The 117,494-nt window shown below is 37.8% G+C and overlaps 2 protein-coding genes across 7 annotated transcripts; both read right to left on the reverse strand.

The window, feature by feature from the left end:
* Positions 1-6,188: 6,188 nt before the first annotated feature.
* Positions 6,189-31,001, reverse strand: LOC127790741 (zeatin O-glucosyltransferase-like). 4 transcript variants are annotated; one of them, XM_052320393.1, is made up of 2 exons: positions 30,352-31,001; positions 6,189-7,267 (listed from the first exon to the last, which is right to left on the reverse strand). In XM_052320393.1, exons 1-2 carry the CDS (start codon positions 30,968-30,970, stop codon positions 6,513-6,515), a joined length of 1,374 nt encoding a protein of 457 aa, XP_052176353.1. In that variant the 5' UTR covers positions 30,971-31,001; the 3' UTR covers positions 6,189-6,512. The 4 variants fall into 4 exon arrangements, with proteins under 4 accessions (XP_052176353.1, XP_052176351.1, XP_052176350.1 ...); XM_052320391.1 differs by lacking the exon at positions 30,352-31,001 and adding an exon at positions 21,717-22,406; XM_052320390.1 differs by lacking the exon at positions 30,352-31,001 and adding an exon at positions 8,186-8,989.
* Positions 31,002-41,736: 10,735 nt separating this feature from the next.
* Positions 41,737-117,197, reverse strand: LOC127790740 (uncharacterized). 3 transcript variants are annotated; one of them, XM_052320387.1, is made up of 18 exons: positions 117,012-117,197; positions 116,468-116,617; positions 112,420-112,659; positions 106,854-107,000; positions 93,074-93,152; positions 91,763-91,946; positions 89,319-89,384; positions 82,159-82,395; positions 80,961-81,167; positions 80,544-80,847; positions 79,410-79,569; positions 79,187-79,295; positions 70,786-70,921; positions 70,630-70,685; positions 68,819-69,118; positions 68,606-68,728; positions 67,624-68,307; positions 41,737-42,314 (listed from the first exon to the last, which is right to left on the reverse strand). In XM_052320387.1, the coding sequence occupies exons 2-18, from the start codon at positions 116,598-116,600 to the stop codon at positions 42,150-42,152; spliced, it is 3,330 nt and encodes a 1,109-aa protein (XP_052176347.1). In that variant the 5' UTR covers positions 116,601-116,617; positions 117,012-117,197; the 3' UTR covers positions 41,737-42,149. The 3 variants fall into 3 exon arrangements, with proteins under 3 accessions (XP_052176347.1, XP_052176348.1, XP_052176349.1); XM_052320388.1 differs by having other exon boundaries at positions 116,468-116,648; XM_052320389.1 differs by lacking the exons at positions 116,468-116,617; positions 117,012-117,197 and having other exon boundaries at positions 106,854-106,983; positions 112,420-112,603.
* Positions 117,198-117,494: the final 297 nt, after the last annotated feature.

Raw genomic sequence — 117,494 nt, forward strand, 5'->3', positions numbered from 1 at the left:
AAAAAAAAAAAAACCCTACTTTGCTACCTTTGTTTGTAGTAGTGAGAAGAGATAGTTGCAAGAATAGTTGTTGCACTATTCGATCGTGCGAGTTACATGACAAAACATAATTGAGCTTAGAATTTTGTATGGATTCTTGAACTGAGGAATGTAAGTATGCTTAATTTCTTTTATTTGCTATTGTTATATTTTAAATTGAGGATTTAAACGTGGGCATAACAAATGATTTGAATGTGATGAATGATTCCAATCATAACTTTTGTGTTTGAGTATAGAATTTATTTTCTTTGCTTGAGGACAAGCAATAATTCAAGTTTGGGGGTATTTGATGTGGGAATTTATTTACACATTTATTGGTCAGAATTGAGTAGTGTTTTAAGTATTTTATATGTATTTTATCTATAATTATCTAATATTTTAAGTTTCTTTTATATATATTTAATTTTTAGTATTTTTTGTTATTTTACATAAATGTTACTTTATGTTTAGGTTGAAAAAAATAAATAAAAATAAAAATAAGAAAATAAAAAGATATTATAAAGTTAATACTATAAATTAATATTACAATATAAATAAAAAAATAAATATTATAAATAATTAAAATTAATATAATTAAAAGTATATTAAATATTATATTTTTTATATATAATATATATTTTATTATATTATATATATATATATTTGTGTGTGTGAAGTGGCGTGTGTGAGTTAAGTGTGTGCATATAATAATTTATTAATATAATAAATGGAGTCCAATTGCAATGCAATTGGAACTCCACTCCATGCCCTACATATAGATAATAATAACATAAAGGAGGATTGGGGATTTGGCAGAGAATCAAGGAGCGGCGGACTCAAGGCAATTGAAGGCAGCGGCACAGTGAAGGGAGATTTGGCAAAGCAGTGAATAGAAGGGAATTAAGGGCATGCAAGGGAAGATTGAAGAGGGACGCAACAACAGTAGGCGCAGCAGACGCGAGCAATGTACATCCAGCACTCAGATCTATTTTAGATCTGGGCTAGGAAATTTTCTCTTCTTCTTGATTTAATTAATTCCTTTATGCTTTCATTGTTATTTTGGATTTTAATTAATTTTGCCATGAATTAATTTGTTGAACTAAGGCTATGTATTGGCTGAAACTATGATGATGCATTTTTTTATAATTTTATATGATTGAATAATTTGGGTTATGTTGAGTTGTGTGGTATTAAATTTAATGCTGATAAATAATTGACCACTATTTACATGATTTGATGCCTAATCTTGAGACCGAAAGGAGATAGTTTGGGGATTGCATCATAGGTACCATACACCATAAAGTAAAACCGACTAGAAATAGAATTCAGTTTCTTTGTGCGGCTTTTAGCGATACGTTAGGAATTTCACAATTTGTAATGCATTTTCATTTAATTAAACTTTCATAGAAATATAGGAAGTTATTAAATGAAGATAGACTCGTTATAACCTAGAAATAGGATCACGAATGCATTAGGAGATTTCGCCGTCACATACTCAATTGACCAATTCATTCCCATAAAAATCTATTATTTGCATTGTATAGCTAGGTTCATACATGAGCCTTAGTTATTAAAATCCATTGATTTCTTGATTCAAATTTCATTCCAAATCAATTTTATTTTGTTAATCTAATTAATTTATTTTTTCTGTTCTTTATTAAATCTGAAATTTTTATTATCTAAATAATAAAAAAAATTTATAAATTTGGTATTTGAAATCTTTTCTCATGGAAACAATATTCTTACTTATTATTATATTACTTGTTCGATTCGTACACTTGCAGTATATTTTAGGGTGATCAACACACACAATATTTTAGGGTGATCAACACACACACAATATTGTCAAATTTAATTGGGTTGGTAAATTTGCCGGTGGATTCATTCTCAAACGGGCTGCGGAGACTCTTCTTTCAGAATATAATAATTAATTATATTATGACAATTAAACCAATAGATAAATGGCTTTCTTTTTGTCGTCATCTCTTTCGCGTTGAATATATATATCCAAGACTGCGTGCGGTGCACGTGTTCTTCATTTCGATTCATCGTTGTGCCTTGAGATGCTTCACCGTGTTTTTTGACTGCGTCCTTATCAATGGAACCTCGATCTTCTAATTAAAGATGCAATTGAAGTCAAATAAAAGCAGCGTTCCCAACACAATTATATGGAAAAAAAAAAGGGGGGATTTCTGCGGCACTTATGGTACTCTTATATATATCATGTACGGTGCAAATAGTTTTATAATGTACAATATGAGTGGTTACATACAAATTAAAACGTATTATATATATACAGTTATTAAGCAAAAATCTTTCATATGAATAATATATGTATATATATATAATACAATACCATTCATGTTATGCATCATACATGCGTTTTTGTTTTTGTGTGTAATATAAATTACCATAAATCTTTCCATGTGTTTTATTTTCGTTTTTCTTAGATTAATGTGAAAATGTTCCATTGAAAATTATGGATGGAGAAATTTCATGGAAATGGCAAAGGAATCTTAATAGTAGGCATGAGAATAAAAACGCTGGAGGGCCCCGCCGGCGGCTGATGCTGCCTGCTGGCCACCACATTTCTATCCATCTGTTCATTTCTCCTCTTCTTAACGAAGCCAGAGTCATGCCAATTGATCCTATGGCTAATGCATCACTGGCCATCCTTTCAGAGCTGCGAGTTGTATACGTCGTGGGAAGACTTCGCTGCGTGACTAAGAAAAATCTAAGGGTGTGATTGGAATTTTTTTTCATGTAAAATGTCACATCAATAAGTGTTTGATTGGTTAACATTTTTCATAAAAAAATTTCATGATATAACACGCATGTTTAATTTGGCCCATTTTTTATAATTTGAATTATTTTTCATGGAATTGAAAGAATTATTTTTCACACACGCATAAATATATATATATATATGTGCCCTCCCATATAATTAAATATTTTATTTTTATAAAAATTAACCTTAAGCCCATTTGAAATTAAAATCATAATTTTAATTATTATTGTATAACTTGAAGGTCACCTATTCAAGTTTAATTATGGTACACCTTGAATAGGTGACCTTCAAGGTATAAATAATTAAAATTATGATTTCAATTTCAAATGGGCTTAAAGTTTATTTTCATAAAAATAAAGTATTTAATTATATGGGTGAGCATATATATATATATATATGTGCGCATGTGTGTGTAAAAAACAATTCTTCCAATAGAAAATAGGTCAAAGCAGGCTTTAATGTATGTGTTGTATCATGAAAATTTTTCATAAAAAATATTAAGTAATCAAACATGTAAGTATGAAATTTTTTTTATTGATATGACATTTTTCATAAAAAATAATTTCAATCAAACACACCTACTAATATAATATTTTTTATGAAAAATAATTCCAATCAAACACACCTACTCACTTTGCACTATCGAGAAACCCAGAGTATTAACACAAAGACATTAGAGTTCATTCTCACATCTTTCAAGTGTAACATCAGCAGAAAAAGAAAAAGAAAGGCATAATGCATATTTTATTTCTTGAACTAATCAAAAAAATGGTTTTAAGGATATCAATTAAATTGTGCTTACTATTCATTCCTGAACAAAATAAATTTATACACTTTTAGTCCCTACCTTAGCCAATATTAACTGAGACGTTAACTTTGCCACGTCATGCTGCCACGTCACTCCTCAACACTATCACGTCACCAAGGCTTAATGCATTTTAAGTCCCTGAACTAATAAAAAAATGGTTTTAAGGATATCAACTAAATTGTGTTCACTATTCATCATTGGACAAAATAATTTTATACACTTTTAGTCCTTGGTTTAACCTACGTTAATTGAGACGTTAACTTTACCTCGGTATGCTGCCACGTCACTATCACGTCATTCATAATATCCATGTCTGTTGTCCATATTTTTATAAAAAAAAAAAAAAAAAAAACAACGTCTACACACACCCAACCATGGATGCCGACAGCCATGGGGAGCCTTTTTTCCCTTATCTCCCTCTTTCCTCGTTCTAGACCGCTCTTGCCTTTGTACTCGTCATCGATTTAGCCATTGCCAGTCGCCTCAGAATAACTAGGGGTCGAGGACCCTAAACCCAGCGGTCGAGGACCAAGGTTCTGGGGTTCCTCGACCCCCAATAGCTGACGGCCAGTCGCCAGACAGCTAGGTTCCTGGTCCCAGCCACAGCTGGGTCGAGGAACCCAGCCTCTCTATGGCCATGGTCGGGGAGCCCAACTATGGAGACGTTTTTTTTTTTTTTTTTTTTATAAAAATATGGACAATAGACGTGGTTATTATGAGTGACGTGGTAATGACGTGGCAGCGTGATGAGACAAAGTTAGCGTCTCAGTAATTAAGACAGGGACTAAAAGTGTATAAAATTATTTTGTTCAGAAATGAATAGTGAGCACAATTTAATTGATATTCTTAAAGTTATTTTTTTATTAGTTCAGGGACTAAAAAATGCATTAAACCGTGATGACGTGGCAGTGACGTGACAGCATGACGAGGTAAAGTTAACGTCTCAGTTAACGTTGGTTAAGTCAGGGACTAAAAGTGTATAAAATTATTTTGTTCAGGGATGAATAGTGAGCACAATTTAGTTGATATCTTTAAAGCCATTTTTTTGATTAGTCCAGGGACTAAAAAATGAATTAAGCCAAAAAGAAAGGGAAAGAAATATTGACCAAGATATTAACGGAGCAAATTTCAAGTTAGCAACTCGTTTTTGCAGGAAGCAAAGCAGAAATCAAATATTTCATAACCAATTCACAGTCTAGGGAAAGGATGTTTTTCCATCACATTTCTGTAAAAATTGAAAAAATCAAAGAAGCAAAAAAGAATGATGACAAGATCTGTTATCTCTTCAATATAAGAAATGAAAGTGATATGGGCGAATACCACGAAGAAAATAAAACTAGAATAAACAAGATTTTCGCCAGACAAAGAAAATAAGAAGAATATTTGAGTGAGTAAAGATATCCGTAAAATATATTACATTAGGCATCCAAAATGACTCTTTTTCAACTTATACCACCAAGCCTAGAGAGTGTTTCCTTAACATCCGACTGGAAAGCTTTGCCTTCCAGGATTAGAAAACCAAAAAACTTATAAGCTTATAAGCCTAGAGAGTGTTTCCACTGATTCTAATCAAATTTCCTTCAGAACAAACATCACCATTTAGCTTCTACCAAACTTGGAAGTGACAACATAAACCAACAATAAAATGGCACGAAGTGGAGAATGTTATCTGCATCTAATCCAATCAAAGGATCTAAGGATGCACAATACCTGTCAAATCGGAAGGTGCCCATACAAATTTGAGCAACAGAGGGTGGTCATGGTTGGTGTCAGTTCGTGACTTATTGTGGAAAGCAAGGTGACAGTTTCAAGCCTCTTGATGTTTATTTAGTTATAACTTTAAATTTTCTTAGTTAATTAACTCTCATTTTCATTTTTTTTTATTTTGTATTTTCAGGAGAAGTATCAGAAAATGAAAGCCCATTAATTGCCCCTGCTGCATTTAAGAAAAATTATTTGACCATGAATTTTCAAAATATTCACTTGCATCAGTTAAAGAGAAGTAAACAGTGTAAGATTCCCTAGGTTGCAGGCTGTCCAAACAGAATAGGAAGGAAGTGCTAGAAATGAGTCTTACACTGTTTGGACTCTTTCTATATATTTGGACAGCATGTGACCTAATGAGTGTTACACTATTTACTTCTCTTTAACTGACGTGAGTGAATATTCTGAAAGTTGATACTCAAATAATTTTCCTTAAATGCAGCGAGGATAATGGGCTTTCTTTTTTCTGATACTTCTCTTGTAAATACAAATGAAATAAAAGAAAAATAAAAATGAGGGCTAATTTTCAGAGCCTCTCCATGAAGTTCAGTGCTCGCATAGTGCCAAAATAATTCACTTTCTCTGACTCATCGCTGGAATTGCCCTCAAATTTATTATTAAAGGATCAAATATTGGAATGGCCTGTTCCACGTCCACCTCTTCCTCTTCTTGTTTGACATGAGGAAAAATGGAAAGGAAGGCCAAGAGCGTACGCGAGTTCTGATGCCAAGTGATCAGGAAAAAAAAAAAATAGTGGATGGGAAGAACTTCAAGAGGATGCTAAAATTGTCCTAGCTCGCAAAGTTGGAATAAAGAGAGAAATACATAACTTTTATTCTCAAATTTATTATTAAAGGATCGAATATTGGAAGGAATTGCCCTCGCCGCTTCTGATACATGGTATTTATAAGCTAATAACAATACACTTCAAGAGAAAACTTAAATGAGAAATTAAACACATAAAGCTGAAAATATGAAAATGCAACTTCCAAAGGAATGAATAATTAATTCTCAAGCCACCTTCACTCTTTTCAAACCCTTGACTAGCCACTGCATAAAGTGGCATGCTGAGTGAGTGAGTGGTGTTTGATGAGTTGATATCATTATTTATTTTAAACACCCAAAATCTACTTACTAGAATCTAGAGATGTGAACAACAAAAGAATCCAGCTCCCTGCATGAAACCCCACCTTCAGCCGCCTCCTGCCGCACGGCGGACCCCAATTCCCCCGCTCTCTTCCTCATCCGCTCTCCTTCATCCGAATCCATCAATCTTCTCACCACATCTTCAACCTCCGACGCTCCAACCACCTCCTTCCGGCGTTCCCAATCTCTGACAACCAGACCAACTCCGAGCACCTTCGCCACCAGGTGGGCATTCCTGGGCTGGTCGGAATGCATGGGCCACGCCGCCATCGGAACCCCCATGGAAATGCTCTCCATACACGAATTCCACCCGCAATGAGTCAAGAACCCGCCCGTCGACCGGTGGGCCAAAACCTCCAGCTGCGGCGCCCAGTCCGCCACCACCATTCCCCTCCCTTGGAACGTTTCCGCCGCCAGCTTCTCTTTTCTGGCCGTCGTCTCTCCTTCTCCGGCGAAAATATCTCCCCTATCTGCGTCCCTCAATACCCATATGAACTTTTGGTGGCTTCGCTCCAATCCATCCGCCAGTTCCTTGATTTGTTCGTCAGACAGGGAAGTCGTCGTCCCGAAAGAAACGTAGATCACAGAGTTGGGAGCTTGTTTGTCGAGCCATTCCAGGCATTCATGGCGGGGTTTAAAGTGGTTGTGATCTTTGTTTAATGTCAATGGATGGAATGGTCCGATAGCCCACAGCTTATCGGTGTTTAAGATCTCTGGTTTCGCAAGTAAATCGATGTATCGACCTGTCGGAGAAATTGCACAATATCATTGGCTAGTATGAAATAATATATTTTCATGGAATAATAAAATAAAATTAATTAGTGAGAATATTACCAACTGCATGTGATTTTAGTTCATGATTATTATTATAATCTCCAAAATTAAAATATTTATCATACTAACCACTACGGTGGGGTGCTCAAATACTAAAAGAGCGTTATGGGAAAGAAGGTTTCAAGTTCATGCCGCCAGTCCCGTGACTTGCTGAGTAGTCCTTTAATTGATTTTTATTAAAGGGTTTAACGAAGAGGCAACATATAATAATGGTCACAATTTATTTTAGTGTCTCTTATCATGCATTAAAATGTGATAATAATTTCTCAATACGGAATACTAAATTTTTTTCTTGAATTGATATTGTTTTTCAAAGATAAAATAATCTCTTTCTTAGTAAACCATTTTTGTTAAGAATAATAGACTATTTTTATACTAAATCTCCTATAAATGAGATGAACGTGAACATACACCTCTTGATAAATATATCTCCCATCTCACCAAATTTTTTTCTATTTATTATAGATAGAATTTTCTTTCTTCCTTGCTAGGTCAAAAATTAGGAGAGGTGAGGCTATTAAGGTAACAACTCTCTTGTAAGTGCAACAACGAGAGCTCTCTCTTTAACTTAATAACGTTTAATTTGAGTTATAATTTTTTTTATAAATGTAAGTTTGTCACTTTAATTCAGTCATAATATATAGTTAAATTCTTACTCTCACGTTATATGATCAAATTTATTATCATATATAAATTCATATTTGATGATATTATAATTCAATTCCTTAACCATCTACACTCAAAGGTAGCCTTCCAATCGTAAGGGAAAAAAGAAGTTTTGAAATTTTAAAATATTTTAATATCAAATAAACGTTTATTAAACCGACCTTCAATTGCTTTGCAAGTGTTGAGCAGATAGCCGGCTCTGAACTTCCCGAAATCCAGTTGCTTGGTCATAAACTCCGTGAACTCCGGCGTTAAGCAGTCCTCCAGGGTGGGCAACCCCTCCAGAACTTCAGCTTCAACGGCCATCGGCTTTCCCATCAATTCCCAGAAGTAGAAAAAGTTAAAAAAAGCCGAAATGCTAATGAACTCATAGCACTCCGCGTTCGGAATCGACTCGACGTCCTGAACCACAGAAGCGATCAGAGAATCATAGACGACTACGATTCTCCGGGCAGCGGCAGAGAGCGAGCGTAGCAGCGAGGTAACGGGCTCGCGGAGGTCCGACAAGGAGTCAAAGAGGGGCTGCAGGTGGCCGGGAAAATTGGTGGGGGCGTTGGGGTTGGGCGGCGGAGACGGGAAAGAGGGGGCGGCGCATTCGTGGAAGTGGAGGTTAGGGACGGCGGCGGGGTCCCAGCCATGGACGCGGAGCTTGGCCTGGCGGATGTGGACGGCATAGCTAAGGTAATGGACTGGGATGTTGTAGGCGCAGATGAGGCGGGAGAAATGGAGGAGCTCGTTGAGATGCCCTTGCGCCGTAAGCGGCACCATCACTACCATGACTTCCGGTTGTTTTGGGGCATTTTCCGGTTCGTATTGGTGATGGTTGGCCATTGAATGAGTAGTATCTAACAAACAAAATGCCTTAGAAAGTTGATACACATACATATATACACTCGTCTGTTTGTGCGCGCTTTCGCCAATCTTATATGAAAAAAATATTGTACACGGCAACCCCTCGTGGTCCACGATTTGGCAATTCTACAAGCATATGATATATAGACTCACAGTAATAAAGAGGACGATTATTGCAAGGGAAATTTGGGAGGGTGTCAGAATCTTTTATGATGCGTAAGTACATGTGTCATCTCGTCTGTCTTTTACGAAAAATATAGTCATCTTAGCGACAATCCACGAGGAAAAATGTTATTTGTATATAAACGTTTTTACATAATGCTTCTAGATGTGATATATTACGATATTTTGATCCCTGTTCATTCCTTTCTCCCTCTCCCCCCTTTCCTCATTGGTGCAACCTCACTTGCCTTCGTTCTTTGCCTCTGCTTGTTCTCGCCGCCGCCTCGCCGTTGCAATCTCTGCCATCTCGCCCCATTGCCTCTGCCGGCTCAGTCGCCTTGCCGCTGCCGCCCCACCTCGTCATTGTCGCCGCCTTGCGGCTGGGGTCGACAGTGTGAGAGGGAAAGCAAGAGAGAGACAGAGAGAGATAGATGATATTGGGCATTTGGGTCATTAATTGCAGGGACAAAATGGATATTTTGATTACCCTGTAACTGTTTCTATAACATTTGTTCTGTACAAATAGCATGACTCATTCAACAGAGGTTGTCGTAGTTGAATTTGGTATGAATTTTCAAGTTTTTATTAATTTATTTATTTTATTATTTCACATCATTCCATCTCATGGTATGATAAAATAATAATACTGATTAACTATTTTATGAAACTTAAATATTACAAAAAAAAAAAAAATTGGTACGTATGAGATTGCAACCAATATCACTTGTTTTCTGTCGTCCTTCCAATAAAAATTAGTTACATCACCTTATTCAATTAACACGTACCATTAAATAGTGATTATTTAAAAAAAAATTATAAAATCGTATATGTTGATCATATATGCATTATCCTTTAATATAGTATTTTTTATTTTATTTTATAATTTTTTAAAATAATCACTATTTTATAATGCATATTAATTAAGTAATGTGGTTGACTTTTATTAAAGAAATAACTAAGAAAATAACCAAGAGGGACAGCAGATCTGGGCTCATGAGAATCAGCATATTTCTATTCATCTCTTGATTATGCTATGCCACCTACCTCCATTTTTTTTTCTTTTTAATTATGTATGATGAAAAATAAAATATGTAGGCTTGATTAGGCTATGAATTGATTGGTGACAGAATTAATCATATACATCCTTGTCTCTAAAGCATACATTGAAGGTGCACACACGTCTTCTTATTGTTTTTATATGCAGCATCCCTTCGTGTTCCGCCACACCCTCCTTCATTTTGCAATACATCTTTTATTATTACACAGACTAATTTTATCTTCCATCTATCCTTTAAATACCAATACCCAACAAATATTATAGCTTCAATTTCAATTATATATATATATATATGTGTGTGTGTGTGTGTGAAAAACAATTCTTCCAATTTCATGAAAAATAATTCTCACCTGCCCCTTAGTTGCAATTTTTTATAAAAAAATGGACAAAAACATGCTTCAATATATGTGCTGTACCATAAAATTTTTATGAAAAATATTAAGCAATCAAGCATGCAAGCATAAATTTTTTTTATTAGAGTGATATTTTTTATAAAAAATAATTTCAATCAAACAATACATCTTGATGTGATATTTTTGATAAAAAAATAATGCCAATCAAACAATCTCACCCCCTCCCTAGTAGAGAATGAATATGGCAAAGCAGGAACAAGATATTTGTCGTGGACACAAGGGGACCAGCTATATATCATCCCCACCGAGGACCATGTGCTTGTGGTCAAGATGCACCTGCCATATTGCAGGAATAATATATAAGTTGCAAGTCCAAAGTTAGAGCAAACAACCTGTAGGTCACACCATCGAGAAACCCAAAATACTAACACACAGACACCAGAGTTCATTCTCAATCATTCAAGAGTAACATCAGAAGAAAAGAAAAAGAAAGGGAAATAACGTATTGACCAAGACATTAACGGAGCAAATTTCAAGTTAGCAACTCGTTTTTGCAGGAAGCAAAGCAGAAATATATCAGATATTGCATAACCAATTCACAATCCAGGGAAAGGATGTTTTTCCATCGCATTTCCGTAAAAATTAAAAAAATCAAAGAAGAAGCAAAATAGAATGATGAAAAGATCTGTTATCTCTTCTACATAAGAAATGAAAGTGATATGGGTGAATTCCACGGAGAAAATAAAACTAGAATAAACAAGATTTTTGTGGGACAAAGAAAATAAGAAGAATATTTGAGTGAGTAAAGTTGTCCGTAAAATATATTAGGGTTGTGCTATTTTGTACATAACCACTTTCATAGATTGATTTATAGGGTGACATATCACAAGAAATTAGCGAAATTTAGAATATAAATTGAAATAATTTATCGTGATATACTGCTGATAAATTGGATCTAAATGAAAATTGGGAGACATCGGCAACAACCCAAACCAACCGAGGATACAGAAGGCAGCGACGAGTGGCGAACGGCGAGGACAAGGGCTAGGGTGAGGTGGGGCGACAGTCGGCCAAGTGAGGATGTAGCAGGCTGCGATGGCCTTCGGCGAATAGCCAGGGCGAGGCGAGCAGTGAGCGGCCAAGGCGAAGGCGAGGTGTGCGGCGGTCTGCGAGCAACTAGGGAAAGAGAGAGAAAGAAAGAGTTTTGGGTTTGAATCATTTATTAGATGGGCAAATTAGTCATTTAATCATTCTGTAAAGTGCTGCCTTCCGAGATTAGAAATATAAAAAATTTATAAACTTATAAGCCTTGAGAGTGTTTCCACTTATTCTTGTCAAATTTCCTTAAAAAAAAAACATCACCATTTAGCTCTTGATAGAGTTGGTTTATAAAGAAGAAAGAGAGATTCTCCTACATGCATGCTTGCATCGGGCATTGTTGGGTGATAGGATTGGATATCCAGCGCTGACGGGGCTCCCTGATGGTGGCATGGTGCCAATAGGACCTTCATCAAATGTGAATGGAATCTCCTATTAATGGGGATAGGATTTGGAGCAAGCGTGAGAGTACCTAGCGTACAGTGTAATGATGGCTGCTGTTGTAACACCCACTTCTCTGGAGCGTTACGTAATGTAAAATTCTGGAAATATAATTTTTTTTTCCAAACAAATAAAAACCCATCACAAAAATCATTCCCCGAAGATTCCGTTACACCTTCTCAGTATATCAACTATGAACCATCAATAAACTAAGACATATACATCATCTCAAATGTGGAAGCTAGATCAAAACCTCAATAAACCATAATCGAAGCCCACTTTATTTATAACATAAAGTCAACCAACGTTTACATAACGTCATCAAAATAAACAACATAACTGAAATGACATAATATAAAACATCATTTAATCGCCGTCACTCCTCGACAATTTATTTCTCTTTCGCACAATTGCCTTCACCTAGAACGTTTGAATATTCTAGAGACATAGTTCAAATTAGATGATGAATTATCTAAGTGAGAGTTCAAAACCAGATTTTTCATGAATGAATGCAATACATGAAATAAACCAATACATCCAGCAAGCCCTAACCTAAGAGAATCCTAAGCGCTTAACCCTATCACGGGAAAATAATAATCTCTTTATAAGCTATGTCGCCATACTGACTCAATGACACGACACGATTCTAGCTTAAGAGAGGCAAGCCAACGCATCTCTCTAGATTACGCTTCCACTCTAAGTATCCGGGAATCACCATACAATCCCAACTCCAAAATTTTACAAGGACTATCTAGTCATCCTAGTGCAACTTCCCTTGCCAAACGGCCTGGCACGGAAACCAAGGCAGCTATCCTGACATGTACACCAGCATCAGATACCCCTATTATTCTGTCACGTCCTTGGAGAATTATGGCTACACTGTCCAGATAACATCCTAGATTGACATCCCACATGAACAACACGGTATAAACCACCTAGTCGTCCTAATGCAACTTTCCTGACCAAACGGTCTAGCACGAAAACCAAGGCGGCTATCCTGACATGCACACAGCATCAGATACCCCTATTATTCCGTCACGCCCTTGGAAAATTATGGCTACACTATCCAGACAACATCTTAGGCTGACATTTCATACGTACACACAAATTCAAGACAATGCCACATTTCACAATTCCATGCATCATATAAACAACATTTTATAAAATGCAATGCACAAGTTCAAAACGTTTAGAGACGAACCTCCTTCATAAAACCAACCGTCACCGGTTATCATTTGCATGCAACAAAACCATTTTGCATGAATTCTCAACACATTTAAGTAACATAAACACCAAGTTTTTAGGATAGAAATACCCACACTAAATGAAGTTTGAGGGTGAACACTCATCTCGACGTATTTGGATCGCCTCGATCATCGTGCATAACCTCGATTTGCATGCCAAATCACAAACGCTTGTATTTATACTCAACCTCGAGTCACAATATTCCCTAACAACATATTTAATTAAGGAAGCATAAAAATCCATTTTTCTCAATTTTCTATAATTTCCTCTATTTTCTCTCAATTTTCACCTTGATAATTCCAAAATAATTATTTCCTAAACCATTTTCCCAAATATTTCAACACAATAAATCCTAAAATAATTAAAGAAAAATTCTGGAAGAAGAAATACCGAAAATGCCCCTGTCACACGCCCTCACGCTTCTGGCCCGTGGGTAAGAGTGGGAGCTGGCGTGTGTAGTCACGCGCCACCGTCTTCTCCGATGATCCAGCCGCCGATGGTTGCTCCGATGGTAAAAACAAAGGTATCCCCTTGAAGCCCCAAGCAATTCGATCACGATGGTGCAATTTTCAGGCCGAAAGGACACCGAAAAACCCATCGAAATGGCAGTTGTAGGTCGCAGTAGGCGGTCCGCCTCCAATTTCCGGCCGAGCCCCAAACGGCCTTCAAACATTGATAAAAATACTCCAAATGCTTCAAAAAACTTCCTTGATGCCTTGAGATCAAAAGCCCCTTATCAAATCCCTCAAAAACATCTAAAATCGCGGCCAATTTGTGCCTTCATTCTTGGCCGAAATCCTTGCCATTTTATGGCCAAAATCCAGCCAATCAGCGGTCAAAGTTTGGCTCCCAAGCCAGCCCACGCCGTATACAACCTCCCTCGAGCTACCCTTGGCTATCTCATTGCCGGAAATGGCCTCCACTTGCGGTGGCAGTGCGGCGGCTGAAATTCCATTGTGTTCACACTTGAAGTTTTGATTAATTGCACTTCAGCGCCCCTATTTTCTTCAAATGACTTTTTTGCCCTTTTCATGATACCTCTGACTTATCTAACTATATCACTAAGGCCCAAAAGATTAGCACTCTTCATTTGATCCTCGAAACTCCCAAAAAATTATCATTTTGACCTTCCTCGCGCAAATTTAAAAAATTGCACTTAAGCCTGGTTGATCTTTTTGACATTAAATCCATTCGTTTTAACCCGAAATTGCTTAAAGGTTGTTCTACACATAAAATTTTGATCCTTAACATGCTTCGTTAACTTTTCGAATGATCCCTACGTCATTTCGATTTTCTCAACCCGGTCGACAGTTGTACCGAAAATTGTTCCCGATTCAATTCATTTCATCACCAAAAATCATAACTCGAATCACTCGTCGATACTATACCATTTTCCTTGGCTATCCAGGGTCTAGGGTACTCTCTTTGTCTGATTCGGTCGTCTAAAGTTGCATTAGTGTACCCTATAGTCTAATTTTTTCAAAAATTCCATATATGCCCTTCATCAAATACCATTTATAACTTCAAGAAATTCCTGGGGTATTACAGCTATAGACTAGCGCATGCATGGCCAAGATTAGGCTGAGATTGGGTCGTGGGCCGAGATTGGGCCATGGGTCGAGCTATTATCGGGCCTTCTGAACTGAGGTAGGCTTGATTTGGCTAGTACGATCCACAGCCCCCTAAGTCGGTTGGTCGTGAAGCGATCATTCGAGCTCTAATAGAGGAAGCTGGGTGAAACAGTTGCTTACCCGAGGTTTATAGCCAAGATGACATTTGGATTCAGTCAAGACAGATAGTCGAGTTGTTGTGCGAATATACTCAAGGTCAATGCACGGACTGATATGCGGTCATGCTCGGATGAACGTAGGTCTTCTAAGTACCTGAAGTCAACTCGGGCCCAAAAATGAGGTTTTTTTCTCGAGGTTCTAACACAACGCATGTAATTGGGAGATTCAAGGCATTACGCTCGAGAGGTGGGACATCGTGGGAAGGACTGACAACCTATTATTTTGCTCGCGGCTTTGGATACGTGATAGATGGTGGCCTCCTAGTGGTGGATTGGAGACGGATGCTTTTTGACGATCAGATATGCTGTGTAGTGACTACTCTAAAGACCCTCATCTTCCTAGAGTTTCTACTATGTGCTTCTTTACGTTTTTTAAATTTCTACATTCTTGCAAGTTCCTAGACTTTTCTTCTATCTTTACGGTATTATACTTCTTGGTCACGTTCCCTCTTTGCCCACTACTCTGACCATGTAACCCTTCAAATATGTCTTCCTTTCGTTATTTTACGCTTGCCTTGGGATGTTGTGGGGGGGGGGGGTTTCCAAGTACATGAGTAGTGCCCTATTTATCCCAACACGTATATGCTCATGCCTATGTGTTCTTGCTGCAGGCGAAATGGCACCAAAACTTTCAAAGGGGGACATGAAGATGCTCTTCAATAAAAGGGAGAAAACTGTGCCAAACTCTGAGACGGCCGACAAAGCGGTTGGGAAGACCTTAGCTTTACCAAAGTTGACTCCCAAACCATTCGGCAAAGGTACAGCCATAATGAACTTCAGGGTGACACGCGTCGCTAAAATTTAAAAAAAAAATAAATAAAAAATATAAAATTGAGCAATAGGGTCACACCCGTCACTAAAAAATTAAATAAAAAATATAAAATTTAGTAACGGGGTCACACTCATTGCTAAAAAATTAAATAAAAAATTAAATTTTAGTGACGGGGTGACACCCGTCTCTAAAAAATAAAAATAAATAAAAAATTAGCGATGAGTATGCTAAAAAATAAAAAACAAATAAAATAAAATTCAAAATGAGTGATGGAATATTTTAAAAGTAAGTTTGAAAAATTTTAGGGTGAAAAAGTAATTCTAAAAAGTTTATAAAAAAATACTATAAAAATATTTTATGCAATTGATAAATTAAGAAATGTAGAATCAGCTGGTCGCACGCGTGGGGGGGAGAATGGAGGTCCAGGGTTCAATCCCTAGGAATGGCAAGCAAAATCCTCATGTTGGAAAATAATTCCAGTGCCGCCACGTGGCTATTGGTTGGTTCGCCAAGTGGTGGGTAGAGGCGATGCCACGCAGCGCTAGCACAAAGTGCAGGTGTTGTTTTTATTTTTTTTCAACGACGGAATGTCATTCCATCACTAAATAGTGACAGAATTGTCCCCATCGCTGTTCAGCGACAGAAATTCTGTTGCTAAACAGCGACAGAGACAATTCTGTTGTTGTTTAGTGACGAAAAAAATTTCATCGCTAATTTAGCAACGGATAAAATTCCAGCGCTGATTCTATCACTAAATTGCTCCGTCGCTAATTTTCGTTGCTAAAATTTAGCGACGCCAATTTTAGTAACTGATTTATGTTTGTCACTAAATCCGTCTCTAATTTAGCGACTGATTTTTTCGTTACTAAATGCATGATTTTTTGTAGTAAGCATTTAACCAATCCTTAAAACATATGCACATTTTTAGTGTCGTATGTTGCAACCTTGATATCTTTGGGTTGAGTACCTTATTTCCTGTAGAAAAAGCTGACTCCAATAGCATTGTGGACACTGAGGGGGTTAGTAGATCTCGAGCCATGGTAGCCAACACTGAATATGTGGATTGATTTTGACATCACCGTAACAAAATATCAAATGTATTAGTTTGGTCATCAAAAAATAAAAATCTCCTATTTAAATATAATTCAAGTTCGTTAAATTTACTAGATGTTAGTGGACAGCCCTTTGATTTTTTCGATTTGAGATATGTGGACCACTCACATTTTAAGAATCTTTTAGACTTCCCCTGTGAAGAATAATTTTCACTATTTGGTTTATTATCAAAACGAGACTCATATAAATTATATATTTCAAAAATTAAATTTCAAAAACTTTTGTTTTATTTCTTATGTGTCAACTCCCATAGTTGATTCATAAAACTTTAAAAAATATTCAACACCTTCCCACTTTTGTGTAGAATTTAATACAGCTGCCATAAGATATAATAGTGGTATATTAGTCCAATATTTTTTAATTTTCTTTTCAATGGGGGCTATAAGTTGTCCATATATATTTGAATCCCTATGTTTTGCAAAAGAACTAACAATATGAAATATTTCACAAATAAAAATATGTGTGGTAGGATATTTACAACCAGAAAATATTTTTGCTGCACTATTAAATGTTTATAATATATACATAATAACATCTATAATAACATCTAGTTGTTCCTAATCACTATCTTTTAGTTGTTATGCTTCTACCATTTCTCTATTCCAAAATAATTCAAGTTGTTGTCTATATGGTTTAGTTTTTATAATAACAAATAAGTTGAATTATACCTAGTTTGAACATCTGTTGGAAATCTTCTATATGGTAAGTCAAATCCATTAACAAGTTGTTTCAACTTTCAGAAACGGGATTCACTACTTCGAATTAAAGCCAAAACACCTCTTATTTTAGCTAATACCTTATTATATACTTGTAGACCATTCTATACACATAAGTTTAAAATGTGACATGAACATCTATTGTGAAATAGTTGTTCATCTAAAATTAATAGAAGTTCACGTTTTAGTCGTTCAATGGCAGAAGCATTGTTACTCATATTATCAAATGAGACTGTCATTATTTTATCACTAATATTGTAATTATAACTGGTCTCTCGAATTTTACTTACAATTAAATTACTTCTATGTTGTTCTATTAATTCTATGAATCCAATTATTCTTTTTTGAATTTTCCATTCTTCATCAATCCAATGTATGGTGACGCACATGTAGTGGTTATTTGTTATAACACCATACTAAATATCTCACGTTAATGACACATTTCTATTAAATGCATTAAATATATTTTTTAATTGTTCTAAATATTCAAGATATATAACCTTATTATTTCATTTTTTGTAGTCTTTCGTGAAAAATCTCTAGCTGCAAGTTGTAATGCATTTTTACAATACCATTTAAACATTGCATCATTCTTAAATAAAAAAGAAGATTCAGTTTTAATTATTAGTTTTGCTAAATTAAATTTATCAAGTTCTCTATTATATCGAAAAATCAAACCCTTACTTTGTTGCAATTGTGTCTGCATTACGTCCAAGCCGCCATCATCATGTTTTAAGATATGTCTCATCAAGTGTCCAATCTCAGTCCCTGGTCAGCATGAGTAGTTTTCTTTTTCTTTTTGCAAAATTTACATAGAGCTATTTGACCATTCTCGACTATATTAATGATCTCGAACACCTGCCAAACATTATTAGTTCTTTGTCGTTTGGAGTTGAGTTGTGAGTTGGACTGTTCCTCATTGGTTGTTTTGAGGAGGTCTGACCCTCATTTCGTGAGGGTTGCTCAGTTAGTAGAGGTGGGAGGTTAACAAATATTTGCACATCAGGATCTTGTGATTCAGGAGGTTGTGTTTCTAATTTAGTAAATGATCGATGTGACCATGCCCATTAACTATCACTCTAATCATTAAAAAAATCATGGGGGAGATTGGGGATGGAATATAAGTCCATTGGGGTTTACAAAAGATGTATTGGCTCAAGAGGATTCTATGAAAGAAGCACTGTGTGATGATCATTTCTTTGAGTAGTGAGAGAGCGACGAAGGGAAGACATGATTTTAAATGTAATAAAAACAATCAAAAATATTGAGGCACTAGAAAATATAGTAATTAATAAGATAACAACACATCATAACAACTTATAAAATAGCATATCAACAAAAGAGTAAGATAATGAAAGTAATTTTTTTAACTGAACAACTTCAACAATTACTTATTATATAGAGAAGTCCCTGCCATAATTCTCTGCCATGTTTCACAAATTCAAATTGAAATTCAAGTGGGGTTGCTTGCCATGATTCCTGTTATCTTCCACAAATTCAAATTAAAATTTAAGTGAAGTTCCCTGTCATGATTCCCTGCCATGTTCCTCAAATTCAAATTGAAATGAGAAATGCTACTTTCCCACTCTAGGCTACTCTCTACATTTTATATCAAATTTTTGTAATTTAATAAATTAAGTTATTTGATCAATTTTTATTTGATATTATCTTTATTTTATTTAACATATATTTTACTCACAAACAAAATCTACTTACTAGAATCTAAAGATTTGAGCAACAAAAGAATCCAGCTCCCTGCATGAAACACAACCTTCAGCCGCCTCGAGCCGCACGGCGGACCCCAATTCCCCCGCTCTCTTCCTCATCCGCTCTCCTTCATCCGAATCCATCAATCTTCTCACCACATCTTCAACCTCCGACGCTCCAATCACCTCCTTCCGGCGTTCCCAATCTCTGACAACCAGACCAATTCCGAGCATCTTCGCCACCAGGTGGGCATTCCTCGGCTGGTCGGAATGCATCGGCCAAGCCGCCATCGGAACCCCCATGGAAATGCTCTCCATACACGAATTCCACCCGCAGTGAGTCAAGAACCCGCCCGTCGACGGGTGGGCCAAAACCTCCAGCTGCGGCGCCCAGTCCGCCACCACCATTCCCCTCCCTTGGAACGTTTCCGCCGCCAGCTTCTCTTTTCTGGCCGTCGTCTCTCCTTCTCCGGCGAAAATATCTCCCCTATCTGCGTCCCTCAATACCCATATGAACTTTTGGTGGCTTCGCTCCAATCCATCCGCCAGTTCCTTGATTTGTCCGTCAGACAGGGAAGTCGTCGTCCCGAAAGAAACGTAGATCACAGAGTTGGGAGCTTGTTTGTCAAGCCATTCCAGGCATTCATGGCGAGGTTTAAAGTGGTTGTGATCTTTGTTTAATGTCAATGGATGGAATGGTCCGATAGCCCACAGCTTATCGGTGTTTAAGATCTCTGATTTTGCAAGTAAATCGATGTATCTACCTGTCGGAGAAATTGCATCGTATCATTGGCTAGTATGAAATAATATATTTTCATGGAATAATAAAATAAAATTAATTAATGCCTAATAGTTTAATTATAAATGATACGATGTATTAAAAATAAAGAATGAACACACATAATCAAATAAAAAGTAAAGGCCATAACAACCAAATTAATTCGTGAGAATATTAACAACTACATGTGATTTTAGTTCATAATTATTATTGTAATTCCTAAAATATAAAATATTTAACATACTAACCACTACAGTAGGGGTGCTCAAATACTAAAAGGGCGTGTTAGTGTATAGGAAGGAAGGTTTCAAGTTCATGCCGCCAGTCCCGTGACTTGCTAACTATTTCTTTAATTTGTCTTTATTAAAAGGTTTAACGAAGAGGCAATATATGATAATTGACATAATTTATTTTAGTATCTCTTATCATGCATTAAAATGTGATAATAATTTCTCAATTTGGAATACTAAAATTTTTCTTGAATTGATATTGTTTTTCAATGACAAAATCATCTTTTTCTTAATAAACCATTTTTGTTAGGAATAATAGACTATTTGTATATTAAATCGCTTGTAATTGTAAATGAGATGAACGTAAACATACACCTCTTCACAAATATATCTCCCATTTCAACAAATTTTTTTCTATTTATTATAGATAGAATTTTCTTTTTTCTTTGCTAGGTGGAAAAGGAGAGGTGAGGCTATTATGAAAAAATCTCTTTTTTAAGTGCAACTATAAGAGCTCTCTTTAATTTAATAACGTTTAATTTGAGTTATAATTATCACTTTAATTCATATTAATTCGGTCATAAGTTTGTAAGTTTGTCACTTTAATTCGGTCATAATGTATAATTAAATTCTTACCCTCACCTTATATGATCAAATTTATTATCATATATAAATTCATATTTAATGATATTATAATTCAATTCCTTAACCATCTACACTCAAAGATAGCCTTCCAATCGTACGGAAAAAATGAAGTTTTGAAATTTTAAAATATTTTTGTTACTGTTTTGCCTAAAGTAAAAGCTGAATTTATTGAAGAAACCAGGAAAGAATTAAAGATGATGTGGTAGCAGTTAGTTAATAGAACTTAAGTGTATCTAATTGCTTTAGTAAGGGTAGTTTTGACTTTCATAAAGTTAGTTATCTCCCTTAGATATTTCCGCCTCCCTTAGTCTATATATAGAAGGGTGTGGAGGCCGATTTATAGATCAATCATTTTTCATATCTTTTATTCCTTGGGTTCGGGTACAGTGAGAGGCGTGAGAGAGAGTTGTGTGTTTCAAGTTCTTGTTAGCTTCGGTTGAGTATTGTATTCGAGAGTAAAGGAAGAGGGATAAAAGGGAATTCTTGTACTGGTTTCAGACTTGTTTCTAGTGGATTGTTTGTTTCTTGGATTGCTGGATGTAGTGCCATGTAAATGGCATGAACCAGGATAATTTGTGTGTGCTGCAATTTGGTTTGATTTCTCCTTCTGTTTTACATTTCTACTTTCAGTATTCAATGTTGGTTTGAATTCGGTGAGATTCTTGAGTGATTCTTGAGAGATCATAGTCTCGGTTTTAACAATTTTAATATCAAATAAACGTTTTTTAAACCGACCTTCAATTGCTTTGCAAGTGTTGAGCAGATAGCCGGCTCTGAACTTGCCGAAATCCAGTTGCTTGGCTATAAACTCCGTGGACTCCGGCGTGAAGCAGCCCTCCAGAGTGGGCAACCCCTCCAAAACTTCAGCGTCAATGGCCATCGGCTTTCTCATCAATTCCCAGAAGAAGAAAAAATGAAAAAAAGCCGAAAGGCTAAGGAACTCATAGCACTCCGCGTTCGGAATCGACTCGACGTCCTGAACCACAGAACCCATCACAGAATCATAGACGACGACGATTTTCCGGGCAGCCGCGGAAAGCGAGCGTAACAGCGAGGTAACGGGCTCGCGGAGGTCCGACGAGGAGTCAAAGAGGGGCAGCAGGTGGACGGGGAAATTGGTGGGGGAGTTGGGGTTGGGCGGCGGAGAAGGGAAAGAAGGGGCGGGGCATTCGTGGAAGTGGAGGTTAGGGACGGCGGCGGGGTCCCAGCCGTGGACGCGGAGCTTGGCCTGGCGGATGTGGACGGCATAGCTAAGGTAGTGGACTGGGATGTTGTAGGCGCAGATGAGGCGGGAGAAATGGAGGAGCTGGTTCAGATGCCCTTGCGCCGTAAGCGGCACCATCACCACCATGACTTCCGGTTGTTTTGGGCCATTTTCCGGCTCGTTTTGGTGATGGTTGGCCATTGAATGAGTAGTATCTAACATACAAAATGCCTTGGAAGGTTGATACGCATAAATATATACACTCGTCTGTGTGCGCGCGCGCGCGCCAATCTTATATGAAAAAAATATTGTACACAGCAACCCCTCGTCTGTCTCTTACGAAAAATATAGTCATTAGCGACACTTCAGTTGAGATTGTCATAGTTGTATTTGGTATGATTTCCTAGTTTTTATTAATTTGTTTATTTTTATATTTCACATCATTCTATCTCATGATATGATAAAATAATAATACTGATTATTCAAGATTATCAAATTAACTATTTTATGAAACTTAAATATTACAAAAAAAACTTTGACTTGTATGAGATTGCAGCTAAGATCAGCTATCTCCCTCGGTTGTTCCTTCAATAAAAATCAACCACATCACCTTACCCAATTAAGATACATTATCAAATAGTGATTATTTTTAAAAAAAAAATATAAAATCAAACTAAAAAATTATAAAATTGTATATGTTGATCATATATGCAATATCCTTTAATATAGTAATTTTTTTGTTTTATTATATAATTTTTTAAAATAATTATTATTTGATAATGTGCATTAATTAGATAATGTGGTTGATTTTTATTGAAGGGACAGTCAAAAGAACAATTAAGAGGGACAACAGATCTCGGCTCATGAGAATATTTCTATTCATCTCTTGATTATGCTATACCACCTACCTCATTTTTCTTTTCTTAATGGTAGATGAAAAATAGAATATATAGATTCAATCAGCATTAGGCTATGAATTGATTGGTGACAGAATTCATATACATCCTTGTCTTAAAGTAATATGAATTTTTGACAATTTTTTCCTTCTATCACGCTAATAGTTATAATTTTATGTAAAAAATTCAGGTTTACGCACCGTTTGAAGCGTAAAAAAGTAGATATATAGAACTCTCACATATATTTTTTTTAGAATTTTTTGACAATCCAATTGGTATAACTTTATTTTTAATCAGACTCTTGAGTAGCAAAAATCCATAATTTTTGCTCTTCTTTCTTACTTTTCCTTCAAATTCTGTCAACATGATAAATTACCTAAAATTAATATAAAAAACATATATAAGCATATGAATTAAGCATACATCCTTTAAATACCAATACCCAAAAAATATTATAGCAATACCTACAGATAGGCAGGCTGAGTACTTCTCCAGTGCCTTCCCTGCATGGATATTACAGACAACTTTTGTACATACGTTTGCTTTTTTTATGCCACCAAAAATTGTTTTATTCCAAACCAAAACTAAGGAAATGACATTATAAATTCAGAGAGTTAATGCTTGATTAATCCAAACAACCTTTAGGCCAAGAACTGCGACTTTCAACCAAAGAAAATGCTTTTGAAATTATAAATATGGCCCATAAATCTTTTTTTGACGTTTCAAAAATAAAAATGTTTCAAAAAAATTGAAACGACACTTCCAAATCATTTTCGCACATTAAAGATTCTATTGTTTTGATTGCCTGCACGTTGGTTTTAACAATGGGGCGCATATTGGCCCACAAGTCTACCATTTTTGTCCAAATGTATTTTGGAACATGGCATTGTGGATTATCTTCATTGTTATTCGGTATTTAGATGCGAGATGGCTTGGTTTCCCAAAAAAAAATTGGTTAGGCTCTGTTTGGTTGGAGGGAATTTGAGTAAACCAAAACAGTGTTTTAGTTGCATGTGATAAATTGGTTCAATTTACCATTTTTGAGAGCCAAGTAATTGAGGAAACAAAAGTAATCGGGTAAATTGGTAAAATAAAATTTATTAAAAATAATACTATTAATGCACAAATTTTTTTTTTTTCCTGTATTTCTATTCTCCATTGATTCTCTCTCAATTTGGAGGAGTCAATGAAAGAGCTGAATAATGTTATTTTTGGCTGATTGGGGGAATTCCCCATAATGCCTCAATTGTTGTTGTTCTTGCTTTTTTTTTCCTTAAGGGGCATTATGGGGAATTCCCCCAATCAACATGGTGTTTCAGCAGATTTGGCCAGCAAAAACATCATTCGTTGACAAAAATATGTAAAACTCACTACCACAAGATGACTCCTAGTGTAGAGTACGTACCATAACAAAACAGCCTAGCTCTACCAACTTCCTAAATAACAATAGCTTTTATTACAAAGGCCAAGGAGTATGCATGAGGCTGCTTTGCCAAGTTTAACTCTAGAAGCTCTAAACCTACCTAAACATTATTATTGGCTCATGTCCACTGCCTTGCCACATAAAAACCACAACAAAAAAAAGACATAATGAAGACCCAATTTGGCCAACATTGTTCCCATTCTCCAGCCAGATTGATTAAGTTTAAGATATGTAGAGCATTTTACCATAACAAGAGACTGATACAAGTAACCACTTCAGCAAAGTGATTTGCATCGTCATTTTGTCCTTCAGCGCATTCGTGCTCATGCAGACGATCCATGGTTCCTCAAACGAAGCCAAAGTCATGCCAATTGATCCTATGGCTCATGCATCACTGGCCATCCTTTCAGAGCTGCGAGTTGCATATGACGTGGGAAGACGTCGCTGCAGTAACTGGGAAAAATGTAATAGAGAATGAATATGGCAAAGCAGGAACAAGATATTTGTCGGGGACACAGGGGGACCAGCTATTATATCATCCCCACCGAGGCCCATGTGCTTGTGGTCAACATGCACCTGCCATATTGCAGGAATAATATATAAGTTGAAACTTTAAAGTTAAAGTAAACAACCTGTAGGTCGCACCATCGAGAAACCCAAAATACTAACACACAGACACCAGAGTTCATTCTCAATCTTTCAAGAGTAACATCGGAAGAAAAGAAAAAGAAAGGAAAGCAAGACATTAACGGAGCAAATTTCAAGTTTGCAACTCGTTTTCGCAGGAAGCAAAGGAGAAATCAGATATTAACAGTCCAGGGAAAGGATGTTTTTCCATCACATTACCGTAAAAATTAAAAAAAAAAAAAATCAATGAAGATGCGAATAGAATGATGAAAAGATCCGTTCTCTCTCCTGTATAAGAAATGAAAGTGAAGTGACAAGATTGTTTGACCGCCATAAGAAACTGACAAGATTGCCTAAAATTATTTCATGAAATTGTGCTTGAATTACACTACTTTAGCGTGTTATCTAATTGGCAAACAAATAAGAAATTAGGAGAGTCATGATTGAGCAAGTGATTGAATCAAGAGATAATTAATTCAAATTTTAAGAAAAATAATTTATATCACGTTTGTAAATTTTATATCTCATAGTCCTAATGATCATTTGTCTGATGATCATGAGTGCAAGAATTTTAAATGATAATTAAATATTGTTCAAAGATACTCTTGAAAGATTGGAAGTAAATATTGGTATGTATTATTTAAGATATAGATAACTTTATTTTCGTTTATTTTTTTTGTAGCGAAATATTATGTTGGTATTGGTGATTGTTTAATATAGTATTCATATCACTCTCGAGGTCACACCCTTGACATTTTATAAGAGAAGATGAGTTAAGTATTGTCTCATGTATTTGAGTGGAAGATTATTAAAATTACAGTAATTATGAAATAAGTTCCTTAATAATAAAGTTAAATTATTATAATTTGAATTTATTTCATATTCATCTACATTTGAATTTTAACAAGATAATATGATAAGTTATTGAAATTCGAATTAAATTCAAATTCTTAATTTTAAAAAGATATGCCTATATAAATCAATATCTATGTTATATTTATAAATAGACAAAATCCAATGAAAAGACAGCAATCACAATAAGTTTTTAGTCATTCATATATTGTTTCTAACATCATCATTTGAGTCTAGAGAAGACAAAGGGTGAACATATACATGAAGATTGTTAAACAAATCAATTTAAATTATTCCAATGCAACTCAAGTATTTTATATACCATACAATTTTATTAAAAGTCATACACATCACATTTCCATAAAAATTAAAAAAAAAAATCAATGAAGATGCGAATAGAATGATGAAAAGATCCGTTAAGTGTTCTATATAAGAAATGAAAGTGAACCATTGAGAAAATGAAGCTAGAATAAACAAGATCTTCACCAGACAAAGAAAATAAGAAAAATATTTGAGTGTGTAAAGATGTAAAATATATTACATCAGGCACCAACATAACTCTTTTTCAACTTACACCACTAAGCCTAGAGAGTGTTTCCTTAACATCCGATTGGAAAACTATGCCTTTACAGGATTAGAAATACAAAAAGCTTATAAGCTTATAAGAGAAGCTTATAAGCCTAGAGAGTGTTTCCACACTAATTCTTAGTCAAATTTCCTTCAGAACAAGCATCATCATTTAGGTTGCGTCCTCTTTATTGTTTACAAGTTATTTTTAGTTTTTAATTTTCTAAATTAATGAAAACGCGTTCTCTTTACTGTTTTTAAAAATATATTTTTGAAAACAAAAAAAAATTATAAAGAAAACTCAAAACAATAAAAAGTTATTTTGAGTGTTTTTATCCAAAACAAACTCAAAACTTAAAATATATTTATTTATTTATATTTTATTATTATAATAGAAAAAAATATTACAAAATTCATTAACTTTAAAATGTAGATATTTTTAAATAATTTATAAACATTAAATATTTTTAATTTACTGAATAATCAAATTTATTGAATAAAATATCATTAAAAATTTATTTTCAAAATTTTAAAGAGAACGCGTTTTCTAATTTTCTGTTTTGAGAAATAATTTTTCAAAATGACAAAGAGAATACGTTTTCAATTTTCTAAAAACAGACTATCAAAACAGAAAATTAAAAATAAATTTAAAACTCAAAATTAAAAATTAAAAAGTAAAGAGAACGAAGTCTTAACGTCTACCAAACTTGAAAGTGCCAACATAAACCAACAATAAAACGGCACTAAGTGGAGAATCTTATCTGCATCTAATCCATTCAAAGGATCTAAGGATGCACAATACCTGCCAAATCGGAAGGTGCCCATACAAATTTGAGCATCAGAGAGGATGGTCATCGTTGGTGTTAGTTCGTGACTTATTGTGGAAAGCTAAGGTGACAGTTTCAAGCCTCTTGTTGTTTATTTAGTTACAACTTTAAATTTTCTTAGTTAACTCTCATTTTCATTTTTCTTTTATTTTGTATTTTCAGCAAAAGTATAAAAAAAAAAAAGAAATACAAATAAAATAAAATAAAAATAAAAGTGACAGTTCACTAAAAAATTTTAAAGTTATAACTAAATATACCTGTCTTGCGTCAACGACTCACTTAGGTCAACAACAGGATGCAAAGTAATAGAGACTTAAGACACAAAATAAAAAATTCAAAATTATAAGAAAAATGAAAATGAGAGTTAATTCAGAAAATTTAAAGTTATAACTAAACAGAAAATCGAGCAAATTACAAAATGTGCACCCAAAAAAAAAAAAAAAAAAAAAAGCCTTGTTACAGCACTCAGCCAATCTAGCTAGGAACTCTTCATCAGGTTGTAAACAACCATTAAACTCCAGTAAACCAACCTTCACAGCTTCTAAAAATCGCAAGAACGAACCTCCCCTTGAAGTTCTGGGCTCGCCTAGTGTTAAAAGGATTCACTTTGTCTGAGTCATCGCTGGAATAGCCATGGCTCTGAAGCGCTTGAATTTCAGCATCTCGTACATTATCCATATTCCTCATTGGATTGGCCTCTTCCACGTCCACCTCTTCCTCTTCTTGTTTGACATGAGGAAAAATGGAAACGAAGGGCAAGAGCGTCCGCGAGTACTGATACCAAGTGATGAGGACAAAAATAATAGTGGATTGGAAGAACTTCAAGAGGATGCTAAAATTCGTCTTCTGATACATGGTATTTATTATTAAAGGATCAAATATTGAAATTGCCCTCGCCCCTTCTGATACATGGTATTTATAAGCTAATAACAACACACTTCATGAGAAAACTTAAATGAGAAATTAAACACATAAAGCTGAGAATAAAGAAAATGCAACTTCCAAAGGAATGAATACTTTGACGAAGAATAATTCTCAAAGCCACTTCGGAATCTGAAATTGGTTGGACCTATAGTTGAGGCTATTTCCAAAGCCACCTTCACTCCTTTCAGACCCTTGACTAGCCACTGCATAAAGTGGCTTGCTGAGTGAGTGAGTGGTGTTTGATATCATTATTTTAAACACCCAAAATCTACTTACTAGAATCTAGAGATGTGAACAACAAAAGAATCCAGCTCCCTGCATGAAACACCACCTTCAGCCGCCTCCCGCCGCACGGCGGACCCCAATTCCCCCGCTCTCTTCCTCATCCGCTCTCCTTCATCCGAATCCAGCAATCCTCTCACCACATCTTCAACCTCCGACGCTCCAACCACCTCCTTCCGGCGTTCCCAATCTCGGACAACCAGACCAACTCCGAGCACCTTCGCCACCAGGTGGGCATTCCTCGGCTGGTCGGAATGCATCGGCCAAGCCGCCATCGGAACCCCCATGGAAATGCTCTCCATACACGAATTCCACCCGCAGTGAGTCAAGAACCCGCCCGTCGACGGGTGGGCCAAAACCTCCAGCTGCGGCGCCCAGTCCGCCACCACCATTCCCCTCCCCTGGAACCTTTCCGCCGCCAGCTTCTCTTTTCTGGCCGTCGTCTCTCTGGCGAAAATATCTCCCCTATCTGCGTCCCTCAATACCCATATGAACTTTTGGTGGCTTCGTTCCAATCCATCCGCCAGTTCCTTGATTTGTTCGTCGGACAGGGAAGTCGTCGTCCCGAAAGAAACGTAGATCACAGAGTTGGGAGCTTGTTTGTCGAGCCATTCCAGGCATTCGTGGCGGGGTTTAAAGTGGTTGTGATCTTTGTTTAATGTCAATGGATGGAATGGACCGATAGCCCACAGCTTATCGGTGTTAAAGATCTCTGGTTTCGCAAGTAAATCGATGTATCGACCTGTCGGAGAAATTACACAATATCATTGGCTAGTATGAAATAATATATTTTCATGGAATAATAAAATAAAATTAATTAGTGCCTAATAGTTTAATTATAAATGATAAGATGTATTAAAAATGAAGAATGAACACACATAATAATCAAATAGAAAGTCAAGGTCATAACAACCAAATTAATTAGTGAGAATATTAACAACTGCATGTGATTTTAGTTCATAATTATTATTGTAATCCAAAAAATATAAAATATTTAACATACTAACCACTACGGTGTGGTGCTTAAATACTAAAAGAGTGTGTTAGTATATGGGAAAGAAGGTTTCAAGTTCATACATGGAACTATTTTACTCCAACCCCCGCCCCATGACTTGCTGTGTAGTCCTTTGGTCATTATTAAAGGGTTTAACAAAGAGGTAACATATGATAACGGTCAAAATTTATTTTTCTGTCTCTTATCATGCATTAAAATGTGATAATAATTTCTCAATTTGGAATAGTAAAAAAATTTCTTGTATTGATGTTTTCCAAAGACAAAATCATCTCTTTCTTAATAAACCATTTTTGCTAAGAATAGTAGACTATTTTTAAATTAGATCTCCGAACGTACACCTCTTGACAGATCTATTTACCATATCAACAATTTTTTTTTTATTATATATAGAATTTTCTCCTTTCCTTGCCAGGTCAACAAGGAGAGGTGAGGACATTAAGGTAGCAACTCTCTTTTAACTAAATATATAACGTTTGATCTGAATAACAATTATTATGGTTTATAAATGTAAGTCTGTCGCTTTAGTTCCATCATAATGCACAGTTAAATTCTTACCCTCACTTATATGATCAAATTTTGTTATAGTATATAAATTCATATTTGATGATATTATAATTCAATTCCTTAAATCACCTACAATCAGAGGTAGCCTCCCAATCGTTGGGTTACCACCATGGTTGTAGGACACACGGGGAAAATAAGTTTTGAAATTTTAAAATATTTTAATCTCAAATAAACGTTTTTTAAACCGACCTTCAATTGCTTTGCAAGTGTTGACCAGATAGCCGGATCTGAACTTCCCGAAATCCAGTTGCTTGGCGATAAACTCCGTGAACTCCGGCGTGAAGCAGTCCTCCACGGTGGGCAACCCCTCCAGAACTTCAGCTTCAATGGCCATCGGCTTTCCCATCAATTCCCAGAAGTAGAAAAAGTTAACAAAGGCCGAAACGCTAAGGAACTCATAGCACTCCGCGTTCGGAATCGACTCGACGTCCTGAACAACAGAACCCATCATAGAATCATAGACGACGACGACTCTCCGGGCAGCGGTGGAGAGCGAGCGTAACAGCGAGGTAATGGGCTCGCGGAGGTCCGACGTTAAGGCGTCAAAGAGGGGCTGCAGGTGGCCGGGGAAATTGGTGGGGGCGTTGGGGTTGGGCGGCGGGGAAGGGAAAGAAGGGGCGGCGCATTCGTGGAAGTGGAGGCTGGCGACGGAGGCGGGGTCCCAGCCTTGGACGCGGAGCTTGGCCTGGCGGATGTGGACGGCATAGCTAAGGTAGTGGACTGGGATGTTGTAGGCGCAGATGAGGCGGGAGAAATGGAGGAGCTGGTTGAGATGCCCATGCGCGGGAAGCGGCACCATCACTACCATGACTTCCGGTTGTTTTGGCCCATTTCCCGGTTCGTTTTGGTGATGGTTGGCCATTGAATGGGTAGTATCAACATACAAAATGCCTTGGAAAGTTGATACAGATACATATATATATATATACACTCGTGTATGTACCAATCTTATATGAAAATTTTGTTGTACATAGCGACCACAAGCACCAGCTGGTCCAACTAGGAAAGTTTTGTCGGTTTGCTCACGACGAGGTTTATTCTATATGTTTCTTTTTTTTTCTTTTTTTTTTTTTTGTGATTTGGCAATGCCACGAGCATATGATATATATACGAATGTATATATTCTTAGGTTTGCAACTAAAAGGTGTATTATGATAGTCTTTGGTATTTTTGGTAAAAAAGAATATAGGCAAATTAATGATGTTATATATTATTAAAAGTATTTGTGATAATTATAAAAAAATATATATTAGAGTTATGCTATTTGTATAAGGACAAATTTGACAATGGAGCATACAGAGTGATATATCGAGATATTTTAACATCAAAATATTGTGATTTTTGTTCACCCATTTCTTTCTCTCCCCCTTCCCTTGCTCTAGCAACCGACGTGCACCGTCGACCCTCTCGTTGCCATTCTTCGCCTCTCACCGCTGCAACCTTGTTGCTTCGCAGCTACCACCTTGCCTGGTCACCACTACATCCTCTAGCAACTAGCTCACCTCTCATCGTCGCCTCGCCGCTGTATTAGGACAGCCATGAGGCCACAAGGTTGCAGCAATGAGAGCAAGTAAGGTGACGACAAGAGCAGGCGAGGTGGCTAGAGGCGAAGAACGACAGTGAGAAGGTCGGCGATAGGGTTGGATGCATCGGCAAGAATGCGACAGCGACGGCGAGAGGAATGCGTGAGAAATGAGAGGTTGCTAGAGAAAGAAGGGGCAAAATGGTTCTTTAAGCCACGTGAAAACTCATTTGTAAAAACCTTATTTGTGCAAATAGTATTATTCTATATATTATAAGTCACACACAATCAAAGTAGTGATAGTATTTTCTTAAATAAAAGATCTGTAAAATTGTTCATTTCTTTTTAATATAGCATGTTTAAAGCTATACATATATATATTCAAACTTTTGTTGGATGATGAGTTATTAATAAACTATTATATATATATATATGTATTCATTTATAAAACTTTAAAAATGACGAAGATCGCAAGGAGAGTGGTGAAGAGGACGATTATTGCAAGGGAAATTTGGGAGGGCGACAGTCTTTTACGATGAAGACAGCAATTAGCGACAGTTCAGGTTCAGGTCGTCACAGTTAATGTATTTTGGTAGGGATTTCATTGTTTTTGTAAATTTATTATTTTTATAATAATATTAATTATTCAATATTATGAAATTAACTATTTTACAAAAACCTTTGGCATTTATGTATGAGATTGAGAATATTTCTATTCATCTCTTGATTATTATTCTACCACCCACAATCATTTTTCTTTTTTTTTTAGTTGTGGATGAGACTTTAAAAATACGAGCATATATCCGTGCCTAAAAGTATGGTGTAAATAATATTAAGATTAAAATATAATTATAATTTATACATATTATTCTGAAATTTGTAAAGAACTTGTAACAAATTTGTTTGTATTAAATGCTCTACAAAATTCAAATAAGAAACAAATATATAAGATTTATAATATTCACCAATATTGTAAATTAAAATATAAGAGCAAGTAAAAAAAAATTGTAAATACTGAAAAAAAAAACATAAATTAAAGTTATTGTATATTTGTTAATGTTTTATAATAAAAAGAAAAAAATTATTAAATCTATATAATAAAACACATCAGTAAGTGCTCTATAATCTGAACAAATTAAATATCAAAAAATATATACCAGCCTGTATTTTAAAATTATTAAAAATAAATAAATATCAAATAATACACAACAACCAATACTCTGCAATCTAAAAGAAATTAAAATTAAATTGCATACCAATTAGTGTTATTAACATTAACAGGGGAATTCTAGCTCGGGGTCAGAGAACCTTGGGTTCCCGAACCATGTGTGGTCTGGAACTATTTGATTTTTATATTATTTTAATTAAAAAAATATTCTAATAATATGAATAAATAAATTATTTTTGAATATTTGCATCTTTAATAATGACATAAAATCTTCCTACTTTGATATCATTATATTAAATGCTATAGAGTCCACATCCAAATGCATGAGAGAAAAAAGGAAAAAGCATGAGAGAGACATCTGAATGTGCTCCATCCCCCATTTGAATGTTAGACATAAAGGGTGAGAAACCCATGTAAGTGACATCTGAATGTGTGGCCTCTCCATCCAAATGCTTCCCCAAGCCTTCCGAATGCATCATGTCTCATCTAAATGTAGCCATGCATCTAACACATCCGAATGGCTCAAGCCTCCTTTAGATGCCTTAGGTTAAACACTACAATTTTGTTCCTTATACACTCGATCACACCCAAGCAACTTACACCCATACCACTTACACATAACACCCAAACAACTTACACCCAACATCAATATGCCAATCCATTAAATCCCATAGCATTACATTATAATCAGATTAACATCAAGGCATGCAAAACCATTCCCGAATCTCAACATTGGGTCACTAAATAAATTTACTAATTTTTTTTCAAATGTCACAAATTAATCAACATTAAAATTGTGATATCTATAAAAAAAAAAAAAAAAATATTGAGCACCTCTATAAATCATAGCTCAACTCATCTGCTTGAACATCTTCATTGTATTAGATCATAAACTTACACAAAATTTGATTGAAACTTTACGTGCTATATTTAATTAATTTAATAAATATCAAGATTAAAATAATTACAATTAATACACATGCATCACTATGAGACTACACCATGAGATTACTCGTGTATACAATTTCGTGTATCACTATGAGACTAACACAACTATTTGTGACCCAACTGACAAACTAAAAGTTTTTTGAAGAATAAATATTATACTCTATTATAATAATGTAACAACATCAGCAATTTTAATCTACTATTTTAATCTTTTTTTTCATAAAAAATTAAAATAAAATAACAGATTAATAGTTAACATTTAACAGGTGAAGGAAGATTAATCTGCTATTATTGTTAAAGGAAAGGAGGATTAAAATAAAATTAGATTAATATTAACAGTTAACATATTAACAAATGAAATAGTAAAACAAAGAACGAATACATATATAGGAAAAAGAAATTGGGAGCAAGCGGCCAGGGGCGGATCTATGCATGAGCTGCTCTAGGCTGAAGCCTAGGGCAGCTCACAATTAAAAATAATTTTTTAATATATAAATAATAAATTTTACTAATAAATCAGTTAAAAAAAATTTCAACCCACCCTAAAATTTGTGATGTGTAATTTGATACCTCAAAAAAAATTTAACCTCCCCTTACATAGATTTCTAGATCTGCTCCTAAGCAACAATCTAGGAGCTACAATACACAAAATATATATATAAGCTCATCCTTAAAACTTATATATAAGAACAGAGCTTATATATACAAATAACAACACATTGATACACAGAATGTACAAAATTACATATAAAATAACTACAACACACACAAAATGACTACAAAATACACATAAATACAAAATGATAGCACACACATAAAATGAATGCAACATACACATAAAATGACTTCATGCACACACACAAAATACATAAATACACACAAAATACAGTTACACGCACACACACAAAATACATATATACATACACATATACATACACATGCACACACACAAAATACATATATACATATACACACACAGGCGGAGGCGATGAAGCTGGAAGCGGTGGGGCAGCGATGGAGCTTGAGGAGATGGCGATGATGGAGAGCTTCAAGCGGTCAGGCGGATCGTGCAAGGATGGGGGGTAAAGAAGGAGGGGCAATGACGGATGGTGGGGCGATACGGAGGCCAGCTAAGGCATGGGTGGGTGGGAGGGAAAGAAATGGAGAAAGAGAGGCAATGAGTGAGGGAGGCGGGTGGGTGGGAGAAAGAGATAAGGAAAGTGGGACAGAAAGAAAGAGATATTGAGTAAAGAGAGTAGCAGAGGGAAAGAGAGAGAGAGCGGGGGAGTGATTAGGCGAGAAATAATTTAATCTGAGTCATTCATTTAAAACATTAAATCTCAACCATTGAAATATAGACATTTTCAAAAATATTTGTCTTATTATATATATATATATATATAGGTTTGATCGCATTAGGCTATGAATTGATTGGTAACAAAATTTATATATAAGAAAAATTGGAATTCAAAAAATCAATTTAATCATATGAACCGAAATAAGTGAGATGATTGAAATTAATGAAAAAATATATATAACTGGATTTTATTTAAAAAGAGCCAAATTTAAGATAATTTAGTGGGAACACAAGACATTTTACCAATACTTGTGATAGATATTAACTTAGGTTTATAATACTAAAAATTTCATAAATAAATTAAAATTTAATTAGTGGTATTTTGTAAAACAATTATATATTTCATTTATTTTAATTAAAAACTGAAATACTACTGCCTGTCAAAACTGAATAAAAAACCAGTTCTTTTAATAAACTAAAATTGAATCAAACAAAACCCAATACAAAATTGAAGTAGAATAATCGAAATTAATCAATGCAATTTGAAGAGTTGATTTTAACCAATAATGTTGTTTACCCTAAACTCAAATCTACCATTCTTTGGATGTGCATTAAATAGAACTCATCAAACGTGCACAACAGCTTAAAAGTCACATGTAAAATAATCACATAAAAATTCATATGCATGCTTGTCTTTAAAGAGGTTTGAACTCTAGTTATATAGGAAGGATAACTATACAATCTTCTTGTTATCAAATCAACCATTAATCATTAGGGAAATTCTATTTGCAGCTATCTATTTTACTTTTCACAACTTCCTTTTTATATTTACTCTACGCAGCAACATTCATTACTTTCTGCACCTATTATTTCTTCAAACTACTCTCTCATTGTATTACCATCAGGCAATCATCCTATAGTCACTTTTTTCCTCAAACAATAACAACCCAATCAAATCGTCCACCCATCTATTATGTTCCATTGCCGCCATCAGACTTGCAAGTTGCCTTTCTCATTGGAATCGTCTACCCATCTTCTTTGTCCTATCACCATCAACGAACTCACCAATCGCCTCTCTTGCCAGAATCGCACGCCCATCTACTCTATCCTATTGTCGTCATCGAAATCGCTAGTCGCCTTTCTTGCCGAACTTACCCACCCATCTGCTCAGAACTAGAGGTGTCAAAAGGGTCGGGCAGCTCGTGGGCCACCCGGCCCAGCCCGGGACAGGACGGGCTTTGGCCCAGCCCGTTACTATTCAAAAAGGGCCGGGCTAAAGAAATTGGGCCCACGGCCCAGCCCGACCCATTGGGCCCTTTTGAGTCGGGCCCATGAGGCCCTTATGGACCAATAAGTTAGGCCTTTACTCATTTTTTCTTAATTTTGTTATTTTTTAATAATTATTGATATTGGATACTAAAAAATTTAATTTCGCAATATATATAAATAATAACCATCAATTTATTTAAAATTTCTAAGTTAAATTTTTTATATATTTAAATTATAAATAAACATTCTCATTTTTATATGTACATTATTTTTCATATCAATTCACAAGAAAATTTATAAGGCATATAGAATTTTGAAATATAAAATGATGAAATAATATTTAAAACTTAAGAATTAAGATATAAAATATTTTAAAAAGAAAAAAATTGATTTTTATACATGTATTATTTTGATATTTATATATGTATATATTATATGCATTACTTTTAAAAAAATTATTTAAAAAGAAAAAAAGGTCGGGCCCACCAGGCCCGGCCCGGCCCTCTAGCCCACGAGATGGCCCAGCCCGACCCCCTTGTAAGGGGGCTGTGGGTTGGGTCGGGCCCTATCCATGGCAAAAGGGCCCGGGCCCGACCCGACCCTTTTAAAAAGCCTGTGGGCCGACTCGGGCCGGGTCGGACTGGTCCTTTTGATATCTCTACTCAGAGCTACGCTTTCATTGGTGTCTGAACCCCAAGGTTCAAACTCGTTATTGGCCCTTGAACCCAGTTCAAGGACACGGTGACCTTGAGGTTCGAGGATGCCTTCATGGCATTAGGAGTGGGACACTTCAAACCAGGTGACGGTTGGCGGCTGCTATGGTGGTTGTTGTTGTCGATGTGTTCTCCATGTATTTTTTAATTTATTTTAGGATTTTTTGTTCTTAAATGTATTTTGTGCCATCATATTTTGAGGCTGAGGAATCGGACAATGGAGGGAACTGTGTTCGGATTAAACCATTGACGGAGAAAGAGATGAAGATGGTATGGGATCTTTTCACATCCTATTTGATTCAAACCATTATGGGCATGCTGTAGAAGTGAGGTTTATGCTGTACTCTTAATTGTCTACACTGGTGCTTGCCAAGAGCAATCGACACATGGAATGAGCTTTTGTTTCAAAATTTGAAGACCGAAGATTATGATTCCAGTTGAGGGGAATTAATTAGGGACTTTTTTAAATGTTAATTTCAATGAAAAATATGAATTGGTCCAAGTTAATTCTGATCAAGCAAAGCAGCTACCAATAGCATTGGTTGGCCACAAATGGCTTTTGATTAACCTGAGCCTGTTTTTCCTTCATATCCTCTATGAGCAGTGCCGGCCCAACCATTAAGTCATTTATGTCGTGGCATAAGGCTCCTAAATTTTAAAAAATTATAATATATATATTTTTTAATAATAATATTTTATTAACTGACTTAGATAATTAAATAAAATATATAATTTTTATTTAATACATATTTATAAAATGAAAAGTTATTCATTATTGGTGAATTTTATCTTTTTAATACTATCAGTTTAATATTTTATTTTGATTTCTTCTATAAGAGAATCATGAATGTATAGCTTTTTCTCGCACTGATCTTCTTAGAGTTTCAAGAAAAATTAGTTTTGTTTTTCTTTATTTATTGTAATAAGTTGTTTGACTTTTTCTTTTTTTTATATATCTAAGACATTATATTTTAGTTAAAAATTTATTGTCGTTAAGAGATTATTATATTTTGTAATTGATTGAATTTTAATTTTTTATTAAAATAATAAAATATTTATGTAAAAAAGTGTATTATTTATTTTTTATAAAAAAAATTAATATTCGAAGGCCTCAACAAACTTTTTTGCCTAAAGTCCCAATTTTGTTGGGTCGGCTCTGTCTATGAGTTACAACCAATCTTATCTATCTTGTCAGATTCTCACCTTGACTTCTTAGTCTAGCTAAAGGATATCCAAATATATGAAAAACTCTTGAACCCTAGAGTTCAGGAGAAAACAAAACTCCAAAACCTTTGCGCTCAAAAAGATAAAGCAAGGTACTGGCATATTTCAATTAGTGACAAGAGTCCATTTTTTATCGATTCTCACTGCCATTCTTCTGAATCATTCTTTTTCTTATCAGCCTTCTTCTATATCATCGCCATTTGAGTGTAATCATTCAAATCCATGGCACAACTCACTCCAGCATGAAAGAAGAATGAAAAGAGGGAAAGGAATGGAGAAAATGGTTGTGGTAGGTGAGTATAAGGTGAAAGAATAGAAGATAAAAATGAATTTTCCTTTTAAGTTATTTTAGTTATATTAAATTAAAATGTTGTTATGGAGAGCAAAAAAAGTGATTGTAAATAGAATTTTTTTAATCATTATATGTATTAGTTTTAAGTAAATTAAATTTTTTTTCTTTCATCCCTCTAAAGTATGCCTTCAAAGTGCTGCACCATAATTTTTGTTTTTACACATCTCTCTAAAGTATGTTACAACACACCCTATTTATTCATTTTACAATACATCTTTTATTATTACACCAACTAATTTTATCTTCCATGTATCCTTTAAATATCAATACCTAAAAATTATTATAGCAATATCTGCACATATATATATATAATATATATGCAGGCTAAGTACTTCTCTAGTGCCCTCCCTGCATGGATGTTACAGACAACTTTTGTACGTACGTTTGCTTTGCTTTTTATATGCCACCAAAAATTGTTTTATTCCAAACCAAAACTAAGGTAATGACATTATAAACTCAGAGAGTTAATGCTTGATTAGTCTTCGTGGGCGTAACACACGGTTGGTATTCGAGTAGCAGATTATAGATAAGGATGTAGATTTGAGTCATAGTAGCCCTAGTGTAAAAGTTTCACCCTCCTGTGAGGTGACTTCTTGTGGGCACCATATACTGTGCCTCCTACTTAAAACGTTGTTGTATACCGTGATTTACCCTTTTCACATGCGTGAAACAGTGTGTGGAGAACCCTTAAGATAAGAAGTTTCACTTTTTACAGACAAGTTAATGCTTGATTAGTCCCAACAACCTTTAGAGTAAGAACTAGGACTTACAATTTACAAACAAATGCGAAGTTGATCTTTACAAGTACGGGTCTCGAATTGAGCCTTGCTCGAGGCATAGGCCTCGTAAAAAAAAAAAAGAGTTCCAAAATTATTAATTATTCAAAATTTATTTTTTTTTTATTTTTTGAGATGTAAGATTATTAATTATATTTTATGGTGATTTTTATATGAATTCATTTTTATTTATTTTGTTATTTCATTTGGATGAGAAGACTTCCTAACTCTCCAAATCTACATATCATTTTCTAATGTTACATAATTAATAGTGAGAAATCATTTAGACGAGGAGACTGCTCAACTCTCTAAATTTACAGATCATTTTTTAATGTTAGGTAATGAATAGTGAGGTATAAACTAATAACTCAACAGAAAAGAAAGAAGCAAGAAATGGTGTTATTTTAGAGTAATACTATTCATATTTAGTAGAGATGAACACCGGTGATATGGCAATCCATGCGAAGGAAAATGTTTGCTTGGGGAAGATAAAGGGCGTCCCATAACTAAAATTTGAATAGCATTACTCCATATACTTCCCTACACATGAATTGTCACATCATCAATGTTCATCTCTACTAAAAATAAATGCATTACTCGTTATTTTAGGAGAACAATTTGATAAAAATGATTCTTTGAATAGTAGAAATTCTATCTTAGGGATCTACACTAATATGGACATTAAAAAAAAAACAAACATGAATTTGTATCTTTTTAATTTGTAAAACTTGGCTGTGAACTCTCCATATTTTTTATTTATTTAATTTTTACGTTTTTATATCTTTTTTTCTTGTCTATATTGTCAATTGAAAAAAAAATTAAATTTAAATATAAAAATATAATTAATAATTCTACATCTCTAAAATCAAGTAAAGTAAATTTTAAATAATTTTTTATATTTATTTATATTATTAAAGATTCACCAAAATAACTTTTGTCTACCACCATAAATATTTTTAAGCTGACCTAGCGTCGATATTTGTAATCTCTTGATGGTTACGGCAAGTGGGACAACGTTTGATTCGAAGGAATTTGACTTCATTCTACGTTTTGGTAACAATGGGGCGCATCTTGGCCCACAAGACAACCATTTTTGTTCAAATATATTTTGGATTGTGACATTGTGGATTATCTTCATTGTTATTTGCTATTCAGATGTGAGATGGCTTGGTTTGCCAAAAAAAAAAAAATGCTTAAGCTCTGTTTGGTTGAAAGGAATTTGACGTCAACCAATGCAGTGTTTTGGTTGCATGTAATAAATTAGTTCAATTTACCATTTTCGAGAGCCAAGTAATTGGGGAATCGAAAGTAGTCGGGTAAATTGTTAAAAGAAAATTATTAAAATTAATACTATTAATGCACAAAATAAAAAAATTTCTTGTATTTCTATTCTTCGTTGATTCTCTCTCAATTTGGAGTGAATGAAAGAGTTGAATAATGTTCGAAAAATTTTATTTACACCCACCTCTTTTGCTCTCTATAATCACTTTTTATAATTACTCTGTAGACCCATAATTATTTTTTGTAGTAATTATTTTTCAAAAATACCCTTTAATGTACACAAACATCCCACTTCCTCATCACACCTGGCCATCGTTGCCCATCATTGTGTCGCTCCCACCGACAGCTGCGACGAGCGCAATTGCCCATCATCTCACTTGAACCCTAGGGTTCGGGTGCGTTTAGACGTTCCCAAACCCCAGGGTTCAAGAACATCTTGGGGATCTCCACGTTTGTTGTAACCACTGGTGGGAGCGACATGACCACCTGTGGGAGCTTTGCGATGATAGGTGATCGCAAAAAATGTAGTCATTGACGGATGTGAGAATGGGGCCGTCAATCTCTACCCTCTTTCCTTGACGATCGACAGTCTTTGTGGCCATTGTTAAGGAAACAAGCCAACGACGATAATGAATAGAAAAGAGAATTGGGTGAATCGCAATGAGAGTGATCCAGCCACCCGTCGGAGCAATGCAGTCATCTAAGAGGAGAAGAGGTGAATTCCAAGGGAAAAAATGGGTTTTTGTTTGAAGTTATTTTAGTCATATTAAAATATAATTGTAGAGAGCAAAATATCGAGCTGCAATAAAATTTTCCTTATTTTTGGCTGATTGGGAGAATTCCCCTTAATGCCCCTTGCAGAAAAAACAAGAACAACAATAGGGGGTATTGCCCCAGTCGGCACGATGTTTCAGCGGATTTGGCCAGCCAAAACATCATTCGTTGACAAAAATATGTAAAACTCACAACCACAAGATAACTGCCAGCGTAGAGTACCATAACAAAACAGCCTAGCTCTACCAACTTCCCAAATAACAATAGCTTTTATATTACATAAGCCAAGGAGTATGAGGCTGCTTTGTCAAGTTTCACTCTGTACCTACCTAAACATTATTATTGGCTCATGTCCGCTCCCTTGCCACATAGAAACCACAATAAAAAGGACTTAATGAAAACCCAATCTGGCTAACATTATTCCTATTCTCCAGCCAGATTGATTAAGTTTAAGATATGTAGAGCATTTTTACCATAACAAGACTGACACAAGGAACCACTTCAGCAAGGGATTGCATTGTCATTTTGTTCTTCAGCGCATTCGTGCTCATACAGACGATACATGGTTCCCCAAACGAAGCCAAAGTCACGCCAATTGTGAAAAACTGCAACACCTGGTAGAAAAACATTGATCCTATGGCTCATGCATCACTAGCCATCCTTTCAGAGCTGCGAGTTGTATATGTCGTGGGAAGACGTCGCTGCAGTGACTGGGAAAAATCTAATAGAGAATGAATATGGCAAAGCAGGAACAAGATATTTGTCGTGGACACAGGGAGACCAGCTATCATCCCCACCGAGGCCCATGTGCTTGTGGTCAAGATGCACCTGCCATATTGCAGGAATAATATATAAGTTGCAACTTTAAAGTTAGAGCAAACAACCAGGTCGCACCATCAAGAAACCCAGAGTACTAACACATAGACATCAGAGTTCATTCTCACATCTTTCAAGAGTAACATCAGAAGAAAAGAAAAAGAAAGGGAAAGAACATATTGACCAAGACATTAACGGAGCAAATTTCAAGTGAGCAACTCGTTTTCGCAGGAAACAAAGCAGAAATCAGATATCAGGGAAAGGATGTTTTTCCATCACATTTCCGTAAAAATTAAAAAAATCAAAGAATATGCAAATAGAATGATGAAAAGATCTGTTATCTCTTCTATATAAGAAATGAAAGTGATATGGGTGAATACCACGGAGAAAATGAAACTAGAATAAACAAGATTTTCACCAGACAAAGAAAATAAGAAAAATATTTGAGTAAAGTTGTAAAATATATTACTTCAGGCATCCAACATAACTCTTTTTCAACTTACACCACTAAGCCTAGAGAGTGTTTCCACTGATTCTTGTCACATTTCTTTCAGAACAAACATCACCATTTAGCTTCTACCAAACTTGGAAGTGCAAACATAAACCAACAATAAAACGGCACGAAGTGGATAATGTTATCTGCATCGAATCCAATCAAAGGATCTAAGGGTGCACAATATCTGCCAAATCTGAAGGTGCCCATACAAATTTGAGCAACAGAGGATGGTCATGGTTGGTGTCAGTTCATGACTTATTGTGGAAAGCAAGGTGACAGTTTCGAGCCGCTGCTTGTTTATTTCACATTATCTTGTCCTACATATGCATAACTCCATGCTCAGTGAATAGAACAGGGCTGTGCTTCTCTGAAACCTGGAATTTTAAGAACTAGAGGCAATGCAAATGTCACCCAACTGTAGGTAAATGAAGAAAAGGGACCATGTCTGACTCTACCTGAACAGAATGTGCATGAGGGGACCAGACTCTATATTTCTTCCCATTTTGCAGCTAGTTACCTTGTTCTCCAATGATCACCAACTAAATGAAATATTTAAGATCACGGTATCAAGGCAAGGCATCATCAACTAAGGTAGCATTTTGTTTGCTAGAGTGGGTGTGGAGGGAATGGAATGAGGTCAAAGTGTGTTTGGTTGCAACTTTAGCAAGGGAAGGAAATTCTCTCCAAATGTGGATAGAATCCTCATTCCACTCCATCGAAGATTGTTGCAATTACCTTTTTACCCTCCATTTGTTTTGAAAACTATAAAATATCCTTAGACAAAACAAATAAAAATAATATTTTATTTACACCCAAAAATAAAAATAATATTTTACTAGCATCCATAAAAATAAAAATATATATTATTAAAACCCAAAAGTTAAAAATAATATTTCATTAACACCCGAAAAATAAAAATTTTATTTTATTTCCATCCAAAGAAAAATAATATTTTATTAACTCCCGATGAAATAGAAGTAATATTTCATTAACACCCAAAAGACAAAAGTAATATCTTATTAATAGCCCAAAAAAGTTTTTCTTTTCATTCCATTCCATCTAAGTTCTAGCATACCAAACATAACAATGGATGGTGTTGAGAATTCATATTAGCTTGTATTAGGTGTGTTGTATAGACTAGTTGGAGCTTGTACCTAGCATAGGTACATAGCAGTTATAGTGTTTTGGCATAAACACTTGTAACCCTAGCTTAATAGATTTGAACAGTTATCTTGTTCTCTCAATTCTGTATGCCATTTTTCATGGTATCAGAGCCATTGAGGGGTAAATCTGGAGAATTGGAGCAGATTTGATGTAATTCAGTCATCAAATCTTGTCTGGGATTGTCCTCTTGGTTAGAGGATTTTATCTTTCATTTAGGTCAAGGGCTGTGAACTGAGCAATCTGATCTTCTCTGGATCTCTGGTCCAATCTGCTGAATCTGATCTACTTCTCTGGACCTCTGGAAATCTGGTCTGATCAGCTGCTTGACCGTGATCTGCTACAATCTGTTCAACAGATCTGTTCCGGAATTCCCGGCGTTGCAATCTAGTGATTTCCGGAATCCCTAAGGCTGTGATCTGATATTCTGGTGGTCTCTTGTTGTATTGGTTGTTGAAATTAACCCTAAATTACAACATATCTGGTTCAGAGGTGATCTCTGACACTTCTGTTGTTGTTCCAAGCATATCTGGTACTCCTGTGATTACAACTGAAAAGCTGAATGGGAAAAGTTATTTTTTTGGGTCAGCCTCAGCTAAAATGTGGTTTTGAGGCCAAGGGGTTAGTGATCATTTAACTAAGAAATTGAGTGAGATACCAGAGAATGATAGACATTGTGGGATAAAATTGACGTGCAGCTTGTTTCCGTGTTGTGGCAATCCATTGAACTTGATATAGTGCCTCTTTTTCGTGTTTATGAAAGTTGTGCAGAAAAATGGTCCCATGCACATAGGCTTTATACAAACGACCTTAATCTTCAAAAAGGAGATTTAGATATGACAACATATGTGGGAAAGGTTCAATCTGCTGTGACAGATTTCAATACCATGCTGTCAATCACTGAAAATGTTACTGAGCAGTGGGTCCAACATGATAAACTGTTCACGGTGCTTACATTGGCTGGATTAGGACCTGATTAGTGTTAGGACACAAATCCTCAGTGGACCTGTCATTCCTACTATGGAAGAAGTGTTTTCAAGCTTGCTACATAGTAGACTTTTACTGGTCAGATTCAGCAGTTAAGGGGTCGATTATGGTTTCTCAAGCCATATCCTTTGGTAATCAGTCTAAGAATAAGCAGCCACAGCATGGTGGAAAAGGGGGAAAACGGCCTTTTTGCTCGTATTGCTGCAAACCAGGTCATTATAAAGAGACCTGTTATGCATTACATGTTCAGCCACCTAAAGTAAATGTGGCCTCTACGGATGATACCACAGACAGCTGACTGCCGAATCTGTTCCTACCCCAGTTCCAGCTGGACAGGGTGATATTTCAGGGTCTGGTACTGTTTCTCAACTTATTTCCAGGGAGGAGTTAGCTGAATTCGCCACTTCCAGGCAACTAAGTTTGCAGCATGGGACGAACAGGACTCAATGGTGATGGCTTGGCATTGGAATGCAATGGTACCAGAAATCAGTGATACTTGTATGTTCTTGTCCACGACAAAGGAGATTTGGGAGGCTATTCAACAGACTTCCTCCAAGAAGAACGACTAGGCACAGATTTTTGAGATCAAGACCAAATTGATGGCTGCCAAGCAAGGTAATCTATCTTTCACAGAATATACCAATCTGTTGAAGAATCTATGGCTGCAGATGGATCACTACTGATCCATTCCAATGAAAGATCAAGAAGATGCTGCTACACTAAGAAAGTTTACTGAAAAAGATTGAATCTATGAGTTCTTGGCTGGACTTCGGCCAAAATATGATCAAGTTAGAGTCCAGATCTTGGGCAAGGATGAACTACCATAGCTGAATGAAACTATTGCTATTATCCGGGCCAACAAAAGTAGAAAGGATGTGATGCTCAATGACCAAGCAGTGAAAGGATCAGTGCTAGCAACAAAGGGCTACAAAACCCTCCAAATAAGCAAGTTGTTTCGCATTTAGAGGGTAAGAAATCTAAATCCAAGCAAAACAACAGGTTTAATTTGGTGTGTAACTACTGCAAGAAAAAGAGCCATGTAAAGGATGAATGCTATAAGCTGCATGGTAGACCCCAAGATGCTGACCGTGGGTACAGCGGACAAAGGAAGGGACAGCCAAACCTATATCTCAGTCAAAAGAGGAGACGGGGTCCCAGGAAACCTCTAGCACAATGGGACTCAATACAAAGGACATCAAGAAGCTGAAGGCCCTTCTTAAAACTCTAGGTACACCTTCCACCAGCCCCGGTGCCTCATTTGCATAATCAGGTATGTCCCTTGCCTTTTATTGTCTTAATGCTTTGGATTACAACTCATCTACTTCATGGATAATTGATTCCAGAGCAACCGATCATATGACCTATTCCTCAAAATTTTTCTCCACTTATATTCCATGTTCCAACTCCTGGAAAATTATCACAGCTGATGGATCCTCCATCACTGTAGCCAGAATAGGTGACATTTATCTGAGCCCTTCTCTAACTTTAAAAAATGCCTTACACGTCCCAAAACTCACCACAAACCTCATATCTATTCACCACCTGATCAATGACTCCAATTGCAGCCTAACTTTTCTTTCAAATTGCTGAGTTTTTCAGGATCAAGATTTGGGGAGGATGACTGGGCATGCTAAGGGGAAAAATGGGCTTTACTATCTTGAAGTGGCAGACAAAATTGGTGGGTTCAATAAGGTTCATTTTTCTGCCTCCTTGCTGTCCGATACAAGCATTACTGCCCCAAGTCAAACCTGGCTGCAACATCACCATTTCTGTCACCCTTCATTCACGGTTCTCCGTGTCAAGTTCCCATCTTTATTTAAAAATGTCGATGTCAGCTCATTTCATTGTGATACTTGTGAACTTGCCAAACACAAACGTGTGCATTTTCCAATCAATAATAAAAGAGCCTCAATGCCTTTCCTTTTAATGTGCACAGATATTTGGGGACCCTTCAACGTTCAAAATATTTCCGGGGCTACTTGGTTTGTAATCTTTATTGACGATTGCACCTGTGTAACTTGGGTTTTTCTTTTAAAGAAAAAATCTGATGTGAGTGTCATTTGTCCTATCTTTCGTAATATGATTCAAAACCAATTTGAGGTGAAAATCAAGAAGATAAGGTCAAACAATGCTTAGGATTATTTCAATCAAACCTTATCCTCATATTTTCACAACAAAGGAATCATTCATAAATCTTCATGTGTAGATACCCCTCAACAAAACAAAGTGACAGAGAGGAAAAATGGTCATTTGCAGTCTGTTGCTCAAGCCTTACTGTTTCAAAACCAAGTCCCAAAGTATCTATGGGGGGAAGCCGTTCTTACATTTGCTCATTTAATCAACCGCACACCCTCTCACACTCTTGATTTTAAGAGTCCTTGGCAGGTTTTCTCTCAATTTTATCCACATTTTACTTCTTCACTCTCCTTGCCCACTCAGATCTTTGGATGCATTGCGTTTGTCCATATTCACTCCCATAATCGTAGCAACTTGATCCATGAGTTCTCAAATGTGTCTTCATAGGTTATTCCTCCACTCAAGGGCTACAAATGTTACCACCCCTCATCCCACAAAACCTTTGTCTTGGCTAATGTCACTTTCGTTGAAACTGAATGTTTCTTTGCCAATCCTAGTCTTCAAGGGGAGCCTATGCCTTCAAAAGACAATGATTGGATTAATTTCTTATCCTTACCCCTTTCCTCCACAGATCAGCTTGACATTGCCGTCTCTCCAGAGTCCACTCCTATTGAAACCCAAACTGAGTCTAAGCCTAATTCCCAACCACCAAAAACCCTAGAACCCAAATAGAGGCCATCTATTGAATATGTCTATTCAAGAAGGAAGAGTGCCATGATTTCACCAAAGCACACTCAATATTTCGAACCGAATCTCGAAATTGAGGTAAACACAGAGGTTAGTACTTCTTCTCCTCTTATTAGTTTTAACCATGATTTGTCACTTTTAGATTCACATAGTAATGAGAGTGATCTTGACCTTCCTATTGCTCTCAAAAAAGGTAGCCAAAAATGTACGAGTCATCCATTGTCTCATTTTGTGACCTTTAAAAGAATGTCACCTTCACAAAAAAGCTTTCTCACCCACCTTAACTCCATTAAGATACCTCAAACTGCATCTAAGGCACTAGAGAGTGAGGAGTGGAGACATGCCACGAGAGTAGAATTGTATGCACTTGAGAAGAACAAAAACCTACAAGGTGGTTGATTTACCAAGAGGAAAAAGACCAGTTGGATGCAAATGGGTGTTCTTTGTGAAATACAAGGCAGATGGGTCTTTGGAGAGATATAAGGCCAAACTAGTTGCAAAAGGCTACACTCAAACATATGGTGTTAACTACCAAGATACGTTTGCACCAGTGGCTAAGATGAATACAGTGCGGGTTTTGCTTTCATTGGCAGTAAATTTTGATTGGAATCTACAATAGTTTGATGTGAAGAATGCCTTCCCCCATAGGGATTTAGAAGAAGAAATTTACATGGTTTGCCATCCAGGATTTGATATTGATACAAACAAAAAGGTGTGCAAACTCAAAAAGGCACTCTATGGATTAAAACAGTTTCTCAAAGCCTAGTTTAGTAGGTTTACAAAAGCAATGATGCTAATGGGGGTATAAACAAAGTCAAGGCGACCACATCTTGTTTGTGAAACATATAGTGTCAAGGGGAGTGACTACACTCCTAGTTTATGTAGATGACATAATTGTCACTGGAAATGATGAGAAGGAAGTGAAAGTTCTAAGGGAATGCCTTTCTAAGGAGTTTGAAATTAAGGATTTCGAGCAATTAAGATACTACTTGGGAATAGAAGTGGTATGGTCGAAAGAAGGCATCTTCATGTCACAGCAAAAGTATGTTCTTGACCTACTTAGTGAGATCAGGCAAATAGGATGCAAACTAGCAGAGACGCCAATTGAAACCGACCACAAGCTTAGAGAGGCAACAAAAGATGAGCCAATGGATTGAGGAATGTACCAGAGGCTTGTTGGAAGACTAATCTATTTGTCTCACACTCGACCAGATATAGCCTACTCGATCAGTGTTGTGAGTTAGTTCATACACAACCCTAAGAAGACACATCTTCAAACAGTATATCACATTCTTCGGTACTTGAAGGCACATATGGGCAATTGAATTTTGTTTAAGAAAGGTACAAACTTCATCCTTGAAGCCTATACAGATGCAGACCATGTAGGCTCCATAGTTGATAAGAGATCAACTTCTAGTTACTACACTTTCATTGGGGGAAATTTAGTCACATGGAGGAGCAAGAAACAACTGATGGTAGCAAGATCACATGCAGAACATGAGTTCAGGTCCACAACACTGGGATTTTGTGAGCTTCTTTGGCTCAAGATAATCCTCGATGATCTCAGAATTGAGTGGGAAAAACCTATGAGACTATATTGTGATAACAAGTCAGCCATGAGCATTGCTCACAATCCAATTTAACACGGTTGGACTAATCATCCATTAGAAGATTGGAAGCTGATCTAACCTTTGTTTTTAGAAATTTCTAAAATCAATTTAGGATACTTTCTTAATTCCGATTTAGTACCCTTTCCTAGAACTTTGTATGGGTAATCTTTCCTAATTTTAACTATTGTAATATTTCCTATGTTGTAATTCCTCAACCCCATAACTAGGGCAGTATTGTTTTCTATAAGGAATGAATGAAATTATTCCATTTTCAATCCTTCATCTAGAAAGTTCTATGTGTCTAAGGATGTTACCTTTGTTGAATCTCAATCCTTTTTTGGATCCTCTAATTTTGGTTAACATGGGGAGAATATACAGTGTGGTGACCAAGGTATTCTTCCCAGCTTGGATTTAGTTCTGATGAGCTCTAGTGAGACAGAAGTAACTGCTCAATCTGACTCACCTGCTCACTCACCCAACTCAAGTGAGCAGGATTCACCTAACGAAACAGAGTAGCCATTGACTATGTTGCCATCCCCGGTCAAGTTTAAAGGCTCTCCTTATGTGTTCAAGAGAAGATCTCAGCCTATTCTGCATCCTTAGCCTGAATCAACATCAGTTTTCAGTTTAGGTATTGAAGTCACTCATCCCTTGATTCCTTCTAACTCTATTCCTAATGATTTGGATCTCCCTATTGCTGTCAGAAAAAGGGTTAGAAGTTGTACTCATCATCCATTGGTTAACTATATTTCCTATCACCGCCTTTCTCAAAAGCATAAAAGCTTCCTGACCTTTATAGATACCATTGTCACTCCTAAGACAATTGATGAGGCTTTCAAATATCATAATTGGAAGCAAGCTATGCAGGAGGAGATGAGAGCTTTAGAGAAAAATCAAACTTGGGAACTGGTACCTAAACCAAAGGGAGTTATTCCAATAGGCTGCAGGTGGATTTTTAACTTGAAATACAATGCAGATGGTACATTGGAGAGATATAAGGCCCAACTAGTAGCTAAAAGCTATACTCAAACCTATGGAATTGATTATCTAGGGACCCTTGCTCTTGTGGCAAAGATGACAGCAGTTCAAATCCTCCTATCTCTAACAGCATACGATGGGTGGTAGTTGCAGCAACTTAATGTGAAAAATGCTTTTCTTCATGAGGATTTAGAGGAAAAAGTGTTCATGGAACCACCACCAGGATTCAATAAAGGAGATTCGGGTAAGGTATGCAAGCTTAAAAAGACACTCTATAGCCTTAAGCAGTCACCAAGAGCCTGGTTTGATAGATTCTCTAAGGCCATGAGACACATGGGATATCAGCAAAGCATGAGAGATCATATTCTATTCATTAAGCACTCAATAAAAGAGAAGGTGATAGCTTTACTGGTTTATGTGGATGATATAATTGTTACAAGTAATGATGTTGAAGAACGGAGAGTCCTGAAGGAAAGCATGGCTCGAATTTTTGAGATTACGGATCTTGGTACACTCAAGTACTTTCTAGAAATAGAAATGGCCTATTCTAAGGCAGGTATTTTTCTATCTCAACGCAAGTATATCCTAGATTTGTTAAAGGGAATAGGTCTGCTAGGAGAAAAAGGAGCTTGCACCCCTGTAGAGCCTAACTTAAAATTGGGAGGAAATTCCAACAATTAACCAGTAGACAAGGGGAGATATAAGAGATTGGTTGGTCATTTGATCTATCTCTCACTTACTAGACCCCACATTGCGTTTGGTATATACATAAATTACCACAATACTCTCACTTATATATCTCAACTTTTATGTTAGATAGTTTTTACTGTAACGTTTTATTATTGAAACATCACTTATTAATGAGTAACCCCCTCAACACTTCTAGTGTTGAATGTATAACTCCTTATCACAGTTGGTCCTATCCTCATATAAAGGAGGGTTGTGTTAAACAACCAACATCTAGGGTAAATCTATTTAACAGTTTAACATGGATTTTGTAGACACCATAGAGATGACTGTTGAGCTAGAATCTGCGGACCACATTGCTCCTAGAGCAATTATGGCTAGTTGTTGTTTTCTTTTTGTAGAAAATGTGTAATTATACAGTTTTGTATTTTTAAGTGTACAGTTTCATCCCTAGGTGACAGTTTTTTCCTGCTTTATCTGATAGTTTTCATGGCATAACCGACTCATAGGGGCGGTTACTAAGTTGTAATTTGTATATATTTGTGAGACACAAATAATAGATGCAATTTTTTCTGTCCAAAAACATTATAGTATCAGAGCAGTCCATTATTCCAATGAAAAGTCCTCAATTCCGATCCTAATTTTATCTCTTGTTCCACCACATTTCGGTCAGTTCTTCAATTCCGATCCTTCTTTCATCTCTTGTTCCATCAAATCTTGGTCCTACTTCCTTCAAGTTTTTCATCTAAAATGGCCGGTTCTTCTTCCTCTCAAGTTCCCACAGTTCCGACTCCTAATGGGGGAGCCGATTCCTCTGCTATCCTTATTCCAGGCCACAAACTGAATGGACACAACTATCTTCAATGGTCCCATTCAGTTATGATGTTCATTTGCGACCGAGAAAAGGATGATTACAACACTGGTGCAACTCCTAAACCAAAGACAGAAGACCCAATCAGAGAAAACTTTATTCTCTATGAGATAACACAAGAAATTTGGATTGCTGCAAAGGAGACATATTCTGACTCTGAAGACACTGCTGAGGCATACGAAAGTGAAGGAATCCTCCGTGATTTTCATCAAGGGGATTCTCACAATCATCCAATATTTTAGTCGCCTAATGCGATATTGGTAGCAACTTGACATGTATGAGACAACGGCGTGGGAGTGTCAAATTGATGCTACAAAATATAAGAAGATTATTGAGAAGAAACGAATTTACAAGTTTCTTCTTAGTCTCAACAAAAATTTAGATGAAGTCCGGGGGCGAATATTAGCCATCAAGCCTCTACCAAACCTGCGTGAAGTAGCATCAGAAGTACGACGTGAAGAAAGTCGAAAAAAGGTTATGATAGGTACAGCAGTTCAGCCACCAACCATCAAAGTATCTGCCATGATTTCTCGAGGAACCAATGACCAATGCACCAAGAAAAGAAAATGGTGGTGCAATTACTGCAAAAAGGCAGGTCACACTCGAGACAATTGTTGGATTATTCATGGAAAACCAACAGATTGGAAATCAAGAAGTAAAAGAGACAGTCGTGCACACCATACTACAACTGAAGAAGGTTCCACTGAGGCTACAACTACAGTCAAGAATGGCCAATTCAGCCAGGAGCAAATGGAAATTCTTCAACAATTGATTGCCCGGCCAAACAAACATCAATTTCCCCGAATAATACCACCCCAAAAATAACCATAATGGCTCAGAAAGGTAATTTTCTGACTACACTTAAGGTTAAAATAGTGGACAATAAAGGTAATTGGATTGTCGATTCTAGAGCTTTGAATCATATGACTGGTGATATCTCTCTCATCCAAGATTTCCACCCTTGTTCTAAAAATTATACTGTGCGTATTGCTGATGGTTCTATCTCAAAAGTGTCTGGTACAAGTTCTGTTGTCATTTCAGATAACCTTACACTTGAATCAGTTTTATTGGTTCCAAATTTGGACTACAATTTGTTATCTATTAGTCAACTCACTCGCTCAGGAAAAGAACTGTGTTACTCAATTTTTCCCAACTCATTGTGTTTTTCAAGATTTGAATTCAAGACAGATGATTGGTAGTACTGAGATGCATTCAAGACTCTATATGTTGAAAGTGTCTGACTCCTCTAGGAGACAATCTCAGAAGATAGTCAAAGGAAAACATTCTTTCTCTGGTCTTAGATCTAATAATGATAGTGAAATAATTTTATGGCACTATCGTTTGGGTCATCCTAATTTGTTGTATCTCAAAGCACTTTTTCCTTCATTATTCAATAAAAATTCAATTGATATTAAATGTGAAGCTTGTCAATTGTCTAAGCATGTTCACAATTCTTATCTAGCTCAAAAATACCAAGAATCCCATCCTTTTTCTTTGATTCACAGTGATGAACTAAAAGTGTAACCGGGGCTAGATGGTTTGTCTCATTCATAGATGACCACACTCGTCTCTCTTGGATATTTCTCATGAAATAAAAAATCGAGTTAAGTCAATTATTCAAAAATTTCAAGAAAATGGTTCAAATATAATTCAATGCCAAAATTCAAATTCTCCGTATTGATAATGTCAAAAAGCACTTTATTCTATTCTTGGGGGATACCTAGTTCAAGAAGGCATAGTTCACCAAAGTTCTTGTCCTAATACTCCTCAACAAAATGGAATTGTTGAACGGAAAAATCAACATATGTTAGATGTAACTCGAGCTCTTATGATATCTTCTCATGTCCCAAAAAGGTTTTGGGGAGATGCAGTTCTTGCCGCCACATATCTAATTAATAGAATGCCTTCTTGAATTCTTAAATTTCAAACTGCATGTCAAGTCTTTCTCAAGTCAAATCCCTCAAATTGTCTGATTTCATCTATCCCACTTAAAGTGTTTGATTGTACTTCTTTTGTCCATATCCCTCATCAATACTGAGATAAATTTGATCCTAAAGCCATCAAATATATATTTCTTGGTTATACTCCCAATCAAAAGGGATATAAGTGTTATTCTCCCATCACAAGGAAATTCTATCATTCCATGAATGTTACTTTCATGCAAAATCAGCCATTTTATTCCAAAATCGGCATTTAGGGGGAGAGTGATTTAGAATATTGTGTTTGGGATCTTGAGCCCACATCTACTGTCCTTCCTTCTACTATCACTCCATTTGAAGCTAAAGTATTTGTGCTTAGTTCGATTTCTCGTGTCAACAAAAATCAGCCAGAGTCAAAGTCTTTGATTGTTCCTTCAATTGTCAACAACAAAGAGTTAATTGTCTACTCTAGAAAGAAGAAGGATCAAGGACATGTAGAAGAACGAGTGCAACCCACTACTAACCATGAAGCTAAACCAAATTCAATTCCAAATGAAACACAAGAAGGTAACACTATTTCTAATTCTGAAGAGGTGAATTTAGATCATCTTGATCTTGATTTGCCAATTGCTTAAAGGAAAGGTGTAAGGTCCTACAAAAAGTATCACATCTATAATTTCCTACCTTACAAGAAGTTCCAAAATATCATGCTTTTACTACTAATCTCATAGAAATTCATATTCCCAACAATATACTATCACGCTCCCAGGGGTAGAAAGGGGAATTATCAATAAATATAGTTGTATCCATTAGCTAGGCGGTTAAGAAGCAGTACAACAGCCTAACCTCTTCTATTGTGAGGAAGGCTATATGTGTAACAAAGAATGGGGAAAGGGGATTATCAAATAACATAAGTGACTCTCTTGTCTCTCATCTATCTTTCTTTCTCCCTCTCTCATTCTCTATGTCTCCCTTCTTCTCATTCTATCTATTTCTCCCTAAAATTCAATTCTTCTTTCTTGGAATTCAATCGAATTCCCTTAATTGACCAGCCCTCAACCTGAGGGCTTAACAAGTGGTATCAAAGTCGGTGATCCCCGACAGCTTCAAGGCGTGAGCCAATAACGAAGCCGGTTGAATTCCGCCACTGACGCAACGAAGGAGAGCCCAACGAATTTTGGCCGTGATTTTGTTGCGACAACACTCAAATTCCAACCGTTGCCTTGCTTTCGTCCATTCATCCTGTTGGAATTTGAGTGTTGTCGCAACAAAATCACGGCCAAAATCCGCTGGGCTCTCCTTCGTTGCGTCAGCGGCGGAATTCAACCGGCTTCGTTACCGACTCGCCCCTTGAAGCCGCTGGGGATCACCGGCTCTGATACCACTTGTCAAGCCCTCAGGTTGAGGGTTGGTCAATTGAGGGAATTCGATTGAATTTCAAGAAAGAAGAATTGAATTTTAGGCAGATAGAATGAGAAGAAGGGAGACATAGAGAATGAGAGAGAATGAGAGGGAGAAAGAAAGATAGACGAGAGACAAGAGAGTCACTTCTGTTATTCGATAATCCCCTTTCCCCATTCTCGGTTACACATATAGCCTTCCTCACAACAGAAGAGGTTAGGTTGTTGTACTGTTCTAACTCCTTAACCGCCTAGCTAACAGATACATATGTATTTATTGATAATTCCCCTTTCTACCTCGGGACTCCTTAACCGCCTAGCTAACGGATACAAATGTATTTATTGATTATTCCCCTTTCTACCCCTGGGAGCGTGACATATACAAGAAGCTCTCCAAATACCTGAATGAAACAAGTTGTAAATGAGGAGATTAGAGCACTTGAAAAGAATGGAACCTAGGATGTGGTCAACTTGCCCCCAGGAAAGAATCCAGTTGGATGTAAATGGATTTTCACCATTAAACACAAAGCATATGGAAGTGTTGAAAGGCTCAAGGCCCGGTTAATTGCTAAGGGTTTCACACAAGCTTATGGTATTGACTATCAAGAGACCTTTGCTCTTGTTGCCAAATTAAATACGATTCGCGTACTTCTATCTCTTGTAGTGAATCATGACTAGAAATTAAATCAATTGGATATCAAGAATGCTTTTCTCAATGGAGATCTAGAAGAGGAGTACATAGAGATTCCTGCAGGTCTTAAGAATCAGACAAACCCAAACAAAGTCTATAAGTTGAAGAAATCTCTTTATGGTCTTAAACAGTCTCCTAGAGCCTGGTTTAACAGATTCACTAGGGCAGTAAAGAAATTTGGGTATTCACAATGTCGTTTGATCATACCTTGTATATAAACCATTCTCCTAATGGAAGGATATCCATTACTATTGTGTATGTGGATGATATAATCCTAACAGGAGATCATGAAGAGGAGATTAGAAAACTCGATGTTTTTGTCAAGCCTCGAGTACAAGGCTTGGGTGATTCTGGAAGAATCGAAAATTTGAGGAAGAGAAAGAGAGGGAGAATTTGAATTAAGAAGAGGGAGAGAAATAGAGAGAGGAATTAGAGAGGGAAAGATCCGAATGTATTCATTGATAGATCCCATCCTCACATACAATGCCCATTTATAGGCTCACCCAGCTAGTTGTTATCACAACTGATTCCTGCAAGTGGCTTAGGCAAAACAATCTGTTATAGCCATTCTGTTATTACTACTTATAGCTATGCATCTCTAGTTTATTACACATAAGCCATTAGGCTTGTGACAATCCCGGCCCCTTAAAAGCTTCCTTGTCCCCAAGGAAGGTGAGTAGCTGAGCAGTGTGTGGAAATTGACTTAGCAGCTGGGGAAGGTATTCCCAAGTGGTATACTCTGGGTGACGGTTGGACCACTGAACCAAAACTTGGATGAGAGGTACGGGGCCCTGATGGACTACTCGCCGGTCGATGATGGCTAATGGTTCCCCGTCGCCGTCGGCCTCTTCGGTTGTAGGAGGTGGTTCGGAGCTTACAGTAGCGTTAGGCTCAATGAACTTCTTCAATAGGGAGACATGAAATACTAGGTGACATTCCACGTGGGGAGGTAACTGCAACCTGTAGGCGACTTGACCAACCCGCTCCAAGATGAGAAATGGTCCAAAGTACTTAGGACTGAGCTTGGTGGGGGTGACCTTAGAAAAAGAGGACTGTAGGAACCATCGAACCTTTAAGAAGACCCGATCGCCCACTTCAAAGTTTCGGTCACTTCGTTTGCGGTCTGCGACTTGTTTCATCCTATTGTTAGTGGCGGCCAACTCTTGTTTGAGGAGTGAGATCATCTCTTACCGGTCTTGCAAATACTCAGCTGCGTTAGTTCGCACTCTACTGGTACCCATTATGGTAGGCATTATAGGTGTTTGGTATCCGAATAGAGCCTCAAAGGGAGTTTTCTTGATAGTGTTGTGGTAAGTTGTGTTATACCACCACTGAGCTAAAGAAAGCCACTTACCCCAACTCTTAGGCCGCGCAAAACACATACATCGCAAGTAGGATTCCAAGCACTAGTTGACCCTTTCTGTCTGCCCATCAGACTCCGGATGGTATGCTGATGACATGTGTAGACTTACCACTAAGTTCTTGAACAATTCCTGCCAGAAGTGGCTGGTAAATATTTTGTCTCGATCTGAGACGATGGATTTAGGTAGGCCATGCAGTTTGGCCACTGTATCAATGAACACTCGAGCAATCTCCTGGGCTGTGAATGGGTGAGTGAGGCCAATGAAGTGAGCAAATTTGGTCAGCCGATCAACCACAACTAGAATCGCGTTTCGGACCTTTGATTTGGGCAAGCCCTCGATGAAATCCATGGATATCTCCTCCCATGCTCTGTCTGGTATAGCCAATAGCTGTAACAATCATGGATAAGCCACTTGTTCATGCTTGCATCGTTGGCACGTCATGCAAGCTGCCACATATTCCATAACTTCTTTCTTGAGGCCAGGCCAAAAGAACATCCGTCGAACCCGGTAATAAGTAGCTCGAACCCCCGAGTGTCCCTCTAGTGGAGAGCTATGTAATGCTTGTAAGATCTTAGTTCGTAGTTCCCTGTCATTGCCGACAACCAATCTGCCTTTAACCTGATCAACCCGTCGGCCATAGAATATCCCTGCTCATTGGTGTGCCGCACAGCTAATTGGGTTTGGAGGGATTTGGTCCACTCAGACTTCTCATAGCTTCCAGTAATGTCTTTGACCCAATCAGGCACCACGGCGGTGATTGCCTCACATGCCCCTGCTTCTGATCTTCGTGACAAAGCATCTGCCACAATGTTTTCCTTTCCCTGCTTATACTGTATCACATAATTCAGGCCCAACAATTTGGATATTCCCTTCCTCTGCAAATGCGTGTGCAGCTTCTGTTGGAAGAGGTGTTTTAGGCTATCATGGTCAGTACGTATTATGAAGGGGGCTCCTTCCAAATAATGTCTCCACTTGTCGATAGCTATAATCATGGCTAACAATTCCTTCTCATACACACTTAGCCCTCGGTGTCGAGCAGCCAGTGCTTGACTGATGTAAGTGAGGGGTTTCCCTTCTTGTGTCAGCACTGCGCCTACCCCGATGTCACATGCATCAGTTTCCAGCACAAAAGCCTTAGAGAAATCCGGCAGCGCCAGAACTGGGGCTTGTGTCATTGCCTTTTTTAGGGTGTTGAAAGCTTGCTCAGCCTGGGAATTCCATCCGAAGTTGTCCTTCTTGAGTAATTCAGTCAATGGCTTACTAATCACTCCATAATTCTATATGAATCTTCTATAATATCCTGTCAAGCCAAGAAATCCCCTCAACTCCCTTATTGTCAAAGGCTTGGGCCACTCCAACATTGTTGTAATTTTACTAGGGTCGGTGCTGACTCCTCGGCCCGAAATGATATGCCCTAAATAATCCACCTCATTCTTTGCAAAGGAACACTTAGAGAGTTTAACAAACAATTGATTAAATTTCAGGATTTCAAATGTGGTTTGTAGGTGGGTTAGGTGTTGTTTGAGGTTGGGGCTGTAAACTAAAATGTCATTGAAGAAGACTAAAATAAATTTCCGTAAGTATGGGGCAAAGAGGTGGTTCATAAGCGCCTGAAAAGTGGCTGGGGCATTGGTGAGCCCAAATGGCATCACCCGAAATTCATAGAGGCCTTGGTGTGTGCAGAAGGCTGTTTTATGGATGTCGGCAAGGTTCATTCTAATTTGATGATACCCTGCCCTCAAGTCTAGTTTTGTGAAGATGGCAGCACCATTTAGCTCGTCTAATAGGTCTTCAATCAAGGGAATGGGAAATTTATTTTTTACGGTAAGGTTGTTTAACTGCCTATAGTCTATGCAAAATCGCCAAGTACCATCCTTCTTTTTGACGAGAAGAATGGGTGAGGCGAAAGGGCTTTGACTCGGTTGGATAATGGCCGTTTGGAGCATATTTTTGACATGTTTTTCAATCTCAGCCTTTTGATAAGGGGGATAACAGTAGGCTCGAACGTTTACTGGCTCAGAATTGGGTTTCAAAGGTATAGTATGATTAAACAGACGGTTTGGAGGTAGGGTGCATGGTTCCACAAATAGTTCCTGAAATTTTATAAGTAATGGACCTAATTCAGTAGGGAAGATTACCTTTGCAAAGAGGTCGGAAGTGGAAGGGCTCTCCTACTCATCTTTTCCTATCGTTTGAATGGAAAATAGCTGGGATATCTGCCCTTCTCCTTTCATTAGCAACTTCTGTAATTTTTTCCCTGTGATCAGCTTGCATTCCCCTGCCTCGAGGCACCCTTTTAACGTCAGCTTCCGGCCTTTCAAATCCAGTGTGACTTCCAATTTATTGAAGTCGAAAGTCAGAGGACTTACTGTCCTCATCCAATCCACCCTAAGGACGATGTCACAACCTCCTAGTTCCAGAATTCTTAGATCCATAGAGAACTCTTCCCCTTGCATCAGCAATTTAAACCCTACACTCTTATGATTGTTGTACATTTTGTTGCCGTTAGCTACCGTTACCGATAAACTCCGCCTGGGGATGTTATCCACTGCCGGTCCCAAGCCCGGATAAAGAAGGAGGGTTGTGTTAGGTAACCGACAGCCAACGTAAAATTTAGTCGGATCCAAAACATGAACTCTAGACAAATTATGAAAAATCGTTTGGGCGTGGGTGTAACCCTTCATAGCGACGCGCTACACTGCCCCAGTGTAGTGACAAGTGAGCTAGGGCCGCTGCATCAGCGCCCAGATGTAGTGATAAATGAGCAAGGGTTCCCGCATTTGCTTGGATGGATGTGGGTAAAGAAGCTAGTCCAAAATCAAAATCAAAACCAAAATCAAAAACAAAATCAAATTCAAAGTCAAGGCCAAAAACAAAATCAAATCCAAAGTCAAGGCCAAAAACAAAATCATAGATTAAGGATTGGGTCATGGAACATAGCAACATTAACAGGCAAAGCTATGGAAGTGGTGGATGTGATGATTAGGAGAAAAATTAATATTATGTGCCTTCAAGAGACGAGATGGGTAGGGAAAAAAGTAAAAACTTTATCAGAAGCTGGATATAAAATATGGTACACAGGAACTGATCGAGCGAAAAATGAAGTGGGGATTATTATGGATAAAAGCTTAATAGATGAGGTAGTGGATGTAAAGAGAATAGGGGATATGATTATTATGGTGAAGATTAGTCTAGGAAGAATGACTATGAATATCTTTAGTACATATGCACCACAAGCGGGGTTAGGTGATGAGATAAAAGCAAAATTCTGGGAGGACCTAGAGGGACTCATACAAATGATACCAAGAGGAGAGAAAGTGATTATAGGAGGTGACTTAAATGGGCACGTGAGTAGAGACGGAAACGGATATAGAGAGGTACACGGAGGGTATGGATTCGGGGAAATTAATAATGAGGGTAAATCTATCCTAGATTTTGCTATGGCATATGAGCTCATTATAACCAATACTAGGTTCAAAAAACGGGACGAACACTTAATCACATATAAAAATATCACCTCAAGCACCCAAATAGATTACTTCCTCATGAGACAAGAGGATCAGTTATGTTGTAGGAATTGTAAGATGATACCGGGAGAGTGTTTGACTACTCAACATAGACTTCTAGTACTTGACGTCCAAGTAAGAAATTGGAAGAGAAAAAATCACATAAAACAAAATCCAAGAATCAGGTGGTGGAATTTAAAAGGGGAGAAACAACTAATCTTCAAAGAAAAATTAAGGGGTAGAAGGGAATGGAATGGAGAAAAACAGACAAACCAAATGTGGAAAGAAATGGCTAATGCTCTGAGAAGCACGGCAAAAGTAGTCATTGGAGAGACAAATGGTAGAGCCCCTAACCTTAAGGAGTCTTGGTGGTGGAATGAAGAGGTACAATTGAAAATTAAAAATAAGAAAACTTGCTATAAGGCGGTATATCAATGCAACAATGAAGAAAATCAAAAAAATTATAAAGAAGCAAAAAAGGCAGCAAAAAGAGTTGTTAGTGAAGCAAGGTCAAAAGCATATGAGAATCTATATAAACGACTTGATACAAAAAATGGAGAAAGGGATATATATAAATTAGCTAAAGCAAGAGAAAGAAAAACACGGGATTTAAATCAAGTGAAATGCATAAAAGATGACAATCAAAATGTTTTAGTAAATGAGGGAGCGATTAAGGAGAGATGGAAGGAGTATTTCACAAAATTATTCAATGATGGTGGTGACACAAGAGTTAGGTTGGGACATCTTAGTAACTCCGAAGGGAATGTGAGCTACACATTCTATCAACGCATAAGTTCAAATGAAATAAGGCAAGCATTAAAAAAGATGAAAAATCGTAAGGCAGTGGGACCAGATAATATACCAATAGAAGCATGGAAATGCATGGGAGAAGAGGGCATCTCCTGGCTAACGCAACTATTTAACGCCATCCTTAAATAAAAAAAGATGCCAGATGAGTGGAGGAAGAGTACTTTGGTTCCTATATACAAGAACAAAGGAGATGTTCAAAACTGTGAAAATTATAGAGGAATTAAGTTAATGAGTCATACCATGAAACTCTAGGAGAGAGTAATAGAGCAGAGGCTCAGAAAGGAAACAAAGGTGTCAGAAAATCAGTTTGGTTTCATGCCTGGTAAGTCAACAATGGAAGCTATATATTTACTGAGGCGTCTAATGGAAAGGTATCGAGATCATCAGAAGGACCTACATATAGTGTTTATAGATCTAGAAAAGGCCTATGATAGGGTTCCTAGAGAAGTATTATGGAGGGTTTTAGAGAAGAAAGGAGTCAAAATAGCCTATATACAAGCCCTTAAGGACATGTATCATGGTGTAGAGACAAGGGTCAGAATATGCGGAGGAGATACTGAACCATTTACAACTACAATAGGACTGCATCAAGGTTCTGCACTAAGTCCATACTTATTTGCCCTAGGAATGGATGAACTCACTAAAGATATTCAGACAGATGTGCCATGGTGTATGCTATTTGCAGACGACATAGTGTTGGTGGATGAAACAAAAGAAGGAGTGAACACTAAGCTTGAGTTGTGGAGAAACAATTTAGAATCTAAGGGATTTAAATTAAGTAGAAAGAAAACAGAATATATGGAATGCAAATTTAGTAAAAATGCAAGAGTGGATGATGTTATAATGAAATTAGAAGACCAAATCTTACAAAGAAAAGACCATTTTCGATATTTGGGATCAGTGATTCAAAAAGATGGAGAAATCCACGAGGATGTCGCACATAGAATTAAGGCAGGTTGGCTAAAATGGAGAAATGCATCGGGGGTGTTATGTGATGGTAAAATCCCATTAAAATTGAAAGGAAAATTTTATAGGACAGCTATAAGACCAGTCTTGCTGTATGGCTCAGAATGTTGGGCAGTCAAATACCAGCATGAGCAAAAGACGAGTATAGCGGAGATGAGGATGTTAAGATGGATGTGCGGACATACAAGAAAGGATAAAATTAGAAATGAAGTTATTCGTAATAAGGTAGGAGTAGTGCCAATCGAGGAGAAGATGAGAGAAACTAGACTAAGATGGTTTGGTCATGCGAGAAGGAGACTAAGGGACGCTCCTGTGAGGAGAATTGATGAAATGAAACAATTAGTCACAAAAAGAGGTAGAGGTAGACCCAAGAAGACTTTGGGAGAGACATTAAAATTTGATATGAAATATATGGATCTAAATGAGGATATGACAAAAGACAGAAATACATGGAAGTCTAGAATTCATGTAGCCGACCCCACATAGTGGGATAAAGGCTGGATATGTTGTTGTTGTTGTTGTTAGCTACCGTTACCGATAAGGGAGAAGTATTTACCAAGGCACACCCTAGTTCCACGGCAGGTGCTTCATTGAGGAAGCTGTGGGTGCTGCCACTATCAATCAACACCATCATTCTTCTCCTACCCACTCTTCCTTCAACCTTAATGATTTGCCCTGCATGCTCCCCTTTTAGTGCATGAAATGAAATTTCCCCTCCTTCACTGACGAGATCACCTTGAGGAACTTCCGCCTCTGTTTCTTCAAGGTCTTCTTGCCCCTTCTCTAATATTTTCTCCTCTCTACCCTCCATGTTTAGTAGCTGCCTTCTACATTGGTGGCCAGGACTATAAGGATCTCCACATCTGAAACAGAGCCACAACTGTCTCCTCTGTTCCATAATGGGATTTCTGACCGCCATGGCTTGCTGACTTCCTCTGGGTGGACCCGTACCTCCTGTCGCCCCTATCTCCCGCGCATGACCACTAGGAGGTAGATTGATTAATGGTCCTGTTCCAAAGGAGGCCCTATTCCTTTTGTAGATAGCTTCTAACGTCAATTCTTGTAATCTGGCCTTTTATGCGGCTTGTCTAACTATGAGTAGCATCATCATCTTTACCATAGATCTCAACTCATCCTTGAGCCCACTGATAAAGCTGGATACAAAATATTGCTCAATAAGTGATGGTTGGGCGTTCCACATTAGAGCTCCTAACTCCTCAAATTTCTCTAAATACTCTGTTACCGCCCCTTCTTGCCGAAGTTTGTTGAATTCTTCTATCACATCTGCCAAATTCTTTTCTCCAAAACGCCTACACAATTCTTCGGCAAAATCGATCCATCTCACCCCCATTCCTTGGTACCTATACCATCCTTGAAACCAGGAGTCAGCCGTATCATTAAGATAGGCTGTGGCCAATGTAATTCGCTGAGTCTCAGCCACATTATAATACTGGAAGAAACGTTCACACCGGCGCACCCACCATCTTGGCCTTGTCCCATCAAATAATGGTATCTCCAGCCTTGGCATTGGCGTGTGAGTACCAAGTTGCAATTGAAATTCCCTCACCTGAGGATCCGTGTCAACTCCTTACACCCTTTCCGACTCTGCTTCTCCTGTAGGTCTCGGGAGTATTCCAGATCCATTCGAATTTGGACCAGCTCCAGATCACGGGGGAAATTCCGTTGGCAAACGGAATTGTGGTAAGGATGATAGCGTATTAAACATGCTATTGATCCTTTGACCAAACTGATCCATTGTTTCTCTATGCCTTTCCATCTCGAGGTGCATATCCTCACGAGAAATCGCCAGTTCCTCTCGCATTCCTTCGCACATTGCAGCCACATCTTCCCTGCTTTGGGTGATAGCCTCGTGTGTCTACATCATTCCGAACTCCAGTGCTTCCATTCTTGTTTCCAATTGTTTGAGTCTCGTTCCTTCCGCCATCGTCTACTTCGCACTTTCTTCAAAAACACTGCCGAGGCCGCTGTCTCTAATATCAATTGTCAAGCCTCGAGTATAAGGCTTGGGTAATTCTGGAAGAATAGGAAATTTGAGGAAGAGAAAGAGAGAGAGAATTTGAATTAAGAAGAGGGAGAGAAATAGAGAGAGGAATTAGAGAGGGAAAGATCCGAATGTATTCATTGATAGATCCCATCCTCACATACAATGCCCATTTATAGGCTCGCCCAACTAGTTGTTATCACAACTGATTTCTGCAAGTGGCTTAGGCAAAACCGCCCGCACATGCAATATGTTATAGCCATTCTGTTATTACTACTTATAGCTATGCATCTCTAGTTTATTACACATAAGACATTAGGCTTGTGACAGTTTTTAGACATGAATTTGAAGTTAGAGACTTGGGGAATCTTAAATATTTTCTTGGAATGGAAATTGCAAGATCCAAGACAGGTATTATGGTTTCTCAACGCAAGTATGTTCTTGATCTACTTAAAGAAGCAAAACTGCTTGGATGTAAACTTGCAAATAATCCAATGGAGATTGTCACTAAAGATAAAGGAGAAGGAAAAAGTGTTCATGTTGACAAAGGAAGATATTAGAGACTTGTTAGAAGACTTATCTATCCATCACACACAAGACCTGATATTGGCTTCGCAATAAGTGTAGTCAGTCAATTTATGAACAATCTCAATGAAGAACACATGAATACATTGTATCACATTTTGAGATATCTAAAGAAAACTCCAGGATAAGGTCTATATTTTAAGAAAACTAAGAAGATGAATATTGAGGTATTCACTAATGTTGATTGGGCTAGCTCTATCGTTGACCAGAGATCAACTTTTGGATATTGTACTTATGTCTAGGGGAACTTGGTTACTTGGCGCAACAAGAAGCAAACAGTCCCAGAGTAGCGCTAAAGCTGAATTTCAAGCAATGCCCTATGGAATATGTGAAGCAATGTAGTTGAAACAGTTATTTCTTGAACTCAAAATTGCAATAGATGGTTCAATTAACATGTTGTGTGATAGTCAAGCTGTTATAAGTATAGCTAAAAACCGTTCATCATGGTAGAACTAAACATATGGAGATAGATAGGCACTTCATAAAAGAAAAAGTTGAAAGTGGAACTATCAATTTTTCCTACATGCCTACTACTCTTCAAATTGCAAACATTCTGACCAAGGCTCTTCCAAAAACCAAGTTTGAGGATACGAGATCCAAGCTAGGCTTACTTAACATTTACAACTCAGCTTGAGGGGGAGTGTAGAAAATGTGTAATTATCTAGTTTTGTCCCTAGGTGACAGTTTTTTCCTGCTTTATCTGACAGTTTTCATGGCATAACCGACTCATAGGGGTGGTTACTAAGTTGTAATTTGTATATATTTGTGAGAGATAATAGATGCAGTTTTTTCTGTCCAAAAACTTCAATTTTTATTTTTTATTTTTAGAATTTCATAAAATTTTAGCTCAATACAATGGGTTGAACCTATTGTGAGTTTGGGATAGATCATGGTAAGGATCTGTACTATTAGGGTGGGATAAATTTGCAATTTTGCCATCCCTAAACTCAATATACAATATAGCTCTTCACTGCACATACTTGACCATTGTGCAGTCCACACATAAGCCCCACTACCAAAAAAGTTAATCTAAATATTAGGACACCCCTAAGTAAACCCAACTTCCACTGTGTGTACTTGTGTTTTGTTTATTTGAAACATACATAACATTTGTACACATTTGTACTAACAGGGTAGTAACAAAGACAACAAGATATTCACGTCTAGACATGGCAACCCTCAGAATCTTTAGGCCACAGCATAGTAACTAAATGTCAATAGACAAATAAATGTGTAATGTGTAAATATGAAAAAGAATAACTATTTGTTTAATTATATTTTGCTTACATAGACCCCATTATGGAGTTCCTCTATTGCATGTTCTAGAATTTGGAATTATTAGGACATAAGCTTTCTACCCTCTCTTATTTTAGCCAGTGGATCTCATAAGTTGTATTTATCAACATGGTAAATACTAAGGGAAGATCAACAAATTAAATCACCCAATTACGTAGAACAACACTATTAAACAACTATGTCATTTCTAAAAGTTGTAAAAAATTATCATGATCCTCCATAACTTGGAAAATATAAGACCAACTTAATTCACTCACTCCATTTCTTCTAAAGGAAAGAAACAACATATCAAGCCTTAATCTACAAGGTTGGATTGGCTACATGGATTCTACCTCGCCAATTATCTATATCTATGGTTATATCTTCCACAAGGTTATTATAAGGCACATTTTTAAGAGCTCCCCACCACCGCTTTTGTTAAAAAAATTCTTAAATTCCGTCCACTTTTCTCACAAGATCATCTATTGGTCTTAATAGTGCCTCATGCAACTTATCTTATGTAAGAGCCAATCCAACCTTATGATGTACGACCTCATTTCTAAACACATCAACAGTAATATCCTCATCTCCATCATCCTCATATGTTAAAAATGTTGGTACTTCATTACCCAACATTATGACATACAACAAAGATGATCTTATAGATGTCCAATAAAATTTTCCTTTAAACTTTAATGAGATTTTAGTATTGCATAAAACATTGGATAACTTTCTCATTTTAACCATCCTACCTTGATGCAAGTAAAATCCTCAATAATCTCCCAACAAAAGCAAAAGACGCCTCACCAATTTCTATATGATGCCAAAGTATGTTACAACTTAATCATGAAAGAATGGCTATCAATAAAGTTGTGACAACGCAACCTACCATTAGACATGAGATGAGAATTGGTGATACCATAACCCAGGGATCCCTTGTAAGTCCATATCAATAACAAGATTAGGGGGGACAAACAACATGTTCTTTAAGTTCAATCATTAAAAAAACATTAATTTTCCCAGAATCGCACATTAAAAATATTGTAAACTCTATTAACATTTTGAACCTTGATGAGTAGAAATTCATTCCACATTTACCCTCTTTTTTTATTTTAAAACTGTATGTTTAAGACAATAAAAAGAAATTTAAATCAGATGATATAATTCAACCAAAAGGATAGGAAGTAAACCTCAATATCGTCCCCTATTATGAGTTCCTCATTGTGTGTTGCTCGGTCAAGCTCTGTTGTAGTATAGTAACTTGCATTCATTTGCATAGGTGAAGAGCCGCCATATATGGAAGCGTAGATTCCTATGCCTTCATCATTCTGAAATGTTACCCACCTAACATCTGCCCTACCTGAACATTCTCCAGGAACAATATAGGGAACATGCATGTCTCTTACATTCTGTTCATATATCCCCACATTTGCAGCTGCCTTCCTATCTGGATAACACTCGAAGGGCCCTCTTCCATACCACTTGATCTTGTCCATCAATTTGTTTAAATGGAATTCAACCCCAACACGAGGCAAAGGCGGAAGGTTAGGACTTGGTTTTACATTACATTCCAAGATGACATCCCCCGAACCGTAGATTGAGAAATTCATGTCAACCTTGAAGAGAACATTTGAATTGTTTCCTGTGGAAGACTTCTCTTTCTTTGGGATGCAATGGTAGACAACTGCTATTTCTACAAGATGTTCCGTCATGCTCTGGATAGAACAACATTCATTTAGGATAAGCAAGTTATCAAGATCAGCAGCTTTCCACTTGGAGAAATAACTACTTTCACCTCCACCCTTGTCATTATCTGTTGGGGCTCGCCAAAAGCATGGGAAGACACTTTTCTCTATCACTGTAACCCCTTTAACCTATCATTGACAACAAATATAATAACATTTTGAAGAGATGAGAATTTCTTCAAGCTTTCTATTAAGTGTCAAATTTCTAATACATTTAGGTGTCAAAATGAATTGAAAACTATATTTACTATTATGACCCCTTGGTAGGAGAGCTAGAATGTATGTAGCCAGCACCACTTATTGGGATTGAAGCTTCTGATTATTGTTATTGCATATAAGAAAGACCATGTGAAATAAAACTCTTACAACAATTCCAATAAGTAAATTGTAAAAGTGTCCAACTTAATAAAGAAAAGTACAAAACTACCTTCCAGCTTTCCAATGCTCCTGTTTGAGTATTAAATTTGATCTCCCAAATGTTCCCATGGCTAATCGTTATTGCATCTCCAAGACTTTCATAATGCAAAGTGGTATCTTTCATTGTGATGACCTTAAAGCCATAAACATTGGCAAGCTAGTTAGAATTATCAAAATACAAAAAAATGTTTATCACAGACATACACATGGATAAAGTCATTACATGAGGAGTAAATTCTTTTTTTGCAGGCAGCTGGACTTGAGCAGATGAAATGACATGACCAGATCCAACCCAGCGTGTAGGATGTATAAGCTTTACATTTAACGTCCAGAAAAATTCTGCTGCAGAAGATGAAGCCCATAGAGAATACCAAGGTCCAGACTCCCAGTTTATTTCATAACTACTCTGAGGTTGCATTAATGGTAGAGAAAGAAAGCCAGATCCAATTTCGCATCCATCACCATGAATGGCCCAGCTGAATTCTAATTCTTGGGTTGTTTCAAAGAAGTATGTGTTTCTTATCTGCAATTTGCAAAGGAAAAAATCAGTTGACAGTACAGAGACTAAAAGAATGCTGTACTATTCTTGGGGGCAATTTGTGGAGGGTATGATGCAATGTTGGATGAATTTTCCAAACTGAACATCTTGCAGGTGAGTAATGGTTTGAGAGTGGGTTTTGGTTGATATGGTCACAGATCTCTCTTTATGAGATCTTCCTGAATATTTTTCTACTTGACCAAGATAATGAGATTGAGTGGGGGACTGTCTATCCCTTACATAAGAGACTGATATTTGGTCCTCACAGTGAAATTTGCTTGTCTTAGTGTCAAGAACAAACTATTCTCTTTTTTATTATTATTTTCTTTCTCCATTGAAACAACCAAGATGTTTCTGCTTTCTAGAAAAGTGACTCAAAAAATGCTAGTGAAATACTGAAATTAAAAAGCTTCTATCAACATATAAAAATTCTCACCAAAAAACAACAAAACATTTCTAAAAAAATGAATTCTTTCAACAACCATTACAAATATCTACAAAATTTGCTTCTATTTACCCTTCCTGTTAAAAGAAAACAATAAAGAGCAAATAAAATTATAAACTTACTTCAGAAGAGAGAAAAAGGGAAAAGGATTTTGGATATCTATGATGTCGCCTATTCTTTACTTTGTTAATATAGGTACCTTTTTCTTGACTTTGCCACTACTGATGGTAGCGAGTTGTAGTATATCTCGTGATCCCTAGTAGCGATATTCACTAATCAAAGGAAAAAATAAAAAGTGCTAAAAAAATATACCTCAACACAGGAAAATAAAATACAAAAAACTAAAAAGATACCTAGATACTAGCAAGGGCGAATTTTCACGAATCTCACTACTGTGGGTAGTGAGAATTGCTAGGCCAAAATTGCCAAGCTGGCACGGTTCCAACATGGAACACCATGCTGAACAATGTAGTAGTTTTTGAAATGGTTTCAACCTGTAGCATTTTTTAAAATAAGTTTGAAAATTGTAGTACTTTTTTTTTAAAAAAAAAATTGTGAAACAGCATGTTTGAACTAAAATTTTTACCATTGTTCAGAGTTCTCCCAGTTAATACTCTGGAAAACAAAGACATGTCAACGTGAATTAGTATTCCTATCTGAGCACTGTGTGGAGATCAGTGGACCATCTTCTCCTTCAAGGATTAAGAGGTGTGGATCCTTGTTTACTCTTTTTTCTCCTTTTCTTTCTTTTTGGAGTACAGTAGATTATCCTGACCTTCATACTGGAATTTTGCATGCTTTGATTCAAGGTTGCCTAAGGGCTGATGCATAGTCAAAGATGGGCTTCAGACGTCTCCTCTTGTATAATGTGGGACATGTGGTGGGAAAGAAACAAAAGAGTGGTTGGAGGGACAAAAGTTCAATTCACTGTTTGAAAAATCTTTCTCACCTCCTCTTTTTCGCCTTTTTTGTATAGTGTTTTTAATGAATATTCAATTATCAAATAATAATAATAAAGGAAAAAGAAGAGATGAGTTGATTTTAATTATACCTTCAGTATCCCTTCCTGGAATGAAACCTTGATTGGTTGATAAACATATTTAACCTCTGGAAATAAAATAAAATAAAACAGAAAATATGATTAATCCCAAAAAACATGAATAAAAACCATCTAGGGGAAAAGAAAGTGAGGTGATTCAAGAGTTACCATGTATTGCAGGATGAGGAGTTCGATCAGGCCATGTAAGACCATTTAGACAGAAGTTCAAGTCATTTGGAATATCCCCAAACTCACCACCATATGCCCAGTGCTTTTTACCATCAGCACCAACCTTCAATAGCCCCTATAAATGGAAACCATAAAAACTTAACCTCCTAAAGCTCGTCCCTCAACATGCAGATACATGTTTAAGTGTTTAACAATAAGATAAATGCATAAAAAATGGTACGACAATCACAAGCCTTAGTCCTACTATATGGGGTTGGCTAGCTCTCCATCCATCTCATAAACAAAAAGGTTAAAAAGGAAAATTAAAAAGAAAGCGCTATAAGACTTCAACGACGACATTGTTGCAAGGATATAGGTAAAAGCCCATCTGCATTGCAGCTTTCATTCACTTTTGAGGGTTTCTGTCCAAGTTCTGGTACATGCAACAGAATTCCCTACCTTTGATTCAAATAGATTTCTTCAATGCATCTCGTTGTTCTAGTACCAAGTGTCATTTCCTACCTTTGATATCCACTTTTGTGTCTCTTAGCTTCCTGAAGAACACAAAAGAACTAAACTCGTCTCAGATGATGCTACACAAACTGGCCAGTGAGGTTGTCCAGTTTTCAGAATGCATGACAGCATCTAGAATTGAGTGGAGTGAAAAGCTTTGTTTATTGGACCCAGTAATACAAAAGATGGAGAAACTTGGGAAGAACTTGGTCATAAAGCACTTAAAAAATGAACATTTCAAGTGGGCATCCCTAAGTGGCGTCGGTTAGGAATTAGAAACTTAGGCTTATTTAGTAAGGCTCCTTTGGGCAGTGGCTGTCAAGGTTTGTGTTAAAACTAAGGGGGGCAAGGTTAACTTTTTGAAGATAAATAGTGTTGCCACTGGTCTCTGGTTGATCATTCTCCTAGCCTTTGGGTGTGGCTACTAATACAGAGACTGTTGTGGCATATTGCTTGCTGTCACTCCTAGCAAAGAAGTGTGGGTACCAGGATTTAGGCAGAATTTAGATGACTAGAAAATACATTCATTGTTGGCTTTGCTTAACTTGCTCCAATGCCATATAATGAAAAGGCAGAGGCAGAAATCATGGTTTTGGAGCCTAACCAAAAGGGGGACCTTCACTAAGCATTCTTTGTATGGTGGTGCCCTTCGCGGTAAAGGCTTTTAGAACTTAACCTCGCAAAGCCATGCGGATAATATGTGCCCCGCCTTGAGTTGTCTTCTTTCTGTCGACAGCTTCCCTCTCAGCCATCTTGTCTATCAATAACCTAAAAATGTAGGTAGGTAGTGTAAGACTGGTATTATCTTTGTATGGGTAACAGTCAGTGAAACATCTTCTTCTACATTATTGGGACTCTTAGGAGGTTGGAGCATTGTGCTTAGCATACAGGGAATATAGTGGGTGATGCCTGTCACAGCCCAAGGGCAAGTCTGTAATTAGAGAAGTATAGCAGGGTATAAGGGGAGATTGGTGTAATTGTAATAAGCCCATTTGGCACATGGCCACTTGGAGGCTCTTGAGAAGTAGTTAGAGGAAGCCTCTAGTTGTAACCACCCCTTATAAATAAGAAGTTTCTCATGAGGATGGGGATATGTGAAAGATTAATCCACCAGTCCTTTCCCTCCAAATTCAATCTCTATTCTCTCTCTCTCTCTCTCTCTCTCTCTCTCCTTTCTTATCTCTCTTTTTCCTGCCTATTCTCTTCCTAAATTCTGGAAGAGTTTCCCAGTCAGATCCCATCATCTAACATTTGGAATCAAAGCCGGCAACCTGTCGGAGCGTTAGAATGGCTGAAGGTACACAAGCGAAGTAGGCCGAATCGCGGTTGGATGCCATGGAAGCGGGGCTGCACCAGAACCAAGAACAAGTAGAGGACCCCCTGGAAATTCTGGAATTAGGCATCCAAAACACCCAGGAGGAGATTAACAGGAGTCGATCAGAATACACAGCCAGTTTGGATTGGGTTGCAGGTGGAATTCGATCGGAATTCGCGAGATATGCGGCCAACATAAATCGGGCCGTTAGTGGAATCAGGGAAGAATTCGCGAGGTTAAGCCAACAGCTAAACCAGAAATTGAGTGCCGCTTTGAGCATCTTTGCTCGGCAACCCCAGGCTAGTCTGCCAACTAATTTTCCCCCAAGGGGCTCATCGACGCTAATTCTGACTACATCGAGGGCGAGGCAAAGGCTTAATGACCTAATAGATGCAGGCGATAGGGGGGAAACAGAGGATGATATCATGAACCGAGGGGGAGGATTAGACCACTCCAATCCTCTGAGGCCACGGATGGACATTCCCCTGTTCAAACACAACTGACCTCGATGGTGGGTGAGACGTTGCGAGAGAGTTTTCTACTAGTACAAAGTGGCGGAGAGGGACAAGGTGAATATGGCCGCAACTTACTTGGATGATGTAGCCAATGCTTGGTTCCAGAATTGAAGCAGGGGAAGAGAAGAGTTGAGTTGGTCAGGGGTCGTGAATGACATATGCAACCGAATTGGGGAGAAGACGAGGACAAACATCATAGAAGAATTCAATAAGCTAAAGCAAAAGGGATCGGTGAAAGAGTACTTAGTGAAATTTGAGGAACTAAGATCACTATTATCCTTAGCTCATCCTTCCTTGGATGAGGCTAATTTCGTATCTAGCTTCATTAGCGGGTTGGATGAACAAATCCGCCCCAAGGTCAAGATGCTCTATCCTACATCAGTGGGACAAGCCGTTGAACAAGCTTTACTTGCATGAGATGGCCATGGACGCCTTTGCCAAAAGGCATTGATTGTCTCCTAAAGGGAGCCGGGAGGAAAATTTGTTTGGGACTACAAGTAAGGCTAGCAACCCACCAGGGAAGAGGAATGGGGTTGCAAGAAGGTCTCAGGTCGTGCCAAACCAGACTAAGGATCTTACTCTCAATTAGAAGCGACAGCTGAGACTTTGCTTCCGTTGTGGGGAGAAGTTTGGCTCTGGCCACCAATGCAAACGAATGTTGCTTACAATGGAAGGTCACCAGGCGGAAGAGAAGGAAAATGAAGGAGGGGAGGGACCAGAGAAGGAGAATGAAGAAGATGAAGGCGGGGAAATATCAATGCATACATTACAAGGTCATGCATCAAGCAGAGTATTGAAAGTAAGGGGAACAGCACGGAAGAGGAGTCTTGTGGTGCTCATTGATAGTGGGAGCACTCACAGTTTCCTTGACGAGGAAACAACCTTTGCCCTCTAGTGTGAAATGTAGGAGACCCCTTGGTCGGTAATGGTTGCAAACAGAAGTAGGATGGTAAGTCACTACAAGTGAAGAGAATTCAAGTGGAAAATGGGGGGTCATGAGTTTGCAGTGGACCTAAGGCTCCTCAGGCTTGGGGGATGTCACATTATGTTAGGCGTGGATTTGATGGGAACAATAAGCCCCCTCGTGTTTGACTTCAGCACTCTAGAGGTCATTTTTGACAAGGGAGGACAAAAAATTACTTTGGAGGGGTGTTAAGAGACAAGGGAGTGCAAGGCAGTGTCAGGCAAAAGATTGCAGAAGCTACTAGATCAAGGGGGGAACGTCAATAGGACAACTACATTCCTTATACGCCCTGGAGAGGGGCAGTTACCAAGGGGAGGGCAATGCTTCTGTTAAGCTGAGGAAAGGTGGCCAGCCTACAGTTAACTCTTCTGAGCTCAACAACAATCAAGTACACTCTCTAGACCCTATTCACTTATTGTTGATGGAGTTTGAGGATTTGTTTACCACCCCTACTAGCCTACCCTCACACCGATTCCTTGATCACTCCATTCATCTCAAACCAAATGTTAAACTGGTTAACCTAAGAGCCTCTACCGATACTCACCTGTCCAAAAGGCAGAGATTGAGAAACTCCTTAAAGAAATGATGGACAAATCCCTCATTCAACCCAGCCAAAGTCCCTTTGCCTCCCAAATCCTCCTAGTCAAGAAAAAAGACGGATCATGGAGATTTTGTGTCAATTACCGGCAGTTAAACACCCTAACCATCAAAAATAAATTTCCAATTCCCATCATTGAGGACCTTCTAGACGAACTGATAGGAGCAGCCATTTTTTCAAAGCTAGACCTTACCTCCGAATACTATCAGATTAGAATGAATCCCAATGACTGTCATAAAATAGCCTTCAGAACACACCAAGGACACTAAGAGTTCTTGGTAATGCCTTACTAATGCTCTTGCCACCTTTCAAACCCTCATGAACCACATTTTTGCTCCCTATCTTAGAAAATTTGTGCTCGTCTTTTTTTATGATATTTTAATCTACAACCCCAGCCTAAACCAGCATGTAACCCACCTCAGAAAGGTATTCAAAATCCTTAAAAGCCATCAACTCTTTGTGAAGAAGTCTAAGTGCACCTTTGCAAAGCCAAGAGTAGAATACCTAGGCCATATTATAACTGGTCAAGGAGTAAGTACAGACCCCTAGAAAGTGACAACCATGAAGAATTGGCCTAAACCTAAAACACTGAAGGAGTTGAGGGGCTTTCTAGGGCTCACCGGCTATTACCGGCGGTTCATCAGAGGCTATGGTGTATTGAGCAAGCCACTAACAACTTTGCTAAAAAAGAATAACTTCCATTGGGGTAGTGAGGCAAATAAGGCTTTTGCAGAAGAGGCAATGACTCAAGCTCCAATGCTAGCCCTTCCAAACTTCTCGAAGGAATTCGTGTTAGAAATGGATGCCTGTGATGTGGGAATAGGGGCTGGGCAAACTAGTATCCTACTTGAGTCAAACCCTTGCACCCAGGCATTTAGGCCTTAGAATATACGATAAAGAATTATTGGTTGTGTTGGTGGTTGTGGACAAGTGGAGGTATTACCTAGAAGGCAGGAGGTTCATCATATGCACAGACCATGAAAGCTTGAAGTTCTTGTCTCAACAAAGGGCACACAACCAATTGCAACGTAAAGGGATCACTAAATTGATGGGGTATGACTATATCATCCAGTACAGGAGGGGTAAAGAAAACTTAGTAGCAGATGCACTATCAAGGAAGGTAGAGACAGTTAGTTGCCACACCATCTTAGCTTTGGTACCGGATTGGGTGCAAGACATAACTAACAGCTACGAGCACACAACATGGATTAAAGAGAAAATAACTAGGCTGACAGTGATTCCTCAAGAGGAGGCAGGATATTCCTTCCAAGGCAGCTTGCTGAGATACCAAGGCCGGGTGGTCATAGGGGAAGATGATCAATTGCGAGGCAGGATCTTGCAAGCACTACATGACTCACCCATAAAGGGGCACTTTGGGATGAATGTAACATATTGCTAGGTAAGACAGCTATTTTATTGGCCAGGCCTAAAGAAGGACACCACTAAATATGTGTTGCAATGCACCACCTGCCAACGATCCAAACATGAGCACGTACCCTACCCCGGCTTATTACAACCCTTGGAAATTCCTTCCCAAGCTTGGGAACAAATCTCTACGAACTTCATTGAGGCCCTACCTAAGTTTGAGGGGTTTGACACCATCTTGGTAGTGGTAGATAGGCTGACTAAGTTCAGTCACTTCCTCTTCCTCGCCCACCCTTTTACAGCCACCAAAGTGGCAAGGAAGCTTATGGACGGAGTTTTAAAGTACATGGGGTACCGAAGGCTATGGTTTCAAATCGTGATAAAATATTTACAAGCCAATTTTGGAAAACCTTATCTCAAGGGTTGGGGATGGGGCTACAAATGTCATCAGCCTACCATCCGGAGACCAGTGGACAGACTGAACGTGTCAATCAATGCTTGTAGACATACCTCTGGTGCCTCTGTTTTACAAAACCCAGAAGCTAGAGCCACTGGTTATCATTGGCTCAATGGTGGTACAACACCAACTTCCATACAACCCACAAAAGAACCCCATTTGAAGCCTTATTCGGTTACCCTCCTATTTTTCCCGCAGTGATGCATTACACCCAGGCAGAAACGTCAGCTGACCACTACCTACAAGCAAGACAAGACGCTCTACAAGTAATAAAGAAGGAGCTTAGCATGGCCCAACAAAGGATGAAACAGAGGGCAGCCCGGCATCGCACGAATAGGACCTTTGAAGTAGGTGAAGAAGTATATCTGAAGATAAAATGGTTCCAACAACACTTATTCCACAAGGGACCTACCACTAAAATCAGCCCCAATTATGGTTCCAACAACACTTATTCAACAAGGGACCTACCACTAAAATCAGCCCCAAATACTATGGTCCCTTCAAGATATTGGCCAAGATCGGAACCATGGCATACAGGTTGCAACTGCCTGAAGGTGTGGGTCTACATCCGATCTTCCATGTGTCTCTTCTTAAGAAGGCAATCGGGACTACTACTAAGGCTAGCAGAGACATACCCAAGTTACACGATGATACAGTAACGGAAGTCGAGCCTAAGGCAGTGATAGATCAGCGAGTCATTTACAAAGATTTCTTGCCCATCACACAAGTGCTGGTTCAATGGACACACCTGCATCTAGATAACACCACCTGGGAATACCTACCGGAGGTTCTTCAGCGATATCCTAGGGTGGCCAGCTTCCATTAATTTCTTGGGGATAAGAAATAATTCAAGGGGTGGGGAGTGTCACAGCCCAAGGGCTAGTTTGTAATTAGAGAAGTATAGTAGGGTATAAGGGGAGATTGGTGTAACTGTAATAAGCCCATTTAGCACATGACCACTTAAAAGGCTCTTGAGAAGTAGTTAGAGGAAGCCTCTAGTTATAACCACCCCCTATAAATAAGAAGTTTCTCATGAGGATGGGGATATGTGAAGATTAATCCATCAGTCCTTTCCCTCCAAATTCACTCTCTCTCTCTCTCTCTCTCTCTCTCTCTCTCCTTTCTTATCTCTCTTCTTCCCGCCTATTCTCTTCCTAAATTCTAGAAGAGTTTCCCAGTTAGATCCTGTGATCTAACATTGCCAAACCCAGTGGTAAGGTTTTTGAGGTCTTAACAGAGGAACTGCTTGCCAAGACAAAGAGCCCTGTCTAATGATTATTCGTACTCCTACGTGAACATGGTGGTGTATTTGGCAGAAGAGGAACAAGAGAGCCTTTTCAAGACATGGAGAGTTCAATGTCAACATAATTTCTGCTTTATACACTTGGTTGAGGACAGACATTCTTTTTTGTTGTCTTCTGTTGCACAATTTTTGGATGACCTTGTTTTGCTTCTTAATTTAAAGAGGAACTCCAGGGTTCTTGCTCCATTTTTTGTCTATGGCACACCCCTTAAGGATTATTTTTGGACAAGGTTTGCCACCTCAAGGCATTTCTTTTTATATACATATTCATCTATCAAGGAATTATACTAATATTTGTTAATATTATCATCATCATTAACTAAACCTTATCGTAATAAGTTAGGGTTGGTGGCATGGCATTCATAATGTCAATTAGCTTCTAAAAGTCACACTAACAATACAAATCCAAGAAAAAGAACAATGTAGCAAAATTTTACACCAGATGCCCTTCCTAACACAACCCTCTATCAAGGTAATGAATATCTGTTAATAGATATGGCAATATTGTCCCTCCCAGCAACCAACGAATCTAGAGTAGCCAGTTTCAGATGAATTCCAAGTAGCATTTTCCTAGTAAACAAAAATGAGATGAGCCAAGTGAGTGGACCAGTTGGCACAACCCCCCCCCCCCCCCCCCCGGGAAAATCAAAAAGCAAAAACAAATCCTAAATAGTGGCAGGTAAATTTGATATCAACTTGCAGAGGTATATTATAATTTTTCTGGATCTCTGTTTTTTCTATATTACTTTGGGGAGATCCTAATGTACACTTCAAGTGCCAGAATTAGAACAAATTTACATTTGGAGAATAAGACAAATATAGAAGAAAACAACAGTCTCATACTCAGGAAAATTCCAGCGACAAGTGAATTTTCTGAAATATTAGACCATCTGAACAGCTAAACTGTTTCTAGAATATAGTAACTACTAAAATGTCTCAAGGTGTTAAAATTAGCCGGTCAACTTGCAGCTGAATTTGGTTTGAAAAAAACTGTTGTCCAAACTATTTACACACTGCAGCACAGTGGTTATATGTTTCAAGCAATATTGTTCCAACAAGAATTAGTTTCTTTGGGTCTAAGGTCCAAAATGAGGACAAGGATCTATAACAAGTTGCTGATGATCACTAGAGCACTGCCTCATACTATACAGCAGATATGTGATTTTTAAACTTGACAAATTGTGTTCACGCAAGAACAAAAATTACTGTGGGATGATAAGGGGCAGGTATGCCATATCAACAATAAAGTCAAATAAGCTTGTTTTCTGCTGAAAGCTTAGACCATTTGAAGAAAGTATCAAATACAAATCAAGTGCAACATTAACACAAGGATGATGATTCTACATATACAAGGACCTGAACAGCTCAAACCTGATCAACCCATTCCCAAATAAAGCCTCCTTGGAGGCCAGGTGTGCTATCAATTGCTTCCCAGTATTCATTAATATTCCCGTTGCTATTGCCCATGGCATGTGAATACCTGCCAGGAATGCACCAAGCATCCTTGACTATGTAAGGTGGCATCAACAAATAGACTAAAACACTTCGATAAATTTGTTATTATAAAAATTATACAATGGAAAGGGGACCATACTCGCACAATATCAGGGGTCGTGATTCTGTTGGATCTGTTGCAATCTTCACTATATCCCAAACACGCATGTACATGGGGCATACAATATCAGTCGATGAGGTTCTGGATCCACCACCTTCATAGTGTAACAGCCTGGATGGATCTTTTCCACGAATCCAACCTGAAATTTCATAGACAAATAAGTGATTACAGAGAAAAAAATGTTCTTGAGAACAATTTTGAGCAATAAATATGATGCAATTTAGTTGCTCCTGTTGAAGGTAAGATGCTTAAGACATGATAAAGATGGTTTGGTCATGTGAGAAAAAGACCAATAGAGGCTCCTATGAAGAGAGTGGATAGAATGGAGCAAGTATTTAGCAAAAGAGGTAAAGGAAGACCAAGAAAAACTTGGTGGGAGAGACTTAGGTTTGATATTAATTATGAGCATTAACAAAGATAAGGCCCTAGATATAAATGAATCGAAATCTAGAATTTATGTAGCTAACCCCACATAGTGGGATAAAGCCTTGCTGTGTACGTTGTTTTATTTGGGAGATTGATTTATGATGAACTTTTTGGACAGCACAAAAAATGTAATTTCTGACAAGTTACTTGCTAAGATTGCCAAAATTGTGCACGGTTAAAATCTTACTGTGAACTACACATGGTTAAATAATTCTAGCACCTTATTGCTTGCTTGTTCTTGTGTTACCACAGGTCCTGCTCTGCTCCACATAACTAAGCTTCATCACTAAGCTGTTGGCAATTCTTTCCTCTGATATTTTATAAATTATTAAGGAATTCTATTAAGAGTATTTAAGACCACCAAAGTGACAGATTGGATTGAATTTTCAATGAATGCTTTTAACAACTCCATTAACTTAAAAAGTCTATTGTCAGGCAAAAGAGAATGTCTTGTGCATAAATGATATAAATTGAAGTGTTTGTCACGCAAATTTCATTGTTTACTTCCCCCCCCCCCCCCCCCCCCCAAAAAAAAAAAAATAATAAGTAAATAAATAATAACATAATCCTCTAACTTTACCTAAAAAGCAGGTCATACTACCCAACCTAATAAAAAACACAAGCTGATGCCAGCTTCTGGCCTGGGCCAAAATATATATATTTATCAGTTAGCATAAAATCTGATACCAGCAAGAGCAGCATGATTAGGCCCATAGCTTGATTCATTTCCTAGAGACCAGGAAATAATACATGTGTGATTTTTGTCCCTCTCCACCATTCCTATCACGCGATCCATCATAGAACAAGCCCAAATTGGTTCCTGGGTCGGATGCTTTACATGTCCAGAAAGATCAAAACCATGTGTCTCGATATTGGCTTCATCTATCATGTACATGCCAAACAAACTACACAACTCGTACCATCGGGGATGTTGGGGATAATGGCTGTTTCTCACAGAATTAATATTGTTTTGCTTCATCAGAACCAAATCCTAGAAACAGAACAAATCATGAAGATGACATTTGTCAGCTAGTCATAAAAATCAACTAAAGACATTAGCTGGCAGCTAGAAAACCAATTTTTGCTCAAAACAAGTGAAGTAACCTTAATCATGCAGGCCTCCAAGTTTGTCTTCCCAAGACGTGGATGATGTTCATGTCTGTTTACCCCTCTTATTATCACTGGATGCCCATTTACAAGCAGCTGTTTCGGGGATTTTGATATTTGTCTTATGCCTACTAGGCATGATTCACAATCAACTACATGCCCTGATGCATCTTTGAGAATGACTACAAGAATGTATAGGTTCGGCTGCCAATTAATGCAAACATACATAAGAAAGATCTGGAGACATGATAAATACTCTAATACCAGAATAAAAAGTTTAACATGTAAAGTAACAATAAAAAAGTGAAGCTGATGTCATTCAAGCAAAAAAAAAAAAAAGCTCCAATTAATAAACTACAAATTGACTCAGGCAAAAGAAGTGTTGAGAAGAGATGATCAACTGAATAATTTGACCACGCAACTTCAGTGAACCATTGAAAGTTCAAAAGTTGATAAAAGGAAATGGTGCAAAAGAGCACCTGAAAGTGGATATTTTTGGAGTGGGAAAATATTGTAGGAGATTCTAATATTTAATTTTCATTTTTTGCTTTTTCTGATGAGAGTTGTTGAACTTACATCCATTTTCTCCCAGCAAACAATTATAATGTTAAGGAAATAAAGAAAATTTCTGAAAAATTAAACCACTGGATGTTATTGACTACCTTAGCACCAAAAATCATAGTTAATTGCAAAATCAGTGCTCGCTAGAAATTTTTAGGTGAAATATATACAAATAAAAATGAGAAGGATGTCTTCTAAGCATCTAATCCATTATGACAATGTCTGGTACTAGTGGCATGGTTACAATTAACATCAGAAGGATGTAGGCTCAAAACGGTGAACCCAAAGCACTAGGCCCCTGCATTGTGGGCTCTGGGGAAGGTCAATGCAGCCTTACCCTTGCTTAGCAAAGAGGTCATTTCCTGACTTGAACCCATGACCTCAAAGTTGCAATCAAGCAACCTTATTTTTGTGTCAAGGCTCAAGAAGAATATACTCAAACTACCAAAAAAGATAAAAATCATCTTTCAACCCAATTCAAGTCATGCTGCATTTGCCACGTCATTTGAGAGAGAAATTTTTATGACACATCATTTCCAGAAGAAATTTTATCTTAATTGCAAGTTATCTACAAATTTCGATGCATGCCAATTTCTCACCGAAAAATAGAACTCAATGGGATAAGATCACTCACTTGTTCAGCAGACCAAAGCTTAGGCATTTGCAGCTGCCCTACAAGAAAATATCCTTGAAATCCTAGAGTTGCACCAGAGGATGGAGCAAGCTGCAAATGAGCTACACTAGATGAAAGGAGATCAACATGTCCATCACTACCGTACCAACTACCATTATCATATATTGCTGCTTCAATAGTGAAGTCAGCAAGGATGTCCTTTGATGTTCCCCTTGGGTTATCAATTTTCACTTCAACCTGGAGAGAGAAGCATAAAAGATTAGATTGCATTTGTTTTCCATACATGTTATCACTTTGCCCACTTACTTCCAAGTCCAAAAACAAAATGAAGATCAGAAAGCAAAAACAGATAATAAACAAAAAAGAAAAGAAAAATAAACATAAATGGCACCGGCACTTCCTAACATGGCCTGGTCAAACTGAGAGGAATATAACCACCAAAAGAAAAAAAAAATGTTTAAGAAGAATATACGAGGAAGCATGTAAGAAAAGCTTAAAAAAGCAACTATCTATAATCAGACTCCAGACTAATCCCTCAGGAAAAAAAAACACTGAAATTTCTTTTTGCAATTTTGCTGCAGCTCTCACCGTTCTTCACACCTAGACTTTCTGTCAGAATATCCCAAGAATCCTTCTATGATAAGAAGTGTAAGGAATATTCAGTTTCTAAGTTTACTTGATTAGATTGATTGCAGATTCTTAGGAGGTTTCTATAGTCAGTGATATGATTGGATCTCCTCTTTGTATATATATACGATACAAGTACAGTTAACATAATCAATATACAGAGAAATTTCATTATTCACATGGCATCAGAGCCCGGTTTCTAGGGTGTCAGTTCGGCTTCCTTTGCTGGCTTGTTGTTCATCCCCGACCTTCATTGCAGGTTGTTCTACCCTCAGAGTAGGAGCCTCTTAGGGTTTGTGTGCTCTCTTTAGCTAAGTTCATCAAGACTGAAGCAGCAATGACAGAATTGTCACTGACACCTACCTCATACCCTCATCTATTACAGGGTTTCTTGGCTCCCTGCCGGCCCCAATCACCACTGTCACGTTCTCAGGCTTAGTTTGAGCCTGATCCAACCGATCACTACAGCCACAAGAGGCACTCCATTCCAGCACCAGCCCCTATGCCGCTGTAGTCGCAGGTTCTGTCCTCATCCTAGTCACCGGTGTCCACCTGGTGTTGTTGCTGTCATAATCTCCCTAGCCGGATCCAATGGATCAACCTACATGTGGCATCATGTCTGAGCATGCAACCTCAGGCATCAGCAATCCTGCAAACTCAGTCCTAACTGACGAGCCCATCAGTCATACACCATCAAGAGAGTTGCAAAATCTCCATTCCTCTTATATATTGAATGGGAGGAACTACCTGAAGTGGTCTCAACTAGTTCGCACGTTCCTCAATGGGAAAGGAAAGCTCAGTCATCTCCTTGGTATGGGACCAAAATTCGATGATCCGAAGTTTGCAGCATGGGATGAACAAGGCTCTATGGTTATGGCATGGTTGTGGAAGGCAATGGAACTGGAAATTAGTGATACGTGTATGTTTCTATCCACAGCGAAGGAGATTTGGGAAACCATCCAACAAACATACTCCAAGAAGAACGATGCAACCCAGATCTACAAAATTAAGGTCAAACTGATGGCTGCCAAGCAAGGTAACCTTTCTGTCACCAAGTATACGAATATGTTGAAGAACCTATGGCAAGAGATGGATCACTATCGATCCCTTCCAATGAAAGATCAAGATGATGCAGCTACTCTGCGGCAGTTTATAGAAAAGGATTGCATCTATGATTTCTTAGCCAGGCTTTGGCCTAAATACAATTAGGTTCGGGTTCAAATTTTTGGCAAGGAAGAACTGCCATTGCTGAATCAGACCATTGCCACTATCCGCGTAGAGGAGAGTCGGAGGGATGCGATGCTAAAGGACACAGTGGTTGAAGGATTAGCATTAGCCATTCGGGAGTAGTACAAGGATAACTCTGCAGCCAAGCAAACTACTTCGCTGCCAGTGAATAAAAAACCTAATTCCAAGCAGAATAGCAAGTATAATCTGGTGTGCAACTACTGCAAGAAGAAAGGACATGTTAAGGATGAGTGCTATAAGTTTCATGGCAGACCCCAAGAAGCTCATCGTGGTTATGGCGGACAATGGAAGGGGCACGTAAATCTGTCCCAATCAAAGGAGCTGTCTCAATCAAAAGAGGAGATGGGATCCCAGGAATCCTCCAGCACAATGGGACTTGATAAACAGGATATCGAAAAGCTGAAAGCCTTCCTCAAAACTCTAGGTACATCCTCCACCAATCCCGGTGTTTGCTCATTTGCACAACCATGTATGTCTATTGCCTCTTGTGGTTATAATGCTTCAAATTACAATCAACCTTCTTCATGGATAATTGACTCTGGAGCAACCGATCATATAACCTTTTCCTCAAGTTCTCTCTCCAATTATACCCCCCGTTCCAACTCCCGAAAAATTATCACAACTGTTGGATCCTCCATCACCATGGCAGGGGTAGGTGACAATTATCTTAGTTCTTCCCTCACCTTAAAAAATGCCTTGCATGTTCCGAAACTCACCACCAATCTCATCTCTACTCACCACATGCTTTATGACTCAAATTGTAACCTAACCTTTCTTCTCCATTGCTATGTTTTTTAGGATCAAAATTCGGGAGGACGATTGGGCATGCTAAAGAAAGCAATGGGCTCTACTATCTAGAAGAGGTGGCTAGAATCGGTGGGTTTCATCAGGCTCCCTGCTCCACTACGTTGCTGTCTAACGGCTCCACTCTAAATAAACTCTGGCTGCAGCATCATCATTTAGGTCACCCTTCATTCAAGGTCCTTCAGGTCATGTTTCTGTCTTTGTTTAAAAATGTTGATGTCAGGACACCGCATTGTGATACTTGTGAGCTTGCCAAGCACAAACGTGTGCATTTTCCTCTTAGTAATAAAAGATGTTCCAAGCCTTTCTTTCTAATTCATCCAGATATTTGGGGACCCTTTCATGTGCACAGTATTTCTGGGGCTACTTGGTTTGTCACCTTTATTGACAACCACACTCGTGTAACTTGAGTTTATCTCCTAAAGAAAAAATCTGATGTGAGTATTATTTTCCCGATCTTTCACAATATGATTCAAAATTAGTTTAGGGTCAAAATCAAGAAGAAAGGTCAGATAATGCGCGAAATTATTTCAATCAAACCTTATCTTCCTACTTTCATACCGAAGGCATCATTATATGTTGATACTCTCAACAAAATAGTGTGAGAACAGAAAAATGGCCATTTGTTGTCCACTACACATGCCCTGATGTTTCAAAACAAAGTCCCAAACTATTTATGGGGGGAAGCTATTCTCACTGCTACTCATTTGATCAATTGCACACCCCCTCATACTCTAGGCTTTCAAAGTCCTTGGCAAGTGTTCTCGCAATTCTATCACCATTTCACCACTTTTACGTTCCTACCCACTTGGGTTTTGGTTGCGTTGTGTTTGTCCATCTTCACTCCCACAATCAAAGCGACCTTGACCCCCGAGCTCTCAAATGTGTCTTTATTGGGTATTCCTCCACCCAGAAGGGTTATAAGTGCTACCACCCCTCATATCAAAAAAACTTTGTCTCCGCCGATGTTACCTTTGTTAAACGTGAGCGGTTCTTTGACAATCGTGGTCTTCAAGGGGAACCTCCACCTTCAGAAGACCATGATTGGCTTAATTTCTAATTCCTACCCGGTTCAATTCCCCAACAACTTGAGTCATAGGTCTCTCCCATTGAACCACAAATTGAGTCTAGGTCTGATCCTCTTCCACCAACACTCCTAGAACCTGAACAGCGGCCCCCTATTGAGTTAGTCTATTCAAAAAGAAAGAGTATCATGGCTTCACCAAAGCACACTCAATTGTTCGAACTGAGTTCCGGCCTTGGGGTAAACACAAAGGTTAGTACTTCTCCTCCACATATTATTGATTCTAACCATGATTTGCCCCTCTCGGAGCCACTTAGCAGTGAAAATGATCTTAATCTTCCCATTGCCCTTAGAAAAGGCAACCAGAAATGCACAAGCCATCTTTTGTCCCATTTTGTGACTTTTGATAGAATGTCACCTTCAATCAAAAGCTTCCTTACCCATCTCAACTCAATCGAGATACCACATACTGTGTTTGAGGCACTAGACAGTGAGGAATGGAGACATGCCATGAAAGCGGAAATGGATGCACTGCAAAAAAAAAAAGTAGGAGGTAGTTGATTTGCCGAGAGGAAATAAACTAGTTGGCTGCAAATGGGTGTTATCTGTGAAATACAAGGAAGATGGGTCTTTGGAGAGATACAAGCCTCGACTAGTTGCAAAGGGGTACACTCAAGCATATAGTGTTGACTATCAAGACACATTTACACCAATAGCCAAGATGAATATCATGAGGGTCTTACTATCACTGGCAGCTAATTTCGGCTACAATTTGTACCAATTTGACATGAAAAATGCTTTCCTATATGGGGATATTGAGGAAGAAATTTACATGGTTTGCCCCCCGAGATTCAACACTGACACAAAAAGGAAGGTTTGTAGACTCAAAAAGGCATTTTATGGGTTGAAACAGTCTCCCAAGGCTTGGTTTGGTAGATTTACAAAAGCTATGTTGTCAATGGGGTATTGACAAAGTCAAGGGGACCATACCTTGTTTGTGAAACACACAGCTTTAGGGGGAGTGATTGTACTTCTAGTTTATATGGATGATATTATTGTTACCGATAATGATGAGAAGGAAGAAAAAGCCCCAAGGGAGTGCCTATCTAGGGAATTTGAGATTAAGGATTTGGGGCAATTAAGGTACTTCTTGGGAATAGAAGTAGCGCAGTCAAAAGAAGGGATCTTCATGTCACAACAAAAATACATCTTTGACTGACTCAATCAATGAGACTAGCTCAGTGAAGCTATAGATGATGAACCAGTAGATCGAGGAATATACTAGAAGCTTGTTGGGAAACTAATTTATCTATCACACACGACCAAATATTGCCCATGCGGTCAGCATTGTGAGTCAATTCATGCACAATCCCAAGAAGACACACCTTCATGTAGTATATCACATTCTTCAGTACTTGAAAACACATATGGGTAAGGGGATCCTATTCAAAAAGGGTACAAGCAGTGTTCTAAAAGGCGCTAGGCGCTAGTCGGGCACCAGGCTGGGGCCTAGCGCCTAGGGTGCCAAGGCGGGGCCTAGGAAAACTGCTTTTTTTTTTTTGTTTTTTAAACTTTGTGATGTAATTTGATGTTATTTTCAATTAAATCAAAGTTGAAAAGCATTAATAATGCAACATAAACCAATAATACAACAATAATGGAATGACAAGTGAAATATAGAATTAATTTAGTGGATAAACAGCATTTTAATTTAGTCATACAATCAATACTATAAGCAAGTAGCTAAGTGGATTTCTTGGAAATATTATAGAACATATATAATTAATAATAAAAACTAAATATAAATCTAATAATTATATATAAATAGAAAAGAAAAATAAAATAAAATAAAAAACAAAAATCAGAAACCAAAAACCGAAACGCAGCAAACGCCCCAATAACTAGAGAGAGAGAGAGAGGTTACGACGGAGATGGTGCTTGCCACGACAGAGATGGAGCTCAACGGCGAGGACGGGGGTGGCAGCGGCGACGACGTTGAGGCAACGAGGACAAGAAGGATGCAACGGATAAGAGGCGGTGACGATGAAGCTTGGCAGCGAGGATGGAGCTAGACGCAGCGACGGCGGTGAGCTACTGGTGGGCCGATGAAGCTTGGCGGCGTTGAGGCGATAGCGTTGAGGCGGCGGCAGCATTGAGGCGAGAAGAGAGTGAGAAGGGGAGATGCTGAGAGGTTCAATTTAATGATTTAGCAAAAAAAACCCTAAAAATGGCTGATATTTAAAGCCAACTAATTGGGCGCCTAGGCGCGCGGGCCGACTAGGCGCCACTCGGGCCGCCTAGGCCGATTTTTATAACACTGGGTACAAGCCTCAGTCTTGAAGCTTACACGAACGCCGACTATGCAGGCTCTATCATTGATAGGAGATTAACTTCTTATTACTACACCTTTGTTGGGGGAAATTTGGTCACATGGAGGAGGAAGAAACAACCTGTAGTGGCCAAACTGAGTGCGAAGGTTGAGTTCAAGTCCATGGCACTGGGCATCTATGAGCTTCTTTGGCACAAGACAATACTAGAAGATCTCATAATTAAATAGGAAGGTCCTATAAAATTATATTGTGATAACAAGTTAGCCATTAGCATTGCTCACAACCTTGTTCAACATGATCGGACTAAACACGTGGAAGTAGATTGACACTTTATAAAAGAAAAGACTGATAGTGGATTAATTTGCACACCATATGTCCCATCCAAAGACCAACTTGCTGATGTTCTCACTAAAGGGCTATCCGGTCATACATTTCAGAAGATTTTAGGCAAGCTGGGAATGGTAAACCTATATTCTCCAGCTTGAAGGGGAGTGTCAGAATATCCCAAGAATCCTTCTCAAAATATCCCAAGAATCCTTCTATGATAGGAAATGTATAGTTAGGAATATTCAGTTTCTAAGTTTACTTGATTAGATTGATTGCAGATGTTTAGGAGGTTTCTATAGTTAGTGATATGATTGGATCTCCTCTTTTGTATATATACAATGCATGTACAGTTAACATAATCAATATAGAGAGAAATTTCATTCTTCACACTTTCCTCAAATATGCATTGATCTGACTCAGCAGTGAGTCTGTCAGAGCATTAGCAATACCATAGAAATTTCAATCATCAAAGATAATACAGTTGACAGGCATGTACTACACTGGAAAATAAGAAAACCAGTACACTTCTCATAATTAATAACAGTATAACTGTATACTTCGAAATAAAGAAGAAAATAAAGACTCACATAGGATTTTATGAATAAAAACGAAAAACATAGAGAATCTGCTTGTAAAACTGAAAATAACAGCTATTCACAATGTTGGATTGACCAATACATATGAATCAACTTTATTCTAGTAGAAGACAAAACATCTGTGCAAAGAGAGAATAAAACTACATCCACTTACATAAAAAAAGAATAATGCAAAACTTCTTTAGTCAAGTAACTTATGGTTACCTGCAGGTCTGCAGAGGAATAGTTTTGGTTCAAGTTTGATCTAAAGAAGTAGTCTGCAATGAAAACCTGCATACCCCATCGCGCGCGCGCGCGCGCGCGCGGGGGGGGGGGGGAGAAAGACACTGGAATGAGCTCAGAAAAACATACAAATATTTCGAGACGTATGAACTTGGTAAACAGAAAATTACTTGTTAAGTCCATAAAGTCATAATCACTGGAATAGAGTAATAAGATTCTTTTGGCAATCTCTCAGTCCACTAGGAAAGATGCAGACAAGGAGAACTATATTTTAGTTATATTTCAGGAATCCTGCTCTTAGAAATTCATGAAAGACAAATAATTGTTGCATCCAACATTAATACATCATGTCTAAATCCATGGACCTGATCTGAGCCACTGGATATACAACATACAACGGTTATTCTGGCATAATATATAAGTGAAGGGTTTTGGCATATCGTCTCTTAAGACCAGAGGCAGAGGGTGACATCTATTTTTTTGGGAGAGGGTGACATCTTTATCTGTGCATGGATAACTCATGCAAAAGTTGGGACTTTGAGAAAGACCAAATCACACGAACCACAACATAAACCATTAGTAGAAAGAATCAAACTACTACCACTGCAGAGTAAAGATAAAGAAATAATTGGAAGTGATATTTGATAACATAAATATCACTTCGTAAGATGACTTATATTTGAGAGTAATCAATACAATTAGGATTGTTGATATCAGAAACAGTTAGTGTTGACTATTTTAACATTAATCAGTAAGCATGTTGTGAAATCTGGAGCACTGGAATTTCTGAATCTTGCCAATTTCCAATTACACACACTCACTGATTCAACCCACAACTGAAAATATAACAACAGAATTAAAATAGGGAAAGAAACATGCAAACCACATGATGAACACAAGCAGTTTATCCTGGTTCAGATCACCAATAGTGATCCTACGTCCAGCCTCTTGTCCCGAGAGCAAATCCACTAGAATCTTTGAAAACAGTACAAGAATCCCTTCCTACGAGTACACCAATCGTGAGATTACAAAGCACTAACTTTCTCTCTAGACTTTCCTCTCACTTTACAATACTCACACAATTGAATGAATGATGCCCCAAGCGACTACCCTGTGCCTCTTATTTATAGAGATTTTTGGGCGGACATTACAAGGATTATAAAAAAAACTACACAATGTCTAATATACCCCTCATACATATACAACCGTTAGACACTATCTAACTTAACTTATTTCTGCCGCTTGGTTATACTTGGATTCTCCTGATTTCTTCTAGTTCTTCTAGGCTATACTCGATGCAAAACCATAACACATGTAAATAGATAATTCAGTTAGTCATGGGGGGTGATTGTACCTATGCTAGAATTATTTAATTAGTGATTTTTTTGCTCAATGAAAATAGAGATTCAGGAAGCTAAAATTTAGCTTTTGATTTATCATAAGATCAAGGGTTTTTTAGTCTTTTCAAGAGTACTTGATTTACATGGTAAGAATCTATATTTACATAGAACAAGCAAGGGAAAAAATTGTCGCATAGGCTCTCACCTTTCCAAGAGTAGTCAATTGTACATAGTAATAGTCCATAGTTGTATAAAATAAGCAAGACCAAAAAAGCAAAGTTGTACACTCCACAGAAAAAGCATATGAAGACATTCAGATTTTTAAGGAAATTACATACAAGTAAGAGAACATGAAATATATCTAACAGCAAGGATTTTGGTGGGGCAAGTTTGGGGCCTGAATTCATTTTAAGGGATAGAATGTGACACCCATGATAAACAAATAACAGCAGATAATTCACAAGAAGGTTACCACACAACTAAGGAAGCTAAATGGGAGGCAACAATGAGAAAAGAGAGATGAGAGAAATATCGACATCTATTTGACTTGAAGATGGATCGACTATGCCTGAACTAACTATACAAAATAGAAAGCAATCTACTTTTCAGCTTGAGGCAGTTCTTTCCTTTCAAAAGTCATCATGTTGCAGTCAGCCCAAATAATCCACATCCCAATAGAAGGATACTTCTATCCCAGCCAAGGATGTGAAATGGCTCTGCTATGAAACAAAAAGGAAGCAAATTAATTTTCTGAACCGCAAGTAAAAACTAAACTAGTTCAAGTGTTGCAGTCATTTTTGCGTCTATTGTACTATGGTATCATAGTCCCTACTTTGGGGTATTTGCACAACACTCCTATTGTTATGTAAAGTCTGAGGTTGTCCACGAGTCAAGGATCAACTTTCTTAAAATCATCACTTTGGCCACATTCTAATGAATTGCTCATTAATCAAAATTGTCTTAGCCAGATTTTATGCATACGTACATATCAGTCATGTAAGCTGACAAATGTTGCATTAAAACCAAAAAAAAATTGTCTTCATAGATGCATTGCTGCAAATGGGACAAAAATGAAAGTATGCAAACCTTTGGCTTCGCTAAAAGAAGTACGTCCCGGTGAATGCCGGATAACCACCAATGGTCTTGATCTTCAAGGTAAGAACCATCACTCCATCTGAATACTTGAACAGCTAAAACATTTTTATCATCACATCCACATGGATGGCAGAAATCTGTGATTTCAAACTCAGCAGGTAGTCTACTATCCTGACTGACCTTGCAATGCAATATTGATAGTTAGCAACACATCAAAGAATTGGTAAACATGCATTCAGCTTAAAGCATATAAAGCTAAAAGCAATAAAAGCTCACATAGATAACATATATATAATATTGAAGGGGCTTGTAGAACAAGGAAACAGATGCCGATGGGAAATTGAAAGAATTTGATTAGCACCATTAGTTATGATGATTGAGAGAAAGGAGCTGATATGAAGTGCGGTAGAGGATGGTTTGTTGACAAAAAGCCTCTGTAACTTAGTACTCAGTTTTTTATCCTTTTTTTTCCCTCTTCTAGTTTCGTTTTTATGGTCTTCATGGAGGTATGAGATATGTAGAGGTCTATCCTTTTCTTCTGTGTTTGTCTTTCAGCTCTGCCACTTTGCCCCTTCTCTGCCATTGTATAGTTCTTAAGCAAAAAAGGTGACGCATAAAAGAATGGATGTTTGCAAATATCCATGATACATGATAGTGGTAATACCAATTCGTTGTGCTTCTTTGTTATACAAGAAAGACTTCCAAAACACAGTGCAATTTTCATGGGCACAACAATGTACATATTATGTCAAAAAGTGGACAAACCTGAAACTTTGCTTCAGTATATAATAGATTGACTATTGTCATATACACTTAAAAGATTGGCTATCATCATAGTCTACTTTATACAAAAAAGTCAATTTTTGCTTTGGATCAAGAGTTCCTGAGTTCAAGTTGCTGCAGGCATATCTCATATCCATTCACCTATTACAAGAAACTGCATGAATTATAACACAGGACTTCATATGTGTACCCATTGTATAAGTTTTGCATCTCTATGTACAACAAAGTATCAGATAAGATGCTGTATAAAAATAAATAAACATTATTGCAATACTAATAGCTTTGTCAGCCTTTATGTCAATTCATTGATCAACATTCAGCAAAAAGAACATGTTGTAGCAACAAAGATATACACCAAGAAAAACACACCTGGCAAGAAGGTTGGTGAATATAAGAATCTACTTGAACATGTATATCACACTAGAAGACCAAAAGAATCGTAATGTAATATCTAGAGGGGAACACAGACCTCAGAGCAAGATAATTGCAAGAATTCACGAAGAGATGTATCACACAAACCTATATCCAACAGGAACCCCATTTATCCAGGCTTGGAAAGCCGAATCAACAGCTTCAAAGTGTAGAAGTATCCTACGCCCTGACCAAACCAATAGATTGTTGCACAAATTAACTGTCAAAGAAACAATGATATGTGCACACGCATTTCTATATATGAATGAAAATTGATTATACCCTTGACCAATGGAAGCATACCCCTCCTTCTGCATGTTAGAGCTACTAAGTCAGTGCTCTCCATATGAATTTACAGGAAATATTTTTAAAGCAACCAAAAAAGCCTCATTTGGAAAAAAATAATAATAGCATGAAAGAATAAAACCATGCCCAATAATGGATTTAGTTGGTTCCACATATAAATTTAACAGCTAACATAAAAACTTTTAATATTTTTGCGGTCCTTTTCATGTCATCACGTATGACTTCAAAAGAAACGACAAAGTGCTTCATCCAAAACAAACTATTAATACACTTCTTGTATTAGCAAATATATATATATATATATATATTGATACAAACCATAGCTCTTAAACGTATTAACTTCATTACTCCAGCAACTAAGTGATGTACTAACTAATTTCATGTCATGCCCAGTTAACCTGGAAATTTCTAGGCACTAGTATGAGAGTCCCTTGCAACTTCTCATAGCTGAGTCCCAGCAGCATGTTATCTCTAGGCAGGGAGTGGCACAATTTAATTTTGTTATTAGAAATTGGAATTGCTCTATGACAGCACAGCAAATATGGAGGCTTACTTGACCCTAGTTAGCCAACAGTTCTCCAAAGGTCATGCTTTGGTAATGGGCAGCCAATTTTGGGTCGTGACAAACTGGCTACTCAAAACTTGGTGCCATTCAGAAACTTGCCCTCACAAAAAATATTTTTGATGGAATTTCTGCTGAACTTAATGAAATCAAAAAGTAGCTCAAGCACATCAAAGGATCTCAGTTACAGAAACGTAACAAACCTATTTCTAGTATAACCAGCAAACCAAAAATATTCAGATAACACTCCGTTAAGAGCAACCTAGCCCTTAGCCATCTTTATAGAATATGATGAAACAATTACAGATTATAGGCAATATAAACAAGCAAATTCACAGTCTGAATGCACGGATCTGTCCTAGTGACTCAAGAGTCTCAAATTGATCTTTAGGCTAAACCATTCAACCACACAACATATCACATGCTAAGAATAAATAGAACGAGATACAAAACTGACAGAATAATATTTAATTGGGAAATCGTCAAGATAGGAGAAAACATTGAACCTCTCCTAGAGACCAACCAAGCAATGTGCCATGACTTTGAATGGCTAACAAGATACAAGGACAACTCAACTGATATAGCTGCCTTGTACTTGCTCATCTACATGACAGACTAATCTCCCATACTTGTTCCCAAGTATCAACTCCTTGACACTTGTTCTCAATCAAGTTGACCCAAAATAAATATTCCAACTATCCAATGATTACTTTTCCCAAGGATCAATTTCCAGGCATTCTTGAAATGCCACTTTCATTGTTTTGAGCAGCCCAAGCTCTTTAACTAAGTAATGGACACTTTCGAGAAAGTGATACTTGTCAGACAATTCCAGATACATGTAAGACACACTAATCTTGTTGCATTCTGTTACTCTTTAGTTTATTTTAAACTAGGCACTTGGAAGACACCCATGCCTATAAGAGGATTATGTGTATCCATCACTCAAATAAATTAAAACCACATTAGAAGCTCAATGAAAAAGTTAAAAGTAAGCATAAATTTCACACGGCACGGCACCCCTAGGATTTAATGAAAAGGCACTAGCCCCGTGTTTTAGAAGCGGCATCAACCTCCCTTGCCATTGACAGAGGATGGAAATTGACCATTTTGCACATGTAAACTACTTCTTGTCTTTCTTCTCCTCTCCCCTTGTTTGACAAACCGAGTTTAAATAGAAGCCGAAAGGAGATGAGATGTGTTGGAGAAACCAAGTCTGAATAGAAGATAAAAAGTATTTGAAAATGTGTTGGAGAAACCAAGTTTGAATAGAAGATAAGGAGTATTTGAAACTAAAGGGATAAGAAAGATGAGAAGATGGAGAAGATGGAGATAAAGAGATAAGTGGTTACATAAAACTACCTCTTGAGTTTAAATTCTACCTTATTTGTTCATAGCATATTTAAACTTGTATTTTGTATCCTATCCCTATTTTTAAGGAGCAAACCATGGCCTAGCTCATGTATAAATAACCATCTAAACTCAATACAAAGTATAAAATACAATTACAGCAATATAGCTTTGTTTTACATGGTATCATAGCCATCATCCTAGGGTACCTCCGGCCTTCATTGCCGCCCATTTTTTCCAATTAGTCTCCAGCTGTCATTGTCTCTCCAGTTTTCATTGTCGGTTTGTTGGCCTTCATTGCCACTATCTCTCTCGCATCCAGTTCCAGCATCCCCCGTCCGCCATCCATCTCCGGCTAGCGGTTGTTCATGTTTCCTCGGTGACTATTGGTATCTTTCGGCAACTGTTTTGAGTTTCTCCAGTGACTGTCTGGCTCTTTTTCAGTGACTGTTACTTTGCCCCGACGAGATATGTCTTTGATTTCTATAACCAGCAACCCTAGCTGCACCTCGGCTGACACTAACGCAGGTTCTATGCTGTCTGGAGCTGCTCACAATACTGCAGCAAGTGACTTCCAGAATCTTAACCTGTCCTACCGGTTAGATAGGAGAAACTACCTACAATGGTCTCAAATGGTGAGGAAATTCTTGAAGGGTAAAGGGAAGCTAAGTCATCTTGATGGAACGGGACCACCAAAAGAGGCCCGAGATTTGCAGCATGGGACAAAGAAGACTTGGCAATTATGTCATGGTTATGGAACTCTATGCAGCCTGAATTAGCCGCAACTGCATCTTTCTATCCACTGCCCAAGAGGTATGGGAAACTATTCGAAAGACATACTCGAAAATCCAGGATGTAGCCTTGATGTTTGAAATCAAAACCAGAATCACATCCATGAAACAGGCAAGTTTTTTTTGTGATTGACTATTACAATACTCTTAATGGCTTGTGCTTAGAACTTGATCACTATCAGAATCTAAAGATAAAAGACAGCAAGGATGCCTAAATCCTAAAGACATTCATTGAACAAGATCAAGTGTTTGAGTTCTTAGCAGGTCTAAATCCAGAATTTGACCCTGTTCGAGTTCAAATCCTTAGAAGAGGAAAGTTGCCACCATTGGGGGAAGTCTTCTCTATTGTTCAAGCCGAGGAAAGCAGGCACCTGGTTACGCTTGAATCTCAACAAACTGAAGGGTCTACCATGGTATCAAGGAAGCCTAATGGAGGAAAGACAATCATGGGGAGTCATACAGACCGCCTTAAGCCCTCCAATAAGGATGGTCTTTGGTGCACATTTTGTAAGAAGTCACATCACACACGAGAGAATTGTTTCAAGCTTCATGGAAAGGCTCAGGTTCTAAGTCAGATTGGTGGATTTAAGGGACAAGCACAACAGTTAGCAAACACTGCCAAAATGATAAATTAGTCCCAAGATGCTTCTGCTAGCAGTGATGAACTTGGTGGACTAAGTAAGGAGGAAATTGAGAAGTTGAGAGGTTTCATTCGATCTCTTTCTGGCTCTAGTTCTGCATGCTCTCAAGCCGCCTCTAGTAAATGTCTCTCTACTTATTCTTTTAATGCTCATGCAAGCCCACATCCTCCTTCATGGATTCTTGACTCGGGTGCCATTGATCACATGACACCGTGTCCCATTTTTTTGGCAAACTATAAACCCCTTTCAGGCCACAAAGGGATTGTTGTTGCAAATGGCTCTCATATACCTATTGCTAGTCAAGGCAACATTAATCTCATTCCCCATATCCCATTAACTAATGTTCTTCATGTTCTCAAGCTATCCACCAACCTTTTGTCCATAAGCCAACTTACTAAGTCTTTGAACTGCAGTGTTACCTTTTTTAACACACACTGTATTTTTCAGGACAAGATTTCAGGGAGAACAATTGGACTTTCTAAGGTTAAGGATGGTCTTTACCATCTTGAGATAGCAAGCACTTTGAATGGATCGGGGCACCACTTGTCTCTCTCATCACAGTGTCAACCCTCTCCTACTACCTCCAAGATCTTGTTACAGCACTATCGAATTGGCCATCCTCCATCTAGTCTCTTAAAAATTATGTTTCCTATCTATTTCCCAATGTATCTCTTAACAATCTTCAGTTAGGGCTGGCAATTTTGGACACGACCCAATTACACGACACGACACAATACGGAGTTAAGCGGGTTAGGGTTGGAGTTAATCGGGTTCAGGTCATAAACAGATCAACTCGTTTATAACACAATTATTTTCGTGTCTTAGGTGGGTCAACCCATCTAACCCGTTTAGACACATAATGACACATTTAATTAAACGTGTTAATGGGTTGACCCAAACACGTTAACACGATTATATACGAAATGACACGTTTAATTAAAAGGGTTAGTAGATTGATCTGAACACGTTAATACGATTATATACGAAATAACACGTTTAAAACTAAATAACACGTTTAACGGGTGACATTGTACTACCCGTTTAAATTAAACAGGTTAAACATGTTAACAGATGACACGACACGACACATTTAGTTAAACGGGTCGGGTCGAGTTACACGTTTAATAAACGTGTCGTGTTCGGGTTTAAGGAATTTAACACGATTATTAAACGGGTCGTGTTCGGGTTAGCCTGACACGTGTTTTACGTGTGTCTCAACACAACACGATTACGACCCACCAACCCGTATTGCCATCCCTATCTTCAGTGTGAAGTCTGTGAACTTACCAAACATCACAGGACTTCTTTTCCCTTGGTGAATAAAAGAGTTGTTTTTCCTTTTTCATTAATTCATAGTGATGTATGGGGTCCTTCATGGGTTCGTAATTGCACTGGGGCTCGATGGTTTGTTTCTTTTATTGATGATTGTACTCGGGTCACTTGGGTTTACCTCATGAGGGACAAATCTGACGTTTCCACTATTCTTCCCAAATTTTGTCACATGATCAGAACTTAATTCAGGGTGTGTATAAAACGATTTCGATCGGATAATGCCAAGGACTACTTTAACCAATGTTTAAACCACTCTTTCTTAAATAAGACATTATTCACGAGTCTTCCTGTGTCGATACCCCTCAACAAAACGAGGTGGCTGAAAGGAAAAATCGTCACATCTTAAATGTTACTCGATCCTTGTTATTTTAGTCTTGTGTACCTAAACAATTCTAGGGGGAAATTGTGCTCAATGCCACTCATCTGATTAACTGTGTCCCCTCTTGCTCCCTTGACAACAAGAGTCCTATTTGGCTTCTAATGCATCACTACTCGTCTGTCTCCTTTTCCTCCACTTTATCTCCAAAGGTTTTCGGGTGCATGGTCTATGTACACCTTCATCCACATAGCCGTGACAAGCTTGACCCCTGACCTCTCAAGTGTATCTCCTTTGGGTATTCTAACACTCAGAAAGGGTATAAATGCTATCATCTATCCACTCGTAAATTCTTTATCTCCATGGATGTTACCTTTCATTAAACTACTCCCTTTTTCTTCTCTTCCTCACCTCATCTTCAGGGGGAGCACTTGTGTGAAGATGAGGATCTTACTCTTGACACCTGCTTATCTCTTCCATCTCTTCATTTATCCTCTCAACCACCGAGCCAGCCGAGACAACCTCTTTTAGCCGGTTCCCTTCTATCCCCACCTTCTACAATTCCGTCAGACACTAATTGTGATGAGCATACAGTCGAATTGCAATGGTCAGCCTTGAATCCAAGAGAACCTCGTCTGCTCGAGAAGAAAGGAAACTGACCCTAAACCCACACAAGTTCAAGATTTCTACCTAGATAAAGGCAATACCACTATCCCTTTTCCAACTTCTGTGGAAGAATCTGAGTCTCGTGACCTTAACCTACCCATTGCATTAAGAAAAGGCACCCGAGAATGCACCAAATGTCCTATCTACCCCATATCCTAGTTTGTATCTAACTATAGACTGTCCTCACAATATCAAGCCTTTCTTACCTCACTAGACACTACAGAAATCCCAAGATCCGTTCATGATGCATTAAAGGATAAGAAGTAGACACTTGCTATGGAGGAGAAAATGAAAGCACTTCAAAAGAATAGAACCTGGGAGGTTATACCTAGGCCAAAGGATAAGAAACCTGTGGGATGTAAATGGGTGTTTACAGTAAAATACAAATCTGATGAGACACTTGAAAGATATAAAGCAAGATTGGTAACAAAGGAGATACACACAAATCTATGGCATCGACTATCAAGAAGCATTCTCTCTGATAACTAAGATGAATACAATTAGAAAACTAATTTCCCTTGCTACTTGTTTTAATTGGCCATTGCTGCAGTTTGACGTTAAGAATGTCTTCTTACATGGTGATTTAGAAGAGGGAGTTTACATGGAGCCTCCTCCTAGGTTTGAAGGATTATTTAGGGGTAATAGGGTGTGTCGATTGAAAAAGGCCTTGTATGGGCTAAAACAATCTCCGAGAGCGTGGTTCAGAAGGTTTACAAAGGCAATGAGGGAACTGAGATATAAACAAAGTTGGGCAGATCATACCCTATTTATCAAGCACAATGGAGAAGGCAAGATCACAACCCTATTGATTTATGTTGATATTATTATTACAGGGAATGATGATATTGAAAGACGTGCTCTAAGAGAACATCTGGCACAAGAATTTGAAATTAAAGACCTCAATAAGCTAAGGTACTTTCTTGCAATTGAAGTAACTTATTCAAAAAACAACATATTTCTATCCTAAAGGAAGTATATTTTGGACCTGCTAAAGGAAACAGAGAAACTTAATAGCAAGGCAGCAAGCTATCCCATTGATTTGAATCATAAAATAAGGTAAAAAAAAGAAGGCGGCGCAATTAATAAAGACAAGTACTAAAGGTTAGTTGGTAAGCTAATATATTTGTCTCATATCAGGCCTGATATTGCTTACTCCGTTGGAATAGTCATCCAATTTATGCATGACCGAAGGGAAGAACATCTACAAGCTGTCAATTGCATCTTACATTACTTAAAGGCAACTCCAGGGAAAGGAATCATGTTTCGGAACAAAAGTGGTATGACTCTAAAAGCTTATTCTGATGCTGACTATGCAGGGTCATCTATGAACAGATAATCCACATCAGGTTACTGTACGTTTCTAGGAGGAAACTTGGTCACTTAGAGGAGTAAAAAGCAAAATGCGGTTGCAAGATCAAGTGTCGAGGTAGAGTTTAGAGTTATGGCTCAAGGAGTATGCAAACTTCTGTGGCTGAGGATTATCTTAAATGACCTCAAGATCAAGCTAGAAGGAACAATGAAATTATATTGTGATAACAGGTTTACTATTAGTATTGCTCACAATCTAGTCCAGCATGATCGTACCAAACATATAAAGGTCGATAGACATTTCATCAAGGAAAAACTGGATAGCGGCACAATTACTACTCAATAGAGCTCTCTTCTCCAATTGATCTGTAAGTTTCATTAATTTCCTGGAACTTCATGTAAGCCAGAATTTGATCCAGCCTAGAATATCTCCCATAAGATGCATCAAAGCTTGTAGTTCTCATCTCAATTCTGATTGGATCAGGCACAGACCAAGACTGAGAACGTGACAGTGCCAGAACGGACTGCTCGTAGTAGTGGCTGTCAGGGATGCTTCAGTCAAGATGAACTCAGCTAAAGGGAGTATGTAAACCCTAAGAGTTTCCTTACTCTGAGGGTAGAACAACCAGCAATGAAGGCCAAAGATGAAGAACAAGCTGGCAAAGGAAGCCAAACTATCGCCCTAAGAACTGGGCTCTAATACCATGTGAAAGAATGAGATTTTTCTGTATTGATTTGCTAACTGTACATGCAGCATATATATATACAAAGAGGAGATCCAATCATATCACTAACTATAGAAACTTCCTAAGACTCTGCAATCAATCTACTTCCAAAGAATCTGCAATCAATCTAATCAAGTAAACTTAGAAACTGGAAAATACACTTCCTAACATAGAAGGATCCTCGTGATATTATTGGGATTTTTGGGATATTCTGACAGTGAGTATGTTAGAATATCTCACAGCCCCACACTAATTCTCTCAACTCAACTAGCTCGCTATATATAACCCAAGAACACACTGATAACAGAAAACATAAGCAAACACCACAAAGCGAGAAACACACACACGAAACAGCAAGGTTTATCCTGGTTTGGTCTTGAAATCCAAGACCTACATCCAGACTGCTAGGCACCGCATAAATCCACTATCTTGAAACACCCAAGGGATGATTACAACAAGAACTTTAACCCCTTCCGCCCATATACACTGAAAGCTATAGGGAAACTAAGGAATACAAGCTAAGAACTAGCCACTCCCTACCTCTCGCACTCAATCCCCAAATCAAGACAGTAACCGGAAGCAATACTTCACAAATACAGGCGCACTAAGACTCCTCTCCCTTCACTCCTATCCACGACCCCTATTTATAGGATATAGGGGTTGGAGCACAAGATAGAACTAAAAACAACTAACTAACTGCCACCTAACAGAATAACTAACTCAGAAACGGCTACCTCCTTCTAGAAACAAACCTTCTAGAAGAGCAATTAAATCTAACGCTACAACAGGAAAGAAAATATACAGCAATATAAAAGTACATGATTTCCATTTAATCTAATCTAATACAAATGACACAACAAATTCTCCACCCATTTGCACTTCGATTAGACTTCATCTTCATCCTTGAAATGATCTTCACTTCCTAGAATCAACACTGCACTACTGGATTTATCTGAAGGATCCTCATGCAGTGTCTTAGCTTTGCTGAAGGGACTGGTTTTGTAAACATATCCGTTGCATTGTCTTCACCTGCAATCTTGGTTAGAAAAACAGTTTTATCTTCAACAATTTGTCTTATGAAATGATGTCTTACATCTATATGCTTAGTCCTTTCATGATGGGCTTGATTTTTGGACAAATGTATGGCACTTTGACTATCACACATCAAAGTTGCATTGACATCTATCCCTAGGAGCTCACTAACTAGACCCTTAAGCCACATAGTTTCTTTTATAGCATCAGCTACAGCTATGTATTCAGCCTCAGTGGTAGACAATGCTACCACATGCCGCAAGCCTGACTTCCAACTAATTGTAAAATTCCACAGCTGAAAGACACAGCCTATTGTTGATCTTCTTTTGTCTAGGTCGGCAGCATAGTCGGCATCCAAGAATCCTAAGATGCTGGCTTTATCTCCTAACTTAGCTCCACCATAGGTTAAAGCATTTCTTATAGATCCTTTAATATATCTAAACATCCATTTCACTGCCATCCGGTGAGATTTCCCTGGATTTGCCATAAATCTACTAATGACACTCATTCCATGAGCTAAATCAGGGCGAGTGCATACCATGCTATACATGATGCAGCCTACAGCACTAGAATATGGAATATGATCCATTTCCTTTTTCTCTTCTCAAATTTAGGAGACTGATCAGAGGATAATTTGAAGTGGGCAGCAAAAGGCAGACTGACTGCCTTGGCTTCAGCAATACCGAATCTAACTAGAAGTTTTTCTAAGTAGGATTTCTGAGAAAGATATATCTTCCTATGAAGCTTATCTCTTAAAATTCCCATTCCTAGGATTTTCCTAGCTTCCCCTAGCTCTTTCATTTCAAATTCAGCCCTTAATTTACCCTTGAGAAGCTGGATTTCTTGAGAAGATTGACTTGTTATAAGCATGTCATCTACATAGAGCAGTAAATATATGGAAATATTAGAAGAGATGTGTTTGAAGTAGATGCAACAATCATAGGAACTCCTAAAATACCCTTAGCCTAACATAACCGAATCAAATTTTCGGTACCATTGCCTTGGGGACTGCTTAAGTCCATACAAGGACTTTTTAAGCAAGCATACTTTCTCCACCTCTCCCTTAGCTTCAAAACCTTTCGGTTGACTCATAAGAATCCTCTCATCTAAGTCCCCATGGAGGAAGGCGGTGGTGACATCCGTTTGCTCAAGATATAAGTTCATTTGAGCAGTGATGGCTAGGAGAATTCTTATAGAAGTGTGCCTCACAACTGAGGAGAACACTTCATTAAAATCAACTCCCTGAACTTGAGTGAACCCCCTAGCTACAAGTTTAGCCTTAAACCTAGGCTTGGATTGATCTCCTGCTCCCTCTTTAATTTTATACAACCACTTGCAGCCTACCACACGCTACGCTTTTGGTTTTTCAACCAATTCCCAGGTGTGATTCTTACCTAGAGATGCAATTTCAGATCTCATGGCTTCCTGCCATTTTCTTGCATCTTTTGAGGCCAAAGCCTCTTCATAGGTAAGAGGTTCTTCTCCTATGGTTTCTGTCGCACTATTAAAAGCATAGGCTACCAAGTCTGAGAAGCCATACCTTTGGGGAGGTCTATGGGATCTAGGCTGCCTATCTCGAGCCACATTGTATCTATCAAGATTAGCAGGTTCTCTAAGGCTTGAGTCTGCTTCACTGTCACCTTCTTCTTCTTCTACTTGAGAGGATCCTTAGTCTTGGTCTTGATTATTTAAAGGTTCATTGTCAAACTGTTCGTACTCTAAGGATTCTTGAGACATATTTGGGATCTCCACCTAAACAGATTTATCAGGTTCTTTCTGATTTGGCTGAGGCTCATTACTTCCTAAGTTTATGGTAGAATCTTCATCAAAAGTTACATCTCTTGTAACTATGATTCTAGGTCCATCAAATTGTAAATTCCATAGTTTGTAACCTTTAACACCTGATGGGTAACCAATAAAGATGCATTTCTTAGCCCTAGGTTCTAGCTTACCTTGCTTTACATGAGCATATGCTAGACAACCGAATACTCTAAGATGGGCTAAGCTTGGTTTATGGCCGGTCCATTTTTCATAAAGAGTTTGAAGGCTGATAGCTTTTGAGGGTGTTCTATTTAGAACATGGGCAGCAGCAACCACTGCTTCCCCCCCAAAAAGACTTGGGTAATTGTGCATGAAACAGCATACATCTCACCCTTGCCAAGAGAGTCCTATTCATCCTCTCGGCAATCCCATTTTGCTTGGAATTCCCGAGAGCTGTAAGATGCCTAATTATACCACCCTCTTTACACATTTGATCAAACTCTTTATTACAAAATTCCAACCCATTATTAGTTCTAATTACCTTAACTAACCTGCCCTTTTGGTTTTCTACCATATTCTTCCATGATTTAAATGTATCAAAAGTGTTGTCTTTTGATTTTAGAACATATACCCACAACATTCTAAAGAAATCATCTATAATTGATAGGAAATATCTAGAACCTCCATGAGATTCTGTTTGGGCTGGACCCTATAAATCAGAATGTATGTAATCTAGGGGTGCTTTTGAAGAATGGATAGCAGATTTGCTGAATTTCACTTTGGCTGACTTACCTAGAATGCAGGATTCACATTTAGATAATTCTAGAGACTTCCTAATATGTAAAATACCTTGGCTAGCAAGTTCCTTGAGCCCTTGCTCACTTATGTGTGACATTCTTAGATGCCACAGACTTGCTTTAGATCTAGAATTATTACTGGCTGCTGAAACTTCACCACATAGAGTGGTGGCCTGCAATAAGTAAATTCCATTCTTTAAAACTGCCTTCATACAAATTAAAGATCCACCATTGCCTTTAAACTTATACCCATTTCTATCTAGCTCTCTAAGGGAAACTATGTTTCTCTTTAAATCAAGGACATACCTCACTGAAGTTAGGGTTTTTATGGAGCCATCATGAAGTTTTAACCTAATGTCTCCTACCCCTTGAACCTTACATTCATGGTCATTGCCGAGCAAGACCTTTCCACCATTAAATTCTCTGAAGTTTTGCAACCACGGCTTTCTTGGGGTCATGTGGAAAGAGCAGCCAAAGTCTAGAACCCACTCTAGGCTGTCTGAATGTTCACTAACTATTAGAGCTTCAGAACTGTCATAACCGGAGTCACAACAGTTTGCTCCACCATCTCCTAATTTTTCTTTATCTGCTAAGTCTTTCTTTCTCTTTGGGCATAGCCGTTTTATGTGGCCTTCTTGCTGACAATAGTAACATTTTATCGGGCCTTTCCCATTTCTAGACTTGGACCTTGATTTACCCCTCTTCTTATTATCCTTTTTAGAGCTTCTTAACCTGACTGATAATGCATCCCCTGAAAAGGTTTTCTCATTCATTTTGAACCTAAGATCTTTTGAATTTAAGGCACCTATGACATCTTCTAATGAGAGCTTATCTCTACCATGTTGTAGGATGTCTACAAAATTTTCATAGGACTTAGGCAGAGAATATAACAGAACTAGGGCCTTATCTTCCTCTTCATACTTTACTCCTATATTTTCTAAATCTAGACACAGCTTATTAAAGTCATCTATATGGTCATGCAATTTCTGGGATTCTTGCATTTTGAAGTTAAAAAACCTGGCCTTTAAGAAGAGGCGACTGGATAGTGATCTTTGGAGGTAGAGGTCTTCAAACTTCTTCCAAATTTCTGCGACTGACTTCCACTTAGAGACTTCCCAAAGGGCTTTATCGCCTAGGCTTAGGATCAGGATGTTGTAAGCCTTTTTGTTGATCTCCTTCTTGGCCGTTTCTTGTTCCTCAGTCAACACTGGTACTTCTTTCCCAATGAATGCGTCTGTTGCCTTAGCTTCTTGCTCCAGGGCTCCTTCGAGTCCTTGACTGCAGAGAAGCGCCTCCATCTTTATCTTCCATAGACTAAAATCATTTGAACCATCGAATTTTTCGATGTCAAATCTGGAGGAAGATGGCGCCATATCAGTTTCATGAAGAAAGCGAGATTTCTTGAGTTTCTTGAAAATCTTGATTTGCCAAAGAACACTTCTTGGCTCTGATACCAAGTTGTTTAAGTATCTCACAACCCCACACTAATTCTCTCAACTCAACCAGCTCGCTATATATAACCCATGAACACACTGATAACAGAAAACATAAGAAAACACCACAAAGCGAGAAACACACACACGAAATAGCAAGGTTTATCCTGGTTCGGTCTTGAAATCCAAGACCTACATCCAGACTGCTAGGCACCACATAAATTCACTATCTTGAAACACCCAAGGGATGATTACAATAAGAACTTTAACTCCTTCCGCCCATATACACTGAAAGCTATAGGGAAACTAAGGAATACAAGCTAAAAACCAGCCACTCCCTACCTCTCACACTCAATCCCCAAATCAAGACAGTAACCGGAAGCAATACTTCACAAATACAGGCGCACTAAGACTCCTCTCCCTTCACTCCTATCCACGACCCCTATTTATAGGATATAGGGGTTGGAGCACAAGATAGAACTAAAAAAAACTAACTAACAGCCGCCTAACAGAATAACTAACTCAGAAATGGCTGCCTCCTTCTAGAAACAAACCTTCTAGAAGAGCAATTAAATCTAACGCTATAGCAGGAAAGAAAATATACAGCAATTTAAAAGTACATGATTTACATTTAATCTAATCTAATACAAATGACACAACAGAGTACTAAGGAATTTGACTAACCGAGTAACTAGAACCTGTTGTATCCTATTAGCTAAAAGTATAACATGCAACTGCAGTTATGATATGTTGAACAAGTAGGAAGATTACTTCAAAAAGAAAGACAAAGGGAAGAAGGCAGCCATGTGGGAGAAAGGGGTGGAACATTTCAATATTTAGCTTTAGATGTAAGTATGCAAAAAGTTGATACCTTTCCATTCTTTTGGAAGGTGAAAATATGTCCTGTAACAGCCAGTGGGATTATCCTCTGGAACATTTGGCGGATCAAGTGGAAATGGATATACAACATTTGTGTAAATAGGCCGATCAAATCCATGCATCTGCCAGTTGGAAGGAACTGTTCCAATTAGAAAAGAAAAAAACAAACACATAAAAAGAGGTAGTAAGATAAGTGATTAAATGAAAAAAGATAATTAATTCAAACATGCAGAAAGCTAACAATACATAATTAATATGAAAGGAATGGATACAATGTCTAGAACTCAGAAAAGATTTAGGATATCATATTACAAACTTGCAGATGCTTGAATCAAGGAAATTCACAACATCATGTAGATTTTTCAGAAGAACATATCAAAAAGATACTGCCATAGGGCTGTAAAACTGTTGAATTGGGAGCACTGGAATGCACTTAATCTAGGCCAAATCCAATCACACACACACGCGCGCGCATTGAACCAAAACAGAAACAAATACAAGAACAGAATTAAATGGAAGAGAAAAGATATGCAAGCCACATGAAGACACCACAATATATCTTGGTTTAGATCATCCAAAGATGATCCTACATCTAGTCTCTTGATCTCGAGAGCAATCCACTATGAATCTTGAAATCAAACTTTTAAAGAAATAAAATAAGGTCGGGCCGGGCCTTGAAGATTATCCATTATCATATATTTATTTTTTGTTATTTTGCTTTGTATTATCTTGTATTATTTCTTAGATTATCTTTGTATTTAGTGTTGTAATCTAGTAGAATAGCATCTAGTCCTATATAATAGGGTTGTAATCTAGTCCTAAATCTTAGGAAACTTCTTGTATAAATATTTTTGATTCATATCAATAAAGTGTGTGGGAATACTGCTTCCCTTTCTCCCTTTCTACATGGTATCAGAGCTTCGTTAATAGGCTGATACAGTAAACCCTAGTGCCTTCATTGCACTATCGCTTCATTCTGTTCAAGTGCCTTCATTGCATCGTCACTGTCGAAGTCGGAACACCATTGTCCGGCCACCGCATACCAGCACCACCACCACCACCGGGTTCGTCGTCATCAGATTGGCCAACCATCGGAGACCCACCTCCGCTGGAGCCCCCACGTGCCGCCGCCAGTCTGCCTCTGTCTCCACGCGTCGACGCATGAAGGCGCGTCCACTGTCCTTTCGCCTTCAACTGCTCCAGATCGGCCCTCTGACGTCTCTTTAGCCCATCCCTAGTGTCGAAATACTTCATGTTCTTGCCTTCCAGTTGTGTTCGTACCTTCGTGTTCAGCTATTTGTCGTGCCTTATCTGCCTTTATTGCAATACCGAGTTTGCTCCCTTTTTTTCAACTCGTCATTGATCTAACTGTTCTTTAAAGATCATGACAGAAACATCCTCGTTGAACGCTCCATCTTCTGCTCCTTCGTCCAACATCCTCATTGTAATCTCTTGGGAAGTTTGTACTTGGGAGCGCTGGAAAGAGGGATTGTTGGGGTTGTGTACTGCATCTGATTGGCCGATTTCTAGTGGATTGTTGTGTGCCTTGGGCGACTGGATGTAGGGCCAAATATTGGCTTAAACCAATATAATTCTTAGTCTTCTTGTGTGGTGTGTTTTTTTCTTTTCAACTTTATAATTCTTTCTGTTCTTTCGTCTGTTTTATTTCTGATTATATTTCTATTCAATTGCATTGCAATCAGGTGTGTTGATGCTATGAGAATTGGCAAGAACTAATCCTATTGTGCTCCTAATTTCTATAGTTAGCTTGTAAGCGCTTACTTCGATATCTAAAGGGCACGGTTAGCTTAGGGTTGGTCTTCTCTCCCTCACAAGATGATTTTTCCTTGCAAGTTTACACTAATGCAGACCATGTTTGCTGCAAAGTGACTAGGCGTTCTACCAGTGGATTTTGTGTCTACTTTGGCAAGAATCTCATTGTTTGGGGATCCAAGAAACAAACTGTTGTTTCTAGGTCTATGGGAGAGGCCGAGTACCGTGCTATTGCTTTGGGTGTGACTGAGTTAATGTGGCTGAAATCATTGTTTTAGGAGTTGGGCTATCCATGTGATGTTGTTCCTATTGTATGGAGTGATAATTTAGCTGCCAAGAGCATGTCTGAGAATCTGGTCTTTCATTCTCGAACCAAACATATTGAGGTTGATATTCATTTTGTTTGAAAGAAAGTGGAGAGTGGTGAAGTGGAGATCAGGTATGTCCCTACATCTGATCAGGTGGCTGATGTTCTTACTAAAGGGCTGCTTAGAGACCGGTTTCAGTTTCTATGTGCAAGGCTTGGTTTGATGTTGTCTCCTGTGCATGCTGGTTCTACAGTTGCTGGAAGACTATCCAAAACTGAGCATTCAACCTCTATGGAGTCTGATTTGAGGGGAAGTGTTGGAGTAGTTTAAATATCAAGTTGCTATTGTGTTGTTTCCTTTATATCTTCTGTTATTTTCGGTTACAATTGGTTATTTGGTTATAGCAGTTATTATTGAGGCGATGCCTTCTATTTGTAATGAGTTGTCTATTTAAAGCAGCTCATCCTCAGAATAATTAGTGTGCTCATTATTCATTTCTGGAAATTTCATTTTCCTTCTTCTCTATTTCAGTTCGTGTTCTGTTTGTTTTCACGCCCTAGGGTTTCCATTACATACCTCAAGCGACTGCCCCCTGCCTTATATTTAGAGACATTTGGGGCGGACCATACAAGAAATATAAAAGACAATACAATACCTAATATACCCTCATATACAAGTTACCATTAGACAAACCCTAACTAACTAGTCTGTCGCTTGAATATAAATTGAACTCCACTGATTTCTTCAAGGGATAGACTCGATGCAAACACATAACAAAAACCTATATATCAAGAGTAAGGCCTACACATACATAGGCTAATACCACTCATCAAAAAATGAACATAAGAAGAAATATAAAAATTGCATAGAGCTTGAACTCCACAAAAGAAGCAAGAGAAGAACAGAGCCCTTAAGTCCATGAATAGAGTGCTCTACTCCTTACAAATTCCCAATCGTTCCTTTCATGTCATATGTGCCATATCTCAAAAAGAAGGGGGACTGATAGCCAAATACATTTGCCACCCACCTTGGACACAGAATCCCACCCCAAGCAAACAAAAAAATCCTTCAAAGAAGTCAGCATAACCCTTGAACAGCAAAAATACAGAAAAAGTAGGGAAAAAAAGACTCCAAATTGGGCCGTGACAGAGCTAGTGATAATAGAAACACTGCTTCCCTCACATAAGATGTACGAGTCCACTATAATCTGACCTGTTTCTGCAGGTTTTACACCATAAGACCAAAAATTGTGACACACAGCATAGATAAAGAAGCCAATCTTGGGGGCCCTTTATCTCCAGATGGCATTCAGGCAAAGGACTTGCCAAACACAGAGAACACAACAGAAAGGATTATTGTTCAATTTATCAGTAAATTCAGGTTTATTATGTAAGAGAGCCTTAAAAGAATTTTAAAGGGTGGAAAACGGGTTTGAGAGGGCCAGTGATGCAGGAACATATTCTCAATTTAATAATGTTTTTAATTCTTTTATCAGTTTGGCTTATAGGTAGTATTTATGTTATTAGGTTTTAGTAGGTGCTGATATTATTAGCTTTAATATGTAGTCGTGTCACTAGCATGTGATTCTTAAATATAGAGGAAAACCTAAGATTAGAAGGATCCGTTTGTGATCGACAACTACGATTTATTACCAATGTAACCATAGCTTTTTAAGACACTTTGTACGTACCTGTTTTAACTCTAATTCAACTTTTAAGGTTTTCTTAAATCCTAAATTATTCATATCATCGTTTCAGCTTTGATTTTACACTGTTCTAGCAGCAAGAGCTTGACCAAGAAGCATTACTTGCAGCTTGGAGCAGATGTACCCTCGTTTACTGTCTTCCTACTTGCTTCAATATCTGTCCTACTCCCTTCTAACCCCTTCCTCAAAAACTGCAGCACCAAGATTCTCCAGAGACCACATCTTTCAATAGCCCAAACACAGGGAACTCATACTTCCCATAGGTAAGCTTCTCAAAAAACTTTGTGGGGGCATATGCTGGAAACAATTAAACACCACCAACTTCCAACAAGTGCCAGCAAGGGTATCTACTCCACCACACAACCAAGCCATTTTGTCAGTAGAAAGATCCACACGTGCCCATAGTTCCATCCAAAGCAATTTAACCACTTCAATGGATTTAGAATAAATACATTTAGGAGCAGTACAGATTTGAAGAAAAAGGAAAAGTCAATGTTTGTGGTCTGTTTGGAGGAATAAAACAGCTAAAGCAAGCCTCTCATGCATACAGACAAACCCATACGCCAGTTAGGCAGAGCTTTAAAATGGAGCAGGCACTTATTTTTCCATTGCCAAGTTAGTGCAGCTGTTTGGGATCATATTAGACCATGGCTTGGCATCTCTAGAAGGCTGCCAACGTTAGGCAGAGCTTTAAAATGGAGCAGGCACGATTTAGGAGGCTCATCTTGGCAATGTAAAGCAAAGAAGCTTGGGCTTGCAAGCACCGTTTATTTTCTATGGTCTGCCAGAAATCGTCATGTTTTTGAGGGTCAATCTCCTTCCATTGATTTCATTGTTAGTAAGGTTAAAACACATGTTTACAGAGTAATTTTCTCTTTGTATCCTTATGTTTTAACTCACTATGAGAGTTTGGCCTTTCGGCAAGTTTAGTCACTTTTTGGTTTTGCCTGGGTATGCCCAGTGTTTTTGTATAATTCATTTTGATCAATATACACTTTTACCTTACTGATCAAAAAAAAAAACCCATACGCCAGTAACATCTGCACATAGTTTCAGATCCAAAAAAGATGTTACATATGCCAAAAGTGATACTTTTGGCAGGAAAAAAAAAAGGCAACATAAAGTAAAACAAAGAACAAAATTAAGAATAATAAACAAAGAAAAAAAAAACAAATGTAATGCAGAGGACCCATTAAGTAAATGATGCCCCAGTTCAGATTGTCTTACCCTTTAAATATCAAAAGAACTTTTACAACATTGAATCATATATACATCGACATCATTTTATAAAACTAAGCATAAACCATAAGGCAGCTACAGAGCTAAGAATCAAAGCCTTAGTTCTATCTCACAATTTCAAAAACAACATGATCTTGCCCTTCAATTCAAGAGCTGTACCAATTTCTTCACAAATTTAGCCCAAGTTCTGTTGGGGAGGCAAAACTTCTTAATTCAACTTTCTTGTTTTCTTAGCTATTTTGTCTATGTTATCAGCCACCATCCAGATGAAACTGGAAATATTTAATCAAGCAGGACAAACATAGGAAGAAATGTTCCAGGTACCACCATGCTGATAAAAACACCTCTGAACTGGCATCTGATGGCCTCAAATTATATATTTTTAAACAAATCTCTCATCCTGTTTGTTCCATAACTACTAATAAAATAAGATACAGAACAAGAATAATAAAAGAACAAATAAGACAAGGTCAAAGCATGACAAGAAGTTAACAACAAAGGACAAAAGGAAAAAGGAAAACCACTCTCATTACCTGGTAATGTCTCCCATGTAGAATCCTCAAATGCACTGTCATAAAAATTCAAAGGGGCGGAGGTGGGATTTGGAGCCAAGAAAAATTTCCAATATCCGGACAAAGACTGAACATAAGGTAAGTCCTTGACCCAGAAAGCAGCAGAACTTAGAGCCTCAGATACAGCGTCATCATCCCAAACTGCTGCATTTGATACCAGAAAATCCGCTCTACTGTGCCCATACCAGTATCTAAGAGATCCTATCAAAAAAAAGAAGATCAAGTTTGGGGGAATCAATTGCAAGTTACAAACAAGGTGCTAAATCATTTGGCAACTAGGAGTACTTAGAAGGATCTGATTAAACACTCAAAAAACCAATACCATTAAACCGTTTAGCAGTCTCACAAGAGACCAATACTGCACAAACTGACCACTGGAACACATTCTCCTTCCTTATTATGCACCATAGTTTTGTTCTTCATTAAACATGAGTATCACTTTGACCCTATAGTATCCCTCATCAGTAAAAACTAATAGCAAGAGCAGACAAATTAAATCACACCACCAGCCTGAACAACCTGAGATTTTGGGTGTGTAGTGTGAAAAATGAATAGGAGAACTATGAATGTTCCTCCGTTAATCTTCCATCGATCTAGAGTATGATTTATATACACAAAATATCATAAAAACTCTCCTAATTTACGGGAATAGATTACAACAAATTTAAATTTACTATTTTATAGATTTGGATGAGTTTGAACCTGAATATCCTTATCGGATTTTGAGATCTGCTTCATCCTTTCTTTCCTTTATCTTTTAGTTTGAATTGTTGTGATCTTTTCACACAACCTTGATCCTTATCTACTCGTCCATTAACTCAATCTTCCTTATCTTTATCCTCTCCAACACTCCCCCTCAAACCGGTGAATAGATATCCATCATTCCCAACTTGCCTCTAAGTGTTTCGATACCCTGTTTTTGCATTGCCTTAGTCAAAATGTATGCCTCTTGAAATTCAATAAGAACATAAGTAAGGTTTATGTCTTGTTTGCCTTTCAATCTCTTGTTTGACAAAATGTCAATCAATTCTGACATGTTTCATCCAGTCATGTTGCACCGGATTGTTCACAATACTTATAGCCAATTTACCGTCACTATAGATCTGTTTAGGAGGGGATACAGGCATACTTAGGTCCTTCATCAATCTTCCTAACCAAATAACCTTACATATTCCTTGAGCAATGGCTTTATATTCAACTTCTGCACTGCTACAAGCCACTACCTGTTGTTTCTTACTTCTCCATGTAATCAAGTTCCCCATAGCCTAGTGCAATACCCTGATGTAGATCTGTTATCCTCAATGGATCCAGCCCAATTTGCAACTACATATCCACTAATGCCCCTGTCTTGGCTCTTTCTAAACATTAGTCCTTGATCGGATGTTCCTTTAAGATACCTAAGGATATGGTGTGCTGCCTCAAGGTGTCTTTTTGTGGGTGAGTACATGAATTGACTGACAATACTTACAGCATATGCAATGTCTAGACGAGTGAGAGATAAGTAGATTAGTTTTCCCACTAAGCGTTGATATCTTCTCTTGTCCACATGGTATTCTCTTTTGCTGTCTTCTTTATTCTTCCAATTGGACTCTAGGGGAGTACTTGTTGGTTTGCACCCGAGTTTGCCCATTTCTTTCAACAAATCTAATGTGTATTTCCTTTGGGATATGAAAATTCCTTCTTTGCTTTTAGCCACTTCCAATCCAAGGAAATATCTCAATTCCCCCAAGTCTTTTACCTCAAAGGCATCCTTTAGTTGCTTCTTAAGATTTTCAACTTCTTGGTTGTTATCCCTTGTGATGATAATATCATCTACATATACAATTAGGATTGTTCTCCTTCCCTTAGCTTCCAGCTTTGTGAATAGGGTATGATCTACCTACCCTTGCTTGTATCCAAGCCGATTTAGAGTATCACTAAATCTCTTGAACCATGCCCTAGGGGACTGTTGAAGACCATACAATGACTTCTTTAGTTTACATACCTTCCCCCTTGTATCCCTTATCTCAAATCCAAGTGGTATCCTCATATAAATCTCTTCTTCTAGCTCACCATTCAAGAAGGCATTCTTGATATCCAGCTGGTGTAGTTTCCAATCTAGATTAATAGCCAAGGAGAGTAGCACCCGAATAGAGTTTAGCTTAGCTACTAGGGCAAAAGTTTCCTTTTAGTCAAGGCCTTGAGTTTGTGTGAATCCTTGGGCTACTAGTCTAGCCTTGTACCTATCAATCCTCCCGTCTTATTTGTACTTCATAGTAAATACCCACTTACTGCCCACAATCTTTTTTCCATCAAGTAGTCTCACAACTTCCCAAGTACCATCGGTTTCTAACGCCTGCATCTCTTCCATAATTGTTGCCTTCCATTTTTCATCCTATAATGCATGGTATATATCTCTAGGAATTACAATATCATCAATGCTGACAGTAAAGCCCTAAACTGAGGAGATAGATTTGAGTACCCCAAATAATTGGAAATAGGGTGTTTAGTGCATGATCTCACCCCTTTCCTTAGTGCTATTGGGATATCTAAATCATCACATCCTTTGGATTCCAAACTGTCCATTGCACCAGCATCTTTCATTCATAGCCCCGGCATCTGGACTCGTCTCAGGATTAGACAATGTGACTGGCTAACGATCACGAGGTCTTCTGGAATAAACCAATGGTGGTTTATTAGAAGCCTGATCATCCTCCTGAATCTGGGTGTTCTGATCTCCTCCTTGATGGCTTTGGGCAGGAGAAACAGGGACTGGAGATGTAACATGAGATGTAATGATCTTACAAAACATATGATCATGGACAAGGTGAAAGATTTATTTAGAAATAAATGGGTGGTTTCAAAATGTATAATTTAAATATTTTTAATAAGTCAGAGAAGTAATTTTATGGTTACAAAATTCAAAATATTGCAATCAATTTTCTGTTACAAAATTAAATATGATTTATAGCCAGGAATATTGAGTGTGGGTGTGAATGTCATGGGTATAGAAAATCTGTGGCCATTGGTAATTTCTGTACTGGAGGTAGGGGAGCTTGCCTATAAAAACCTCCTATGGTCCTACAGTTGAGGCAATAGTTATCCTGTCTGGCCAAAAGGTGCTAGCAAATCACTTGTAGACATACACTCTCTTTTCTCTCTCAACCCTTCAGTATTTTCTGCAGATTATGTTGCAGGTGCTAAGAAAGTGGAATTTCACCATCAACTATAAAGAATCAGATGGCACATGGCAGGTATACAGAATTACAAGTTTTAATTTGATAACTCAGTTATTGTTTCTATGAGATTAAATATTGTAATGCATCTACGTTTCTTACATAGGGAGGATATAAGAGCTAGGATCCGTATAATTGATCCCATCTAGTAGGATGAAGGCTTATGATAATGATAATGATGATCTATCCAAGAATTTCCTTGCAAAAAAAAAAAAATAAATAGTGCTATTTAGATATGCTGAATATAACCTAACTCTTTTCAATCAAAATGTTATATCAGTAATATGATCAATTGAGATAAACAGTTGCAAAAGTAACATATCTCTACAGCCTTCACTAAGTTGCCATTATACCCCGTCATTTGACTTAACAAGAGCAAATAGGTGCACTGTTTCCCCCAACCAATGAATGGGCGATGAAAGATTCTAATCTCCTAGCAAACAAGACAGAAGAAAATTTGGAATCAAAAGACAAACGGACAAAAAAGAGGAACAGAATTAGAATCAGAAAGCATAGCATTTCTTAAGTGATGGAAGTTCCTAGGAACAAAGTTTCGTGAGTGTTATTCCCACAGTATAATTTAGCCAGAACAATCATCATCTCAACAACATATTCCATATGCTAGAAATTACCATGACGCAATTGAAATCAATGTAAATGCTTGCACATAATCTTTTTAACTCAGACAGAAATGAAAGATTATGAGAATGAAAAATAAAATGCTCCCCCAATCTATTTTACAACGCAACAGCAAATAAAGGTCCAGAAATGGGGTTGTGGAAATTGAGTCCCACCTTCAACTGTATCATGGCAGTGCAGGGGAACATGAGCATCTCTCTTCCTCCATTTGAAGAATGATGGATCTTCCCACATCTTGTAACCAACATTTGAGGGGAAAACAAGTTGACTGGACAAAGAGGCCATCATTGAACTGAAAGGTACGACTGCGCCATGGTGAAACCATAATTTAGCAGCCTAAAATGAATTCAGGGTAAAACAAATCCAAAAGTAGCAGTATAAATATCGTCTTTGTAGCGACACGAATAGCAGAAATGGGCATTAGTAAAATCAGAAGCAAGCAATGGTAAATGCAATGAAAGAGCGAAAATCTGATGAAGATGACTCCATCAGAAAATTACTTCATTATCACTTGTATAATGAATTGTCCGTCATCGGAGTGACTATGGCAGTATTAATCGACTGTGGCATAAGACTAAGCCCCAGACAGGGAACGCTAACCGATCCACTGCTCGTATCACTAGTGTCATCTAAGTTAAGTATCATCATCTTGTCAGATGGTGGCAGGTCGGACTGAAGAAAGAGAGAGCGCGGCCTGACCTCTATGAGCAGGGGACCGACGGCGGTATGGCTCCGGCAGGAAGCAGTGAAAATGAAATCGGCGATGGCGGAAGATGAATCAGAAACGAAAAAGGGATACTTGGGGATCGAAGTTCCGGGAAATGGATAAGAATGCAATCATCAGAAGATGCACATTTGACTCTTTCGGTTAACCACGATTGGGGTCGCTGTAAAGTAACTCAAGGGAAATATATAGATTTCATGAGTAATTTTAATTTTTTTTTTAAGTGCTACAATTTATAAAAATACTACTGCTGAAGGAGGGAGATAGAGAGATAAGAAATAGAACGTATTTTTAATATTTTATAAAAATCTAATAGTTATGTTATTTTTACGAGGATATGATGCACTGACAAAATACATGAAACTCAAATATGAATTATACTGAATGTTCAATTTTAAATATGTATAGACTGTATTTGTATCTGAATTTATTCAAAAATACATTATGGGAGAAGATCA

The sequence above is a fragment of the Diospyros lotus genome, chromosome 14, assembly GCF_014633365.1.
Source record: "Diospyros lotus cultivar Yz01 chromosome 14, ASM1463336v1, whole genome shotgun sequence".
Lineage (NCBI taxonomy): Eukaryota > Viridiplantae > Streptophyta > Magnoliopsida > Ericales > Ebenaceae > Diospyros > Diospyros lotus.

Coding starts and splice junctions, on each gene's coding strand:
- LOC127790741 (XM_052320390.1), bottom strand. CDS start 8,909: ATGTATGTGTATCAACTTTCTAAGGCATTTTGTTTGTTAGATACTACT. Junction 7,268..8,185: donor CACTTGCAAAGCAATTGAAG/GTCGGTTTAATA, acceptor TTTCTCCGACAG/GTCGATACATCGATTTACTT.
- LOC127790740 (XM_052320387.1), bottom strand. CDS start 116,600: ATGATGGCCTCTTTGTCCAGTCAACTTGTTTTCCCCTCAAATGTTGGT. Junction 112,660..116,467: donor CTGCCATGATACAGTTGAAG/GTGGGACTCAAT, acceptor TTTTTTTGATAG/GATCTCTTAGATACTGGTAT. Junction 107,001..112,419: donor TACATGGGAGACATTACCAG/GTAATGAGAGTG, acceptor TAATTGGAACAG/TTCCTTCCAACTGGCAGATG.